Source organism: Podarcis vaucheri, assembly GCF_965113315.1.
Source record: "Podarcis vaucheri genome assembly, chromosome: 2".
Taxonomy (NCBI): domain Eukaryota; kingdom Metazoa; phylum Chordata; class Lepidosauria; order Squamata; family Lacertidae; genus Podarcis; species Podarcis vaucheri.
Genome location: NC_138760.1, coordinates 97,038,760 through 97,182,938, shown reverse-complemented (window position 1 = coordinate 97,182,938; position 144,179 = coordinate 97,038,760). Strand labels below are relative to the sequence as shown.

The 144,179-nt window shown below is 45.1% G+C and overlaps 3 protein-coding genes and 3 long non-coding RNA genes across 30 annotated transcripts in view; 3 read left to right on the top strand and 3 right to left on the bottom strand.

The window, feature by feature from the left end:
* ITPR1 (inositol 1,4,5-trisphosphate receptor type 1) overlaps positions 1–4,971 on the top strand; it is a 217,209-nt gene extending 212,238 nt beyond the window's left edge. For all 8 annotated transcript variants that reach the window (XM_082209117.1, XM_082209119.1, XM_082209121.1 and 5 more), the window contains one exon: positions 3,140–4,971. In XM_082209117.1, coding sequence (XP_082065243.1) covers positions 3,140–3,226 — 87 coding nt within the window. In that variant the 3' untranslated portion in view covers positions 3,227–4,971. The remainder of the gene's footprint in view (positions 1–3,139) is intronic.
* The window catches only part of LOC309525214 (uncharacterized protein), a 168,122-nt gene extending 106,415 nt beyond the window's left edge, over positions 1–61,707 (bottom strand). For 8 of the 17 annotated variants that reach the window (XR_014216102.1, XR_014216103.1, XM_082210732.1 and 5 more), the window contains exons 1-4: positions 30,747–30,916; positions 14,990–15,125; positions 5,606–5,663; positions 4,973–5,055 (exon numbers count right to left, since the gene is read on the bottom strand). Coding sequence is in view for 7 of the 17 variants with exons in the window: in XM_082210732.1 (XP_082066858.1) it covers positions 4,973–5,055; positions 5,606–5,663; positions 14,990–15,125; positions 30,747–30,800 (331 nt within the window). In the remaining 10 variants the exon portion in view is untranslated. Of the gene's footprint in view, positions 1–4,122; positions 4,679–4,972; positions 5,056–5,605; positions 5,664–9,755; positions 9,924–14,989; positions 15,126–29,039; positions 30,097–30,117; positions 30,254–30,572; positions 30,727–30,746; positions 30,917–32,554; positions 34,288–39,131; positions 39,973–61,574 lie in introns of those variants that run through there. The other 9 variants (XR_014216099.1, XR_014216100.1, XM_082210735.1 and 6 more) reach the window with 9 other exon arrangements.
* Positions 31,065–35,951, top strand: LOC309525439. 2 transcript variants are annotated; one of them, XR_014216283.1, is made up of 3 exons: positions 31,065–31,275; positions 32,819–32,908; positions 35,820–35,951. It is a non-coding gene; the product is annotated as an uncharacterized lncRNA (long non-coding RNA). The 2 variants fall into 2 exon arrangements; XR_014216284.1 differs by having other exon boundaries at positions 31,065–31,340.
* A 22,041-nt stretch (positions 61,708–83,748) lies between the features above and the next one.
* Positions 83,749–90,005, bottom strand: LOC309525444. The gene is made up of 2 exons (XR_014216289.1): positions 89,484–90,005; positions 83,749–84,309 (listed from the first exon to the last, which is right to left on the bottom strand). It is a non-coding gene; the product is annotated as an uncharacterized lncRNA (long non-coding RNA).
* Positions 90,006–90,351: 346 nt separating this feature from the next.
* BHLHE40 (basic helix-loop-helix family member e40) lies at positions 90,352–98,004 on the top strand. The gene is made up of 5 exons (XM_082213742.1): positions 90,352–90,848; positions 91,166–91,235; positions 91,803–91,910; positions 92,924–93,047; positions 94,701–98,004. Exons 1-5 carry the CDS (start codon positions 90,760–90,762, stop codon positions 95,552–95,554), a joined length of 1,245 nt encoding a protein of 414 aa, XP_082069868.1. The 5' UTR covers positions 90,352–90,759; the 3' UTR covers positions 95,555–98,004.
* A 31,439-nt stretch (positions 98,005–129,443) lies between these two features.
* LOC309525520 lies at positions 129,444–135,021 on the bottom strand. Its single transcript, XR_014216375.1, has 3 exons — positions 134,882–135,021; positions 133,312–133,462; positions 129,444–130,160 (listed from the first exon to the last, which is right to left on the bottom strand). It is a non-coding gene; the product is annotated as an uncharacterized lncRNA (long non-coding RNA).
* Positions 135,022–144,179: the final 9,158 nt, after the last annotated feature.

The window sequence follows — 144,179 nt, the reverse complement described above, 5'->3', positions numbered from 1 at the left end:
CCAGAACGAATTACGTACTTAACCCGAGGTACCACTGTAAAGGCATGGATCTCAGTGCAAATGCACTGTCCTCAGAATTCCTTTGGATACTGCACATCCTTTTGCCTCCTGCTTGTTCCTTATCAACCACAACATGCATTGCTGCACTTTGGATTTGTAGCCAGTATTTTAAAACATGTGACTGAAGTAATCCAGAATGGAATTTGATAGCAAGCTCAATGGGAGGCCCCTCTTCTCCTTCCCCACCTTTTGCTTCAACCTCACCAGCTAAAGCCCTTAATGTTTAAAGCCTTCCACTTTTAACTTGCCCAGCTTTTAAACTTTGCCCTTGTGAAAATGAGAGAGAATGACATTAGCATTCAGAGGGCCTCTGCCCTGCTGAGGAAGAAGGGGAAACCAGGTTTATTAACACGAGAGGACTCTTTGGAATTTCCCCTAAGTGCAATCATTGAGTGTGCCCAGATCAAGTTGCAGCATGTACCAGTTGTGTGACCATACCAATACATCACTTTCTCATTAGGAATAACCCTTTCTAGAAGGAAGAGCTAACTGAGAGGCTGGTTTGAATCAAATAAGAGCAAGTTTCCCTTTCACAGCTGTCACTTCTAATTGGTTTCTAGAGACTAGAGCTGTCATTAATGGCAAAATTCAACAACTCCATTTGAAACACTATTGAACTGCAACAAGTGGTGTAAACATTCCTGGCAAACTATTTAAAAAAAATACCACTGGCAATTTAATGAATACAAAGTTGTTGGTTTGTTACGAATTTTCAGTACACTTTATGCAGGAGTTAATAGGACATTTACATTTTCTCTCTCTCTCTAGTAAATGCCTTGGTCTGCTTTTTTATACCACAGTCCACAGCATGTCATTACATCACACGCGCACACACACACAAAATTAGTAGTTTGCAAGCAATATACCAGAGAAGGGTCCAGTTGTACATGTGATTGTACCTCTCCCATATGCTCCCACCGCCTTTGCTACATAGCTCCAAATTTTCTCCAATGAAAACAGGGATGCCCTATCCAATTATTATTATTATACACTGTCCATCTGACTGGGTTGCCCATCCACTCTTGGCAGCTTCCAACATATATAAAAATATACTAAAACATTAAACATTTTAAATCTTCCCTATACAGGGCTGCCTTCAGATGTCTCCTTGGCTTGGGGATTTCATAACGCCATACCCTCCAACATTTTTCCAGTGAAAATAGAGACACCTTAAAGAAAAGCGGGACATTCAGGATCAAATCAGAAACCAAGATGGCTTCTGTAAATCCAGAACTGTCCTTGGAAAAGAGGAACAATTGGAGGGTCTGTTGCTGTGGCAACATTGCTTGTTCACACACCACATAACTCAAATTTTTTTGTGGATTCTCCATAATGCTAAGAATGGACCAAATTTGTACTGACCAAGCACTTTCTGCAGTGACTTGTGGCCTCCACTTACCCCAGCCCTGTACATCTCACGAATGCACTCTGTGAACCTCGTATGAATATGCAAACAACCAGGTTTTAAAGGTGCATACACTCTTCAAAAGGAAGGGAAGGAACTTAAGTGATATGTTGCAAATACTAATTGGCAAGCAATATGCTGCAAATAACAAATTATTAGAGGGAACTGGTTTAACAGAAAGTTATCAGGGACTGAAGCACCAAGCTTAAACATTTCTTCCACCATAATAGAAATGGAGCTAATTCATAACAGAATGATATTTCATGAACATTTACATCATGAATATTTGCATGAAGATTATGATTAGGCCCTCATTCCACTAAACTAGCTAATTAAGTGTGCTTTAGTTCTGTTTTTTTTAGCAGTTAATTTAGTAATCTGCCCATTCTCTATGTAGTTTAAGACATAAAAACTCAATAACAATTATATACATTTTAGTACATGCTTCAAGCATATGCAAATTTAAAAATAATGTAAATACTTATTGTAGTTGGGGCTTAAATATTTGTTTAGTATTACAAAGTTCATTTCAAAAAGGGGGAAAATTGACTTTCACAGAATGTAACATTCATATTGTAACAGAAACAATATTTTGAATTGCACTTGCTACTGTGTTTAATTTTATTTTGTTTTAGCCCTTAAACGCCACTTTTTCAGTAGCTGGGCAAAGCACATTGTCTACAGAGGTGTGGCTCTTACAATGCAGTCCTATGCATGTCCACTCAGAAATTAGTCCACTGCAATTTACTCCTAGTTTTGTAACATTGCAGCTACCTTAAAATTTATTGTTTGAACCAGCTTGTTGTAAACACTCAGTGTATCTCCTCAGCCTAAAATGTAATTTTCAAATTGCCATTTATATATTGGGTACATTGCAAATTCATATTCAAATACCTTCCAGTCCAATTTTATGAATCAGTGTACCAGTTCTAGATGCAGGATCAGGTTAACATAGCCTGCCGCTGTGTTAACAAAGGGTGACTTGCCTCCCTTCCATTGGGCTGAACTCTGTTCCCAATCCAGTAGCATTCTGTGTCCCCAAGCTCAAGTTTCTACTCAGGGATATGTGTGGCACACAGCCTAAGAGTGGGTTGCATCAGCAGGCGGGGATAGAATAGAGTCCATTCCTATGTCCTTCTGCAAGATCCTGGAGAACAGCAAATAGCTGTGCCAGCCAAAATGATGGGGCTGTCATTTTGCAGAACTGAACATTCTACCTAGGAAGCTGCTACACACAAAATGTTGCCACATATAAAGCAGGCCCTCCAACGTTGGATTTAATACAGCTACCATGCAAGCATTTATTTGTTTGAACTTCTTATTTGATAGCTTGCCCATGTCACCCAGCTGAGCTCTGTGGGGACTGAGTGGGGATTTTCCTTTGCATTTCCCATGTCCCAACCTCTCCATTCCACCACGTAGCTTGCTTGCTGTCATGAGGAGTCAATGAGCACTTTGTGCTAGACTCCCAAACTTTCTCTCTGGATTTTCCCAGCTGGGTGGGGTAGCTGTTTTTCTCTTAATTGTTTTTGATGCATCAAACAGGATCGTGCTTTCTGTTGCAAATGGCTTTCAGAATAAACCTTGACCACAATATAACAGCAATAGCTCATTCTGTGGTCTGACGTACAGGAAGTGCTTATGTCTAACCAAGTACATGTTTCAATTTTCCAGATGACAGAGCAGAGGAAGCAAAAACAGCGTATTGGTCTCCTAGGACATCCTGCTTCTATCAATGTGAACCCACAGCAACCAGCATAAATCAGATGGGTGGCTTGTCTGCCCACCCTATTCCCCATTTTCATAACAGGAGTTGAGATTCAACCCTTAAAGCTGTTTCTGTATACCTAGTTCATTGTGTGTAAATAACCTTCTTTTTATACTGTATGTATAGGGCTTCATTGAGAAAGTATGGGCACATTATTGGAAGGGGGGGTTACATTTGTGCCAAAAAAATGCCTTTTATAGGAAGAAGTGAAGGGCACACCTAACTTGCACTTGAAAATGATTATTGATTAAAATAGTACGTGACCTGTATTTTGTATTTAAGACCTTCAGATAGCTGGTATTTATGGGTTTTTTATACAGTTGTGCAATATGAATTATGCAATCACACTATATTTGTTCTTTACTCCTGTGTGTCCTAAAGGGAGTGCACACATCTTTGGTGTCATCTTACATCATTTACTAAATGGCATCAGATGACACAGTTAAGCAAGGCTGCTGAGAAACCGTGTTCCTGGCGAGGTTTTGTCCTCCAGGACATTTTTGTAACACATGGCATTCTGAGAGAGTGACACATCATGGCAACGGTGCTTCCTCTTACCACCCCCACCTCCCAACATTCCTCTTTATCTATTTTTGATTTAAATTAAATGAGCATGAGGTTTTATTCAGAATAGACCAATTGGAATGAATAACCATGACTAAGTTAGGTGCATTATTTTTCAAGAGGTCTGCTTTGAGTAAAACTCTGAATACCACCCAAAGTTCTTAAATGTTACTTTGAGGATTCCAGAACCCACCACAGTGCAAAGCTGCACCTTGGAGGACTGATCCCTAAATCTCAAGAGGTGTGGAAGAGGCTAAAGCATTCATTTATGAAAAAATCTGAAGTACTGAAATGAACCTTTTTCATTATGGAAAAATTAAAACTAGGAAGATTTGACACTGCTGCAGATCAGTGTAATCTTCTAGATTTTTTCCCCCTGTGCGTGCATGTGCCATATTGATTTAGTGGATCCTAGAAGGGTTTGCAGGCTACCACCTCAGTTGAGCATCAGCACTTTGTAACTCAGACAGAAGTACATTTCCCTCATGCATTAAACCGATTAAAATGTTAAATGTCCCTTTTGGGACTCCTAGCTGAGCACTGATTTTGTAATACTTGCAAAAGAGCCACTGGTTTGAGATTGTATTTTAGTTTTCATTCCATCTTGGTCACGTTTTTATTGCTCACGACAGCTGAGAAATATGGGAAAAAAACAAACCTGATGCCTAGTTTTGTACATGGTCATTTTACAGAAGCTAATTCTCTGCTATAAAAAAGTGGAGATGAAGAATGCTTATTAAAGTTTGTAAATGCATAAATATAGATATTTAAATAAAATATATAATAATAATGTATAGTACTTCAGTGTGATAGTCTCATTCTTCTTCAGCACTAATGAAACTATTCTCCATTCAGCTTATGCTGTCATGAACACTGCTTACCTGAAGGGGAAGTAAATGCATTTGCCAATAAAGTACTGTGCTTGAAAACCAAAGGCTGGGGTAGATAATGATTGATCACTTTCTGCTACACCAGCCTTATGCACGGTGTCTAATACTAAAGTCCATTTCCAAGCCAGGCAGCATATCTGGTATTACTTTAACGTGCAAAGGCTAATGTTTCTATGTGCAAGTGTTTTTAGTCTTAAGGCAGTTGATGCTTCACCAAACCAAAAATAGCTGTGTTCCTCTTCAAACCCATGTTTAATTAAATTAAAAATTTCATGTTAACCTTACCCACTGGTTTCCTTCCGTATTTGAGTTCCTCAGTGTTTGCTTTATATGTTGCTGGATACAAAGGATAAACTAGGGTCCTGGCACTGTGAAAAGTAACAAAAGATAGCCCGTTATTGGAACACATACTTCTGTTTTTGCATATTTTCTCTCTTATATATACACACACACACACAAACACGCCTTATGCCATACTGAAATTACCAAACAAAACCAAAGCATGCTGATTTATTTATATTAAACAGGTTAAAACTCTTTACACCTCCTGCAAAACTAGTGGCCTTTTGTGTCATTCATTCAACTCTGAACCCTACATTGTGGATTTTAGTTGCAATGCTGGTCACTACTCATAATCATTACATGATGTGAGAATATAAACTCTGAATTTATCACAATTGTTTCTCTTTCCAGTTACATTTGCAATCCTGCCTATAATGAAGGGTTAGAGTTACCATACTGGCTGGGGATGGTATGAGTTGTCATCATCTCAACAACATCAAACATCTGGGGACCCAAGGGTTGGGGAAGGCTGATGTAGAGGAATCTATAAAATTTTCTATGGGTGATTATAGCTAAAACAAAACCTGTTGTTCCAAGCTAGAGATCTTCATGTGTTTGTGTATGCAGATTTTTTACCTGTGTGGGCTGCTCAAATGATTTTCATATAGTGTCTCAAGCACAGGCTGATTGGGATCTGTTAAAACAAATGGGAATAATGAGCTTTTTATGAATGTTCAGAACTCTTGCACAACTGAGCGTTATGCTCTTTCCAATGGACATCTCTTCATGATCATTAGCATAGAATTTCTCTTACACCAAAACTTGTATATATTTTAAAAATCCTCTTAAGTAATATTCATGGAAAAACAAAATTGTTGTTTGGTGAATAGGAAGAATGCTGCAGGATGTTTTGGATCTCACCAATGACTGTGACTAGGCAAAGAGAAATATTTGTAAATGCTTCACAACTGTACAAGAAGAAGAAGAAGAAGAAGAAGAGTTTGGATTTGATATCCCGCCTTTCACTCCCCTTCAGGAGTCTCAAAGCGGCTAACATTCTCCTTCCCCTTCCTCCCCCACAACAAACACTCTGTGAGGTGAGTGGGGCTGAGAGACTTCAAAGAAGTGTGACTGGCCCAAGGTCACCCAGCAGCTGCATGTGGAGGAGCAGGGAATCGAACCTGGTTCCCCAGATTACGAGACTACTGCTCCTAACCACTACACCACACTGGTTCTCAACTGTTGCAACATAATTTTATTCCTGTTTACTCAGAGAAATCCCACTGTGTTTAATAGGTCATCCTCCCGGGTGAGCGTTCTCAGAACAACAGCCTAAATGTGAATCGAGTACTGAAGTTCCCATTATTCCAAAATGGGAAGAATCAGTACATGTAAAATTTTAAGTACCGTAATAAAACATCTACTTCTTTTAAATCCATTATAAGTCAGTTTATAATTAAAAATTAAATCTGTCAAATACTGAATTTGCAAAGAATATATTACTTTATATGTTGCAAAGCTTCAACATTTTTCTTTTAAAGGAAAGCAGCTTGGCATTTATAGGTACAGTTATTAAGTCAGATGTTTCAGTTGAGAACTCAGGTATGGGTAATACTGAGAATCCAGTAGTTTTACTTACAGTAAGTTTAAAAAGGAAATTATTTCCCCTGGATTTATTTCCATTGCATAAACAGCTGAACTGCATGTGGTTAAGAACAGCTAGTTAAGCCAACAAATAAAAATACGGTTCCTTTCATCAATGGACTGAAGACATGACGGCACTTGCAACATCAGACTTTGTTTGAATAAATATGCTTACATGTGAAACAAGTTTATACAGAATATAGGTGGTTATTAATAATTATATATGTATCAGCACGTATAAGAATAATAGAACTATAGAATCATCTAGTTCAACCTCCTGCAATGAAGGAAAATGTAGCTGTCCCATACAGGGACTAAACTTACAACCTTGGCATTATGGCCACCATGCTTGTATACAGTAGCATATATTGCACTTTCTTCTTTTTTCTTTTTCACTTTATTTTATACAATTGAAAAAAACTTTAAAATACTAATAAAAAAGCCAACAAACCCTAATGAATCAACAACCAAAGTTTAAAAACCACCTGGCAATTGCAGTCAAGGCAGATTTGCAGTCAAGGACTTACAACTATCTGAAGTCTCTCACAATATATCCTTCATAAAACAAATTTGGGGATAATTTCTCTATGTTTCATCAGGAGATCATCTTTTTCCCAACCTTTATTCAGGAGACATGAGCCTTATTCTCCCTTTGTTCCAACCTAATCATGCCTTGTGGCAAAGCTATTGTTTGGATTCTTGTGGGCCTAAACAGGGAAAGCACTATATGAAGTCCACTGGTAGAACACATATAGGACCCCACAACTAAATGAAGACTTTTCTTTGCACTCACTACCCATGGTGAGAAAGGAAAAATCCCACCACACTATAGATATTTTCCCCATCCTATGCTTTAGTAAAACTACTTCAGTAAAAAAGCCAAGGCATTAAGAGGAATTCCCAAGTAGAACCATGTTTGTATTTTGCTTGTGGCTTTTGTTTCCCCACCCCCCACCATGCAGCCTTCTCCTTACATTGTATTTTTTTCCCCAAGGCAACTCACAGCTTAGATTACAACTCTTCATCGTGGCCTTTTCATAGATGTTCTAGGGAAAAAATAGTTAAACCTTGTTCTCTCAAAGGGTGTCTTAGCCACCATAAGAACTTTCTGACAGTAAGAGCTGTTCGACAGTGGAATGGACTCCCTCAGGAAGCTGTGGACTCTTCCTTGGAGGTTTTTAAGCAGAGGTTCCTGTATTGCAGGGGGTTGTACTAGATGACTATCAGGATCCTTTACAATTCTATGATTGCAAATCATAAGGAATAACCATGTGACCCCCAGTGCAGAGTAAATCCCTGAGGAAGAGTCGCTTCTACCCACCTACCACTGGTAGTAACTGTGTTCTGATCTCTTTTCCCCTCCTCTCCAACTAATTTCTCTCTTGCCTCTCTAGTACTTCAGTCAACCATGCATCCCCAGGGAATGTATGGCTGCATGCATTCCGCATACACTTTTGGCTTCTTCCTCTAACCCAGCCTTCCTGACACTGGAGTCCTCCAGATGATGTTGGATTACATTGCCCATCACTCCTGACCATTGACTATGCTAGATGGGCCTGACAGGAGTTGGAGTCTAAAACATCTGGAAGGCACCAGGTTGGGAAAAACTGCTCCAACCTGATTCCTTACCCATCTGTTGGCTTACTTTCCATTGTCGTCCTGCATCCTTATTTGACAATGGTTGCCTCGCACCTTCCCTGCCTTCCTGTCACTCATATGCTGCTGCTTCTCATCAGGTTTTTCATCTCTTACTCTCTCTAGAGGCTTAACCAAAATATTGCCAGCTCCACTGAATGCTCACCATTTTTGTGCTGTGGCACACCATGGCTCACAATTAAAGGGCCAAGTGTGTGTTTCTTGGATGTGTGTGTAGTCATATACATGTGGAGACAAGGACAGGGGGTAACAGAAGGTGCTTATTCTTTGTAGATAGTCTTATATTACACTTCATTTTCTTTCTAAAACAAGATCTGAAACCTAATTATTGGAGGAAACTTTATTTAAAAACCAAAAAAGTTACATCTATTAATCTGATTCATTGGCTAAAGAGGTTATTCAGCTATTACCTGTTGGCTTAATCTAGACTCTAATGATGCTTTGTATTGACCGGTACAGCTTTGATTATTAAGTGTAACATAAATCCTGTTAGATGACAAATATAAACATTTTAAATAAAGAAATCAAAACTAGCAGTAGTTGTAATACTAAAACTCAGAAGCCATAATACAGGGCATCTCTGTGTGTGCAGCTGCTGTACAGAAGTTTTGTCTGTTAATAAGCTCCCCACCCCGCACACACACCCTTTGCTGTCTTTCTGTATTTTAAGTGCTTGACACGTGCACATGATGATGTATGCCTAAATGATAGATGGGCCCTGTAGACCATCTATTCCAACCCCCATGTCCGATGCCTGAAATCCAGCACTAGGGCATCCCTTCAGACCTCAGAAGAAGGCGAATCCACCACTCTGCTAGGTAAGTGGTTCCATTGCTGAACTGCTCTTAACATCAAGCAGTTTCTCTTAGTCTCTTTATTGTTTCTAAACTTTTTGTTTAATTGTTTTTCTAATTCTTTTATTTTTTTACAAACAATATTGAGAAGGGGAGAAAACTGAATGAACAAATTCAGTTTGCGTAGTCATGCTAATTTTCAGATGAGGCGACGAGCTGCAGAAGAAGAGGCAAACTATTATATCATTGTGTCTCATGTTTATTACAATGTCTCACTTTTCCAGCTGATTGGCACAGAATATGACACAAAGATGTGAGTTGAAAGTCTGTATTCTCACAGCAGGGATTTTAAAAAGGCTGAGTGTGATGGCTCCCTAATTGCAAAAGGGAGCCTTGAATGATACTTTTGTCAGAAAAGTTATAATGTAGTTCCCAGCAACAGTTCAAGTTGTATATAACATGATCAAATTCAAGTGTCATAATTGGATTTTCAAACTGTCCTTTGGGTTTCTGAATAGAGGAACCATATATAGAGTACTTAACCTTTTGAAGATATTGCTTTGGATCGTCTCACAGATGCCAACATCACATTTGGAATTCAGTGGCTAAAAACAGTATGTGATCTCTCCTCTGCAGATTGAATGAAGTTAAAATAAATGCATTCTAATGCAACGAATGGCCGCTTACCGTACCTCATTGGTGAGCGGTGGTTGCGGCCCGGTGCAACGCCTCCATTGCTGCTTGGATGCACAGCATGTCCCCCTCAGCCACCATGGAGGCTCATGGGTTCCCGCCAAACCCGCTGATTCAAATGAACCAATCCGTGGCTACCTTAGTGGGGCGTGGATTGACGAATGGACCTGAGGTAGAATTGCTTCACTCAGGTCCGCTTGGCAACTGTAATTCCCAGCCAATCCTACCCTCCTCATCCAGTCAGGCAAGAGCGTCACCCACCCTTCTCCCTCCCTTCGTTTTGGTTGTTTGCTGTTTTAATCAATTCCTTTTCAGCTTTGAGGGCTTTGCTGTGGTTTTTTGACAGTCATCATATTTAGGGCTGGGAAGGATTCTTCCCTGTTCTGCAGGTTTCACCTTCCCTATAGCAGTAGTCACAACTTTGGCAGTTTAGGCCTTGGGTAGAATCCTATAGTCTTTCATACATTCATCCCTGTGACAGTGATAACAGGGTACCACATTAGAGGGGTCTGGAGGGAAGTCTCTGTCCAAAGAGTCAGTTGTGCAGGGCTAGTGGGCTTCCCGCAGCATTTGGGGGCCATCTGCGTAAACCTAAGTTTTGCTATGGATCCACCCCTGAACAGACCCTGTCATGCCTCAGATACATGCCCAATGCCTATGCCAAGGCTTCCTACAAATTCTAAAAACAATAAGACCTTTCCTACAGACATAGTTAATAGTTCACAAAAGAATGGGTCACATCTCACAAAAAGCTTCTTAATAAAAAATATGGGTGTCTAAACATCCTGACTCTTGGTGCCTAATTCTAGTTGGCAATTTATTCCAGATGGCTGAAAGAATTTAGTGCAACCTGAAGCGTATGTAACCAGAGGTACCACTGTACTCTCTTCATTTCCCCTTATCAGGAACGCAGTTGCCGGGCAGAGATATATGTGGCGAGGCGATCGCTTAGGTGACCACAGCAGTACTACTAGAATTACTGGGGCCAAGTGCACAGTATATGGATTGGGCCCTCTGCTGCACTCACAAAAGAACAAGCTTACATTGCAATTGCATTTATGGCCCCCTTTGCAGGTGGGAGTTAAAGCTCCAAAAGTAAATCAGGGGCCTCACAGAAGTAATAAGGTGTCTGAAAGACAGAATGCCTCTTGGCAGCCGTTGTCCCAATTTGTTAAGTTATTAAGCTGTTCTATGTACAGTGGTACCTCGGGTTACATACGCTTCAGGTTACAGACTCCGCTAACCCAGAAATATTACCTCGGGTTAAGAACTTTGCTTCAGGATGAGAACAGAAATCATGCTCCGGCGGCGCAGCATCAGGGGGAGGCCCCATTAGCTAAAGTGGTGCTTCCGGTTAAGAACAGTTTCAGGTTAAGAACGGACCTACAGAACGAATTAAGTACTTAACCCGAGATACCACTGTATATCCTGCTTTTCCACCAAGAAGCTTGAGAGAGCATAAATAATTCTTTCCCCCTGCCTGCTTTAAGTTGAGCTAAGAGAGAATGACCTCCTCAGTGAGCTTCCTGGCTAAGATGGGAACGTAAATGTGGGTCTCCCCAGTTCTAGTCCAGCCCTAACCACTACATAACACTGCCTCTCAAGTATATCATTTTTCATCTTCCATATTATACTTGCAGCTGAATCTGTGATCTGCCTTCATAGGAAGTTGAAAAGCAATGTTTTTGAGCTGATATAAAATATCCATCCATTGTTGGTCTGCAACAGCTCTTGGACATATGCAAATAATAAATTGGCCATCATCTTCAAGTAACCAACAAGCAAGGATGATTTTGTGGTGAGGGTGGCTTTTTAATAAAGTACACTATAATGTAGGGACCTGATCCCCTCTACTGAGGCAGCAGGGTTCTCTAGGTATGTTGCCCCTAACAGAAGACTGTGTGCCAAAGCAGAAAATATGAGCAACAAAGGTAAAATGTGCTTAGGAAAATATGTAGTTACATACGCAGATGCTTCGCACCTATTGTACTCACTACAGGAAAAAGAATTGCTGACACATCTGATCTGGGGGGAATTCCTTTCCACTCCCATTCCTTTACACCTAAAGCATGGGGGTGGGGGAACCTCATACAATAAAAGGGTTCTTAAAATTAGTGGCATCAATTCATTACTTTCAATACTGAAAATTCTTGTCTCACTGGATAAAAGGGGATTAAAGTGATACTGGGTTCCTGTGTCTAATATAGTTGCATAAACCGCCATATCTTGCCATGCACAACTTCTATAACTCTTCAACAACCGAGTGCAATATTAACTGAACCAAACTTCTTCATTTCTATTTAAGCTACTAATGTTGCAGTCCTATCCTCTTACTTCAGAGTAAGTCCCACTGAACCCAGAGTGACTTACGTCTGAGTACATAGGATTTGTTGAAAGATGGAAAGAATACTCCAGTATATGTTACTTCTAAAAGTTCTCATCCACCATCTTTCACCATTGGTTTGCGTATGTGAATAAGCACATTCATGTTCTCCTTTTGTGAAATACCTCACTAGTATACTATCAATTCACTTTATCAACACACAACAGTGACCACCTAGAAACAGTCCTTTCCCTTTCCCAGAGTATGGCTACTTGCACTATAAAAGATAAAGGCTTCCTCAAAACCAATATATCATGCCTTTTGTGCTTTGGATGTTTGCAAGTAGAAGGCTTTCAATATTTTGGTATGCTGTGTCCAAATGCTACAAGTTCCACCGTGATTCCTGTTCCTCTATAACAACCTTCCCCAAACTGGTGCTTTCCAGATGTTTTGGACTGCAACTCCAAAATTGGCTGGGACAGATGGAAGCTGTAGTCTAAAATATCTGGAAAACATCAGGTTGGGAAACACTGTGCAATAGCATCAGCATGGGTGCCAGAGCTTGTAAGAGTGGATGCTGATCAAAAAGCCCACCTTAGCTGTTTCTTCCACTATAGCCCTTGCAGTATTATTTGTTCTCCTACACCTGGAGTGGTATTGCCATGTTTTACCACACTCAATTTCTTTTGGGGTTGATTTCTTTTTGTTTTGAATGAGCGTCAAAGATAAGCAAAAAAAAAAAAATGTCTCCGTCCCCCTCCACTAACCTCAGCTGATTTGTTTTTGAGCAACCATCTAAGATGCTGGAAAACCCCTGTAAAATACTTTTGCTTTAATCAGAAAGTACCAAAAACTCCACCAGTTTTGCATTGCAAAGCAGTGGGTAAAGATTTGAGTCAGGCATCATGTCTGTGGCTTTTGTGGGTGGGTGTCTCTCAAAATGACTGTTATCCTCTATCAAAAGGGAAATCTGCATGTCATGTCTGAATAAGACTAGTTAAATCTATGGTAACAAATACCTTCCCATCAATTCACACAAATGATTGACCACATGCCCCTGTTGCCTTCTAGGCTACTAGCCCTGGACACTAAGCACAAAGTGCACAGCAAGTGAAATAAAAGAGCAGAAAAAAGTAAATGTCAACACAGTTTTAGAAATGTAATCTAATGCTACCTATGTGCTTTTCAGTGGACAGGAGGTGTACTCAAATTTGTTTGTGATAAATGCTTGTTATCTGTTCTAAACTTTATTATTTTCTCATGTGTACAAAATACACATGTACACAGAATATACAATAGTGACCCTAATCTGTAATAGTTTTGAGTCTCTGACACAGTTATCATACTAAAACCTCAAAGCATCAGCCAGCCAACCTGGAAAGTTTTGAAATTGTTATGCAACCTATGCCAACCTTGTGCCCTTCAGACATTTTTGAATACAGCTCCCACCGGTCCCAGTCAGCATAGCCACTGGGAGTCTGGGACAATGAGCTATAGGTCAAAACATCTGAAGGACTCTAGCTTGATTACTGTAATTCAGCTACTAGACTGATTGATGCAAACAGATTTTTCCCATTTATAGTATAAGCTGCTTTTGCTTTATTCCTCTTGTCATGTTTCAATAAAGCCTAATATTCAAACTCTTCTACACGAGGAGCAAAAAGGAATATGAACTTCCTTATGCACATGCGTTACCTAGTCAATTTGCTCCTGTGAATGTTAAAAGTAGTGCTTGGGCTTCTTTTCCCATAATGCCTTTGTTCAACACAGATAATTGTGTTATGAGTTTCGTGGGGGTTAGGCTGAATGCCCGAGCCCCCTTCTAATTCTTGGAGTAGCCAAGCTAGCTTCCTGGTGAGGTCATGGGTCATTAAGGGAACAAAGAAAGGGGCTCTGTGCAAGATCAGAAATAGGTGGGGTCCCCTCTCTCAACTCGCTGGTGATTAGAAGAACAAAGGCAGAGTTGAGAGCAGAGAGTTGTGTGATGTGAACTAGAAGCAAAGCATCAAGCTGGGAAGCCAGAGAGCCAAGCAATTTTTGATTTCTGTTTGAATCTAAGGGTGTAGCTATGGGGAAAGCAAGGACCTCTTGGGGTGCTGATGCTGTGAAACCCTCCATCATAGGCTCAGATTGCATATGTGTGTAAATAAACCATATATCCTAAGAAAACCACAATCTTCACTGTGCCTCATTCCAAAAGGAAACACGGACCCAGGGTAAGCACCTGGAATACTGCACTGCTTTTATATTGGGGTGGCGTGCAACAATATAGCTACTTGTAGAGACTACAACTTGGGTGTCAAGTCCAAGGATCATATCACACTATTCCCAAATGAATTCGTCTACCATCTGAGGTCATCTAGCGAGGCCTTTTGCACATCGTTTTGCCTCCTGAGATACAGTGGAAGGGTGGTCCTTACGAGTGAACCTTATCCGCTGTGGAGTCCACTACATGGAACCCTTCACCCAGGGATGTTAGACCAGCTCCTTTTTTATTGATATCCCATCATTGCTTGAATACTTTTCCAGTGATCTTTTTATCTGACTGATGCGCGCGCACGCACACACACACACACACACACACACATAAATTCCTGGCTCTTTTTAAATGTTTGTTTCTCTCTATAGTTTAGTGATCTGCTTTTTTATTTGATGCTAATTACTGTTGTTTTGCCCTGATTAAAATCACTCTTCCACCCTCCACTGAAGGGAAACTTTCGGGTATCTGTATATCCCAGGGTCTCAAAATGTTGGCTCAGCATACTAGTCAGCTACCTACCACTGCCCCCTCAAGTCCTCAGGCATGTACAGAGAGCTTGAGAGGCAGGTTATCTCTCATTAATGTGAGATAAGGAAAAGGTAAGAAACGTTCTCTGTTGTTACTCATAAAAGTCTCCTGCTGTTTCTTACCTGTTAAAAAATGCAGTGGAAATGAATCCTCTGGAGCAGGGATCTGTATGGTCTTGAGTGTTCTGTTCACCAAAGCTGGAAGCAGATGTTTTTGTGAGCTGGTGAATTGATTTGTGGATGTCTTTGTATTGCCAATCTAGACAGAAAACCAGAGGTGCAGACAAAATAATTAAAACCTGGTCCACACCCACAGTCTATAGCTGAAGATTGTACTTAAGAATATTTCAAAGGTTCTGCCAGCCCAATTCCACTGCCCACTTGTTTTTAGAAAATTAGTAATTCACTAGTCCTACTTGCAATGATTATTTTGAGAATATGTTTGTTCTGAAAAGATAGTGGGAGGAATTCAACATCACTCTTCTGATTGCTCCATCAGCATGCACATACATACATACATACATACATACATTGGTTTGTTTGTGGTTTTTAAGCAGAGGTTGAATGGCCATCTGTCATGGGTGCTGTAGTTGAGATTCCTGTATTGTACGGCATTAAACAAGATGGCCACTGGGATCCCTTCCAACTCTACAATTCTATGAGATCAGCTTGCCTGATGGAATTATCCCCCTGCCCCGGCACAATGTTCTGAGGGTTCTCCTACCCAACCTCCCCCCATATCATTTTGGGGGGGTACAGGGTAAAGAGAGGGGGAAACCCCACTGCCCTAGTGGAAGTCCTTGTGCAGGGTCTGGCTGGATGCAGAGGGAGAAGACTGGGAGGAGGTGTTGGAAGTTGAAGAGGCAACAGGGTTTAGTGTGCAGAAGAGGCTGTGGCAGATGATAAGTCATGGCAGACTCAGAGGCAGGAGAGGAGGGGGGCCAGGAGACAGAGATGAAGCAGGTTGCAGAAGAATCCAGGGAGTCACCCCATCCTGCTGTGACCACCTCCCCTCCTCAATGGTCTCCCAGAACACGCAGAGAATTGAAGAGGCCAAAGCAATGAGAGACAAGGCGACAGAGCCTTCTGCTGCTGGGGAAGGAACTGGGGAAGGTGGGGACCTTCAGTCCTTGCAACTGACTCATTGTGGCAAGACCTTCTGGGAAGAGCTGCTCTGATCACTAGGCATGCACTGTTTTGGTTTCTTTGACTAAAGAGTTAACTTCACTGACACCAGTATCTTTTCAGTATCTACTCCTGACTCCAGCTCCTGACACCTCTGTTGACGGGGACTCATCAGGTGAATTCCCACCCAGTAGCTCCATACATCACTTCTTTTATTCACAGATTGTATGCATGAGGCATTTCTTGTTTGCAACTTCATATATTATAATTTAAGCAGCTAAATGTCAGTTCACAGATTTTAAAATACTTAATATGCCCAGCAAAGTAGACATAAATCTAATTAGATGTACAACAGGACTTTCATTTTCTCTTACATTCCTATGAGTTAGATTGTTTAAGCTTGTCCATTCTATGTTTTGCACAAATAATGTATAGTGCAATCCAGAAATGCATTTGGCATGCATTTTATTTCCCACTTATGACATGATTCGAACCATATCTACGATGTGGTAAGCCCAAATGCAGTCAATGAAGCTAGTTCCAATTAAGCGTTGCTTAGGAGTGCATCCAAAAAAAATTTTGAGCTGGTCTTCAAGGAATTTAAAATTCCCTAAGTGACCCCTTCATGGATCACTGCCTTGCCGTGGCGAAGGGGCTTGAAGAACTCAGAGAAGCTATGAACTACGCCGAGCAGGGCACCCAAGATGAACAGGTCATAGTGGAGAGTTTTGACCAAACGTGATCCACCTGGAGTAGGAATCGGCAAGCCACTCCAGTATCCCTGCCAAGAAAACTCCATGGACAAAGACAACAGGCATATAAAAGTTATGACACTGGAAGATGAGCCCCTCAGGTCGGAAGGTGTCCAACATGCTACTGGGGAAGAGCGGAGGACAAGTACAAGTAGATCCAGAGCTGATGAAGCGGCTGGGCCAAAGCCGAAAGGACGCTCAGTTGTGGATATGCATGGAAGCGAATGGAAAGTCCAATGCTGTAAAGAAAAATATTGCATAGGAACCTGGAATGTAAGAACCATGAACCTGGGCAAGTTGGATGTGGTCAAAAATGAGATGGCAAGAATAAATATTGACATCCTGGGCATCAGTGAGCTAAAATGGACGGGAATGGGCGAATTCAGTTCGGATGACTACCATATCTACTACTGTGGGCAAGAAACCCGTAAGAGAAATGGAGTGGCCCTCATAGTCAACAAAAGAGTGGCGAAAGCTGTACTGGGATGCAGTCTCAAAAATGATAGAATGATGTCAGAGCTGCCACCCAGTCCCAGCTCACATAGGACCAAGTCCGCCAGCGTTCACTTTATAAGAGTCTTTATTAAGTTACAGGTTTCATTTCCGAACTGCAACGTGCAGCTCTACACCTTCTGCCCTAGGTCGGCGAAGACCCGTCTGAGTCCCCGCCTCTTGCACACCAGCTTAATACCCTAGCCTTGCTCCACCTCCTTCGCCTCTCCCTACGTCTCTGGGTCCTTCTGCCCCCCTGGGCCTCCTCCCTTCTACTCTCCTCTGACGCTGACCCCCCTGATCCTTCTGCCTCCTTGCGGCGGGCTTTAGGACCTGGCTCACTCTCCGGGCTGCTTACTGCTCCAGCTTCCGCTGCATTTGAACTTGGCGCGCGCGCCCAACTCTCTACTTTCCTCTTAACCGTTGCCTCGCTCTCTGAGGAGGGCGTGACCACCCCTGACTCGTGCCCTCCCTCCTGCTGACAGCCTCCGGAACCCGATGCCTGGCTACCTTCCTCCCTGCTGCTCTCAGTCTTGAGCGTGGGTCCCGACTTCCAGCTGCTGCCGCTCTCAGTTATGAGCGTGGGTCCCGACTTCCAGCTGCTGCTCTCTGAATCTCCTCTGTTCCCTTCCTCCTGGGGTGTCCCCCCGGATCCCCCCTTGCTCTGCTCACTGGGGCTCCCTTTTGGGAGTCCTCTGACTCACTGCTTAGGCTTGGAGATCTCGGGTCGTCATCATCACTCATTTTCCCTTCGGATTCCTCCCCCTCGCTCTCTGCTTCCTCCCTTCTCTGCGTCTCTGCTCCTGAACCCCTGACATCCATCCCCCCCTCGAAGCCCCCCTTTCCCCCCTCCCCGCTTTCAGGTGTGGGTGCTGGGTGCTCCATCATCACGGGAGGGAATGCCGGATACAGTTCGCTCCCCGTGGTTGGCCGCCAACTGAAGACCTCCGAGTCTTCCTCCTCGCGGTCGCCGACGTTGACCTGTTCCGCTTCCATCTCTGTACCGCCGTGCTCGAACCCAAGGTCCTCCCCGAACACGTCCATGTCAGTCTCTGCGTCGGTCGCTCGACCTGGCATCTCCAGCCACTTCCGGCGCCATTGCTCCTCCGGTCGATTGTCCCACCAATACGAGGTGTCTGACGCCGAACCCGCCGGCGATCCTTCTGGGGAACGGGTGCTCAGTGCGGGTTCCCCGTCCGAGTCGAATCCATGGAACGTGCTGGAAGAAAGTGTGGGCGTGAACAGCCAGTCGTCGAAGAAGCTCGCTGGCATGGGTTTGTGTGGGAAAAGGGCATGAAACTCGTCCTTGAGCAGGGGTTCCTCCAAAGCGTAGTCTGGCACCCAGCTATTGGCGCTGGCCCGGGTGCCCTCTCTGGCTAGGAGGTATTCGACTCCCTCTTCCCCCCATCTGGAGTCCAAAATCTCCGTGACCTCGTTGATGGGGTCTTGCTGCGTCACCCCTCGCGTCTCCGTCCGCTCCCGGAACGGACTCGGTGCCGTCCCTGGCTCCTGGAATCTGTGAGGTGCCTTGTAGGGAGTGAGCACCGACCTGTGGAACACCGGATGCATTCTGGAACCCTCCGGCAGCGCCAGTCGGAAGGCTACCGGGTTGATCTGTGCTTCGACTTGGTACGGACCAATTTGCTTGTGCCCCAACTTCTTCTTGGCTAGTGACCTGGTCGGCACTGCGTGGGCTGCCAACCAGACCCAGTCTCCCACTTGGATCTCTTCGCCAACCCGCCTGTGCTTGTCAGCTTGCACCTTGTAGGCGTGCTTAGCTAGCTCCAGCTGCCGTCTGAGTTGATCGTGTACCGCCTGCAACTCTGACGCGAACGCGTCCGCCGTCTGTGGTTCTCCGTCCCCCACTCTCTCCCGTCCCGGGAAGGTTCTGGGATTCCTCCCATTGTTGGCGAAGAACGGCGTCACCCCTGTGGACACGTGCTTCGTGTTGTTGTAAGCGAACTCGGCGAGCGGCAGGTAATCCACCCAGGTCGCAGGTTGTTGATTGGCATAGCATCTCAGGTACTGCTGCATGATGGCATTGACCCTCTCTGCTTGCCCGTTGGTCTGCGGGTGTCTTGCTGATGCCAGATCGACCTTGACATTTAGAAAACTCATCAGCTTCTGCCAGAAATTCGAGACGAACTGGCGCCCGCGGTCGGACAGGATAGACCGCGGCAGACCATGCACTTTGAACACGTGATCTATGAACAGTTTGGCGGTTTGTTCCGCCGTGGCCACCTTCGCACACGGAATGAAATGTGCCATCTTGGTGAACAAGTCCACCACCACTAGTACAGCTGTCTTGCCTCTCGAGCTGGGTAGATCCGTAACAAAGTCCAGGGCCACTCTCTCCCACGGTTCAAACGGCGTTTGCAGCGGTTCCAGCAGTCCCGCCGGTGGTTTGTGCACCGGTTTGGCCCTCTGGCAGGTGTCGCACCTCGCAACGTAGTCCGCGACTTCCCCTCTCAGTCTGGGCCACCAAAAGTCCCTTGCGACTAATTCCACCGTTTTTTCCGTGCCAAAGTGCCCGGCCGTGGGTGCGTCGTGCAGCTGCTGCAGTACCCTGGCGCGAAGTTCGTCTCCCGGCACGTAGATGGCCCCTTTACGTAAGAGCAAGCCGTCTCGTATCTGGAACTCGTCGCCCTTCGCCGTGCCCTTGTGCACCTCTGCCATCTTCGCCTGCGCGAAGGAGTCGTCCTGCAACGCCCGCCGCACCGCATCCAGGTCTACTGTGGCTGAAGCGCACGCCCACGCTGTTGGCGCGAAGATGTGCATGGCTGCCGCTGGCGTCGCCTCTTCGAGGTATTGCGGTTTGCGGGACAGTGCATCCGCCATGACGTTGGTGTCGCCTGGGACGTACTCTATTCGGAAATTGAAGTCAGCAAAGAACTCCGCCCAACGTATCTGCCTCTGGTTCAGGAACTGAGCCGTGCGCCAGTGCTCAAGATTCTTGTGATCCGTGCAGACCTGCACCGTGTGCTTGGCGCCGATCAGGAAGTGCCTCCACGCCTTGAACGCTGCATGAATGGCCAGCAACTCCCTGTCCCAGATGGTGTAGTTCTGCTCCGACTTGCTGAGCTTTCTGGAGTAGAACGCTCCCGGCCTCCAGACCCCCTGTGGGTCCCTTTGCAGCAGGACAGCTCCCACTGCTCTATCGGACGCGTCTGTCTCTACCCGCATCGGTCTGCTGGGGTCGATATGCAGCAGTTGCTCTTCCGACGCGAAGAGACGCTTGAGTGCCTGAAAGGACTGCTCCGCCTGCTCCGTCCAGATGAATTTCTTTTTCTTGGAGCTTAGCGTGTCCGTAATGGCCGCCGTCTGCATCGCGAACCCCTTGATAAACTTGCGATAGAAGTTGGCGAAGCCGACAAACCGCTGGACCTCCTTCCGGTTGCGCGGGCTCTTCCAATCCAACACCGCACGAACCTTGGCGCTGTCCATGGCTAGCCCCTTGTCCGACAACTTGTAACCCAAGAAATCCACCTCCGTCGTGTCGAACTGGCACTTCTCCAGTTTGGCGTACAGTCTATGCTGCTGCAGCCTCTTCAGCACCTCCCGAACATCTTGGTCATGGGCTTGCTGCGATTCGGAGAATATCAGGATGTCATCCAGAAAGCAGACGCACTTCTTGTAAAGGAGTCCCGCCAACACATGATGCATGAAAGCTTGGAAACAGTGAGAACCGTTTTGCAATCCAAACGGCATCACTCTGTATTCGTAGGTGCCCAGAGGCGTGAACATGGCCGTCTTCCACTCATCGCCCTCCCTCATGCGGATGAGATTGTACGCACCTCGCAGGTCCAACTTGGTGAACACGCGTCCCTTGCGCACCGTCGCTAGTAGGTCGTCAATCCTGGGCATGGGGAAATCAGAAGGCTTGGTCATCTTGTTTAAGAGGCGAAAATCCACCACCAGTCTTTTTTGGGGCGTGTCTTTCTTCTTCACGAAGAAAACAGGACTGCCCCCTACTGCCCTGGACTCCCGGATGAAACCGCGCTGCAAATTGTGATCTATGAACTGTTTGAGTTCCTGTAATTCGTCCTCAGACATGGAATACAGCTTCCCTTTCGGCAGCGTCGCCCCTGGTAGGAGGTCAATCTTGCAGTCATATTGCCTGTGCGGTGGTAGCTTGTCAGCCTCTTTCTCGCAGAAGACCTCCAGAAAGTCTGCGTATTTGTGGGGGACTGCTTGCAACGTTCCCAACTGCAGTTGTGATTCCTCCTCCTCTCCCTCCTGTCTGGGCAGGATGCAGTGTTCTGCGCAATAAGAGGAGCCGAAGATCAGCTGTCTCTGGTACCAAGCCAGTGTCGGACTGTGCCTGTCCAGCCAACTCATGCCCAACACAATGGGCGTGTCCGACAGTTGGGTGACATTAAAACTGATGACTTCCCTGTGGTTGCCAAGGCGCATCACCATCGGTGGCGTTTGCTTCACCACCTGCCCCCCTAGCAACTCTCTGCCATCCACTGTGACGACTTGCAGTGGCAGAGTGGCAGGCAGTAGCTGTATAGCGTGCTGCTCCACAAAATCCTGCGCTATAAAGTCTGCATTGCTTCCAGAATCCACAGAAAGCGGCACTTCGATAGTGACGCCATCGGGTAGCTGGAGAGATGCTGTGAGCTGCACTACTGGTTTGGGTGGGAGGGGGTCCGTGGGTTGCAAGATCGCTGGGGACTGCTTCACTGATGCGTCTGGCTGGGCCCCAGTGCCTCTGTCTCCAGCCAGACATCGTCGTTTCCCTGCTGTGGTTCTCCTTGCTGCGTTGCTGCAGTCACCATTGCTGAGGCTGCAGTGTGCTTGTGGAGCCTCCGGGGACACTCTTTCGCCAAATGGCCTGGATCCTCGCAGATGTAACACTTCCTGTTCCCTCTAGGAGGCTTCGCTTTCACTGCTGTCGGTGCTTGGGCTCTGGCTGCTGACTGAGCCCTTGCACCTCCAACCTCCATCGGTTCCCCTCCCCCTCCAGGCGGAGGTGTGGATTGCGCACGCGCTGCTTCTCTTGGAACGAAAGAGAAACTTCTCGCTGCTTCGCGCCCTCCACGTCCTTCATCTCTGCACCATGGACGTTCTTCCAGCCTCACCCCCACAGTCAGCGCCCTTTGGACCACCTCCTGCGTGCTTCGGGGCCTCTCCCCCCTTGCAATTTCATCCTTGACCGCAGAGCTTAGACCCTCCCAGAACAGGTCTCTGACAGGGGGCGAATCCCGGTCCCACTCTAAGGCACTGACCAGCGCAAAAAAGCGGGCGTGGTACTGCCGGACGCTTGCCCTCCCTTGTTTTAGTCCATGAATCTCCCGTCGGGCAAGATCCACATCAATAGTAGACAAAAAACACGCATCCATCGCTTTGATAAAGGCATCTGCATTCTGAAGCGCCGGATCTTTATCCCTCCACAAATTGCGTAGCCACGCTTTAGCATCCCCATGCAAATGGGATAGTATGAACCCCACTTTCTCTTCCTCATCTCTAAAGTCTTTTGCCAGCAGTTGCAGTGCGCACATTACGTCTGCTCGAAAATTGGGGTACTGTTGTAAATTCCCATCGAAGTGAGCCACAAGCCCTCCTGCTCTCCGTGCCAACCCAACCCCCTCCGGTCTGGGTCCTGGCTGCCCGTGTTTAACCCATGCTTCAAACCTGGCGTGGAGATCTCTGTAGGCGGCTGCCGCATCCTCCTCCCTCTTCTTGGATGCCAGTACCTCCGCGTTCAATTGGGTAACTGCCTGTTGCAGCGCTGCAACTGTCTCTGCTTCCGTCATCTCTGCTAACCGTCGTGAGCTTGCTCCCAAACACCGATCCCCTCCTCCAGCTGCCTCTCTCTCCGCTGCGAGATATCAGGTGTCCGAAGCTTTCGAGAGACGGGTCTTACTGTCAGAGCTGCCACCCAGTCCCAGCTCACATAGGACCAAGTCCGCCAGCGTTCACTTTATAAGAGTCTTTATTAAGTTACAGGTTTCATTTCCGAACTGCAACGTGCAGCTCTACACCTTCTGCCCTAGGTCGGCGAAGACCCGTCTGAGTCCCCGCCTCTTGCACACCAGCTTAATACCCTAGCCTTGCTCCACCTCCTTCGCCTCTCCCTACGTCTCTGGGTCCTTCTGCCCCCCTGGGCCTCCTCCCTTCTACTCTCCTCTGACGCTGACCCCCCTGATCCTTCTGCCTCCTTGCGGCGGGCTTTAGGACCTGGCTCACTCTCCGGGCTGCTTACTGCTCCAGCTTCCGCTGCATTTGAACTTGGCGCGCGCGCCCAACTCTCTACTTTCCTCTTAACCGTTGCCTCGCTCTCTGAGGAGGGCGTGACCACCCCTGACTCGTGCCCTCCCTCCTGCTGACAGCCTCCGGAACCCGATGCCTGGCTACCTTCCTCCCTGCTGCTCTCAGTCTTGAGCGTGGGTCCCGACTTCCAGCTGCTGCCGCTCTCAGTTATGAGCGTGGGTCCCGACTTCCAGCTGCTGCTCTCTGAATCTCCTCTGTTCCCTTCCTCCTGGGGTGTCCCCCCGGATCCCCCCCTTGCTCTGCTCACTGGGGCTCCCTTTTGGGAGTCCTCTGACTCACTGCTTAGGCTTGGAGATCTCGGGTCGTCATCATCACTCATTTTCCCTTCGGATTCCTCCCCCTCGCTCTCTGCTTCCTCCCTTCTCTGCGTCTCTGCTCCTGAACCCCTGACAAATGATCTCGATACGAATCCAAGGCAGACCTTTTAACATCACAGTAATCCAAGTTTATGCACCAACTACTGGTGCTGAAGAAACTGAAATTGACCAGTTCTATGAAGACTTACAAAACCTTATCGAAGTGACACCAAAGAAGGATGTTCTGCTCATTATAGGGGATTGGAATGCTAAAGTAGGGAATCAAGAGATAAAAGGAACAACTGGCAAATTTGGCCTTGGAGATCAAAACGAAGCAGGGCAAAGGCTAATAGAGTTCTGTCAAGAGAACAAGCTGGTCATCACAAACACGCTTTTCCAACAACACAAGAGACGACTCTACACATGGACATCCCCAGATGGGCAACATCGAAATCAGATTGATTATATTCTCTGCAGCCAAAGATGGAGAAGCTCTATACAGTCAGCAAAAACAAGACCTGGAGCCGACTGTGGCTCAGATCATCAGCTCCTTATAGCAAAATTCAAGCTTAAACTGAAGAAAGTAGGAAAAACCACTGGACAGGTAAGATACAATCTAAACCAAATCCCTTATGAATACACAGTGGAAGTGAGGAACAGGTTTAAGGATTTAGATTTGCTGGACAGAGTGCCTGAAGAACTATGGATGGAGGCTCGCAACATTATACAGGAGGCAGCAACTAAAACCATCCCAATGAAAAAGAAATGCAAGAAAGCAAAGTGGCTGTCCAACGAGGCCTTACAAATAGCGGGGGAGAGAAGGCAAGCAAAATGCGAGGGAGATAGTGAAAGATACAGGAAATTGAATGCAGATTTCCAAAGAACAGCAAGGAGAGACAAGAAGGCCTTCTTAAACGAGCAATGCAAAGAAATAGAGGAAAGCAACAGAATGGGAAGAACCAGAGATCTGTTCAAGAAAATCGGAAATATGAAAGGAACATTTCGTACAAAGATTACCATAATAAAGGACAAAAATGGTAAAGATCTAACTGAAGCAGAAGACATCAAGAAGAGGTGGCAAGAATACACAGAGGAATTATACCAGAAAGATATGGATGTCTCGTATACCCCAGGTAGTGTGGTTGCTGACCTTGAGCCAGACATCCTGGAGAGTGAAGTCAAATGGGCCTTAGAAAGCACTGCAAATAACAAGGCCAGTGGAAGTGATGGTATTCCAGCTGAACTGTTTAAAATTTTAAAAGATGATGCTGTTAAGGTGCTACACTCAATATGCCAGCAAGTTTGGAAAACTCAGCAGTGGCCAGAGGACTGGAGAAGATCAGTCTACATTCCAATCCCAAAGAAAGGCAGTGCCAAAGAATGCTCCAACTACCGCACAATTTCACTCATTTCACATGCTAGCAAGGTTATGCTTAAAATTCTACAAGGAAGGCTCAAGCAGTATGTGGACCGAGAACTCCCAGAAGTGCAAGCTGGATTTAGAAGAGGCAGAGGAACCAGAGACCAAATTGCAAACATGCGCTGGATTATGGAGAAAGCTAGAGAGTTCCAGAAAGACATCTACTTCTGCTTCATTGACTATGCAAAAGCCTTTGACTGTGTTGACCACAGCAAACTATGGCAAGTTCTTAAAGAAATGGGAGTGCCTGATCACCTCATCTGTCTCCTGCGAAATCTCTATGTGGGACAAGAAGCTACAGTTAGAACTGGATATGGAACAACTGACTGGTTCCAAATTGGGAAAGGAGTACGGCAAGGCTGTATATTGTCTCCCTGCTTATTTAACTTATATGCAGAATTCATCATGCGAAAGGCTGGGCTGGATGAATCCCAAGCCGGAATTAAGATTGCCGGAAGAAATATCAACAACCTCAGATATGCAGATGACACAACCTTGATGGCAGAAAGTGAAGAGGAATTAAAGAACCTTTTAATGAGGGTGAAAGAGGAGAGCGCAAAATATGGTCTGAAGCTCAACATCAAAAAAACGAAGATCATGGCCACTGGGCCCATCACCTCCTGGCAAATAGATGGGGAAGAAATGGAGGCAGTGAGAGATTTTACTTTCTTGGGCTCCATGATCAGTGCAGATGGTGACAGCAGTCACGAAATTAAAAGACGCCTGCTCCTTGGGAGAAAGGCGATGGCAAACCTAGACAACATCTTAAAAAGCAGAGACATCACCTTGCCAACAAAGGTCCGTATAGTAAAAGCCATGGTTTTCCCAGTAGTGATGTATGGAAGTGAGAGCTGGACCATAAAGAAGGCTGATCGCCGAAGAATTGATGCTTTTGAATTATGGTGCTGGAGAAGACTCTTGAGAGTCCCATGGACTGCAAGAAGATCAAACCTCTCCATTCTGAAGGAAATCAGCCCTGAGTGCTCACTGGAAGGACAGATCGTGAAACTGAGGCTCCAATACTTTGGCCACCTCATGAGAAGAGAGGACTCCCTGGAAAAGACCCTGATGTTGGGAAAGATGGAGGGCACAAGGAGAAGGGGACGACAGAGAATGAGATGGTTGGATGGTGTTCTTGAAGCTACTAGCTTGAGTTTGATCAACTGCGGGAGGCAGTGGAGGACAGAAGTGCCTGGCGTGCTCTGGTCCATGGGGTCACGAAGAGTCGGACACGACTAAACGACTAAACAACAACAACAAAGTGTGCAATCCTAAGGCAGGAGATGGAGGCTGATGGCAGGGCATCAGCCATATCCAGCACTGTGTCAGGCCCTAGCTGACATGGAGGAAATAAGGGTGGAGAATTGCTTATGCATTCCTACATCCTTTTCTATTTTTTCCCCATCAATGGGAGGGAAATAAATGGGACTGGACTATACCAACTCCAGGGCTGCCACAGTTCCCTCTCTGAGTTTGGAGTCCTTGGAAGGTGTTGGATCCAAGGCTTCCACACAGTTCTCCTTTGACACACGTCTAATCCACCTCCAGATATCCCTTTTTCAACATTACCATTCCAACGGTGGTAGGTCTAGGAATGGAAGGAGGGAATCTGACACAGATCTCAATCTCTGAGCTCTCCAGTGACACTCGCTCCACTTTCAGAGAGGGAGATCTGATGCTTCCTATGGCCCCTGGATGCTCTCACAGGAGCCAAAGGGATTGCTGATCCCATTACACAAAAGGCAATACCTATCTTTATTTTTTTGTTCTAATAGTCTTCAATAAAAAGTCTAATGCTCAAAAGAGAATTCTCATTGGGTATCATATAATTCCCCATAATTTAGTAAAAGTTTGAATAATCAAGGTTTGATTAAATTTTGCCAAACAACAGAAACCCCCTGGAAATTATGCTAGCAAGCTAAGTCAGCTCAGCAGAGCTAGCTGGATAGGCCATTAGCATGGGACAAAAATACCACGTCTGGCCACCTCATAAGAATGCATGCCTCATAAGAACAGCGCCTATCAAAATGAAGCCCACCCTCAAACTAATGTGTTATTTGCCACGTCCTGGTTTCTCAGTCAAGGCCAATTATAACTAACCTCATGATAATGAGGTAACGTCTCTGACTTTGGGTCAATTAAATGCTGTTCTTCTTTGTTTAACAGCTAGATGTGTTCCTAATAAACATATTTTTTAAGCCTCAAAAGAAAAGTATCAAACTCCAGTAAGACTATAATTCAATAATAAAAATCTGCTTCTTTTTCTTGTTCTAAATTTAACTATTAATTAACCTACTTTTAAACACACAATTTTAAAAGTAATAGTAATACTTTATTATTTATATGCCACCCATCCTACCAGGTTACCCCACCATTCTGGGCAGATTCCAACAAATTAAAACATCAAACACAGTAAGACATCAAACATTAAAAACTTCCCTATACAGGGCTGTTTATGTCTTTGAAATCTGTTGGGAGAACATTCCACACGGCAGGCACTACTACTGAGAAGGCCCTCTGCCTGGATCCCATAACTCCATATGAGGATCACCATAACTCGCAATGAGGGAACCATCAGAAGGCCCTCAGAGCTGAAGCTCAGTGTCTAGGGTGAACAATGGGGTGGAAACACTCCTTCAGGTATACAGGGCCAAAGCCATTTAGGGCTTTAAAGGTCATCACCAACACTTTGAATTGTGCTTGTAAATGTTCTGGAGGCCAATGTAGATCTTTTAAAATAGGTTTTATATGGTCCCAGCAGCTACTCCCAGTCACCAGTCTGGTAGCCACATTCTGCCTTAGTTGTAGTTTCCAAGTCATCTTCAAAGGTAGAACGCATTGCAGTAGACCAAGCGGGAGATAACCAGAGCATGTACCACTCTGACAAAACAGGGCATAAGCAGGTAGGGTCTACAGTTGCCCTTGAAACAGAATTGATCTGTACGTCCATGGACAGCTGTGAGTTAAAAATGACTCCCAGGCTGCACGCCTGGTCCATTAGGGGCAAAGGTACCCCATTCAGGACCAGAGAATCCCCCAAACCTACCCATCACCTGTCCCAGTTATTCCTCAGACAGTAAAAAATTCCAGAAATACCTCTCCAAACTGGATGAATAGGCAACAAAATGGCAAATGACGTCCAATACAAGTATAAATTGATGCACTTTGAGGCAACATTTTATAAATTCTCATATCAATTTCCAGAGGAATAGCTGTATTACTCTTTTGCAGCAAAAACAACAAAGCCTTGCATTCACATATAGACTGATGTGCTTTGAACTGGCCATGACTAACCAGTGAAGTGATATTGTTCTCATGATATCTCAATGAAAATGCCAATTCACATGTTCTGTGGCAACAAAGGTGGCAAATTCCATGCTAGGGATTTTAAGACAAAGGCCTGAAAATACAATTGCCAGTATCATAATACTTCTAGGTTGCAGACATTTCTGGAATAGTGTATGTAGTTGACCCATCTCAAAAAAAGCACTTTACAGCAAGAAAAGAAGCAACTAAGAAATATGAAGGGATTGAAGTACCTTCCCTACAAGGAAAGTTGAAGGGGGTCAGTTTATGTGTTTTTAATATTACTAAGGGCAAAGGAACACAATAAAATGATGCATGGTATAGAGGAAGATAGGCTTTCTCCCCTCTATAATAACCCTTAACACTAGAACTCGTCACAACAGACTTACTCCACTAAAAGTTACCGTATCTAATAAAATTTGACTAGCAGACAAAAGCAACAGGTGATAGCTGCAGGCGCACATTATTTTAAATAGGATTAAAGAAATGAAGAGAGCAAGGCTTACCATGATAGCCAAATGGAACCTATATGTTTAGAGAGTATTGTTCTGCATAATAGTTGCTTATTTGCTGTATTTGTATTGTCATCCAATACAATACAAAAATGACAATAACAATTTTTTCTCTAGGTGGCTGTCAATAAAAGGACGGGCCATTAGCCTTGGCCATTCATTTCAATGGGTCTACTCTGAGTAAAGATTGGTTGACTACAAACCTTTTTAACAAAATCTCTTATCCCAAAATCTCATGGAGCCATAAAAAATTAAAAGGCCTGAGAAAATATATTCAAGGACACAAACAAACAAACACAAAATCCAGAGCATAGGTTCCAGCCTCTCCAGGAAGTGCATTCCATGACTGCTGGGTTCTACAAGCTACGCAGCACACTTCGCTTGGCAGAGGCATTCTGTGAAGATTTGGGGGTTGAAGTAGGTGTATGTGGAAGGATATGTAATCCTTCAGGTAACCTGGTACCTGTACTAGGTTAAAAAAAACACCACTTTGAATTGGTCCCAACAATAAACTGGAAGCCAGTGCTAATAGCAAAGTACCAGCACGATGTGATCATATCACTGTTTTTTGCACAAGCTGAAGTTTACAGACCATTTTCAAAAGGTGCATTCCATGCACGACAATAACTGTTGCAAGGCTATCTCTGTCCAGATAAGAGTTGCAGTTGACTTCTTTGCATAAGCTGGGTCCCACCCCCATGCTGTTATTTTTCATGCTGCCATTATAGAACAAGGGAGGTGTTCATGGTGAGTTCCGGCACCTATCTTCCGGTAAAAATAGCACTGCCCCCCTAAAAAATAAAATTAAAAAAGGAAAGGAAGTACAGGCTTGGAAAATTCCCTGCGCGGTCTGGAAAGGATGACATGCCAGACAGCGCCAATTCCGCTGTGGGCGAAAAGGGAGTTGGAAACCCTGGGAAAGAAAAAGGGAAAGGGCTCTGGAAAGAACCGCCACAGGGTGCGCCAAACCCGGGGAGACACAGACAGGCCCGGCAGCCAGACACGCATGGGAGGGAAGTCAGGTCAATAAGGCACCCGCAGAAATACGGAGGGGAAAACGTGGAGCAACAACCTTCAAGCGAGACGGCGCAAAGGGCCAGCGTGGCAAGAGGGCGTTCTGACACAACCACGTTTGTAAAACGAATGAATTCAGAGAAGCGTCTGCAAAACACAAACAGGGACCAGTGCTTCCTTGCAATACAGTACAGGGAAAATGGACCTACCGGGGGCGGGGGTTGGAAGCAGCTTAAAATGCCGCCGGTGCGCAGTTCCTCCCCCCCCCCCCCCAATTTGGCACATCGTTTTCATGAAGCGTTTTCCTGCCCCGGTTTCTGTCGGCGAGGGGATGGAAGAAGGAAAGAAAAAAGAACGAGGTGCCTTCGTTTTTCCTCTCAGCCAGGGAACACAGCAACGGCGACTGGAGGTGGGAAGATAATTTTGACGAGGGAAAGGCCATGGGGCAGATTTGTCAGGCGCGCGCAAGCACAGACTTTACACAGTGAGGAACCCCACGCGGGTTTTCCGCACCGTCCTAACGTGCAGCTTTGGCCGTTAAAGGAAAGGCGAAAGCAGCCGCCGAGGCAGCCTCTCCTTCCCCGCGCCCTTATTGAGAGTCCGCGTCAGCCCCACAAGTACCCCGCCTTGCCCCGTGAGCAGAAGAGCTTCGACCGCGGCCACATACAACACACACAGAGAGAGCACCCGAGTGAGGGCGGGACCTGGACGGGGGTTTAGGAGGAAGCACGAGGCGGTCATGCAACCGCCTCAGCCCTCGAGGCCGTTGCTAGGCTAGGCTGGCTGAGGCCAGCTAGGCCAAGAGGGAGGGGGGAAGCGCGCCCTGGGCACGCCCCGAGCACGTTCTCCTCCTCGTGGGCTCGCGCGCTGCGGCCCCGCCCCCCTCACGCGGCTCCACACGCTGGCGGGCGGCACCAACGGCCGCAGGGAGGAGGAGAGCGCACGGGAGGGACGGTTAAGGGAGGGGCTGCTGGCCCGAGGACTCCTGCGAGCCCCTCGGAGCCAATGAGAAGCCGCGCTCCCTTCTCCCTCGCTCGCTCCTCTCTACGCCCCGCCCACCGACCGCTCGTTATCTGCGTTTCTGCGCCTTGTCTCCTGTTGGCAATAAAAATATATATAAAGACGTTTACCACACGTTAAGGGTCGGGACGGATCTTCCCCTCCCCCCCCCCGTCGCAGAATTTCAACCCGTGCCTCGCATATGTTACAATGTGTAGTAGGGATGTCAAAGCAAACCTTTTTTTAAATCGTTATCATTATTATGAATAATAGCAATGACAGGTGCGACGCTGCGTTCATTTCACTTTCAATTTGTCTGGTATACCGCCTTTTTGTATTGCTGCCCAGAAGGTGGCTTACAAGCTGAAGGAACAAGATCATGCAGTTTACAACAGTCTGAGCCAATTAAACAAGCAGACAAACTAAAGTCATAATAAAACATGACTTCTGATGTGTTCCGGAAGAAGGTTCTAGCAGCCCAAACAAGGATGCGCTGAATCTTCTCAGAATGCGTTTTGAAAGTCTGCACTTCCTCCTTGGGCTACCCTTTATGATTAATTTTGTTGGTATATAAGAACATATGGAACCTGAAGTTTGGATATACACATCTCAACCCCAGAATGCAAGGGATGTGCAGACTGCACCTGCTGAAATTCTTCCCGACACCTGTGGTACAGGAGCAACATCCTCTTTTGAATCTGGCCTCTTGGCAAATGCAGAGCATGGAGACGATGGCCTTTCCCTGATCCCTCTCACACAAGCAACACTTGCTGAAAACCCATCTTTTGTGCAACTGTTGAAAATGCAAGAGCCCTGTCCTCCTTTTCCCACCACCGGACAAATTTAACTCCTTGCTAATAACTAAGGGCAGGCATAGGCAAATTCGGCCCTCCAGATGTTTTGGGACTACAATTCCCATCATCCCTGTCCACTGGTCCTGTTAGCTAGGGATCGTGGGAGTTGTAGTCCTAAAACATCTGGAGGGCCGAGTTTGCCTATGCCTGGCTAAGGGCATCTGGCTGGCTACTGTTAGAAATAGAAAGTAGATTAGAGGCATATCTGGTTTGATGCAGCAAGGCCACTCTTAGGTTCCTGAGGCAATGATGAATGTCCATGTGACAAAGACACATACACACAACGCACGTGCATCTCGACCCATATACCTGCAAACTGATGCACTGTCAGACTGTATCTCATAGTAAGCCAAGTAATGCTTCCTTTACTTAACTGATTGGGGTGTGTGTTTAAAAAAATATTAGGACACAGAAAAAAGAAATGTGAAAAAGCAAACACCTCTTTGTCGGCAGTGATCCCTCCCCCACTCCTGCCAGTAGATATTTATGTAAAACCCTCTGGGGGACAACTCCTCCATGGGAGGGGGGTAATTGGAGACATAGTCTGAATTTCATGGTGGCAAATGATGGCCGTTTGACAGAAAGATTAATAGCCACAATGTGGCTCTGGCTGGCTGCAAAACGTGTGTTATTTATAGTCACCTCACACTGTTTTTCTCAGCAGTAATCTGGCTCCCTCACGATAAAGCACTCGGTCTTTCAGCTTGGAGCCTGTCCCCTTTGGGAAAAGGTTATTGGGGGAGGAAAAACATACAGTGCTCATTATTTTATCATTTTGTGCTGGTGACTACAATTGCAACCAAAGATATGTAGCAATAGATTTGCATTGAGTGTTGCCCTGGCAGCAGTATATTCTAAAGATAATTTGTTCAGTGCACTAAGGAAAAAGTATATTTGGTGTTTCAGCTAAGAGGAGCCAGAAAATATTTGAAGTATTATACTTAAGTCACAGACTACTGAACCAGGAAGTTCTATTGGAAATTAATATTTTGTGAGGTAAGATTAAGAGAAATTCACTGTTAGCCTAAACTACCAATAAATTTCAATGTATATTTTGCAGGATCACTGGTGTCAATGTTTCTGATCACATCTCAGTTTATATAATATACTTCCTGCCTAGTCAAGTTTTCTTGGTAAGATGGAAATTAACTGAGGAAAGAAGTAGGAATGACTGAGAGGAAACTGAAATAGCAGCGAGCCTTGTAACTAACCAGTGCTTTTTCTGGGGGGGGGGGACACAGGGATACGCATACCCCTAAACATTTTGTGAATCTAAGTTTGGCCTCATTGAGGGGCAGTATTTTAATATGAGTAGGAAAATGAGAGTACCCCTAAACATTTTTTAGCAAAAAAGCACTGTAACTAACTATAACCAACACTTATTAATGTATTTGCTCATGAATCCATACAACACTAGGAAAATTAGGACAAACTGCCCCACCCGTATGACCGAGTCCACAGAAACATTGCCAAGATTTTATTGCACACTAGCTTAGATTTCTAACTTGACCTAACCTAACTTGATCTAACAGGGCAGCTAATAATATAACAAATCAGGGCTGCTCACAAGGCTTGTTCAGCGGGTACATATTGATTGGGGCCCAGGCTCTTAGCTTTCCTTTTAAAAGAAAGTAAATAAATTGGCAGTACAAAGAAAGTTAGGAAGCAAAACGTGGAGGCAACTTTCCAAAGCATCAGCAGGCATCAAAGCATCTGGAGGGAGGCCTCTAGAGCAGCAGAAAAAATAGGAGAAACTGTTTGTTTTGCTCCTAGCTTGACACTGGATAGATGAGAGTCCTCCATGTACACATTATTTCATTTATTCCCCAACTGTGCTGCCTTTACAGTATAAAAAACATTTGGCTGGCAATTGTTTTACTCAGAAGTAAATGAGGCCTCCTTCCTACAGAAAAGAAATTGTGACTTTGAAAGTTGCCACCACCACTATTTTTCATGTCTCACACGCAGCCACCACTGACCGGATTGTCATCACTGGGCTGTTATTTATAGTTATTGTTATACAGGAAGTATAAAACAAAAATAAAAAATGACTCAGCAAATACAACCATAAAAGCATCAAACACTTTATAATTGTAACAAGTTAAAAATTCATATAGACTGTACTTTAACACAATGCTACTTTTTTGTTTATCAAGATTGGCAAAATGGGAAGGGGACTGCACGTGGTTAGATGGCTGGTTGTTGTTGTTGATTTGTGTCTCATTTTTCCTCCCAGAGGCTGTGTACAGTGTCTTCTCCTCTCCCCTTTTAATCTTCACTACTGTTCTGTGGGGTAGGCTAGGCTTGGAGTTGGTAGTTCAGACACCAAAGCTGTGAAACCACTTATTTAGAGTCCTTTTTGTGTGTTGGCATCCCTGAAACCAATAAAATAAATTGTCCACTAAATATAGATGGTATTTTGAATTAACCTTATCCTATATCTGCTTAATTACAACTCAAATGTCTTGACAGTGCTTCAGTAAAGAGAGAGAGAGATTTGGTAATTTGTGTACAGGCTTAACTCAGAGGAGGAATAAGAAAGATGCTATCAGTGTTGCATATATTTTTATTTCACTTCTATCTTCCCTTTTACTTGAACACTTATGGTCATTAAAATTCTGAAACCCTAAATTTTGTATTCGAGATTTAGCATGCAAATAGATGTCACATGCAAATTTAGTTACTGGTTGACCTTTCATAATTAAATGTACATGGACTCATTTGGTAATTTACAACATTTCAAGACCTTGATCAGAATATTAAAAGTCATACCACAAGGAAAGAATATCAGTACTAAAAGCTTGTGCAAGAGTATCAGATTCATCAATGCTGAAATGAGTGTTAGAGGCATTTGTTTGAAAGGTAAACATCCTTCCCAAGAGCAGCATGGAGCTGATCATTCCCACTTGGAGACCATCTGCACAGGGCAACTCAAGAGAGCCGTGCTGGTGCATCCTTTATAAATTAAAAGGGAAAAAAGTCAGTTGTATTTTTGAACCATCAGCCCTCCCCTCTCCTCCATAATTTATCGTTTTCATGATAGCCCTTTTTGCTTGTCTTCACCTCAGTACTTATCTAACAACAGGCAGTGATTATCTCAGGGGCAGCTTCCTTTTCTTCTGACATCCTTTAATTAAACTATAACCCTTGCTGAGCATAGACTAGAAAAATATTGGAAGAAAAATATCTCACCAAAGTCTCATTAGACCGCTATTATTTATGAAACTGCAACTGCTCTGTAGAGAAGTAGCTGAGGGGAAGCTTTAATGATATCTCTATAAATTTACCCTTGAGCTTGACACACTTTGCTGCACCTTTTTTATGGTCTGATTCTAGCAGCTAGTGCTTGGCAAGTAATGGTTTATGATATGGCTAGTTACAACTACAGAACAAAATAATAATAATGAGTTGTGGCACAGCACTCACACCACAAGTCATGCAAGGATGTCATAGTGACAAGAAGCACTGTCAGAAGTATTGACGTATTGATAAAAGCTATCATTGCCATGTGCCCTGGTAAAGCTTCCAGGATGTAACATTCTTCTGCAAGACTGCTGGATAACAAAATTGGGCACAGCACTGTTAGACATTCCGCACCTTCAGCGCTGGTCTTTTATCAATACTCACTGTTTTGTGGCAGCCAATGACAGAGGAAACAATGTAGACTGGCGCAACAATCCCCCATTTACCTGGGAATAAACTTCCATTGGATTAAATAAGATTTCTGAGTAGACAAAGTTCCACTGAGTGTCTTTAGTTCTTCTTTGATAAACACATTTGCAAAGAAAAATCCCGGAATTTCTGTTACTTGGATTGTAAATGTTCTAAGAGGTTATTACATCAAGCCTTCCATTTCTATAGAAATGTGGGCTCAGTAGACAAAAAAAAATGCACATTTCTTTTTCAGGGTAAGGCATGCAAATACCACAGGATGCACAAGATGAGCAGGCAGGTTATTTTGCTACTGACATCTGCAAAGGGACTTTATAACATTTAGAAAGTGCCTTGAGTTTCAAAGTTCCATGGATTTTATTTGCTTCTGTGTCTTGAACTAGTTTCTCCTGCTTGCTTTAGCATCACATAGACTTATCTATTTTCTCCATATGCTGATTAAATTATACAAGGAATAAATCAATGTCCCGTGAAATGTATGTAATGAAACAGATAATTTGTGCATTTCAACCTCTTCTCTCACTCCTACACATGACTTTGCATGTGAATGTTTAAGGCCTATGGTGGTTTTTTCCACCCTACTACTGCAATTAATCACATTACATAACTAACCCACTGCTATTTTTAATTATTTTTTTCTTTTAATACATTTTGACTGGCATAAAGGGTCTTTCTTGAAATGAACGTTCCAGCATACTTATGGGCAAGGAAGAGGATGCAAAAACACCATCTTCCTTTCTAGCAGTGTGTGCTTAAGAAATACAACACATACAGTGGGTTATGTAACATCACACAATCATTTCTGAGTCATGCACACACTTACCTCACAATGGACCTGGCTAAAATTAGACTTCCATTCTTAAGAATCAGAAGTTTTCCCCTTCTTCTCCATGCTGTTTAAATATAGCAGATTTAAAGAATAATCCTAAGCAAGTCAACTCAGAAGCAAATCCCATTGAGTTCACTGGGGCCTGCTCCTAGATAAGCAGTATAGAATTGTAGCCTAAACCAATTTGATTTGCTGTATTTACATATGCATGGGTGTATGTCCTGCTATATACATAAAAATGTAGGTGTCATCACATTCTGCCATTTGCATGGCCACTTAGCTGTCAAGTGTCCCTTATTTGAAGGGACAGTCCCTTATTCCAGCGCCATGTCCTGCTGCTGTCCCTTATTGATGGATGTCCCTTAAATGATGTCTCTTAAATTTCAAAGGAAGCAGTTCCTCTCTCTCCCTCCCTGCCGGCCAGGGAGGAGGGAGGCTCCAACTGTGTTGCTTGGCTGTGTTGCTCACCCAATAAGAAGTATAAGAACGGCTGGGGGGTGGAGCTTGCATGCCTTGTGTGTGGCTAGTTAATGCAAGCTGAGGGGGCTTTTGAATGCTGGACGCCATTTTGTTGCATGTGCTGCTGCAAACTTTGCAGTGCAAAGCCAGGCCAGGCAGCCATCTTAAGTTGAGGCTGCATAGGCCTTGTGGTGCATGTGATTCAGACTCTATTCAGTTGAACCTCTGGTTGCAAAGTTGGTTGGACAGTGTTCTCGAAGCATGAGTTTGACCAGACTGCAGGAGGACAGGAAGACTGGGGTGCCTGGAACAGGTGAGGTTGCAGGTCCCTTATTTTGGCTGCTGGTCCCTTATTTTCAAGGCTGCTGGTCCCTTATTTTCAAATCATAGTTGACAGCTATGCATGGCCAATAGGAGGCCACGGCAACTGCAGCATGAAGACTAGCAGGCAGGCCCAGGCGAACTGAGGGGGAGCGCCTCCTGCCTCCATCAAATGTGTGTGCAGCAAGGTGGCATATGTTGAGGGGGTGGATGAGGTGTAAAGGGGGGTGATTTGGTTAGGTAGAGGGAAAGGACAAAGGCATAGGTGGGGTTGGTGAGCAGGAACAGCAGCACACCCTCCAATTTCTCAGATGAAAAGAGGGACATTTCTCACTTCCCCCAGATGATCCTCCTCAACCCCCCATTTCTTTTTATTTTTAATATTTTATTGGCTTAAGAAAATTATACAGACAGCAAAATGAAGAAGCCTAAATTAACATTGCATTCTACCAATAAGAAATAATAACTATTACAATAATAGAAATACTAAAAATACATTTACTTCCCCTTTTGAACTTCTATTCTGGTTACAATATATTACTATTCTATAAGAATCTATTATATCCTTTGCTGTCCCATATATTATTTTATTTCCCAAATTCAACCTAACCCTCCCCTCCTCCCCACTGCTTCCCTTCAGCTGTGTGAGATCTTCCCATCATAATATTTTTTTTCTAGTTGCTTTAATAAAATAGAATAACATGAAAACTGTTAAATTATAATTACTTCTTTTGTCCTTACATGCTCAACCCCCTATTTCTGTGTCCCCTCCAGACCATTTCCTATCAGAAGAATGGCGAGTGCCACTACCACTTCACCAATAGAACACAGCACACACACCTTCCACCATTCTGAGAAAACCCCTTAACCCCAAATTTATTTTATTCTTTGGTAGATTTACAAAAAGAAAAAAAATCACACCCCAATAAATAAATATTAGCAAAGGGGAAGATTAGATGCGGATGTACAAAGTATTTTCCTTTTTTAAAAAAATGAAAACTCCTTGCGCTCTGCTCTGCTCCTCCTTTCTTCCCACCCAGTGCTACCCTACCCTCTGTCTGCCCCTCAAAGCCAGTGCCTCACCCGGGGCTGGGCCCCAGTGGAGGCAACCTGGCCTCCTCCTCACCTGCTCTCCAGCAGCCACTACGAGCTGCCCAAGGAAGGAGGTCAGCAGCAGAGGCCATGGGATGCTCCCACTCAGCCACCACCGCTCGGGTCAAGCACCGGCTCATCCTGCTCCCAAGCTTGGTGGCAGCAGCACTGGCAGGGGAAATAGGAACGTTCTGCATTCAAATCAGAAGCTGGGATGGCTTTCATAATTCTGGATCTGTCCCTGGGAAATCAGGACATTTGCAGGGTATGCCCCTAGAATATGTACAAAATTTTCTAACTGCAAAGATACCTGGCTTTCCTAAATTAAAGCTGGAGGATAGCTGTTGGCCATGTATGGTTGAAGGCATTCAGATTATGTGTTAAATTTATATCATATTATTATATGTGGAAGAATTGTGGTCATAGCAGTTTAGAGTACCCTGAGGTCAGCAATTAGAACCAGGGAGATGTGTGGCGTTAATTTAAAAGCACTATGCCACCCCACCCCCCCAGCATATAGAAACAAAGAACTTGGCTTCAGCGCTGTCATTCGGTCACAATCCTCAGCCCTATTGCGCAGGAGGGGAAAGTTTCAAGTGGGTAGGGAGAAGAAAAAAGGTCATCTGTAAGTGCTAAAATGTTCTGCAAGACTCCCTGTTCCAGACTGGTTGGAGCCCTACGTAGGAACACTCCTGTTGGAGGCTGGGGATGCACTGTAACATTTAGTTACAGGTTCCCACTTCTTCAAAAGAATGACCGTGCCTTCTGCCCATCCATGCTGTTTTCCCTTCCCTAACTTTTAGCCCATGATCTAGCACAAGACAGTCACAGGACTATGAGACCTACCGTCGTTTAGTTGCAACAAACTGCCTTCCTTATTCATCCATCGAAGCCAAATGTTTTCACCGTTCATGAGGGAATTTCATACACCTTAGTGCTGTTAAGTGAATGCAGTAGGTTACAACAAAGCTATGAAGAGTTGTGAGATTGCGTTAGCAGATTCTGACGGATAGGAAAGGAGAACAAAGCTACCTTTGAGGTTATGCTGCATATTGCTTTAAGAGATTGGGAGAGAGGCAGCTGGCTCTATTCCACACTATGTCCAGCTGTATGTATTGGAAGGTTCTGGGGATCATCAGCTGATGTTTTGTTGTGTGCAGTTAAAGCAGCATGACCAGAGGTCAGTTCTTAGCTGGCTAAATGGATTTGCTAAACTTAACTGTGAATAGACTTCTTATTACACTAAAAGAGACTGAGCAGGAGAGCGGGGAAAGCTTTGCAGGGTTATAGCTTGATGAGGAAAGGTTCATCTGTATTTATTAGATATACATTTCCTTAGAGAAGATATTCGCCTTTAATCTATGTTGGGGCACTTTATGAAATATCAGTGTCACACAGACACAAATGTATCTTAATGCTGTTGGTACAATAAACTAGAATAGGGCTGGGGAGTCTGTGATGCCAGGGGTGAACGAAGGCTAGCCAACACCCGGGGCGGGGCAAACTGCCAGTTGCGCATGCGTTGCGCCGCTACGTACGACGCATGTGTGGCGTCGCCCCGTACAGCACATGCGTGTGACACCACACATGCATTGTACACAGTGGTTTGCCGCCGCCACCCAAGCAATGTATGGACGGTGGTGGGATCCTCTGCTCGTGGCTGCAGTGGCAATGGAGGGATCCTCTGCTTGTAGCTGTAGTGGCGATGGAGAGATCCCACCACCGTCTGTACGGTGCTCGGGCAGTGCTGGCGGCAAACCGTTATGTACAGTGCATGTGCGGCGTCGCTACATACAGCGCATGTGTGCGACACCACGTATGCGTTGTACATAGTGGTTTGCCGCTGGCGCCACTCGAACACTGTACAGACAGTGGCAGGATCCTCTGCTTGCGGCTGCAGCCGTGAATGGAGGATCCTTCACATGCGGCTGCGGGGGTGCGAGGGCTGCTTGCGCCGCCGCGCCCAGGAGCGGCAGGGTGAGCACCCCATGGGGTGCCTTCTTGTCACCCCTCCAGACATGGCATCCAGGGCGCACTGCCGCCCCCTGCCCCCTTGCGACGCCACTGTGTAATACTGCAGGTGTTGTTGGACTTCAGTTCCTGTCATCTCTGACCATTGATCATGCTGGCAGGGTCTGATGGGAGCTGTAGTCCAGCAACATCTGGAGGGCCACAGGTTCACCATCTCTGAACTAGAGTAAACATTTCTAAGGAGAAGATTGAAGTATTGCAGTAACAGCCCTTCAGGAACTGATTACATACAACATTGCAATGCACCAGCCTCCGGTGATCAATGGAAAGTCCCAGGGCAAAGTCTGAGGGACTTTTTCTTCATAACGTTTCAAGTCTAACCAGCATGAGACAAAAAGCAACTAGTTATGTTTCATCACTGTGCCACTGCCACAAACAAACATAATTCAAGGAAATAAATGGTGATTATGCTCTTATGCAACCCTGAAAATCACTACATTTTTAGGATTACTCTTCTCCGGTACAGCTGTGTAGTCACACATTCTCACACTGTTAATATATTAAAATGTGTTCTGTAGCTCTTATAGTCTGATTTGGTTAAATAGACAATATATTGGTGTATGACAGTTTTAAAAACTAAGTCAATCAAACATATATAAAGAAAGTAGGGTTGTAATTTTTTCTTGATTTGAGGTTTTTTTTTACAATCAAGCAGTATATAAATTTAATGAAATACATAAAATAAAGATAGTTAGAAAACAAAATGTGAAAGCAGCATTCAAGTCTTAGAATTAGGCAGATACAGAGGTGCAGCTGTTGCAAAGGACACTTGGTTACTTAATCACTGTTGCTAAGCCATTAGAAGGAAGGAATGTGAGGGATTTCCTGTATCTTCCCTGCTGAAGTGATTGATTCTCTTCTAAACAAGAGCAACTTGTAGCGAGACATGCAGGTACATGAACAAAGTGAATGTTGGCTTATGCCTTTAATAGCTGTGTGGCTGATATAAATTAAACATAGTAAGCCTTTTCTAGTATGGAAACACTCTTATGGGGAATTGGCATTCCTGTTCTTTCAGACATCTTATTACTTATGTGTGGCCCCTGAATTACTTTTGAATCCTATACTTCAACAGAACAGCTTGTAACATTTTGAAGGCTGGGTCTTGGAACTGAACTAGTTTGTTTTGTAAAATGATGAATTTGGGCTGGTTCCTTTTAAAAATGATTTCTCAGACACTGGGTTCGCTGAATCGAAACTTTAAAATAGCAAGATATGAAGGAAAAGGCAACTATCACTGGGTGTAATTAAATTACGAGTGCATGCGTAACTTCTAGCCTAGAATCTGCTCTAATGAGCTCTTTCATCACAACTGGCCTCCAAAAATGAAGAAGATCTATTAGTAATCACTTATGTTTTCTTCTGTGCACAATTACTTGACCCAGTTTTATTGACTGCAGCTGAGTAACTGTTCTTTCACTTATCCCACTGCCACCATAATGTCTGAGTCACAGTGCATGCTGTTGATTTCCACATTCTTTTCACTGCAGTCAACTTGGAGTATCACTAATAAGACCATTAATTACTTGTAATCATGGTCAATGAGAGGCTGATATTTTCAGGTCATGAACCTAAGACTTCCAACACATCAGCTATATGGGAATGAAGGTCAGATTAGTCATTTTTTTTTCAGCACAGTCTTTTCCATATATATATATATATATATATATGCTTTCGTAGATTTTCACGGGTACAGGAATGCAGGTTTTGGTATCTTCGGGTGTCTTCCCGTGTAAGAGTAGGGGTGTCTGGGCGACGTTTCGACGAGGTCTCACTCGTCATCTTCAGGCTGGTGCTTTCGGCTTCTTGTTACTGGAACAGAGCAGAATCTGGTGTTTGAGTTCCTATAAATACTGTTGAGGGGTGTGGTGTATAGCCTCCAACGTTCTGGGCAGAGAGGAAGTTCCTAGATTAGTGTGCCTTTTCTAATCTAGGAACTTCCTCTCTGCCCAGAACGTTGGAGGCTATACACCACACCCCTCAACAGTATTTATAGGAACTCAAACACCAGATTCTGCTCTGTTCCAGTAACAAGAAGCCGAAAGCACCAGCCTGAAGATGACGAGTGAGACCTCGTCGAAACGTCGCCCAGACACCCCTACTCTTACACGGGAAGACACCCGAAGATACCAAAACCTGCATATATATATATATATATATATATATATATATATATATATATATGCGCTCACTGAGTGCTCACTGGAAGGACAGGTCCTGAAGCTGAGGCCCCAATACTTTGGCCACCTCATGAGAAGAGAAGACTCCCTGGAAAAGACCCTGATGCTGGGAAAGATGGAGGGCACAAGGAGAAGGGGACGACAGAGGACAGGATGGTTGGACAGTGTTCTCGAAGCTACTAACATGAGTTTGACCAAGCTCATCCTGGAGAAGAGTGACTAGTGGGGTGCCACAGGGTTCTGTCTTGGGCCCGGTCTTATTCAACATCTTTATCAACGACTTGGATGATGGACTCAAGGGCATCCTGATCAAATTTGCAGATGACACCAAACTGGGAGGGGTGGCTAACACCCCAGAGGAGAGGATCACACTTCAAAACGACCTTGACAAATTAGAGAACTGGGCCAAAACAAACAAGATGAATTTTAACAGGGAGAAATGTAAAGTATTGCACTTGGGCAAAAAAATGAGAGGCACAAATACAAGATGGGTGACACCTGGCTTGAGAGCAGTACATGTGAAAAGGAGTCTTGGTTGACCACAAACTTGACATGAGCCAACAGTGTGACGCGGCAGCTAAAAAAGCCAATGCAATTCTGGGCTGCATCAATAGGAGTATAGCATCTAGATCAAGGGAAGTAATAGTGCCACTGTATTCTGCTCTGGTCAGACCTCACCTGGAGTACTGTGTCCAGTTCTGGGCACCACAATTCAAGAAGGACACTGACAAACTGGAACGTGTCCAGAGGAGGGCAACCAAAATGGTCAAAGGCCTGGAAACGATGCCTTATGGGGAATGGCTAAGGGAGCTGGGCATGTTTAGCCTGGAGAAGAGGAGGTTAAGGGGTGATATGATAGCCATGTTCAAATATATAAAAGGATGTCACATAGAGGAGGGAGAAAGGTTGTTTTCTGCTGCTCCAGAGAAACGGACACGGAGCAATGGATCCAAACTACAAGAAAGAAGAATACACCTAAACATTAGGAAGAACTTCCTGACAGTAAGAGCTGTTTGACAGTGGAATTTGCTGCCAAGGAGTGTGGTGGAGTCTCCTACTTTGGAGGTCTTTAAGCAGAGGCTTGACAACCATATGTCAGGAGTGCTCTGATGGTGTTTCCTGCTTGGCAGGGGGTTGGACTCGATGGCCCTTGTGGTCTCTTCCAACTCTATGATTCTATGATTCTATGATTCTAAGCTGCGGGAGGCAGTGGAAGACAGGAGTGCCTGGCATGCTTTGGTCCATGGGGTCACGAAGGGTCGGACACGACTAAACAACAACATTATATATCTATATCTATATCTATATCTATATCTATATCTATATCTATCTATATCTATATATATATATATATATATATTTGCTTTCGTAGATTTTCACGGGTACAGGAATGCAGGTTTTGGTGTCTTCGGGTGTCTTCCCGTGTAAGAGTCGGGGTGTCTGTGCGACGTTTCGACGAGGTCTCACTCGTCATCTTCAGGCTGGTGCTTTCGGCTTCTTGTTACTGGAACAGAGCAGAATCTGGTGTTTGAGTTCCTATAAATACTGTTGAGGGGTGTGGTGTATAGCCTCCAACGTTCTGGGCAGAGAGGAAGTTCCTAGATTAGTGTGCCTTTTCTTCTTTTGTTCCTTAATTACTTGAGGGATATCTTGGGTGATTTCATGAGTGATATTCTGAATACCACTGGGTGGGTCATTAAGTGTAGATTAGTTGCTAAAGCTTTCGTGTCTTGACCTCTTGAGCTTGTGAAGAGTTTTTCTGAGAAGATGGCTGTGCTGCATTTAGTTGTGCTCTGGCTTGGCTTCGTGTATAGGGGCGAGCTGTGGTTTTGTGCCTTGTGCCAGCCAGATCTGTGTAGGGATTGCAGGGGGGTGCAGCATCCGGAGGTGCCACTATAGTTTGGCTACTGGATGGAGTCTGTAATATGTCTGTGGAGAGGGTCTGGGTTTGGGTCTGGTGTGGTTGATTGGTGACGGCGTTCTGTGTGCCTCTGGTTCTGGTGTCGGTTTTTGTGGGGAGGGCTAATTTCCAGATGTCTGGCAGGCGGGACGTGTCGTCACGCTTGTTCATGTTGTGAGGGTGTTTCTCTATCTCGATGGCTTCCATGATTATTCTCTTGTGGTGATGTTCCATGTTAAAGAGCAATTTGGAATCTGCAAAATTAATTTCGTGTCCTGTTTCTTTCATGTGTTGGAAAAGAGAGGAAGTTTTTTCTTCTTTTTTGATGGCATTCTTGTGTTCTGCGATACGTGCATTTATTCGTCTGTTTGTTTGTCCAATGTACGTGGCTGGGCAGACTTTGCAGGGTATTTCATAGACCCCTTGGTTTTCCAGCTGGATTTTAATTTTGCAGATTCCAAATTGCTCTTTAACATGGAACATCACCACAAGAGAATAATCATGGAAGCCATCGAGATAGAGAAACACCCTCACAACATGAACAAGCGTGACGACACGTCCCGCCTGCCAGACATCTGGAAATTAGCCCTCCCCACAAAAACCGACACCAGAACCAGAGGCACACAGAACGCCGTCACCAATCAACCACACCAGACCCAAACCCAGACCCTCTCCACAGACATATTACAGACTCCATCCAGTAGCCAAACTATAGTGGCACCTCCGGATGCTGCACCCCCCTGCAATCCCTACACAGATCTGGCTGGCACAAGGCACAAAACCACAGCTCGCCCCTATACACGAAGCCAAGCCAGAGCACAACTAAATGCAGCACAGCCATCTTCTCAGAAAAACTCTTCACAAGCTCAAGAGGTCAAGACACGAAAGCTTTAGCAACTAATCTACACTTAATGACCCACCCAGTGGTATTCAGAATATCACTCATGAAATCACCCAAGATATCCCTCAAGTAATTAAGGAACAAAAGAAGAAAAGGCACACTAATCTAGGAACTTCCTCTCTGCCCAGAACGTTGGAGGCTATACACCACACCCCTCAACAGTATTTATAGGAACTCAAACACCAGATTCTGCTCTGTTCCAGTAACAAGAAGCCGAAAGCACCAGCCTGAAGATGACGAGTGAGACCTCGTCGAAACGTCGCACAGACACCCCGACTCTTACACGGGAAGACACCCGAAGACACCAAAACCTGCATTCCTGTACCCGTGAAAATCTACGAAAGCAAATATCTCACCTCTACGGGGAGGAAACCTTCCAGCTGACAAGAACCTACGAGAAACTAGAAATCCGAAGAGCCACCATCTTATGTGATCTCCTGTTCCTACGCAACTGCCGAGACAACAACTTAACTCCCACATGCTTCCAACTTAAATTCCACTCTAAAACCCCAGCTACCGAAAGGATCCTGAAACGAACTGAACTATCCCTAATCAGAAACGAAATACATAAGAAAAGATACCTACTAAACCAAACCAACAAAGATCTGCTCACTCTTCACCTCAAACTATGTAACAAAATCCACCCTGCACTCTGGGACAAATGCAAACAACTAGCCGTCTGGAGAGCTGAAACTGAGACCTCACATAAGACAGACAGACACACCAACAAACTCTACAAACTAGAGAAACGCCAGAAGCCCAGCCACCCTCCACAACAACCCATGAAACAAACAGTACATAACATATCAGACAGGATCCTCACCCCAACTGAAACCAAAGTACTCTCCAAAGGTTTCAACTTTGCAGTCGCCCCGAGACGCATCCCCACGGAAAACATCATATGCGGAGTCGAAGCTAGCCTGACCAAAATCGACCCAGATGAAGCCAATAAAATCAGACTTGAAGTCACCAACATCCTCTGCTCCAGCAAACCACCCAAAAGCAATTTACACAAAGAAGAACAGAAAGCACTCACCAACCTGAGGAAAGACAACAACATAATCATTCTCCCAGCAGACAAAGGCAACGCCACTGTTGTGATGAACACATCGGACTACCAAGCAAAACTATCAAATCTACTCCAAGACCCTACCTACCAACCTATAAAAACAGATCCCACCACCTATCTGGAAAAAACCACCAAATCCAAAATAAAAGCCTCTCCTATCAGTGAAGAAATCCAGCTAAGAATCATCCCCAGAGAAAAATCATCCAGATGCCCCAAACTCTACGGTCTCCCCAAGATACACAAAGAAGGAACACCACTCAGACCAATAGTCAGCTCCATAGGCTCACCTCTACAAAATCTCGCTAAATTTCTCGCTAAGCAACTTCAGCCCTATGCAGAATCCATCGCTTCACACGTTACTAACTCCTTCCAGTTCATAGAAACAATAAAGAAGCAATACCTACATCCCGATGACCTACTTGTGAGCTTCGATGTTGTATCTCTCTTCACTCAAGTGCCCATTAATGAAGCCTTGACAGCCATTCAAAACAAATACAACCCCCCCAAATACATCCTGGACCTGACCAACCACTGCCTAACCAACACGTACTTCATCCACAATGGACAAAGATACAAACAGATAGAAGGAGCACCTATGGGATCACCCCTCTCACCGGTCATCGCAAATTTGTACATGGAACACTTTGAAACCAATGCTTTAGACAAGTCAGAACACAAACCCAAACTTTGGCTCAGATATGTTGACGACACCTTTGTAATTTGGCCACACGGGAAAGAAAAACTAGATAGCTTCCTCACACATCTCAACAGCCTACACCCCAAAATACAATTCACTATGGAAATAGAAGACAACAACCAACTCCCCTTTCTTGACGTCCTAATCTACAAAAAACCTGATGGCTCCCTAGGACACACTATCTACCGGAAAAAAACACACACCAACCGCTACTTACATGCACAATCACACCACCACCCTGCACAAATAAACTCCGTAGCCAAGACTCTCATCTCCAGAACCAAACGCCTGGCTGACAAAGACCACTTGACAACTGAGTTACAGAATCTCTCAAATGTGTTAATCGCCAATGGATACCAGAAAAACAGGGTTACGAAGCTAATCCAAAAAGAAACACCCCCCAAAAACCAAGACACAGAAGAAAACAATGGCATGGCCCTCCTTCCTTATATCAAGGGCACTACAGACAAAATCAGCAAAATCCTCCATAAACACAATATCAAAACAGCCTTCTGCACCAACCAAAAAATAGCCAATATCCTCAGAAACCCAAAAGACAAAATCCAGCTGGAAAACCAAGGGGTCTATGAAATACCCTGCAAAGTCTGCCCAGCCACGTACATTGGACAAACAAACAGACGAATAAATGCACGTATCGCAGAACACAAGAATGCCATCAAAAAAGAAGAAAAAACTTCCTCTCTTTTCCAACACATGAAAGAAACAGGACACGAAATTAATTTTGCAGATTCCAAATTGCTCTTTAACATGGAACATCACCACAAGAGAATAATCATGGAAGCCATCGAGATAGAGAAACACCCTCACAACATGAACAAGCGTGACGACACGTCCCGCCTGCCAGACATCTGGAAATTAGCCCTCCCCACAAAAACCGACACCAGAACCAGAGGCACACAGAACGCCATCACCAATCAACCACACCAGACCCAAACCCAGACCCTCTCCACAGACATATTACAGACTCCATCCAGTAGCCAAACTATAGTGGCACCTCCGGATGCTGCACCCCCCTGCAATCCCTACACAGATCTGGCTGGCACAAGGCACAAAACCACAGCTCGCCCCTATACACGAAGCCAAGCCAGAGCACAACTAAATGCAGCACAGCCATCTTCTCAGAAAAACTCTTCACAAGCTCAAGAGGTCAAGACACGAAAGCTTTAGCAACTAATCTACACTTAATGACCCACCCAGTGGTATTCAGAATATCACTCATGAAATCACCCAAGATATCCCTCAAGTAATTAAGGAACAAAAGAAGAAAAGGCACACTAATCTAGGAACTTCCTCTCTGCCCAGAACGTTGGAGGCTATACACCACACCCCTCAACAGTATTTATAGGAACTCAAACACCAGATTCTGCTCTGTTCCAGTAACAAGAAGCCGAAAGCACCAGCCTGAAGATGACGAGTGAGACCTCGTCGAAACGTCGCACAGACACCCCGACTCTTACACGGGAAGACACCCGAAGACACCAAAACCTGCATATATATATATATATATATATATATATATATATATATATAGATATATATAGATATATATATATTTGTTTAGTCTTTTAGTCGTGTCCGACTCTTCGTGACACACACATGCACGAACATGAAATTTATTCCCTGTTTAGGGAAGTTTTTAATATTTAATGCTGTATTGTTTTTCACACTTGATTGGAAGCCACCCAGAGTGGCTGGGGAAACTCAGCCAGATGGGTGGGGTATAAATAATAAATTATTATTATTATTATTATTATTATTATTACGGTCAGAGACCAGCTTGTGAAACACAAATGGAACTACAATCCCAAAAGCAAAACAAACATTTAAAACAACATACAACAATGGATTTTAAGTTTTAAAATGTGGTAGGCATATAAACACATAAAAACTTTAAGATAGACTACCATAGAGAAATGACTCAGAGTTGCCCGTAGATTCGAGTTTGGGAATTTTCTTAACAAACTATATTCAATCGGGGGGTGGTCTGTGCCTACAGATCTGTGCGCAGAATCTGGCGACCATCTGGGTCGTCTTGTGATCGTTGCCTAACAGGAGAAGATAGAACTTTTGCTTTACTTGCAGGTCAGCAAGCCTCACCAGCAGGGGGTCAATGGTTTCTCTATGTGCCTCATCATAAAAGGGACATCTAAAAAATATGTGTTTGGGGCTTCCTATATCCCCCAATGGACAGGTGCAAATTCTCTGGTCATATTGGACTTTTTAAAAGGATCCTTCCAAGACCCGCGAGGGCAGAGCCGAGCTTCTGTCAAGTGTAAAAGCCCTCCTTGCATTTTTGGATACAAGAAAAAATAGATATGCTGCCGGTGCAGCTAGTGTGTGTGTGTGTGTGTGTGTGTGTGTGTATGTGTATGTATATATATGTGTGTGTGTGTGTGTGTGTGTGTGTATCCATAAAATTTATGCAGCGCTTGATTGTAAAAAAACAACAACCCACAACCAAAACAAACACACACACACACACACACACACACACAAGAAAATAAAGAAGATTGTACAGTCCTATTTTAAAACGTACAAAAGTTAAAATACAAAAACATTAAAATCCCCTCAAATTTCTAAGCATCTGGGTAGGTGATATTCTTGTAAAGAAGCTGGTAAAATGCGGTCTTGACTATGCTACCACTCAGTGGATTTGTAACTGGCTGACTGACCGAACCCAAAGGGTGCTCATCAATGGTTCCTCTTCATCCTGGAGAAGAGTGACTAGTGGGGTGCCACAGGGTTCTGTCTTGGGCCCGGTCTTATTCAACATCTTTATCAACGACTTGGATGATGGACTCAAGGGCATCCTGATCAAATTTGCAGAGGACACCAAACTGGGAGGGGTGGCTAACACCCCAGAGGACAGGATCACACTTCAAAACGACCTTGACAGATTAGAGAACTGGGCAAAAATAAACAAGATGAATTTTAACAGGGAGAAATGTAAAGTATTGCACTTGGGCAAAAAAAATGAGAGGCACAAATACAAGATGGGTGACACCTGGCTTGAGAGCAGTACATGTGAAAAGGATCTAGGAGTCTTGGTTGACCACAAACTTGACATGAGCCAACAGTGTGACGCGGCAGCTAAAAAAGCCAATGCAATTCTGGGCTGCATCAATAGGAGTATAGCATCTAGATCAAGGGAAGTAATAGTGCCACTGTATTCTGCTCTGGTCAGACCACACCTGGAGTACTGTGTCCAGTTCTGGGCACCACAATTCAAGAAGGACACTGACAAACTGGAACGTGTCCAGAGGAGGGCAACCAAAATGGTCAAAGGCCTGGAAACGATGCCTTATGAGGAACGGCTAAGGGAGCTGGGCATGTTTAGCCTGGAGAAGAGGAGGTTAAGGGGTGATATGATAGCCATGTTCAAATATATAAAAGGATGTCACATAGAGGAGGGAGAAAGGTTGTTTTCTGCTGCTCCAGAGAAGCGGACACGGAGCAATGGATCCAAACTACAAGAAAGAAGATTCCACCTAAACATTAGGAAGAACTTCCTGACAGTAAGAGCTGTTTGACAGTGGAATTTGCTGCCAAGGAGTGTGGTGGAGTCTCCTACTTTGGAGGTCTTTAAGCAGAGGCTTGACAACCATATGTCAGGAGTGCTCTGATGGTGTTTCCTGCTTGGCAGGGGGTTGGACTCGATGGCCCTTGTGGTCTCTTCCAACTCTATGATTCTATGATTCTATGATTCTAGGTTTGTCTAAGCAGGAATGTTTTCAGCAGACACCAGAAAGAGTACAGTGAAGGTGCCTACTTGATCTCAGTAGGGAGGGAGCTACAAAGATTGGTACTGCCACACTAACCTATCTCCCCTGTCTCCCACTGGATGTCACAGCTTCTTGCTTTCATGTTCCTCCAGTGGGCAAGGAGGCAAGCCATTCTCCTGTACCAAAGAACCAGTCACTGCCACGGTGGGGCAAGTAAGAGAGGTGGCACTGCGGGCCTCCCCCACCAAAAGAAAAGTTTGTAAGCTTCTGTAAGGGTCCCCCTGCTTCTTCACATTTCAAAAACTGTGTGTGGAACAGGAAGAACATGGGTAGGCAAACTAAGGCCTGGGGGCTGGATCTGGCCCAATCACCTTCTAAATCCCGCCTGCAGCTGGTCTGAGAATCAGCGTGTTTTTACATGAGTAGAATGTGTGCTTTTATTTAAAATGTATCTCTGGGTTATTTGTGGGGCACAGGAATTCATTCATTCCCCCCCCAAAAAAAAATATTCTGCCCCCCCCACAAGTTCTGAGGGACAGTGGACCCTCCTGAAAAGGTTTGCTGACCCCTGAGGAAGAAGGTTCCTGAGAAAGGTGTGCCTGCCATACCTGTAGCTGACGTCCATCCAAAGGCTTTCTCAGAAGGAATGTGGTGAGATTCCTCTTGCAATCTATTTTTTTTAAATATTTATTAAGGTTTTTAACAGTGAATCACCAAACACATAAAGTACCAGTTCGAAAGCACCCCCGGGTGCAAGTAGATAAATAGGTACCGCTTACCAGCGGGAAGGTAAACGGCGTTCCGTGTGCGGCTCTGGCTCGCCAGAGCAGCGATGTCACGCTGGCCACGTGACCCGGAAGTGTCCCCGGACAGCGCTGGCCCCCGGCCAATAAATGTGAGATGGGCGCACAAACCCCACAGTCTGTCAAGACTGGCCCGTTCGGGCAGGGGTACCTTTACCTTACCGTCACCAAAGTAATACAGACAAAGAAAAGAAAAGAAAAAAACAAAAGAATTAACACAGAATAGAAAGAATACAACAAAGTCAAATGTCCAGAAATCGTGTTTCCATAACCTTTCGGACTTCCTCATATCTCCCTTTCCTGCGTTCCCAGTTATAAAGTTATGAGCAGCAATCTAGCCTCTTGCAATCTAGCCACTGCAATAACTGCAGCCTGCAGCCACTGTGACTACATGTGGTATCTGAGGCAGGGCATCCAAGTACAGTGCCTGACATCCCTTGCACTGCACATCTTTAGGTATAATATGATCTGCTTTAGCTATGCCAAGAATGGAAAAGAGTTGCGCTAGATGTTGCTTCAGGCCATTTCATCTCTGTGGTTTTATTATCCCTTGACTCTCCCTACGGCCACCCCTGTAAGCCTACCTTCCTCTGGAAAGTTGTTCAAGTCGCTTCAGAGTTGTTCTTTCTGCCACCAGATTTATTATTTGCTGGTTTTATTAATTTGCAAAATTTCCTACCCAGCCAACATTAAGAGATGATATCATGGCTGTTAACAGTATAGAATCAGGAATGAATTACAACTGTAAAACAAATGCAAAACGCATCAGAAATCTGTAGATCAGATTTATATGTCACCCTTCAGGGAGAGTCTGGGTGAACAGGTGTGTTTTAAACAAGCACCTAAATGCCAGGACTATAGGTGCTTATCTGATTTTCATTGGAACAGCATCCCAAAGGGGAGGTTGCAACCACACTAAAGACCCTGTTTTTAGTGGACCTAAGACAAACTTCAAGAGCAGTACTACTAAGAGTGTCTTTCCCAAGGCTCAAAGTAATCTGGCAGGGGTATAATGGGTAAGGCGTTCCTGAAGGTAACCATATTTTAACTGCTGCATTTCATAGAATATGAGTACAGTGGTACCTTGGGTTGCAGACGCTTCAGGTTACAGACGCTTCAGGTTACAGGCTCCGCTAACCCAGAAATAGTACCTCGGGTTAAGAACTTTGCTTCAGGATGAGAACAGAAATCGCACGATGGCGGTGTGGCGGCAGCAGGAGGCCCCATTAGCTAAAGTGGTACCTCAGGTTAAGAACAGTTTCAGGTTAAGAGTGGACCTCCAGAACGAATTAAGTTCTTAACCTGAGGTACCACTGTATATTCTTATAGACTTATAGAGTTGGAAGGACCATGAGGGATATCTATCCCATTCCCCTGCAATGCTGGAATCTTTTGCCCCATATAGGGCTCGAACCTACTTTATACAAATGGGTAGCTTTGCAATACTACATAATTCTTATACAGTGGTACCTCGGATTAAGTACTTAATTCGTTCCGGAGGTCTGTTCTTAACCTGGAACTGTTCTTAACCTGAAGCACCACTTTAGCTAATGGGGCCTCCTGCTGCCGCTGCACCGCCGGAGCCCGATTTCTGTTCTTATCCTGAAGCAAATTTCTTAACCTGAAGCACTATTTCTGGGTTAGCGGTGTCTGAAACCTGAAGCGTATGTAACCTGAAGCATATGTAACCCGAGGTACCACTGTACACAGTTTTTGTTACAAAGATATCAATGAAAACAAGGAAACTGTATGGAACCGAGTAATGAGAGATTTTGTGCTCTGTGGTGCGTTCCGGTTTTTGACTTGTTTTCATCTGCACTTCTTGGGGAAATACAGTGGTTCCTTGGTTTTCAAACGTCTCGGAAGTCAAATGTTTTGGTTTTCGAACGCCAAAAACCCTGAAGTAAATGCTTCTGTTTTCAAACAAGCGTCGGAAGCTATGTGGCTTCCATTGAGTGCAAAATCCAGAGGCGTAGGTGTCAGCTATTGAGGTTTCGGTTTTCTAACGTTTCGGAACTCGAACGGTCTTCCAGAATGGGTTACGTTAGAAAACCGAGGTATCACTGTAAATCTTTCTTGAAGGTGATCTTCGTTGTTCATTGCTGGGGGGGAAATTGGATAAAGTTAAGGCTGGACCTTTCAACGAATCATTGACCTAAATTGCACTTTAATGCACATACCGTGCTGTCCACACCACCTACGTGTCTCCAGGAATACTGCTAAATAACAAGCACTAAACGTTTAGTCATTTCCTGCATCACGTTTGCAAGGAGTGCTTGACGCGATTAACATATGTAAGTGCACTGCAGTTCAAACAGTTGGTTTCCATATCAGCAGCTGTTTGGCTCAATCTCCTTTTGGGAAGGGTGCCATAAGGAACATTTCAGAGAACCTCAGGTCAACATTTTGGTTTGCTTTCCTGAGAATTCTCAGCCATGGTGACTCAGTACCACTGAAAGTGTTTTTTCTTTTTCTTTCTTTTTTTTAAAAAAAGAGAGACGTCTGAGTCTTACCTAATGTCTGCTTTGCAGGGAATTACCTACATTGTACAAAGAATTTGCATATGCAATGCCTGGAATAGGGGAGACCCAACACAGCATAATTCCACCCTTCGTGTATTACTGTTATCTCACTTACCTGAAATATTTTACAGTCATACCTCAGGTTAAATGTGCTTCAGGTTGAGCATTTTCAGGTTATGCTCTGCAGCAATCCAGAAGTAATGGAGTGTGTTACTTCCGGGTTTTGCCGCTCGCACATGCACAGATGCTGAAAATGACATCACACATGTGCGGAAGCGGCGAATCACGACCCGCGCAGACACGGGTTGCATTCGCTTCAGGATGTGAAACGGGGCTCAGGAACGGATCCCATTCGCATCCAGAGGTATCACTGTATTTGAATTCATGGGTGGCCCCATCATCCCCATGCCACAATGTGTGACTAGCATTGTGGTTTATCGAAATATGCTTGGATTATCTAGCTATGCATACGCATTTCACAAAGACCCAAACTCAGAACCAATTTTCTAAGTACAGGCAAGGAACTGCCCTGTTTTTTCTACAACCCCCCTGCCCATTTTGCATGAGATTCTGAGGGATGGCCAGCATGAACTGAGAGTATTCAAGCACATATTTAAAACTCTACAGCAGGTGTGGGGGACATTTGGTCCTTCAGATCTTGCTGAACTACAACTCCATTGCCCCTGCCCTTTGGCCATGCTTGCTAGGGCTGATGGGAGTTGTAGTTCAGCAACATCTGGAGGGCCAAAGGTTCCTCACAATTGTGAAGAAGTTGCAGGAGGGCAGGATTTGGAGTTGGGAATTGGCAATAAGGGAAAAATTAATTATTCCTTCTGCCTGCTGCCTTTCCACTCCCAATCACACATTCCCAATCAACACTCAGAATCTGGCCAGAAGAAGTACATGTATTCTTCTTTTGGTAGATCTGAAACTCACTCGGGAGCTTATCATTTTCTGCAGGAGGCTTTGAGAGAAACCTTTAAAAGAAACAAGGAGAAGCAAGATGTGGCAAGAAGGGTTCTGTGATCAGGTCTCCTGCAGTAGTAGTTGTTGTTCTAATGGAAAATAGAGCTGTATTCACCCCACCCCAGTTTGGATTGGGGCTGCAACAGATCAGGAGGGTTGGTTTAACTCCCCAACAATTTTATCTTAAATAAATCTCAACTGTGCTCTGCCTACCATCAACCTGCACTACTATTTCCCTGTGGAGCCAGACATACAGGTAGTCAAACCTATTCAATATTTGCATGTTTTGATCCAGGAAGCAAATAGTTCCAGGACAGTAAATCATATCCACCAACACGTCACAATGAAAAACACCATATTCAAGGATCGCATTCCCATACGACTCATGTGACTAGCATGAGATCGCAGACCTGGGAAGAAAAACAGTTTTGTGGCACAGTACCCAAAAACGTGCATTTTGGGGAGCTGCAGGAAAGACAAAATTGCAGTGTGAAATTGTGCAAGATCACAGCAGCCTAAATGGCCACCATGATCTCATGGGGAAAAAATGGGATGCCCCAGTTTTTCCAGAACAGTTGAGGAGTATAGTAATGTGAGTTAGAAAAATGGCTCTAGGTGAAAGCTTTAGCTACCACCCCTTCTATGCCAGAGCCCCAACCTGAATCACAGCCCCCAAGATTTACATTTATTTATCCACAGGAAAACCTACAGGAGATCCAATAATAGCATTTGGCCTTTATGGGTTAGTCACATGAGAAAATGATACCATCAGTTTTATAATCAATGGAAATGAAAACCAAGAAGCTCACAGCAAGATCAGAACTCTCTTTCCATCTTCAAAAATGCTTCCTTTTACATACAAAAGTATTGAAGAAATAAAAGCCTCTCTCTCTCTCGCTTTACTTCTTCCATGTAATTTGAGCATTAGGGCACTTCCAGATGGCTGCTTCTTTTGAGTGGGATTCAATCACATGCCAGCTAGTTCAGGTTGTGCAAAGAAAGTTGGTGTGGTGCTCTTGCGCCCACTTCCTCCCCAAAGGAAAGGGACAGGAAAGTGATTGATTAAGGCTATAACCTCCCCACAAACAAATGAGAATGAATGCTCAATAAACAGGCCACCTGGAAGTGACCTTAGCTGCACCTTGTGTTTGATTTCATCTCAGAGAAACTTGGGAATTGTCTTGCTGGAGTGACCAAGAGGAGCCATTCTGACAACTCTGGTGGCTTGTCTCTAGCAAGGTGCAAAGGCAAGATTGTCTCTTGTCTGTCTCCAGCATTTGGCATTCAGAGGTCATCTGCTTCTGTATAATTAGGCTGGCCCATCTCCTCACAACTGATAATCTGGAGCTTTCCCTAAGTATCTTGTGTTTGGAGCATCAGAACTGGCACCATTCACAAAGCAACTCATTAGCAGCTTGAGGCTAGAGCACCCTGAGTTATGCTGCAACTCATACTGACTCCTCATTATTGCATTGCTAAGGAATTCCCCAACCCGCTTTCCATCACTCAGATGCCTGGGACAGGGTTCATACAACTCAGGCATTTTTAGGGAGCAATTCTGCATGCAAGAAACTGGCATAAAGCAAGCTGGCATAAATTAAGCTGACGTAAAGTTTCACCAGATCCAAATGCCGTTCAGGTCCAAACCCTAAGCCTTGCAGAGGGAAAACAAGCCTTTATTTGTTTGAGTGACACCACCCTTAATTTGCACTTGATTGCCAGGTCATGTGACCAAGTTGAATGGCTTTAGGATCCAGTATAAGTCCCCTCCCATCTAGCCCCAACCCCGCCACACCCTTTTTTCAAGGTTCAGACAGGATTAAAATCTACCAGGTTCAGCTCAGCTGGCTGGGTCCCAGCTGAGGAGGGAGATTCGCCTGTGTATCTCTGGCTGAGCTGAGGATGCAGGACTTAAGCCAGCACAGCTCGGCTGCACCAGGAACTTCCTGACTCAGCCAGGGATCCACTGGATGCTAACCCACTCATCCCAGAGGATCTTGCTACAGGATTGCTCCCTAAATCTCACCTGGGGACATGAATGTGGATGAGAAGGAGGGCATCCACTTTTGCTTCCGCCAGCTTGATTACTCTGTTGCCTGGTACAGCCCTGTGAAGTGTACAGGTGACTCTTCCTGATGTATATTTTTGGACTGTAGTACAGGCTTACATAACCGTGTGCGTCTGCTGTGCCAAACTGCATCATCGCCAGTTTCAATTAATGGGGAGAACAAGCAGAAACCTCACAGCTCTTGTAAGAGTGTGTGCTCTGGGAGACCTTGCGTGGCTGCATTGTATAAGCCTTCCTCTTAAAAAGCATATGGCTGTTTTGAGTGCAGAGCATGAGTCAACAGCACAGCTAGACTTGTAACGTGGGAGTCACACCTCCTCCTGGCTGCAGAATTAGCTGGAGAAGCAGAAGGTTAACCGGAACAGAGTGAAGACTGAAGAAGCCTGAAAAGGTTAGGGATAGGTTTGGATTTAGCTGGCAAAACTTAACAAAGGATTAAAAAGCACATATGATCAGAGATACCGCCTCCCCCTCAGAACTGGTCAATCCAAGCAGAAGAGAAAAACAGATCAAGAACAACTGAGACTGCAAACTCCTATATTCACTGGCCAGGGATTAAACCCCATTTTAACACAATGAGTTTTACTTCTGAGTAGACAATAAGTGGCATTGATAGTGGATATGTGCATCCTTCAAAGATACATCTGTCAGAAAGATAAACACTGTTGCTTAACAAGAAATCTTATTGTAGTCTCGAACAATTCTTTAGCTTGTCTTTGAAAAGGACTAATGAAAAGTCACTTGACTAAAAAGCAAATGCATGGTGGAAACTTCAGGGTCTCTGGGAAACATGAATTGGATTTCTTTCATTTCGCTTTTTAAGATGGTGGACTAGCTCCAAAACAGGATTTGATATACAGTGGTACTCGGGTTAAGTACTTAATTCGTTCCGGAGGTCCGTTCTTAACCTGAAACTGTTCTTAACCTGAAGCACCACTTTAGCTAATGGGGCCTCCTGCTGCTGCCGCGCCACTGGAGCACGATTTGTGTTCTCATCCTGAAGCAAAGTTCTTTACCTGAAGCACTATTTCTGGGTTAGCGGAGTCTGTAACCTGAAGCGTATGTAACCTGAAGCGTATGTAACCCGATGTACCACTGTAAACTGGTGGGATTGTGTGGCGGGTGATGAATTAGAAGCAGATGGAGTACTGTCTCATTCTGCAAGATTCCTATGCTTTATTGTCAGTTTATAATCTGATTTTATAGTCTAGAATCGAGAAGAACCTATCCCCCCCCCCAATATTTCCTCATTGGGCATTTTGGTAGGCAAGTAATAGTTTTGATTCCAACCACCCATTGATTGTATAATTAAATGTGGTTGAACATTTTTTGAATCAGGTGGTTGCAGCCTGCCACAGACACCCCCTGATATGAATTGAGGCCACAACACAGTGGGAAGGAGCCACTGCACTGTGGTCCTGATCCAGATTGTGTGCTTCCTCTCAGCTGCTTTGTTTGCTTTTTTCAAACAGAGGCACAGCCAGCAACAAGCATGAGATCTGAAAAAATGTTCTCTGTTTTTACCCCGTTAGTGACGGAATGAGCAGTTTCATAATGCTGTGTTACTTAAGGACTGAGTCAGACCACCGTGCTCCCTGCCCTGTCTCAGACATTGGCCAAGATGAATAGAGAAAGAGAGAGAAACATTTGTATGGACTGAATCCTTGCCTTTGTGTTGTTTCCTATCCAGTGCCGGATTTACGTATAAGCTAAACAAGCTATAGCTAAGGGCCCCGCTCTCTTGGGGGCCCAAAAAAAAATTAAAGGAAAAAAATCCTGGATGTGCATTTCCAAAATATAAGATAAAAAACAAATAAAATAAAACCTACATACAGCAACAGTGTTTTGTGTTGTGTAGGCGCCTATGATGTAAATAATGGGCCCCGCCTGCTAGCCTTTTGTTATGTGCAAATGGCTTTAGATACCTATTAGGCCCATAAATTACCATATAGCACATATTCAACACAAAAGCAGCAACAATTTGTTGTTGACAAAGGACAGCTGGACAGATAAAGGGCCCCATTACCTTCAGTAGCTTAGAGCCTCATCAAACCTAAATCTGGCCCTGTTCCTATCCGATAAAGACTCAAGAGTTTATATATTTGCTTGCAAAAGGCTCAGTGTTCATTTCCTGGCTCTCCAGTTTTAAGAAAACTGATCTTCGGTAGCTGTTGGCATCCATCTGTCAGGGGAGACAATGGACGATTGAGTCAAACTATTGGAAGGTTACAGTGCCTACTGTGGCTTTAAAGACAGATGTGGGAGGGACATGTTTTGTTGCAGCTGGGGCAGATGAAGGCATCTGATTGTGCTGCTACAGATGCACCATGGTGTCTCTTTTTTCTGCATGCCTCCCAGTGGTCATTTCTCCTCTGGTCACTGCTATGGGTACATGACTTGACTGCCCATCTCTAGGCACTGTGGTCATCTTAGGTAGCAGGCAATAGGAAAGACCCCTGTCTGAGACGCTGAATAACAGCTGCCAGCCAGAGTAGCTCCTGAGTGTCTGACCTGCCCCACTATGCCCAGTCATTGGCCATGCTGCCTACCCCAGGTTGCTTGTCGCCGGAGTAGACAACACTGGTCTAGGCAACAATTCAACCTTGGTCTGGAGCAGCTTCCTGTGAATGTTACCTCTTAAAAAGAATAAGGCAAAGGGTAAAGGGATCCCTGACCATTAGGTCCAGTCGTGGACAACTCTGGGGTTGCGGCACTCATCTCGCTTTATTGGCTGAGGGAGCTGGTGTACAGCTTCCGGGTCATGTGGCCAGCATGACTAAGCCACTTCTGGCGAACCAGAGCAGTGCATGGAAATGCTGTTTACCTTCCCGCCGGAGAGGTACCTATTTATCTACTAGCACTTTGACGTGCTTTGGAACTGCTAGGTTGGCAGGTGCTGGGACCGAGCAACGGGAGCTCACCCCGTCACGGGGATTCGAACTACCGACCTTCTGATTGGCAAGTCCTAGGCTCTGTGGTTTAAACCACAGTGCCACCCGCGTCCCCTTAAAAAGAATAATAATCTAGAAATATTGTCTACCTTCTCGCCATCTCCTGGCAATTATTTCTGCGTGTCCACCAGGTGAGGTGTGAAAAAGAGCTTCCTCTTGTGTGTGATCAACTTATGACTTGATATTCCTTCTGGCATTAAAAAGAAGGAGGGAAGAGGAGCTTCACTTTCAGCCAGCACATGGCATGCAGGCGTCGGAAGAAATAAAGGATGCTTCATCATCTATTCTGAATGGCTTCAGATCCATGCAGAAATCCAGAGGAGCAATACTTTGGTTATAGAGTCACAAGATGTGGGCTGCTGAAAGGTTTCAGTTCCCACTGGTTGTGGGATGCTGAGCTGACGCAGAGGAATTCTATGCTGTAATTCTATAAAACTAGGAAAATGCCCATCATTACAGTGGTGTGTTCATTACACTCCCAAAGTGTTCCTGTGAACAAGCATTAGGCCACTCAGTGTCAGACGTAGAGTACAGCTATGTGCCCCCCCCCCACACTTACCACCTCATCACTGCAGTGTACTCAAACTGCAGAAAAATGTGTTTGGTTTCTATTTTAATGAAAATTCGCACTTTCCTAATCAAAAAAGCAAAATATGAGTTTGTCTTCAGAATTTGCACTTCCCTGGATTGGGTGATACAACCAAAGAACACACACAAATACGTGTACATTGTGTATGCAAAAACGTGTGTATGTGTGAAAATACAGCAATGCATTATAGGGAAAATGCATATACTAGGCACAAATATACATGTATTAGGAGAAATACACATGAAAATGTGGATGAATTTTCATGCAGGCTTTTTTAAACACTGAACACTGGAAACCGAGAGAAACCAAAATTGACAAATTCAGCCATACCTATAAGCAACCTAACCTGGTCAGTACACTGCAGGGGTGAGGATTTTCCTTTCCCCTCACTGAGCTGTCTGGTGGAGTTCCTACTTTCCTTGTTGAAGAATTAATAAAATTAACCCCTCTGTAACCAATTTCCTCTCCTCATGTCCACATTGTTTAACTGCCAGAGGAAGTTAGTCCGAGCCATTTCTTTCCTCTTTTGAATTTCATTGCTCTCTGGGTTTTTAACTAAGGATTGTTCTGTGCAACTCTTGTTGAAAAGATGTTTGGGTCTTTTTGTCTCACTTTTTGTTTCTTGCATACTTGGGGAGCCTCCCAAGTGCGAAGAAGCTCCTAGCTCATTTTGGGATTGTCACATTTGAGTGCCTTATTAGTTGACAGTAGGCCACTAAATTTGCTATCAGCGAGAATAATGATAACACTCTAATGTAAACTGGAAGATAGAGTAGTTTGAGCAGGAGCCGAGAGATTTCAATGGAAATGCATCTTTTTTTCATAAATTATTGTATTTGTTTTTAAAAGAGAAAGTTCATTGTACTTACCATAGCTGTGAGGAACAGCAGGGAATTGTATGGGCAATCCTAATAGCAATCTCAGAAAACTGTAGGTTTCCTATGGGCTGCCCAAAACCTAGTTCCCCTGTGTTGAGTAGAATGTCCGCTTCCAAAATGCCTTCCAAAAATACTCCTCCTGAATCGATGCCATGCAAAGCATTTGCTAGGATATTTTTCTTATTTATCCCAATAATAACCCAGTAATGAAAACGCACTATCAAACTAAAAGGAACAGAAAAACAGAAAAAAACACACAAAAAAACACAAACAGCAACACCAGCAATCAATGCATTAAGCAGCGACAGACCCAAAAGGTCATTAAAAAAATGTTTTCAATCCTAGTGGAACACAAATAAAGAGGACAATGACCCCACTGGTGCTGATGGGCATTGTAGTTTAGTAACATCTGGAGAGTCTGGTTGTCCACAGCTGCTTTTACAGAAGATTTGAACTAGTCTAGCTTCGGTCAGGTAGTGTCAGGGAACTGACATCAGAGGCATGGGAGAAGGAGAGGGTCTCTGATTCTGCAGGAGAAGGTCCCAGCGCTAAGGGGAGACTCAGCTGGGAAAAAGGGGAAGAGAATGAGTGTAACACCAGGGATCCAGGAGAGCAACGGGACAGGGAGGTGCAGGGGCTCCAGGACTCTTCGTTGGAAGTTAGCGAGGAGAGCCCAAGCACCCCGCTGCCCACGCCCACCCTGCGCAGGAGACTCCCGCGCAGTGAGAGGCGGAGACGATTGGGCGTCAAACAACTCTTATGTTGGCAACGCTTTAAGAAACGCCCACAGACAGATTCTACGAGTGACTAAGGGCAGCCACGCTGAGATGGGCTGTGCAGTCCGGGGGGTTTAACCAGGCAATCCGATGCTCAAACGGGGCAGGATTACGCACGAGTAACTCCCAACCACTACAGGCAGTGATGATTAAAATTTTAAATGCCTTCTTCCATTAGAATCTCCATGCTTTTATTGCAGTTAGTAAGTCTAAATATTCTCATTGCAATATGGAAAAGCCAACTTTTGTTCCACTGGCATTTGCACAGTATTTTTTCTTTTAATTGCTTGGCCACATCTGGCATTAGACCCAACTTTAATTTACATGCTTGTTAAACCTCAGGTCTCATGATACTTTTGATTTCTGTCTCGTGATCCCCCCCCCCTTAGCTTGTCTGCCCTGTTTCTAATGCTGTCTGTTAGCATGAGACTGAGATTTAAAAAACAGTCCCAGGTTAGTTGTTCTTTGAGATCAACACTCTGAGCTTGTGATAAATGGTGGGGAATGCAGGCATTCCAAAGGGCCTTTTCAGATGTAACATTGCTGGCTTCCTCTCCTGCACCTCCTTCCCTTCCAAAGGCCAAATACGGTGGCCTAGCAAAGGGCACATTTGACACCAGAGCCTGAGCTTCCCCACCCCTGTTTTAAACCATAGTTTCCCACTGCAACTGAAACAATAAACTATGGTTTATTGTCACTTTAGTAACCAGGAACATAAACTATGGTTTGAGCCTGGTGTAAGATCTGGGTTAGTTAACCGACATCAAAGCATCGCTCCTTATTTTGATTGTAACAGGAACTGCGGTTTAAAGAGGCATAGGTTGCAAGACAGGAGGAAGATGAGCCGTAAGGGCCTTCCCAGTGTAACAAAGTATGTTTTATTAAGCCAATGACATTATGTCCAAGCCTGCCCTTAGGGCTGTTGGGTTTTTTTAACTAGTTGACATGGTTATTCATTTCACACAGTGTCTCTATCGAAGCACTCAACACAAATCAATCAACATGATTTCGAAATAAATCATGGCAGCATGCTCACATCTTCAAATCAATGGGTAAAACAATTCGACAGGGTGCAAAAAAATTAGTAGGTTGTTTTGCAGGAACAATTCTCTGGTACAGTGGTACCTCAGGTTAAGTACTTAATTCGTTCCGGAGGTCCGTTCTTAACCTGAAACTGTTCTTAACCTGAAGCACCACTTTAGCTAATGGGGCCTCCTGCTGCTGCCGCGCCGCCGGAGCATGATTTCTGTTCTCATCCTGAAGCAAAGTTCTTAACCTGAAGCACTATTTCTGGGTTAGCGGAGTCTGTAACCTGAAGCGTATGTAACCTGAAGTGTATGTAACCTGAGGTAACACAGTATCTTGTATTAAACTTACAAGAGTACATTACCCCAGTGTTGATTACTGTGTCTCCAAGGACAGCAAATTTAAATCTCCACCATGTCTTTCAGAACTCTGAAGTGCCATTCAGTGGTTTAAGCAAAATCCCCAAAAGAAATAGCCTCTCACATACAACGAAGACGGTAGTCCAGGGATGGTGGGACCTTTGAATCTCCATATGTTGCTGGACTGTAACTGCCATCATCCCTGACTATTGGCCATGCTGGCTGGGGCTGATGGAAGTTAAGAGTTCAACAACATCTGGAGGGCAACAGGTTCCTGCTGTAGTTTCTGGCATGTTAGTTGAATAAACCTTGGGTTTCTTACACCCAGACCTAAGTCCTAATCAGAGTAGCCCACTTTAAATTAATGAACCTAAAGTTAGCTATGTCTACTAATGTCTATGTGTCTGCTTTGTGTAGAGCCAGCATTGACTATGACCCCCAAGGTTTAAATTCACATTTCATTATGAAGGTCACTGGGTGACATTAGGCAACTCAATGTCTTACTGCCTTACCCACTTTACAGGGGTGTCGTGAAACGACAACCCTTCCCCAAGGCCCTTGCAGAAAGGATAGGAAGGAACAAAGTCATCAACAAATAAATGTGGCACAGGGATTAATATTTGCATGTTCCCCTGCTGGAAAACACCATGAGCATAATTCTTCATTACCTATACATGATGTGAGAAGCATATAAGAGACACACCCTCTGCTTTGCAAAATCATCTTCTCCTCTTCCTTACACCATTTCTTCTTTTTCCCTTTCTCTCTCTCCGCCATGCTTCTCCACATGAGGCAAAAGGCTTTGCTCCTCACACTCCTGCTTTCTGGCAGTCAATCTCTTTCCACCCATGCTCCTGAGTCACTTCCTCTCATGAATCTCTACCTCAAAACCTTCCTCTGGGAATTCAGATAATCCAAGTGAATGATGTTCCAGACAAAGGAGGCTCCTATTGGCAGGGCACTAGCCAAGATAGGACTGTTCTTTGCTGCCCACACATACCTCACCTTCCCTGTGTACTTCTCAACCAGTTATACCCAGCTGAAAACAAACAGGAGGCCTGTTATCTCTATGCACAATAAAATGGTTGTCTAGCTTTAGGCTAAGGGTGATGATTCAATGACCACTTATGCTGATACGTTGGCCAAGATGAGTGTTCACTAGTGCAAGAGGTCAGTAAATTACCCTCATTGTGGTAAGTACACTTCTGGCTTGGAAAGAAAGGAAGAGAAATGAGTGACTTAATAAGGTTAAACATCTGAGAACAGACGCATGTGCCTTATTACATCAGCGTCTAACACCTCAAACTGTGTCTTGGCTTTGAAAATGGGCACTGCTGTGGGCCTGCTATATATTTTATCATAGTTACTCTTTTTTTAAATGTATTCTGTACTTCTTACAATGCCATGAACTGGAGAAGTGTGCATGCACACGAAAGCTTACACCCAGAACAAACTTCTAAGGTGCTACTGGGCAATTTTTTAATTTATTTCAACTGCATCAGACCAACCCGGCTACCTACCTGAATCGAATGCCATGAATTGCCCACCTCAATGCATGTGGCTATAGAAGTAAGAAAATGAGAAGATGCTATAGGAAAAACAGAATATATTGGACTAATTTTGACCTTACTGACGATGGTAGCGTTTGCAACAAACAGGTATTAACAAGCATGCCACAAGCCAAAGTACTGAAAACATTAGATCCAATTGTGGTGCAGTGATTGTGGTGCTGGATTAGGGCTGGCAAGCTGAAATCAAACCTTTGTCTTGATGTGTGATGTGATGTTTAACAGAGAGGGGAAGGTACTTCAGAAAGTGGTTTGGCAAAGCATCGCCCTCCATTAAATACTGCACAGTGATTACTTTGGGTAACTCCCATTCAATGGGGCGGGGGCTTGTGAAAGAGAAGTGCTTCTTAGATTTTGCCCTTAATTCTGTCCACACTATAGACTTTATCTGGTTTAAGAGTCGTTTCCTTCGTCCCGCCCCCGCAAGCTCTGAGAACTGTTAGTTTTGTGAGGGGTGAGGCGACAGGGATTCACTGTATCTCAGGAATCCCTTAGAAGTGACTGAAAAGTAAGAACTGAACGAGGGCCTCCACTGAGTCAGCAGCAGGACATCTGCTGTGACATAGAATACGCTGGAAATCTGGAGGAGGTTCTGTGGTGGCAGATCAGGCTAAATAAAAACAAACCTCCTCCATGGTTCCGGCAGACATATGTCAACACAATATCTATTCACAACATGACATATCCTCTCACAATATTAAAAAAAAAAAAAACCTGACCCTCTTGACCCATCTGATGTTTAGAGTTGTGAGAACAAAAAATTAAAAACAATTGACGCAGTAATCTGCGCTGAAATCATTTTCGATATACTTTCTCAACAGAGATCTCTGACGGCAGACTGCAAAGCAGTTCTGTATCACAGCGGATGCAAATAAGGTGATCTTATGCTCCTGGTCATTAACCAGCTTTATGCAACTCCAGCCCTCTGGAATCAATTACGAACTGAAATCAGGCATGTGCATCACATCTTGATAGTTAGGAGGCTGTTGAAGACATTATGTGTTTGAGAAGGTTTTCCCTGAAGTGTGACAAATATGCTACAACTGGTTCTATTGCTTGTAGCTTATTGAGTATGCAACATTTTGCATTTCAGCTTGTGCACCACTTTGGTAACTTTTGGTTGTGAAGAGATTTTTTTAATCGCCAAATAAAATAAAGTAAAATAATAAAACATGAGGCATTCTGAGGCAGTAGGTGGTCATGGGCTGCCTCTTTCTTGGACTGCTAGCAAGTCCCATTGTCACAGCATCCACATAAGAGTTGACAGCTGGGGGAGGGCAGTTGGCAGATTTATTCCTGAAACTTATGTTTGCTTTTTCCTATTATATGCCTTTGTCCACCAGGACAGGGCCAGCCCAAGACATTTTGTCACCTGAGGTGGACCAAAAAACAGCACCCTACCTTCCCACCAGGGAAGACAGGGTGAGTGAATATTTCAATAAGGAACATGGGGACAATAAGATATACATCAGGATCTGCTGCTCCTGTGGATCCTGCCGTCTGAGGGTGGCTACCTCACCTGACCCCACAGGTGGGCTGGTCCCGCACCAGAATTTTCTGGCCCCTATAAAATTTATACTTCTCTCAAATGCCAATGGTTTTCCCCACCCCAGGATTTCCCTGGGCCCCACACAACTAAACAGAGAAAGAAATGAAGTTGCAAACTAAGCATTCACTAAGATCCTTGTGAACTATTTAAAAAATAGCCGAACTATTTAAAATTTTAAAAGATGATGCTGTTAAGGTGCTACACTCAATATGCCAGCAAGTTTGGAAAACTCAGCAGTGGCCAGAGGATTGGAGAAGATCAGTCTACATCCCAATCCCAAAGAAGGGCAGTGCCAAAGAATGCTCCAACCACCGCACAATTGCACTCATTTCACACGCTAGCAAGGTTATGCTTAAAATTCTACAAGGTAGGCTCAAGCAGTATGGCTGATCGCCGAAGAATTCTTGCTTTTGAATTATGGTGCTGGAGGAGACTCTTGAGAGTCCCATGGACTGCAAGAAGATCAAACCTCTCCATTCTTAAGGAAATCAGCCCTGAGTACTCACTGGAAGGACAGATCATGAAGCTGAGGCTCCAATAGTTTGGCCACCTCATGAGAAGAGAAGACTCCCTAGAAAAGACCCTGATGTTGGGAAAGATGGAGGGCACAAGGAGAAGGGGACGACAGAGGATGAGATGGTTGGATAATGTTTTCGAAGCTACCAGCATGAGTTTGACCAAACTGGGGAGGCAGTGAAAGACAGAAGTGCCGGACTTCCGGGTTGGTGCCTCCGGTAATGGCGGAATTCCTCTGACCGGGAGGAATTCGCCCCGTGGGAATTTGGGTCTGTACGAAGGCGGAGACCCGTAAAAATCAAAGGCGGGAGAAGCCTGTGAGCGTGGGATTTGGCGGGCACCTTTTGCGCCTCCCCTACTCGCGGGGAAACCTGGTTTCGGGGATCCGGAGCGACGTGGGGTGAGCGGCGCGGTGCTTCGAATCGCCCGCTTCTTCCACGGAGCGAAGCCGCATAGCTGTTGCCGAAGAGCACTGACTTTTTCCTGTGGACAATTTGACTCCAAAGTAATTACCCGTGAGTAGAGCTGAAGTGGGAGAATTGGATTTTTAAACGTTTAATTTGGTATCGAAACGGTGAGGTTCAATACAGGAAGTCTGCCTCCCCCTTTTGTAAATAAACTGAAAGCAATGAGGCTGCAAGCTGAAGTCTTGGAAAGCCTTTTGTAAAAGACTAAATTTCCATCGGCAAAGAACATAAAACCCCCCCTTGGAGACAGGAGAAGGGGGGGAAGTGGTGGACTGAATATGCCTGTAGGAGAGAGTGAAGAGAATTAAAATACCGCCGCTCTGACCCTGGAAACGGGCTGCTAGCAGGATTGATGTCTTTTGGAATGTTCATTGACAGCGTTTAGAATGTTTATTGACAGGTAGCTAAACAAGAGAATACATTGTTTCTACTGTCTCCGGCTGTTTTTTGTGGGGTTTTTTTTTAAAAAGGAGTAAAAGTAACTGAAAACGGAAACTAACTTTGGATTATTGGAACATTGTTTAAAAGAGGACAGTACTGACTAATACAAATAGAAACTGTTTTCCCCTAGTGGAAGTTTTTGAAATTGGTTGCTCTACAGGAGCTGGGCTAGGGGAATTTCCAGCTGCAAGATAAAAAATTGTGAGAGTCTGGGATTGACCTTGAATCTCTTAAGTGTTATGGCAAATGGAAAGGAAAAAACAGACGGAATGTCGACAGAAGAGGCCTTAGTGGTTGCATTAGTGAAAATAAACGATTCGCTGGAACAGCTTCACAAGAAAACAGACGTGATAAATGCGAAAGTGGATGCTGCAAATATTAAAATCGACTCAATTGCAGAAAGTATAAATAATCTGGGACAAAAGGTGAATACCAATACAGAAACCATCCAGAAATTGATACAGGAATCTACTTTGATACGGCAAACTGCGGATGAAGCCAGGGAGAAAGCCCTTGCTGCTGAATGTAAAGCAATACAACTGGAGAGAGAGAGTCCCATCCATACAAAGGCAACTTGATGAGCATAAGCTGACATTTGTTATGATTGAACTTAAAGAAAAACAGATGAATTTGAGGACCAGAGCCCTACCTGAATTGGAAAAGGAAAGCTTGACAGAGTTTCAGGAGGAGACAGGACTAACATCGGTTGAGAAAGAGAGGTATTTGGGGGTTAATATGACCGCCAAAAATGCGAATTTATTTAAGGATAACTGTGAAGGACGTTGGATTGAAGAGAAGGGGGATTTGGAAATATGGACAAATCTGAAGTTGTTATTGTTGGGCCGAGTTGTTGTGGTGGGGATGAGGGTTGCTGTGTTGCCGGGGATGTTGCTTTTGTTTCAAACATTGCAAGTTTTGGATGGGATGGATCATTTCAGGAGGTGGCAGAGGGATGTTTCCAGATTTGTTTGGCAGGGCAGGAAGCCTTGAGTAAAATTCAAGATATTGACGGATGCCAAAGAAGGGGGCGGACTTGCCCTGCCAGACCCCTAAACCTTGTTGTGAACCATCTGCTTTTTGCTGGCTGAGAGAATGGCTGCTTCTTGAAAACACTGAAGTGTTGGATAATGGCAGATGAAGTTGATGGAATATATGGAATTGGCGGAAATGACCGGCAAGATCCGAGACCAGGGAGAAGAGTCGGTGGAAGAAGACTGGAAAAAGTTTAAAGACTATTTATGGAAGTATTGTAAAATTAATGAATGTTAGAAGAATGTTGGAATGAAGTTATATGGCTTTAGTAGAAATGTTATAAGGAATTAAGTATAAATAGATTAATAGAATATTAAAGGAAAAAATAAGGTTAGAATGTGTTAAGATAATTATAGGATAGAAAACAGAGGAAGATGGAAAGGAATTGCTGAAACAATTAATAGAAGTGGAATACAAAAAGGGAGGTGTGAGGAGGTCGTTGGAAATAAGCGAATGAAAGATAAGATATTGAAAATGTTTGAGGTGTTTTTAAACTGTTTTTGTTTGTTTTTGCTTTGTTTGTATTTGTATTATTCTTTTTCTTTTCTTTTTTTGTTTGTAGTGTTGTGTCGAAATTGTTGTTGTTGTTTAGTCGTTTAGTCGTGTCCGACTCTTCGTGACCCCATGGACCAGAGCACGCCAGGCACTTCTGTCCTCCACTGCCTGAAAAGTAATAAATATCATTTTTTTAAAAAAAAGTAGAAAGAAAGACAGAAGTGCCTGGCGTGCTCTGGTCCATGGGGTCACGAAGAGTCGGACACGACTAAACGACTAAACAACAACAACAACAAGAAGTTCCTTGTGTGCTTTATCTGAGGACTTGCATTTATTTCCTTCTAGGGTTGGCCCTTGCCTGTTTTCAACAGTAAACGTTTTGTGCCCTATTTATAAAATCCATAGTCCACCAATTGTACACCTGGTATGCTCCACAATGCTGGCAAGGTAGTCTAGGGGGCTAGGGTTTTGTGTTTCTCCTCCAAATAATTAGAAGGTTGCAGGCCTGGTTCAAATTCTGTGATGCCACATTTGCATCCAAATGAGTGCTGTGCTGTGTGAATACCCAGGGAACTCCAGTGTTCAACAAGCCAGCTGTACAAGCCTGTAGTGGTAAAATGGCTGGTGTGTAGGAAGGGGTTGTTTGGGCAAAAAGTCTGTGCGCACAAACACCTTCCTGGGTGTAGCATCCAGCTACAGCTCAGGCTGAAGTAAGCCAGTTGACTGATGTAGGTCAGGCTCCACCCATTGTAGGACAGGCTGTTTCCTAGGCAAGGGAAACATCAAACAGTAGTTGCATGTTACCCAGGACAGCAAATAGTAGTGTATCAGCATCACCATCATATATGTGGCAGCATATATACGATGTCTACGCCATACATGGACTTTGTGTCCGAAATCAAGGACAATGAATCAGAAGGATGTGATTCAGCAGCTTTCTAGAAATGTCACAGCCTTCAAGATTCAAAAAAGGAGGAAGTCTGCCTTCCATGCCTTCATCGTTGAGAGGTGAAGAAATAAGGTATTGTTGTTCTCTATTCAGGGAAAGATGAATCTGGCCTTACGAAAACAAACCTACAGCCCGCATGACTGGAAGCTGACCATATGCCCAGCCAATATTGTGACATGTTGCTTGCTCTTTTGACAAAAGAAGAGGAAGAGGAGCAGCTAGCATGGTCACTGCTCAAGGATGGTGGGAGTTGTAGTTTGACAACACTGGCTACCACTGATCTATGGTTGTTGTTTTTTAAATGTATTTAAACAGAAACACATCTCACTAAAGTGGAGAAGACTGTGACCTCTGTGTGCCTGCTCAGTCTGCTGTCAAGATGCTAAAAAAAAACCCCGGTTGATGGGCAAATTTAAGCCCCCACCTTTCTTCTTATGGTTCTCTATCAGATTTGAACCTTGACAGTCCTTCAGATAGAATACTCCTTCAAATAGAGGACTGTCCTCTCTAAAGTGGAACACAAGGCTGCCCAATGGCTAGCTGTTGTGTCTTCTGTTAAAAACTATATTTGCTGCTCTTACAGATGACTTGTTTATTGAGCATTTATCCTGATTTGTTTGCACAAAGTTTGTATGGCCGTTATACATCATCACTGGTTACGGAGCATTCATTCTGATTTTTTAGCATGGAGCTGATATAATGTCACCATTCTTTTTCCACCCAAAAATCCATGTGTTGTTGTTTTTTGTTTGGTTTGGTTTTGGAATTGGGTTTGTTGCACCAAACATATACTTCAGTTGTATATGGCATGCCCAAATTTCCTGGTATGCAGCTGAATCATACCTGCAAAATAGTGACAGCCTGGCAGCGGCCTGGAAATGAGAAACACGTGAAGCAGCCTCTTACGCCTTGGTGTCTGTGCCCAAGCAGCCCTGAGTAGGGAGAAACTGGGGCTACGAACTCATTTAACGGCACAATATTCAAGGCTTGTGACAAACATGCAAATGAATGAGTTCGGAGGCACTGTGGGATCCTGTGGGAAATGATTTCCTGTTATCCATAATGCTTCCACAATTATTTCATGTTTTGTACTCTAATGATAACCCATAGCGTTTGCTAATCAACTTTACTGAGCTGCAGCTCCCCCCACCCACTATTATCCTATTTATTTCTGTCCTTTAAAACAAAAAACCCTCACAAGAATGGGGTAGTGTGGTGAGGAAGAAGGGGCTTATGGATCATACCTCTCAACCCTGTTAACTTTGTTCTGTCTTTTCTAAAAGGACAGGGTTGCCATATTTTGAAGAGCAAAAAAGAGGACGCTATGACGACTCTAATTTTTAATACGCCTACTATGTGTAGGTTATAGAAGCTGTGATATATTGCTGAGGGGGGTAGGAGAAGAAAAAAGGAAAGCAAGTCTTCAACCACCAGTTATGTCTATGTCTCATCCAGAAAGTATAACCAGAGACATTTTGGCAAATTAAAAAAATCTGCCTGGAGAGAAATTTTACCCCTGAAAATGAGGATGTGTCCTGGAAAAAGAGGGCACATGGCAAGCCTGCATTACCAGAAACCAATCAGCAGCTTGAAGACTTCATTCATTCTGTTTTAAGGTTACCAGATTTTTTTCATTGAATCTGGGGACACTTTTCAACTTCAGTCGGAATGGATGGGTTTTGTCAGGGGGCTGATTTGTAAATTTGGGGACTGTCCCTGGGAAACGGGGACGTCTGGTAACCTTATTCTATTTCAATTTATTTGAATGCTGCTTTTTATCACCAAGCTCCTTTTACCAGAAGCCCAATTAAAAACTACATATCCCATGATTAAAACCACATGCAATGAGAAACTCTAAAAGCTAAAAGAAAAGACTAAAACCAGCCTCTATCAACATAATGTCAGCCTACACCATCAGATTCCAGTTTGCTGCACACTTACTGCTAAGTAAGATTTAAGCCGGATCAACTTCCTAACCAAGATCAGTTAGTGCAGGGAAGTTCCTTGAGGAGGGAGTTCCAGAGGAAAGGGGCCACCACTGAAAAGGCCATATATCTTATTCCTGCCACCTGACTGTAGCCACTGCTGGGTCTGCAAGCAGGACCTCTGTGGTCCATCTTAAGGCCCAGAAGGGCAAATATTGACACAAGTAGCACGTGACTTTGGTGGGACAATCTAGCCTTCTGCTCTATGATATGAGCCATCATAACACCTCTTTCTCAACCACAAGTGCAAGGTCTTGAGAAGGACTGCAACAATGACCTCTCCTTGATTCAAAAAGAATTTAACAAGATCCAGAGAAGGACCCACTTTTGGGGGTATTTTGTATTTGCTTTCCTTAAACCCGGACTCTTTATTTTACTCTACTAAATGTAATCAATGGAGGGAGAGGGGGGGAAAGAATAAAAAGCAAGGGAAAAGCTTGGATTAAAAAAACACATGCTACTGAGTCACAGGTTGGGGGAGGGGGAAGAAAACAGAAGTCCCAAAGCCTTGTGATCAGAAATGAATGATCATAGTAGCTAATTGTTTGGATTCTGTAGAATTTGGCTCTCTGAGGCAGAAAAACAGGCTTGTCTGCCAAAACGAAGGTATGATAGCACAGTATGACTATGTTAATTTCCACCCTCCTGAAAGCTATAAAAAGATTATATCATTCAAATCATGCCACCGTTGCATAACTGCAAGTCGGCAGAGACGTGGGCTACAAACCATCAATGAAGCTTCGGATTCAGAAAAGCAGAAAATGTGGGATGTCATGTGGGAGGTGCAAAGGCAGGCAGTACTGGAGATTTTAGGGGAAAGGAATGCTAGAGGACCGGAAAGTACATTTCTTTAGAACATGCTCATCTAGGCCCTAGAAACTTGATGTGGCACAGTGGCTACTGTCATGAAGTAGTGGTCCTGTGAGCAAGTATCGCTGGGTGGGGCCCCTCAGGCAGGTGGTAACAATTAGTCCCCAAAGTGGGAGCATGTGATGGGGCTGGCTGGTTGCCAGCATTCCCCAGCCCCTATAAATCTTTGAGTTAACCTGCCAGGAAAGGGAGAGAACATGCCGTATATTAGATTTGCTGATCGATGTCCTGTGGTGCCCGAGAAGAAGCCAATAAAACCTGGTAACACGTTTGGTGCCTGTGTGTGACTGATTAGTAGCTTGGAGAGAGGACTCGGGAAAGCGACCCCCTCCTTGACAGCTACAGAAAGTTAGCTGCAAAGAAAGGAAACCCACCGTTCGAATCACATGCCACACATTTGCTAACCGGCCACAGACAAGCCATTCTGTCTCAATCTCACATCCCTTTCCCTATATCTTCAGTGGGGTATGAAAATACTGACTTACCTGACCAGGTTGTTACATTGCTAACAATATATTGCATGCAAATCACTCTGAACCCTGTAAAGGATGGGTAGGCAAACTAAGGCCCAGGGGCCGGATCCAGCCCAATCGCCTTCTTAATCTGGCCCACAGACGGTCTGGGAATCAGTGTGTTTTTACATGAGTAGAATGTGTGCTCTTACTTAAAATGCACCTCTGGGTTATTTGTGGGGCCTGCCTGGTGTTTTTACATGAGTAGAATGTGTGCTTTTCTTTCAAATGCATCTCTGGGTTATTTGTGGGGCATAGGAATTCATTCATTATTTTCTCCCCAAAATATAGTCCGGCTCCTCACAAGGTCTGAGGGACAGTGGCCTGGCCCCCTGCTGAAAAACTTTGCTGACCTCTGCTGTAAAGTGTTATATAAATGCTACATATTATTATTATTATTTAATGTGTGGCACCTGTATGCCCCATTCTCACTGACTTCAGAGACATTGTGGCATTGCCAAATGAGGCCACTTAGAACTCCGCCTGGTGCAAAGGCAGGAACTATACTTGCTGTCCACGTAGGATGACCATACGTCCCGCTTTACAGTTTGAAGGAGCCCTCCATTTGTTCATCCAAATACAGGTTAAAGATAAGGAGCAGGGAGAGCAAATGTCTTGAAGCTGCCACTGTCACTTGTGGGGTGAAGTCACTTGCCACATGGGCCCATGAAGACGGAGAAGCAATTTCTTCTAACGGATGCTGAGGGTGCTTCTGCAGGCTAGCAAAAATGCACACTTAGGAGGTCCGCTGTGCCATGGGCGAGATTCAGCTACAGAGACCTGTCAGTGGAAGCCCAACGCAATGACTTCCACTTGCGCAATGGAACTTCCCCCGCCCTCCTTTTCCTGCTGCTCCCCCCCCCAATTGGCTTGAGGACAGTTTGGGAGAACCCCCAGATTGATGACACGTGGGTAGAAGGGGGGGGGGACTGCTTTGTCTAGGAAGCTGAAATGCTTTAGTGCAACATTGAATTTCTCCCCACACTTTGCAATATATAAGGGTCCTCCCCTCAAAACCCCCCCCTTAAAACTGTATCAACCAAGAATTTGGATGATGAATGGGGGTGTGGTATTTTTTCTTCTAAAATGTTTTTGTTTGTGGGTTAGTAATATTCTTTCTTTTAACTGAAAACACTTATTGCTTCTTAACAAGTTTAAGGTCTGCGGGAAGAGGTGTATATCTGTGTGTGCATGCGCAAGGAGACATGCACACTGTCTGTAGGTTTCCAGCCACATGGAAAGTTTCCTACACTTATAGAGATGCATGTGTCCTTTATCATACACACTTCCAGTGAGAGGAGGAAGAGACTGTATTTGTAGGCACTCCAACTGTACCTATTTTGCCAAAGACACAGCTTTGGTATATTGGGGGGGGGGCTAAGGATGCCAGGCAATGCCTTTGTGGGTGCACAAGGGCCTGTAGGCACCACATCAGCAACCCCTGCTATATGGAATTATTTTGCACTGGATCTCATAGCCAGCTTAACATTCTCTTTATTATATTTTTTTCCCAAATAATACTTATTATTTTCAGTAGATAAACATAATAAAAAAGAAGAGATTAACAATAATAAAGACAAACAAAAAATAGGAGAAAAAGAGAAAAAAGAAAAAAGATACATACAACATATTACCACTTAATTAATTAAAATTAAGTATCATCCATCTTCATAAACATAGTATTTGACTTCCTCGAATCTCTTCCATCCAAATTTCTTAGTAATTATATGTAGCAGTTTCCAATATCAATGTTTCAAAAGACCATATCACAGTCCTAATCATATTACATAACTTTCCGTATCGTACATTTTCTTATTTATAAATTTAATTCCATTTTAATCCTAGGCCTAATGGTTTCTTTCAAGTGGTTACATATCTTAATATTACAATATTTATTCAAATAGTCTTTAAATTTCTTCCAATCTTCTTGGTGTTCCTCTTCTTTCTGGTTGCGGATTCTCTTTATTATCACAGCAGCAGGAATATGTTTGGTGTTACAGGGAAGTAGACCATGCATCCTTGCTTAACAGGAGCAGCTGCACAGCCTTTCCAAAGCCCTGGAATTATTATTTTTTTAAAGACAACTTCGAAATAAAGACTGTGTGGAACATTCCAGTGCTCCGGAGGGCACCAGCCACTTCTGGTGCATGTGGCTCCTCATTCAAACAATTATCACCACCTGGCCCTGACATGGGCTTTGTTCACACTGTCTTGCTGATAATCAGCAGCTTCTGCCATTCTCCACCCAGACAAAAGGACTGCTGCTCAAACAAATGAAACTGACCTGTAGAAAATGTAGCTTGAAAAGAAGAGACATTGCACATACTTTTGTAAACTAATAAATCTTTAATACGGTAAATAAATTTTTTAAAGGCAAAATCAAACAAACAAAGAACCATAGAATCACAGAAATGTAGAGCTGGAAGGGACCACGAGGGTCTTCTTGTTCAACCCCCTGCTGCTCCAAAGCGTTAAGGATAAGAAAGCAGAAGGATAACAAGGATCAGGGTCAAAATCATTTCAGAACAATTTTACTGGCAACCCCGGAGCTATACCGGAAGCAAGGAGTTTTGGTCAGATTGCAGCCAGTGTCAAAAGGACATGCAGCCACCTACCCTTTGGAGATCAGCACTGTGTTTGTTTCCCAAAACCACATCTGGGTGGGGACCACAAATTGCTGACTCATACACACACACACACACACACACACACACACACACACATCCCAGTCTCGGATGCCATATGGCCTCTGTTCATATTCCATTCATTTCCAGGGTCAAATGGCGGTTTTTCCAACTAAAGCTGTACCAGATCTTCTTCAGTCCCTGCAAAAGGAACACATCATTTTGACACTGGATAGAAATTCAGGATGTGAATTAGGGGGTGAAGTGAGGACCAAATGTCTGACGCTATGAATCACTGCAGTGAGGCAGTGGCTTATGACATCTGGTAGAAGCAGGGATTGTTTTTTTGCAACCAGACCTCGATGGAACTCAGTTTTGGCACCTGTCAGGTGAGTGCCATTGCCATTATAAGAGAACAAGGGAGGCATTCACGTTGAGTTCTGGCACCTCTTTTTCTAGGAAAATAGCACAGCGTAGAAGAGACCTAATGCCAATGTGAGTGCAGAGTGCTTATGCCTGAGCCCAGCCCCTGCCATGAGGACAGCTGCTGAAGATAGATCTCACCTTCCCCAGGCCCTGTCCTTGTGTGTCCCACCACCCACGGGCAGTTGCACTGCTCCAACATTTTTCACCACTGGATGAGGAGTTAGTACATATTTGGTGTCATCCCTGTAGGAGGGGTGGCACACACAGCACAGATTACCACTGTGACTCATTCAAATGCTATAAAGTGGGTAGATGAACAACTTCCTCCAACGGTCCAAGTTAGGATTGTCCTGCAAACGGAACCTTTGGCAGTGGGTGGGAAGCACTTGGGTATTTATCACTTCCCCATTTATCAGATATGACCACAGTAATCCTGGATGTTGCCACCAAACAAAAGAAGGCTCCCTAGTTACTCCAAAATTGCAAAGTCTTACAGCACTGTGATGAAAACTCTGGTGGCCTATCATGCTCTTTGCTACACTAGCCCTTTTCTCTGAAAGTGTTATCCTTTCTTTGCCCATTATTTACAGAGACTCCGGATGAAATGGTCATCAAATCTTGTTTGCACTGGCTGCAGACCAGTGTTTTATACTGTTCTCCTACATGTTCTCAAACCTGACTTCCAGAGACCTATTCATTTATTTTTACAACACACTGTAATTACAGCACCCGGCTATACACTGTTTTGCTGTTTGGGGAGGTTCAAAGAGCAGTAGTGGGCTGTTTGAAAGCCCTTTTGCAAACAGCCCTGTGTTGCTCTTTGAACCTCCGGAAACCAGAGGTTTAAAGAGAGGAGCTTGGGGGATGTTTGCCAGGTCCAGACAGAAGGAAGGGGTGAGAGGCGGCAAGGCAGGTTAGAGGGACAGCGCGACAAAATCTTGTGTGGAAGAGAGAGGCATGGCTTCGCCACAGCACACACTTGGTGACTCCTTATTTTACAGCAGGTTCTGCTTATTAGAAGAGATGCATGGACAGTTACCCACCTCGCAAATGAAGCAGTAGAAACATGAAGGAGGAGAGAAAGAAGGGAGGCAGAGGCTGGCAGTGGTACAGCCTTGCCCTGTACCCTGCTGAGGACACCAGGCACACATGTTTTGATGTCATGTGCTAGGCAGCTATCTCTTCTGCTGCCTGGGTTGCAAAGGCATCCTGCAGCCAAACACCTTCAGGGACAGAGGGCAAAACATTCCTTCTGCCCCTTCCAGCTCTGGTTCAGGATTCCTGTGAGCTGCCTGGCACCAGCTCAGCTGCCTTGGTCTGTTCTGATCTCTTTTGTGGCCTAAGGTGAGAAGCGGCAGGCAGTGACAGAACAGCAAAGCTGAGAGTTTCTCCCCTTTGTCCGTCACCAGTGTGGCTTGTGCCACCAGCTACAACTGCCACATCTTGACTTCCTCTTCCTGGGGCAGGCAGGAAGCCTGCATGGGACATGAAAGGAGAAATATTTCCCCCCTTTGTTTCCCCCATACATAAGGCAGCAGGGTTGGGGGCAGCAGTACAGACCTTTGCTCCCTAAGGCAAAATTTGCAGATCCAGCCCTGGTGTTTGCAAAAGGGCGTTCAAACAGCTCCATGCTTTGCTTTGGCTGTGTAGGCCTGTTTCCAGTAGGGCAACTGGTCCACACTGCCAAACTTGGCAGGATTTATACCCTGCTTATTAGCACTGGCAAAGCATCAACACAGCCTCTGTCTGCATTTTATTCTAGGGGGTCCTAACTACAAAGTTTCCTTCATCCTTTTTTGCCTTTGTGACATACCAAGACTTTATCCCGTCACTGAAGTTAAGGTAATATTTACAGTGCAGGCTCAATTGTTGCAACTGATTAGCACTCCTTGAACACGCTGTTAGCACACAGGCCACAAAAGCCTTGCTCTCTGGACCTCAGACACTGTTGCAGCACTAAACAGAAAGCAAACATATTGTTTGGCTTCATAACCTCCTCACCCCACCCCACCCCACACTGTGTGCTTTTATGGAGTAGATGAAGTGATGAATTGCAGTGGAACAGCTAGCTGCTGAAAACTCACATGCTTTTATTCTCACGGGTTCTCTTCCAGCCATGCGAGTTTTGGACAAAAGTAAAACAAATAATTATTCATCTGGCCCCAGTACTAGACACGGCAAATTTTTTTGCATAGGACTGGGTACAAGGATCTTTGTGCCAGTCAGTGCAATATAACAGCAAGACATCCAAATAACACACTGATGTAGCCTCACTCAAAACGGTGCAACTGTATCATGCGCAAGGCCTTGAACAAATCATGGCAGAGTGACAACACCAAGCACCATCCTCTCCTCACCGACAGGACTCGTGATGACAGCATCACAAACATGTGGCAAAAAGCCGCGAAGCACCAAGCCCAAACAGACCACAGGATGCTCTCCAGAAATAAGATGTTGACATATAGAAGGCTGTACTGGTGCAAGTACTGGTAAATCAGCCGTACTTTGTAGACACTCATAGAATCAGGGTATTAATTTTCCAACCTTAAAATAGAAATAAATGGTGGGCAGAATCGCAATGCAGTCGGCGAGGTTACGGACATGAGAAAATGTTACACACCAGCTCCAAGACTTGGGAAACAAGAAGACTATATGTAGAAACATATTCTGGCCCCATATATAGTTTTCAGGAGATCTCACACTGCCTCAACTAGGGATGGAAGAATCTGTCAATTTCAGCTCTTTCATTTTAATGCATATTTCCCCTTAATATATGCTTTTTTGTAAACATTGGTTGGTTGGAGAACTGCATTGCAGAATTTCAATAAACCCAGATTTCAAAGGATGGCTGTGTTTTGGCTGCCTTATTATTTCAAAAAGTGTGAATCTTCAAATGCTGACTGAATTGGATTTGTCCCTCATCCCTAGTTAGGACTTAACAACAAGGAAATTATTGTGGATGGAATCCATAGCCCATTTGTTTTTGTTTTTTCCAATGACATGCAGCTTCAGCTTATGCATGCTTACTCAGAAGTAGGCACCACTGTGTACAGCATGGTCTACTCCCAGCGAAGTGCACTTGGCTCTCTTTCTTGTGCTACAATCCTATGTCCAGTTAGCCAGGAGCTAGCTCCACCCAACACAACATAATTTTATTTTTTTGATAAAGATGCCATCATGGGAGTGGGCTACAAACCACTCCAACAGAGGTAAGGCTCCAACCCTCAACATCTTTTCATCTATAGGACTTATCAGCACATTTAAAAGTTTAGGATCAATGTGCCAGACATGTCTGTGCACGGTGACTTAGCTGGATAGATTTGCCCAGCTTCCACTGGCACTTGCTAGCACAGCCAGGAATCTGAGAGGTGCGTTTCCAAGCATCAGATAACATGAATTCAGCAGGCCTGTCACTTAGAAGCATTTAGGACTGCCAACTCCCATACCGACCCCTGCTAGTCCAAAGATCAAACTAGGGAGTTGCAAGCAGATGGCACACTCCAAAAGAATGACAGTTGTGTAAAAGGGGGGAGGGGACGACCCTCGGTGCCCTTATTGGATGTGGCATCTCTTCCTTTGCAGTATAAATCACTCTTGAGATATGTACTCTGCTCTCTGGACTGTCAGCACATGTTCTTTCCACTGGATCAGAGTAGCTCTCATTGTCACCCTTCTCTACACATTTCAGTCCTGCCTTGCCCATCAAGCATGGCGGCTTCTTCCAAAGATATCCCTCCCTCTCAATGCTTTCTCCATTGCATCAGCACATCCTTCACTTTGCTGTGACCTGGACCTTTATAGCACCACAGGGGAAGCGAGGGGAATAACATGCACCTCTTCAGATGCTTCACACACCTGAAACTTGATATATAAAGAGGTGCGGCTGGAAGCATTGGTTTACAGCATCTCTGGCAGCTAAGCTGCGTGAAGCAGGTCACTGGAGGCTGTGGACCAGGGTTGCTGGCTTTCTGTGTGTGAATTCATTTCACATGTGAAGAAACACAGCCGCACGCTTGAAAGGCTGCACCTTCACGATTAAAGGCTTCCTCCAACCATCTCGTCTGTGGGTTTTTCTTTTCTAAACCTGTTCAGCACCGCAGGTGTGTTGAAGTCATCGTCACTTGCATCGTGTCCAGTGAACGGGAAGCAGAAATGGATTTCCCGCACCTGCTGATCACCTGTTACAGGTAGGCAGGCCAAATGCTAAAGAGGATCAAGCTGCTGCACTTTTAATAGTAGTAGTGCTCCAGAGGAAATCTCAGCTGGAGTAGCTTGCAGGACCAGCTGCACCTGCTGAAATGCCCTCCTCTGCACAACTGTCAAGGATACAGGAGGCCTCTCCTCTTGCTCTCTTACAAACAACTGCTTCCAGAGGCTTGACTTACCCATTTCCCATGCATGTTGTCCATGTCCCTTGTATATTCCGTGCTGCTGCCTTTAGCTCCTTGTTTTTAGGAGGCTACAGGGCAAAATAATTGGGCTAAACCTGAAAATGTAAAGAAAAAGAGGGTACTTTTCATCATATGTGGTGGCCATGTAAGAGGATAAAAGACTTCTGGGAAATGATATATAATGAAATGGAAAAAAATGTTGAAAATAACTTTTCCTAAGAAACCAGAAGCTTTTCTTGTAGGTTTTATAGGACCAGAGATCCCGAAGGACCAGACGAAACTATTTATGTACGTGACCACGGCTGCATGGACTCTCTTAGCCCAGAAATGGAAAGGTGGTACAATTCTGACCAAAGAAGAGCGGCAGACAAAATTGATGAACTATGCCAAGATGGCAGAACTTACAGGAAGATTTAGAAACCAGGAAGAGGAGGTCTTTAATAAAGAATGGGGAAAGTTTATAATTTATTTGAAAAGCTATTGTAAACAATTACATACATTGGTAGGATTGACAGAAAACTTGTAGTAAAAAATTGAACATGAATTGTCAAAGGATTTATAAAAATAGAGTTATGATAGAGATGCAGAGGGGGAAATCATTACATTAAGAGGGAAGTCAGAAGGGATTTTATGTTTATGTATTCAATTCATTTGTTTATGTAAAATAGAAAATGCAAAAATAAAATTTATATTAAAAAAATGAAAATATGCACTGTTTGTGGATTTAATTAAGCTCACACCCACTTACCTTTCTCCCCTCAGTTAGGTACATAGGAAGCTGTCTTATAGAAAGCAAGATCACTGGTCCATCTAACTCAGTATTGTCTATTCTGACAGTCAGAATCTTTCCAAGCCCTACCTCAAATTGCCAGAGATTGAACCTGGCAACTTATGCAATACAAAGCAGATGTTTTGCCAACTGAGCTATGACCCTTCCCCCAAATTCAAGCACCTAGCAGCATGTTGGTCTAGATCAACCACGTCAGATAAATAATAATAATCCTGTTCCTCTTGCTTTCATTGAATCGCAATGTTTGTTCCTGCTTCCTTTGTGGAATTTTTATTGCTGCTTAGTTTTATTGATATTGGGCCAGATTCAACAAAGGGCTCCCGCTAGCAGCAGTTTACGCAAGGACTTCCACTGGCACAATGGGGCTTTCCTCCTCTCCCCCTGCATCTCATAGACCCACCTCAAATTGGCTGGGGGGTGGGGTTGGGGGGACCCCCAGAACAGCACTCAGGGGGAGGAGAGAGGCAATTGTTCCATCAAGTAAATTGCTTGCACTGACAATATTCCCCCATTGTTTACTTGAAACCAACTTAATGATGCTTTCTGCTTTTTAATACTTAGTTCTAGGTCTGTTTTAGGTTGGTAAAAGGTAAGGTAAAGAGACCCCTGACCATTAGGTCCAGTCATGGCTGACTATGGGGTTGCACTGCTCATCTCGCTTTACTGGCCGAGGGAGCCGGCGTACAGCTTCCGGGTCATGTGGCCAGCATGACTGTCGCTTCTGGCGAACCAGAGCAGTGCACAGAAACACCGTTTACCTTACCGCCAGAGTGCTAACTATTTATCTACTTGCACTTTGACATGCTTCCAAACTGCTAGGTTGGCAGGAGCAGGGACCGAGCAATGGGAGCTCACCCCGTTGCGGGGATTTGAACCGCCAACCTTCTGATCGGCAAGTCCTAGGCTCTGTGGTTTAACCCACAGCGCCACCCACATCCCTTTTTTAGGTTGGTAGCTCAGGTAATTCTTTTTAGGATGTTTAGGACTTCTTTTTAAGTATAGGAAGCTCCCTGGGATTATTCTTTGAGACTGAAAATAGAGCAGAAACGTTCTAAATAAATGAATGAAAATAATATCCAACAATCTCGCAAAGAGGGTAAGCCATATGTAGGAAGTAACCATGTTCACAACCTTAGCAAGGCTGCATTCTATATGATTTATTTTTCCAATGTGATTTGTGGGTGCAGACATGACCAGAGTACCATGCAATGAAATTAATAGACAAACCCTTGACTCTGTCTTTTAGATTTTTGTAAAACCCACTGCCACCTTACAAATGTATTGGACTTGCCTGTTCTGGGGAAGGAACATTGCTTTGACCTGTCTGAAGTCAGTAGAGGAATTGCCTTTGGTCCAAGTTTCACACAAGAAGATGGAAAGACATCTATACCAGGTCAAACAACTTGTCCGTTTAATACAGCACTGTCTAGTCCGACTGCAACAGCCCCATAAGCAGCATAATGTCTTGACAGAGGAAGTACCCTACAACCAATTGGATTGAAGAATCTTTCTCGTCAAGTAAGTTGGTCTCAAAAAACTTCTGAGAGCCTTCCCTTTCGTTCTGAGAAAGGGTACTTGTCCAGTTTTGAGGGGCATAGCTTGCAGGCAATGAACATTGTTTTTATTGACTGTTCTTAATGGTATATTTGTGCATGATTTTGTATTGCTTTTAATATGCCTTGTTAATGAGGCTTTTACTTAAAAGCAAGTTATAAAACTAATAATAATAATAATAATAATAATAATAATAATAATAATAATAATAAAAGATAATGACACTGGTGGAAAATTTGAGAAACCAGGCTGCTGAGGTATTTGCTCACTCTCATCCTATGGCCATCAGCATCCACTCTGCTTTCTGATGTATTCCGTGACATATTGTTGCCCTTTCCTCATGCCCCGATTGCCACAAGTCCTTCCATCCAGAGTTTCAATCTTTATTCCCCAGTCCTTGACCGACAAAAATGAAAAGAGAAAGGGGGGGGGATTCTGTAAAACATGCCCACTCAAGATTTTGCAACCACATTAAAGCATGTTATGCAAACATCCCTAATTTGCATATATAAAAACACACTGGGGTTTTGCAACTGCACTATGAGGAATTTTTGTGTAGAGTCCTGACCTCCTCCAACTTTTTGTCTGTGCTTGCCAAGTAAAAGCCTGTATCTTTCAGAACTGAGTAGCAGCTGCATGGTGGTTCATGTAGGGCACTGAGATAGACATCAACATGCGCTTAAGACAGACAACTTCTGTCGCTCACACAGTGTATCTATATGGATGCCAAACCTGTTAATTACAGCTCTCTTGGTCCTACAGTTGATGCGTATCCGTAAAAGACAACCCACCTACCCACATGTTCACAAATGTGATCACATCTTCCAGCCATTCCTGCTGCATGCTAACATGCTCCCTACCAGCTGCACATTTGGCATGAGTGCGAAGGGGCTGTACATGTGTGCACATGCCTAAATGTAGGGGTATGAAACTCTGAGCCTGGAAAAACACAGAGATCTGAAACAGAAAGTGGGAAAGAAAATCATTCTCCTCATTCTCTCTTCCAGCTCTATGTACTTTCCAGGTACATGATGAAGGGGCCAGAGAGCCGGGGCGAGGCTGTCTCCGATGCTTCTTAGGCAGCAGTGTCATTACACCCATTGGTGACCCTGGGGTAATACTTCAGTTGTATTTTTCACATTTTGAGATTAATCCTCTCTTGCCATCCTCCCTGAATATCTCTCGGCCCATTTCTAGCATGGCATTTGCTGACCTTTGGCTGCAGCAGGTTGATTCCGTTAAGGAGTCACGAAAACCTTTGACAAATCATCTGTGCTGAATTTCTATTATCTTATCTAGCAAATGTACCTTCCATCTACTGACCAGATGTCACCTTGTTAAACACACTTTTAAAAAACACCCCAGCCTCTGAAAGGCAAAATGATTTCCTCGTTGAAATTATACCCATTTGCAAGGTGTGGCTATACTTAACTTCCTTTTCTAAGAGCTATTAGATCCTCAGAGGAAACTGGCAGAAGAAACTCTGCTTCTACCTGAACTCTGCGGCTGTTTTTTGTTTCCATAGACCCCCCCCCCATATAATTCAGGCTTGCTGGCTCTCCCACTTTGAACATCATTCTCCTGATTTTTAAGCTGGTCTGCCTCCTGACAGCTTTGTAGTCTGCTTGGCCTTGATTCTGTTTCTCCTAATGACTTGCTGCAAAATAGTTATTGTGTTAAGCATTTGTTTCTTAAGCAATGTGACAGGCAATCCCATCAATGTGAGCTTGCCACAGTATCAAAACAAATTGCATCGCAAGCTCCTCTGCATGCTAAAATAAGACATGTAAATGATCAACTGCTAGATCAAAGCACAGTTCCTTGCCTGACCTCAGCTCCTATGCAGGTTACTTAATGAAGGCAAATTTTGCTGCAAGTGCAAAACGTAACCGTGTTTACCTTTCACCAACATGATTAACCTTTACCAGCATGCTAAGGCAAACGTATCTAACTACAGCTATTTTTGATCCTCTCTGTTGAGTGTTTCAGAGGTGGACCCAAGACTCAAGCGGCACAAGCTGAGCTGAACACAAGAAATCTGGAAGCTGCGCTGCCAACCGACTACAGTGGTACCTCGGGTTAAGTACTTAATTCGTTCTGGAGGTCCGTTCTTAACCTGAAACTGTTCTTAACCACTTAGCTAATGGGGCCTCCCGCTGCCGCTGTGCTGCCGGAGCACGATTTCTGTTCTCATCCTGAAGCAAAGTTCTTAACCTGAAGCACTATTTCTGGGTTAGCGGAGTCTGTAACCTGAAGCGTATGTAACCTGAAGCGTATGTAACCCGAGGTACCACTGTATATGCACAAGAAATTGCTTCATTCTTAGGTCTTAGATTTTTTCCCCCCTTGTTGCTATTTGTGGTTTCAATCCTATTTTATTGTAACCTGCCCTGGGTTCGCTTTTGAGGTGAAGGACAGGCAGGCACACACATACACTCCCTACGCATTTCCCTGGCTTTTCTTCCCCTGCCCCGAATGCCGCATGAACTCAGTCAACCACTGACGTGGCATCCCCACTGCACGGCCAGAACACATTCCTTCCCCGTGCTGTGGTTTAGTCACACCAGTAGCATCTCCTTCACTCTCATCGCTAACCCCTCCTTCACCCCATTGACTTCAATGGAAACAAAAGTCCCTTGGCAGGATGCTGCAACCTCTGGGAGTTTCCATTGAAGTCAATGGGGTGAAGGAGGGGTTAGTCTGCAGGGTATGTGTAGCAGTGGACTTCCCTCGTGCATCTGGCGAATACCGGCTAAAGGCAAAGAGTTGCAAAGGGACAGAGGGAAAGACTGTGGTGGCCTGATCTGGCAAAGTTTCACATGGGAATATCCCTTCTGTCAGATCAGACGGCTTGTCATTTAACCTGGTAGTGTATACTCAAGACTGGCAGTGGTTCTCCAGGGTCTCAGCTGAAGGTCTTTCCCATTATCCTCTACTACAGAGCTGAGGGCCCTTGGGCCCTTCAGGCCTCTCTGTCTGCCCTCAGTGCTCTCCCCAGGCTGCACCCGTGTCGCGCCAGGTGTTTTTGCCTTGATGAAATGAACTCTGCCTCTTGTTTGTCTGAGCAGAACATAGAGAGAAACGTGTGAGTCTCTGTGGAAAGTAACTTACTGTATAAAGGTAACATTTACATGCATTGCTCAGTCCACTTTTGCTGCTGGCCATTGTCATGTGGCCCTCAGCAGGTTACTCAGAAAGGAATTTGGCCCTCGGGATGGAAGGTTTCTCCACCCCTGTGTTACACGTTATGAAACCCTCAGCTACTAGATTAAAGCTAAATGCAAACTTTTTATTCTTATTACAGGAGTCAAACAAACTAAGAACAGATGTAGCGTGGCCCGCCTCTGTTCCTGCTGGAGAGCTGCCATAATCTCAGCTTCGGGGAGCCAGCCTCATTCAGTGAGAGGCAAAGGTTTCTGCTGCAGCAGACCCAGGGTCCTCCTGCCTCAGGCGTCTGCTTGGCTTGCTGCTTGTGGGAATGTTTGAGACAAAGCATGCCAAGGGAGAAGGATTCCTCCTGCTGCAGTTTACAGGTGCCCTTGCCTCCACCCAGGGTTACTCCCTCCAGTATGAGTAAGTTAAACGTGCATCAAAGTCAGGTGCAGCCAGCTTGATCTGCCTTCAGTGCAGCTGCCTGCACACCAGACCTTTAAAGCGTCTGACTTCCGCTGAAAAATCCTGGGACCTGGCGTTTACCCTGACACACAGAGGGAACGCTGCAGTGCCCAGCACCCCTAACAAACTACAGTTCCCAAGATTCTTGGGGAAGGGAGTTATGCACTTTAAATGTATGTGTGTATCTTGCATCTTTGAACCTACATCGTCAAACTGGTAATAAATGGCTACTTCTCTCTCTCTCCCTCTCCCTCTCCCTCTCCCTCTCTCTCACACACACACAAATTTGTGCAAGCAGCCCAGTGAGACAGGTATTTATTTATTATTTATTAAATTTGTACACTGCCCTTCATCTGCAGGTTCCGGGGCGGTTCACAACATAAAAACAAAATGGGGGGGGGCATGAGCCCTGCCACTGCTATCCCACGGCATCTGCTGCCTGGGGCAACTGACTCACTTTGGCTAATGGCAGGGCCGGCCAGCCCCACCCACAGCTCCTACCAGTTTCAGCTTGCCTGTGGGGACTCAGAAGCAGGGTGACTCAGACTGGGTCTGCAGTAAGGAGAGGGCAGTTAACTTGTTTGTGCCCACCACATTCTAAGAAACAAGAGCCACACACTTAACCTAACAAGGACTTTGGCCCTCAAACTTCTTCATTCTCACGGCAAGCCTGAGAGGTAAATCATTACGAGCTTTATTTTCCTCTTTAAAGGGGAAATTGCGAGATGAAGCAATGCAGCTCAGCTTCTATGTATGTTGACTCAGAAGTAAGTTCCACGAAGTTAAGGGGGACTTTTTCAACAGCAAAGGTGTACGGGGTTATGGATTTATTTCATCTGACCTGATAGCGGCCCTAAGTGACCAGTCAGGGTCCCAGCTATACTGTCCCTTGAAGCATTCATTTCATTTAATGGCATCTATAACAGTAAGCTTGTGGAGGGTTTGGTTTGGGGGATTCTCAGGTCAATTCTGTACTGAACAATACTTGCTCTCAGGCAATAGACACTAGACAAGCAGAAGGAAGGACTTCACTTTCTGGAGCCATCTGCACCACCATCTTAATATAAGCTCCTTTGGGATTATCAATAATGTAGCTGAATTTTCCTAAACCGAATTCAGCCCTTATGTTTCTTAAAGGTGGGACTCCTCAGGGAGAAGGGCCTTTCCACAGCAGCACTATCTGCACGTTTCTTGAAGGCTTGAAAAAATTTACCAGGAACAAATGGATGTTTGTCTTAAATTTTGCACCTAAAGCACACTGTAGGACCTCTCAATACATTGTTGCTTCTGCCTTTCTTCAAATAGCCCATCAAGAAAAAGTACAAGCTAGTCCTCTATCAACTCTGCATTTATACAGTGATACCTCGGGTTACATACGCTTCAGGTTACAGACTCCGCTAACCCAGAAATAGTACCTCGGGTTAATAACTTTGCTTCAGGATGAGAACAGAAATTGTGCTGCGGCGGCACGGCAGCAGCGGGAGGCCCCATTAGCTAAAGTAGTGCTTCAGGTTAAGAACAGTTTCAGGTTAAGAACGGACCTCCGGAACGAATTAAGTTCTTAACCAGAGGTACCACTGTACTGGGCAAAGTGGTAGAGGCACATGTCAAAAAATGGTATCTCAAATGAGAGGGGACTTTGCTGTTGCTCATTGCTATAAATGCTATTAAACAGAATTAGTCATTCAACGGGAGGTGCAAGCAGCTCGCCATTTGGCCACTTAGTACCAAATTAGATGGGATGAAGGAGATCCATAAGAGGCTTTCTTATCTCTTTACTGTAAAAAAAAGCAGCCATAGGGTGCACAAATTCAGGCCCGGCCTGTGCTGCTTGGTTACAATGATTTAGCCCTTCCCTTTTATGCTATTTAACCTGATGGAAATAACACACCCCACCCCCTGCTGCAACTACAATTCGCTCTGTTAGGGAAAATATTTAGTGTATCTTTAAGTACCTGTAACCTGGGCGGATCAGAGACTTTGTGTTCCTGAAGATCACACCGGCTCAAGAGAAAACCTCATTATTAAGATTTGAGTCACGGCACAACCCTGGAAAATGTTCCTAATGCCAAGACTCAATCCTGGGATCTATATGAAGCAACGTCAAACATGGGCAGAGCCCAGCCTGCCCACCAGTGGCACAACACACACACACACACACACACACACACATTTGGGGTCAATGGGGAAAGCATAGCTGCCAAGCAGATGTGAGCCTTGGACCTTTCTTAGAACTAAAACGTATACATTTTCTCTATCTGAACCAGGGCCCATTGCACTGCACAGCCCGGCTGTTCCTTACTTTGTGTAAGTTCCACCTTGCAAATGGAGCAAATGCAGGAAAGAGCAGGGCTGGGCTTCCCAACCCGCGCCAGGACTCTCCAGGGCGCAGCCCTAAGATAGGCTTTTCGTACCGGGGGCTTGGGCTCAGGTTCCGATCAAGGACGTCTTTGAGCATGTGCGAAGTGCCTTGCGGATCGGCGCTCAGCCACCCCACTAGGGGACATCTGATCCCTTGCACCTCTCCTCCCCCGCCACCTCCTCCTCGCCCCATCATGTGCGGGGATAGCCTGGCTTCCCTCACCCGCCTCCTCCTCCTCTCCGAGCGCGCGCGCGCACCCAAGCCGCCAGCAGGAGAGGAGCCAGGCCGGGGTGGAGAGAGAGAGAGAGAGAGAGAGAGGGATCACCCTATCACGTTTTGTCGGCGGCCTGCCTGTGTGGCCGGGAGCGGCGAGGGCGGGGGCCCGGGGAGAGGCTGAAGCGTTGTCCAACACGTGAGGCTCATGTGATGGAGGGGAAGGCAGGTCTGTCCCTCCCTCCGGTAGCAGCCAGACGTGCCCGGAGTCACAGGGTAGAACACGTAGCTCCAGTCCACCCACTCGCTCCCATTTAACCCAGCCTGCAGCCTTCCAATTACTCCTCAGCTCGCCAGCTCCCGCGCGACCCGGTGCAGACGCCCAGCGCTGCCAAGTAGAAGGAGGACATGAGCAACTAAGAGCAGCAGCAGCCGCCGACGCCGCTAGCTGATCTCCTGCGCTCTTCCGGCGCCGCTTCTTTTGTGGGTGCCAGGCGCGCACCGTTGGCCGGAGGTGGCGCGTCCCGGCTCAGCCACTGGATTCGCGCTGACACGAAGCAGTGCGCCTGCCAGCCAGCTAACTAGCTTGCCAGCCTCCACCTTACTTCCAGGAGAGAACTTGGGTTGTAGGGGGAAAAGAAATCAAACCGGTTTAAATGGAAAGGATCCCCAGCGCTCAGCCTCCTCCTCCACCACCACCTTGCCTGGGCAAGCTGGCAGCTCTGGAGGGCAGCAAAATGTCAGGGTAAGTGCCGCTACGGAAGGATATCCCGGGCAGATTTGTTGATAAATGTTTCAAGGCTGCCATCTCAAACGCGCCGACCCGGGATTTTAAGTCCCATGGAAGCCAACGCGGTTTGCTGGCGAGCAGATGTGCCGGGGCTTGCGCTGCGATTCGCTTTCCAAGCCCATCCGGCCGGTCTGGGTCCGCATTAGCAACCTCCGAATTCCGCCCCACATGGGCACCTACGGGCTTCAGTGGGTTCTGGGGCTACGTGTGGAGGGGGAGATGGCTGTCCCCTTGATTATGAGTGATATAACGTTTTTTTTTGTCCTCTGCAGGTTGGATTTCGCTCATATTTATCAAGTTTACAAGCCCAGAAGAGGGTTAAAAAGGGGTGACGACAGCAAGGTAAATACAAGCAATTTTCTTTCCTTTTCCTTTTTTGTTTGTTGGCATCGTTGGTTTTTGCCCACTTTTGAGATGCTTTAATGCACAGTTTGGGTTCGAATATAAGGAAGTTGTCCTGTGAAATATATATGAAGGAGCTTGGTGGGTTTCTTTTACAAAAAAAACAACCACAGCCCAGTGTGCACAAACGTGTTTTGTTTTGTTTTTTGGAAGAAATATACTTTTGAAAGGTGGGACGACACTGTTAAGATTTTCTTTTAAGGAAAAACAGTTTTAGTAGATAAGATTTACTTCCTTGTCATAACCTAAAATAACCCATTAGTTGTAGCTGTATATAATACTTTTCTGGGCATCATCAAAATGCATAAATTTTCTGATATATACTCTGTGGTACTTGGAGGATTTTGCTTCTGCCTTAAGGAAATGTTTCTTCTTCCTCCCCACTCCCCTTTATGGCTGCGCAGCTTTATGTTTTAGAGCCCCTGAGAAAAGGTTGTCTCCATAGTGCTTAAGAATCACTTTTCATTCGGAGTGATGCAATTGTTTTTCTCCCCTTTTGACTTCCAGGAGACCTATAAGCTGCCCCACAGACTGATAGAGAAGAAAAGACGTGATAGGATTAATGAATGCATTGCCCAGCTGAAAGATCTCTTACCAGAACATCTCAAACTTACAGTAAGTGAAAATCTGGCCACTGCCCAAAATCATCTTCCTTTTGGGGAGCATGTTGGGTTTCATGGATCTTTGTGCAGGTAAAAGTGCCACCTAGAGGTTTTCTGGAGTGCTGCAGATTTAACTGGAGAGGGTTGCATTTCAGGGCTTGGATTGCCACTTCTAGTCTCCTGGTTTTGTTTCCAATGAGATCAGTTTCTCAGGAACTTGCATGCATGGACTGGACCAGATGACACATTGAAATAAACAGGGATTAGATAAAAGTTTTTTTTCCCTGGACCTTACCGGATAGCTTTTAATGTGGATTTGCTAGTGACTCCTTTCCATATTGTTATGTTTTTGCTTTGGATCCCATGGTTTCAGATAGTTGAATTCCTTTTAGGCTAGCCTTCCCCAACCTGGTGCCCATCGAGAAGCTTTTGAGCTCCATCTCCCATCACCCCTGACCATTGGTCATACTGGCTGGGGCTCATGAGAGTTGGAATCCAGCAACATTTGGAGGGCACCGGTTTGGGGAAGGCTGGTTGAGACCACAGCTCCAAGCAACCCGTTCTGTGGTATTAAGGACTGCAATGTTATTTTTTTTTAAAGTGACAGGCAGATTGTCTAAATTATTATTCAGGGTTGTTTGGGAAACCAGTGTTGCCTGCTTCAACTATTTGCTTTGCCCTATTTAGTCACAGCAAAAGAAAAACCTTATGTTGGAATTCCTCGTTTTACAACTGAGGTGCCAGCAGGGCAGATACATAAAACCTGTTTATTATGCAGACACAGTTTTTTGGGGGGTGGGGGGACACAAAATGGCCATAGCCTTTTTTAAAGATAATAATTTTTAGCTTATATAATACATAGCTGTCAGTCCGAATAAAAATGAGTGTCACATCATACTTAGACCCATTCACATCCTTATCAAGCTCCCCACCCTAAACTGCCCAATCAGTTATCAGTCTTGTGTTTAGGCTCCTTTTCCCCCCTTTCCAGCCATCCTCTAATGAACCATTTTTCTCCCTTCCTAGACATTAGGACACTTGGAAAAGGCGGTGGTTCTTGAACTTACCTTGAAGCACGTGAAAGCACTAACCAGTCTCATTGAACAGCAGCAGCAGCAGATCATTGCCCTCCAAAAAGGTCTACATGCTGGTGAGTACTCTGTGACTGTGCTGTTGTTACCCTGACCAGGAAAGCTCCTGGAGATTGTGATGACTCTATTCCTCACACTTTTTATACTCTTGCTAATGTCTTCCAAATCCTCTTCAGCTAATCGTGCACGCATCAGAGCAGTCCTGTGGATTTCAGTGGAACTGCTCCAGGGGAAGAGAGCTCTAATTCTTCCTTGTGCTATCGAAAGTATATAAAACTTGTCCCTATCCTTTGCCCTTTTCATTCAAAACTAGCTCTTTATTTGAAATTCGATCAGGTTGTTGTTGTTTTAAAAAGTTCCGTTGCCAACTGCTGTATCACCTTCGTGTCAGGAGGTGGATTTCTGGCAGGGTCAGTTTTTCCCAACATGGTGTTCCAGCAACCTAGAAGCCTGGAATAGCTTCTGCACCTCTGTGTGATCCCTCCCCCACTTCATTCAGAGCCCTCTTCTCCTGCATAGTCATTCTGTGCCTTCTGCTGCCCTTTAACTTCCCCCTATCCAAGTCTTTGCTTCTTCTCCGATAAGCCCTATCTTCTCCTCCTTTACACTTTCTGCCCCATTTCTATATAGCTTAAAACAGGCATAGGCACACTCTGCCCTCCAGATGTTTTGGGACTACAACTCCCATCATCCCTAGCTAACAGGACCAGTGGTCAGGGATGATGGGAATTGTAGTCCCAAAACATCTGGAGGACTGAGTTTGCCTATGCCTGGCTTACATTGTAAAAGCCACACCTCCCTCTGCAAAGTCACAAGGTAGCCCTCTATGGTTGTTGCATCCAGAGTTGCTTACCATGCAAATTACCACTGATATGTGGACAGTTTTTATGCCAGGGATGTGTTGCCTGCGGCCTTCCAGATGTTGGAGGATTTCAGCTTCCGTCATTCCTGGCCACGGTGATAAAACCCCAAACAAGGTTTGGGTGATAAGACCCCAAACAAGGTCTTGTAGGGCCACAGGCTCCGAATCTTGGCTCTGTGCCGTTGTGAGCTGCCACCAGGAATGGCCAAGCAAGGACCAAACATGTCACTGTGTGTTGGGGGCAGGTCTATGCAGCAAACTGCTCTTGACATTGCAGCTGTAGTGCAGAACGCTACAAGGGGCGAGTGTCATGCGTCTTACTATATCAACTTGTTTGCAGTTAAGTTGACCTGCCCTTGCTGAAGTCTGTAGTGGCTTGGGCACTTCAGGGGCTGTAACATACACTGAAGCTGACCGAAACCTCAAGTGGTTTATTTTCATTCCACGGTTCACCCAACACACTGGAGTCTTGCATGATAAGAACTAGTTTGCTTCCTGTTATGTTTGTTTGCTGTGCTTCAAAGGCTTCTGTTAGACCAACAGAGACATTCCAACGCAGTGGAAGTCTTCCTATCTACTTGAGAGAAGCCTGAATTTCACCCTTGCAGGTTCAAACAGCTACTCAGCTGAAATAAGGTGTCTTTCTCCAGTACTGATCCCAAAATAGGTGGCTTTACAAAGTCTCAGGTTACTACCCTTTCCATGCTGGCCAGAGGGAGTTAGCGGTGCTGAACAGAAGTGTAAACATGCATGAACTTGTGCTGTATGGTTATAATAATGACTGGCTTAACTTTTCTGATATATTCATATTTTTTTTAAATCTTTTCCCCTTCTGCTGGTGTTTCCTCAGATGAGCTGCCCCCAAGGAGCCTTGACTCCAGCCAGGAGGTGTTTCGGTCCGGTTTCCAACTGTGTGCCAAAGAAGTGCTGCAGTACGTGGCCAAACACGAGAACAGCAAGGAGCTGAAATCCTCCCAGCTCATCGGCCACCTGCACAGAATGGCCTCCGAGGTTCTTCAGGGTGGAGCCAGCAGAAAGCCTGGCGATGCTGCCCCTAAACTTACGGAACTGAAGGAGAAGTCTGGCGCTCTGACCAAAGCTGCCGAGGCTCATGGGAAAAACTGTGTGCCTGTGATTCAGAGGACTTTTGCCCACTCCAGCGGAGAGCAGAGTGGCAGCGACACAGACACAGACAGTGGATATGGGGGAGAGCTGGAGAAAAGCGACTCCAAATCCGACCAGCAATATTTTAAAAAGGACGCTGAGCTCAAGTATGCTGTCCAGGAGAGAATCAGCTCTATCAAACAAGAGACTGAGGACCCGCCAGCCAAAAGAACCAGGATGGAAATGTTGGAGGATGAAGATCATTTTAGCAGCGATGTGCTCAGCTCTCCAAGCAGTTTCTTGGGCCCTCACCAGCCTCCTCTGTGCCTGCCTTTCTATTTGATTCCACCCTCAGCGACAGCCTACCTGCCTATGCTGGAGAAGTGCTGGTACCCGGCCTCTATGCCTCTCTTGTATCCAGGCCTCCCAGCCTCCACTGCAGCACTTTCGGGGTTAATGAACCCAGATAAGATTTCTTCTCCTTTACTAATGCCTCAGCAACTCCCTTCTCCAGGACCATCCCACTCCCCCATGGACTCTACTGCTCTGCTTCAAGCTTTGAAGCAGATGTCTCCTTTGAATTTGGAAACCAAAGACTAAACTTGGAGTGACTTTTCCTTGAGATTCCCCCCCCCCTTTTGCTGGATGAGTTTGTGATTATTTCAGGGTTCCCGGCTCTCTCTCTCTCACACCCTAAACTGGCTGAACTGAGAAGCACTGAGGGGAGTGGAGAGATCGTTGATCGTTTATATGTAGAGAAGCTGAGTCGTCCCTTGCTTTGACTGCCCAGAGAATTTAGGAAAGACCTCAGAGATGAACCCAAATTAGTTATGGGAAGGAGAGAGTTCTTGCTGCTTCTCCTCGCCCCTTAAATGTGTTGATGGGTTTTTGTTTGTTTGTTTTCCTTTCTGCCATCTGCAAAGAAAGACCTGAATTGGTTGGCTAGGATTATGTTTCAAAGCTGTGAATGAAACCTAAAAAAATTAGGTGGATTTAGACTCTTGTGAATATTACAAAAAAAGTGGTACTTCTCCTGAGGACTTGGCTAAGTAAAAGAGCTGGATTCAAACAGAGAGGCTTCCCCTCTTCCTGCTGCTGCCAATATTCAAAACCTTTTAACTTAACACTCACAAACACACATTACGTATATAGCAATTCAAGCATTGGGATCAGCCCTGCTTTTAGTAGTCACTGGCTGGCAGAGCACAGTAAGCAATTCAGGGAGATTTTGAGACTGGATTCTCATCAAATTTCTCCTGAATTGCACACGTCATTTTCCTTTTAGATTCTGCCTGGAAATTTTGTCCAGCTTGAGCTTTTCGGATAGGGATGGTGATGAGAGAGAGAACATCCTTGAGGAGTGTTCTATGCCTCCTTGTATCTCACACTAGGCATTGCTTCTCATAACTGCTAGATAGGAATGTCTGGGACTTGTCCACAAGAAGTGGACAGACAAACCATGCTGTGGCACGGTTCAGCTCTGGCAAACAAAAAATAAAACCAGATCAGACTGGTACTTTTACAAGGGAGCTGCCTGCCACTAGCTGTTTTACTATGGATCCTATTCTGTTGCAAGGATGTCAGCAGCGTGATATTCTCTGAAGTCCATTCTCAGTTTGCCCCCCGTCCTTGAAGGCAACAAGATGTGGCTGTTATGTAAGGGAGTTTCATGCCCATAGCAGGGTTTGTAACTTTCTTCTTCCAGGTACCAATGTAAACAGAATATGGAATGTTATAGTTTCTAAGATGAAGGCCTTACTCAGATAGCCCTTGCCGTCTGTGGTAGCAGAACTGGCAATGCTAAGCACTTCCCTGAAACCCATAAGGTTTTTTGTTTCTTCGTCCTGTTCCCCCACCCCCCGAGCAATACCTAATTCACTGGGTGTGGAATATATGGCACTTTTGCACTAAAGCAAGAGGCAGGCTTGTGATCCTGGTCTAGGCTGGGCAGGTACAGGTGGAAAGGATCCAAAAGTGAAAATAACACACCCAACTGAATAAATCTGCCCCCACTAGTTTGTATTAGAGCACATTTTAAATCGAAGAAACAGACAATGATAGTTGGAGGGATTTCCCTCCAGCATTCTGCTGCCTGAAGCTACTCTCTTACGTTGCATCCTCCTAAGGCTGGACCTTGATGGTAGTTTTAAGAACTGCAGGAAGTGGATGAGCAATGCTCTCTGCAAAAGAAAAGCAGGTCTCTTGCCCGGGTGGCAATGTCAGTGTTGGCCATGTGTACTCTTGATGGAGACCACCAGATGTGCTGTTTTGGTGTGTCCTAACCCTAGTTCTACAGCCTCTGCCCCGCTCCCCTGGAAGTGATTGTGTCTGGCATGGCCTGTGAAGTTTGCACAACTGGATTGCCATATTCACTGCTGGAGTTCCGCAGTGGAAGATGTTCCCTCCCCCCCCCCCCCGATGCTTTCCTGTGCTCATAGTTGTGTGCTGCCGCACCAAACCAAATAGTGTGAGAAACCATCATCTAGATGGAGCAGATTCTGCACTGGTGAATACTCCCATTTGATTTCGGCTACTTAAAACAGTAATAATAATCCATGTCATATGGTGGTGCCATCTGAGTAGTTCTGAGACATTCATAGAGCTCTGTGGTCCTACGAATTCTCCTTACACTATTGCACCAACTGCTAGAATGCACTATGCTGAATTGCAGATCGTATTTGACCATTTATTTTATTGTCTGTTTTCAAAAAATGGTTTTTTTTTGTACACAGTTGTTGCCTTTATTTGTAAAATCTGTTATAAATATAAATGTGTACATATAAATATATATTATATGGATATGTAAAAAAAATGTTTCAGAAGTCTATTATTTGTAAAACTACTTGAGTACAAAGAAAGTGGGAAATATGAATGTATTCCTGTTTTTCTTTTTATTGAGGAGAATTATCTATTCATCCTCTAGGGAGAGGTAGAGTGTTTATATTTTTGGAACCTTCCTGAACGTGGGGATATTGTAAATATTTTTATCAGAGTAAATGTTACGTAGTTGTTTTAAAAAAATACTAAATAAAATTCTTTTTCCTGTGGAACATGAGCACTGCTTCTATTTGTGGTTGAGGAATCCTTTGGTTGTCATAATAAAATACTGTACGTGCCATCAACTGTATCCAGGTGTGAATGTTATGCAATAGGGGTGGGGAACCTGCCCCCCCCCCCGGTGCTGTTGGACTACAACTTCCATCATGCTTGGCCATTGGGTACACTGGCAGGGGATGATGGGAGCTGGAGTCCTGGAGGGCCACAGGTTCCTTATTCCTGTTGTACAGAAGCAGGCAACATGATCACGAATCCAAATTAAGGTTGGATTTTGGGTGGAAGTTGACTTAGCACTATCTAGTTCATTGGGACAAGATGAGACAGCAACTGCAAAGATGAGATATTAGGGTCCAAATGGTGGCACACGGGAAATTGGGGTCAGCCCTACCACTGGGCAGAATGAGAGAGCCACTTCAGGCAGCTGATTTGGGGTATCACCAAAGGGCAGCAAATCATTAGTTATTCCAGTTCATTACAATTGTTACATTTCACTGAGTGTGGGATTTTCTGCCTCAGGTGCTAAAAATAACTTGATTTGACTTGAGGGAGGGGGTGCTGTTTGCTTCTCTACTTAAGTCACCAAAATCCCTGACTGAAATTGCTCGTCTTCTCATTGTGCTTGGCCTAAGACTCAACTCAAGTAGCTGCTGCTATTGTGCCACCGCAGCCCTCAAGTAAGGGAGGTTATGCAAGGCGGCCCTCTTGAACTTTATTCTATGGTTGGTTGGTTTTTTGCTAAACAAGACTTAGAGAAAGAATCACTACTGGAGAAGGCAGAAGTAGCCTTCTCTCTCTTACCCAATGCCAAATACCACTTCTTGCACAGAAAGCAGTCACTGAAGCCATTCCAAAGGCTTAAAACTCCCCCCGGCTTTCTGGTGGCTGTATGTCCTATTTTCCGGTGGAGTGGGTCAACTCCTGTTTGAAGGCAACCTCTAAACTGAAGGGTTGCCTGGTCTGAATCTGGTTTAAAGAGAAAGGGCAATAAGAAGGGAGACCATCAAGGGCCTTGGAAGTTGCCCACCAATAGTTGTCTAGCACTTGGGCCAAGTAGGTGGACATGTCACCCGACTGCAGTCTTCCCCACAATGGTGGAATCTGTTTCTATTCAAATTGTATCAATTCTTTCTAAATTTGCATCAATACATATAAATTAGCCTATGCAGACTTGATGCACACCTGTGTCCTCTTTTGGTGATACGTTTACCCACCTTTTTTTGGCAAGGTGCAAGCAGCTACTGTCGTTGGCTACCCTCTTTTAAGTTCTCTCAGTATGGACGCCATTCACTGAGATTATTTATTTAAGATATTTAGTGAGTAAGAAGGTTGTGGGAAATTAGCAAGTCTGAAATATAATAATAATAATAATAATAATAATAATAATAATAATAATAATAATAATAATAATATCATCAAACTAACAATTTACAGAGCAAGCCACCAATTAAGCTCCACCTGAAATTCGGCAGAGAGAAAGAGTTCTTATCTCTTCAGGCAGGGAGTTCCAGAGCCTGCGGAAATAGTGGTAAAGGCCCTGATCCTATCTGCTACCACTTTTGTCCAATGCAGTGATGTAATAGCAGCACCTGCTGACTCCACTATAATAGGTGCTTGGGCCAATTATATATACATACACCCACAATTCCCTGGCCATATACAGTGGTACCTCAGGTTACATATGCTTCAGGTTACACACTCCGCTAACCCAGAAATAGTGCTTCAAGTTAAGAACTTTGCTTCAGGATAAGAACAGAAATCGGGCTCTGGCGGCGCAGCGGCAGCAGGAGGCCCCATTAGCTAAAGTGGTGCTTCAGGTTAAGAACAGTTTCAGGTTAAGAACGGACCTCCGGAACGAATTAAGTACTTAACCAGAGGTACCACTGTACTGCTTTAAATGTCAATACGAGTACCTAGAATTGGTCCTAGAGGCAAAGATGCCCAGCAGGGATGGGGAACCTGTGGCCCTGACAGTGGTGAACTGCAGCTACCATCCTCCCTGCTCATTAGCCATGCTGGTAGGAGCTGGCAGGAGATTGAGTGCAACAGCAGCTGGGGATCTACAGGTTCCTGATTACTGGCTTAGGATGAGGTGGTTCAGCCACCTTCCGTTCCCATTGCCAAGGGCCAGTTCATACACTGCACCAGTCTAGGTTGGTGTCTCCACGCCTCCTTCTCCCATTCTCCCCGTCACATGGCTGTATCTATGGCAACTTCTACCCGTTCTCATTTCCAGTTGTCCAGTGAAATCAAAGAGTTGCGATCCCTTCTAACTTGCCCCTAATCAGATAGAGAGAGGATGGGAAAGATCATATGGAATAGCTTCAGACTTCGGCAACCTTTATGCCCAAATGGTAGAATTTGATAGTATAGCTTGAAAAAGTGGTGAAGTTTGCTGTTTATTTTATGATTATATTTATTGCTCTCCCTGCCGCCCTAAGTTCTACGCATCTGCACTTCCTTGGTGGCCAGTCGATCTTCACAGGTGCATCCATTACTCACGGCTGGTACACTACCATACCAAACACCCCGTGTCTTTTTCATGCAAGGCACCGTGCAGACTTCAGCATCTCAACTCTAGTCCTTGCTGCTGCTTTGTAATTTATACCCCCATGGACGTGAAATAAATGTGAAATGTTATTTATTTATTTATTTATTTATTTATTTAAACACACTGTTGGGCTTGGCCTGAAGTAGATGCCTGGCACATGTTCCTGCTCAGGGGGTAGCCATGCCTATTACCCAGGTCACCATGAGTTTTGCTGCATGCTGCAACACGCTGCCTGGGTGTAGCTGGTGCACACCTCTTTAAGTGGAGGGATCTTGCTGGTTGCACCAGATTAATCTTGGCTCCAGGTCCCTGTGCTGTTTAATTCTTCCTGGAAAACACCAGGTCTGTCTGTTTGGCAATGTTCCTCTTAAAAGTTACAGTTTGAACAATAAACCCATTTCATAGGGTGATTTCCACCCCCGTTCTTGCTTTCCGCAAATACGTTGCCATTTTCTGTTAAATCGCTCTTGAAATCACACTCCAAAGATGCCCAGTGTGTCAGCACTGCCATTTGCTGATGTTGGCCACCGTCCAGAAGACAAGTTGTCATCCCTGGTGGTGTTTTTTGGCATGTTTCTTGAACAGCAACCCCCGCAACCCTGTGCCACATCATCAGCTTGCCTACAATTCCAGGGGGAAGTAGTTGTGACACAACACATGCGATGGTTGGGGTACGTGCATGTGTGAAGAAGCAGTCAAAAGTCATGCTGATCATGCTTGCAGCATTGGGTGGGCCTAACATAGCTATCTGGGGGTGAGACTAACATTGTGCTTTCAGAGTTCTATAAATATCAAACTTTGCCGTTTTTAAAAACAACCCCCAAAACTTCAAAATTCGAAAATGCTTAGCTTCAAACCCATTTGAAATATTTCATGAAATTACACTTACAGTGGTACCTCGGGTTACATACGCTTCAGGTTACAGACGCTTCAGGTTACAGACTCCGCTAACCCAGAAATATTACCTCGGGTTAGGAACTTTGCTTCAGGATGAGAACAGAAATCGTGCTCCGGCGGCACGGCAGCAGCAGGAGGCCCCATTAGCTGCAGTGGTGCTTCAGGTTAAGAACAGTTTCAGGTTAAGTACAGACCTCCGGAACGAATTAAGTACTTAACCTGAGGTACCACTGTATCACACTTATCTGGAAGTAAGCCTTCCTGAAAATAACAAAACCAAGTATTCATAGAACTGCAATATTAGTCTTGTTTCTCTGTTGTGCTTGCTCTGTCCAGAGCTGTTTTCGCTTAATGCTGTTATAATAAACTCGTGAGACTGCCTGTGGAATTGGGACCATTGTTGATGATGTTGTTGCTACTACAATCACTCGTTCATCAGGAGCAGAATCCTATGCATATGCACCTGAACATAAATCTCATTGCAGTCTTTGGAACTTCTGAATAATCGTGCTTATGAATGAACTAACATGCAATGTAAGCCAGTTCACATTTACCTGGGAGGAAGTCTCATCGATCAAGGTGGTAGAGTGGTGGTGACCTTGTAGCCCATCAGATGCTGTTGTACTGTCACTGGTCCCAGCCAAAATGGCCAATGGTAACGTAGGGCTGCCATATGTCCAGATATTACTGGGATTTCAAGGGTGGAATTGATGTCTGGGGGGAATTTCTGAAAGGTGGTGCTTTGTCCTGGATCTTAGGCAGCTCAATCAAACAACCATGGGCTCAACAATTTCAGCTTGGGCGGTTTCCTATAAAAAGTCAAAACAAAAACAAAAACTCGACATCTTTTGGGGCATCCTAGGAGTTGCAGTCCAGCAACATACTGGGGGTCAAAAGTCCTGCTGTATAGGACTGCACTATTAATTAATTATACATGCAGGACAGGTGGCATGGGCAACCAAGGTTTGGGGCATTCTTACACCAAAGCAGGGCACAGGTCTACACCACTGCATTTCTATGCAGCACAGCGCTGTTGCTATGCTGCTGCTGTTACTCCTTGCTTCCTCATTCAGTAAAACTTGAGCTGGCCTGCACAACAAATCCCCCAGCAAGCTGAAGCAAGCTGCAAACTAGCTCTGCTTTACGGCAACTTAATCACCCCTTTGTGCCAACAAGCAAGGAGGCAAATCGGTGGAAGGGTTTCCATTGTTCCAAAGAGCTTCCTAAACGATGGAATTCTATTATGCAGTAGTGACTGAAAGAACAATCTGTGATAATTCATCATTGGGGGGGGGAGGGCAGGCGCAGGATGATGGACTAAAATATCAACAGGCACGTACCAACAATCCTGTGAACCAAATTAAAAGCGTTTGAGTAGGGAGGCGGGTCTAGATCAGTAGTCAATTAAATGTTTTTTTAGTGTACAGCTGGACACGAAATGTAGAGCTGAAGAAAAAAAGTGCAATTGGAAAAATAGTGTGAGGGGAGATCAGGCACATTGCTTAAATATCAGGCAGTGTCAGGGGCAGCAGGTCTACAAATTATATAAGGGCAGGATGTGTTTGGCCACTGAAACCATATTAAAACACCTTCCTTTTGAGGGCCAGAATCTCCTTCAGGTAATGCTTTGTCACATTCTTATACCTGTTAGTTACTGAATGGAGGCTAAATGAATCATCACTGTGTGGATAGTAGCCAACAACCACTAACTTTTATGGACAAGGTGCCACGGATGCAGGGTATAATCAAATAACTTTGTGTTCATGGTGTGTGTGTGTGTGTGTGTGTGTGTGTGTGTGTTAGTGTAGGTTGCCTAATGAGGAATTTTGCAGTTGGAAAATCTGTTGTTCAAATAAATAAAAAACCACCCCGATGAACAAAATGGTGGTTAACTGTGCTAGAAGCTAACTAATCCATAAACTTACAAATGCCCTGTTGCGTGTAACGGTGATTGTATAATCACTGCTGGCAGTGAGAAGTAGAAAAGCATTTGTTCCCAATTCAGGAGGGGGTCTGACAAAAGCTCCCTGTTTCGTTTCTTGACCTGCACCAAGGGAGCAGCAGTCTTTCCCTGTCACCAGAGCGATGATGTTCGGCGTGAGTGTTATTTGCGAGGCGCTCCGACTTCCCCCCATGGAAAGTCCTACATAAGCACGCTCTTGTTATATAACCTACTGTGCAAATGCAAATGTGCAGGCGAGATTGCTTTTCCATTCCAGCATGCCCTCCTTCCACTGCTTTGAAGCAGTGCGTTCACCCAAAATGCTCTTAGACATGTGAGCAGACTCTGTGCTGGCTGAAAAACAAATATCAAATTAGAAGGGAAGGGAAAGAGAGAGAGAGAGAGAGAGAGAGAGAGAGAGAGAGAGAACATCAAAGGGCCTCTGTGCAGCTGGAGTTATCAGCTTGTGACGGGAGTTGCTTTGCACTCTGCCTCTGCACTTGGGCTGTTCAGACAGGGTGTGTGTCGAGCTCCCCTCCCTGGCTTGTTTTCATGGTCTCACCCAGCTCTGACCTGCCTCAAATGTTGACACAATGTCACGTTTCCGACTGCAGTCTTTCATGTGCAGCCTGAGGCTAAATACGGCTGCTGGTTCCTGGAAACAGACGTGCCTGGCACCCTTTCAGCAGAAACCCGATCCCCATGCGAGCTTGGCACAGCAGGCTGAATAACATGGCAATAACTCTTTCAGCGGCGTTTCAGCCCATAAATAGGGCTCCCCGACCAAACTCCAAGAAAGGTAGCCAGTACGTGGTGGGTGCTTGCTTTTCAGAGAAAATGAGGCGTTGCAGAAAGTAAAAGTGGCAATGCAACCACAGATGGCAGTGTCAGCTGCAGCCATCTATGCTGTAAATGTTAATGGGATCCAGTTATCCTCTTATCCTGACCCTGCTACTACATGCCAGTGGCCAGCTTGGGCCTGTATGGAGTTGCTGAAAAACTGGGCTGAAAAACCCCACAGTTGGAAAAGCTTACAAAGTGCCCCATGGGCTACAACCCCATAACATGCAAATTTGCTATGACTATGAACACAAGCCCACAAAGCACAGGCCCGGTAAAGCAAAGACTTCCCAAGCCAAAACCCACGTATAACAGCCAAGGCTCACAGGATATAAAATCAACAACTTCTGCTTTCCTGACAAGTTTTATCCTCAAGAGAACTTCAGAGGGTTACCCAACAAGCTTTTTGTTCCATCGTTGCTCACTTCCTCAGTTGTTTGTTCCATTAATACCCTGCTTCTTCCTGAGCAACCTTGCAACCTTTGTCAGTTGAGAGAACATGACTTGCCCACAGCCACAAAGGGGGTTCTCCCATATCCAAGCCACCATTTTAACTACCACAGTACATTGTACTAGTTTACCTTAGTTCTGAGGTTGCTTTTCTTTCTTTCTTTCTTTCTTTCTTTCTTTCTTTCTTTCTTTCTTTCTTTCTTTCTACAAACAGGCAGGCAGATGCAAACACCAGGAGCATTGCTACTACTTCCCAGAAGGAGGGGAGTAAGGCATGGTGTGAAGCAGGAGTGAAGTTGGGGCTGTGTGGACGCATAGGCAGAAGTGCCAGATTGCTTCTGATTTTGATGCCATTTTATCCCTCTTGATAAGTGCAAGCCATTATGCACACATATATACAACAGAACCAGCCCTACTATTAGGTAGAATGGGGTGACCTCCTCAAACCAATGATTTTGAGTATCCTGAAGGAGCATGAAATTGTCATTTATTCAACGTATGGTTTTTGAATTTCACTGCCAGTGAAGGTAAGAGGTTCTTGAGAGACTTCCTGCCTCAGGTGGCAAAATAACTTGGCTTGACTACTCTGTACCTTGACTTGTGGGCGGGGAGCATTTGAGGTTCCACCTCAGGCAGCAAAATGTCATGAGCCAGCCCTCGACACACACCTCCTCGCCCTCACCCTCACCCTACCCAAATACAAATCCCATCTCACCTCCCCTTGCCTCTCCCCAGGCTCTGCTGCTTTCCTTTTGCCCGCCTCATAAGCCTGGCGTCCGATTCCAAGAGACTCCCAGTCGTACACCAAACCCTATCACACCCTATCAGATAGGATACACCCTATCAGCACCAAACCCTTTTTCTAGGCACCCTCACCTCAGTCTTAATGTTCAGAAGGGTGAAGGGATAAGGCTAGAAGAAAAGTGTTTTCATTGCATATGCACGAGGGCTGGTGTATTTAATTCATGGCCGCTTTAGAGTTCTGCTGGAACTGGTGAATACATGCAACTCCCTGTTTGCACAGGGATTGTGTTCTGGGCATTTGCCTCCATCGGCAGACTGCACATATAAGCCCATTTTGCCATTATACAAATGCTCACCCCACCCTCATGATGCCCCTCATTCTGCTACCCATTCTGCCCTCTTCCAGGTCCAAAACCCACACGTTGGCAATTGCACATCAGTTGAACACGTGCAAAATGGTTGGCACTTGTATAGCTAGATTATTATTAATATTCCTGTTGTGGTTGTTATTCCTGTATGCGTTTTTATCCCGCCTTTCTCCAAAGTTGGAATTCAAGGCGGTTTACCACATTTAAAAAAAACACTCTAAAATACAAAATAAAACAAAAAAATCAAACTAGTTAAATACAATAATTAAAATACATCAGAACACCCAATTTTGAAGAAGCAATTAAAAGAGTTTGCCCTGACTGCAGACCAGCAATCAGTTTTCAGAGGCCTGTCTGAATATGAAGGTTTTCACCAGACAGCAGAATAACAAAGAGGAAGCCAATCTATTTATTTTTATGTTATTCGTTTATTAAATTATTAAACCACAGATCTCACTGTGGTTCACGGCATAAATATACAAAATAAAAACAAAAAAATACATAACAAAAACAAAAACAAAAAATACATAACAAAAGAATTCATAATAAAAACAGAAACAAAAACAAACCTATAACCCCTTTGCCCACACAAACACATTTAAAAGGACACGGAAGCCTGAACTCTGGTGCCATTAAACCTGTAGGCATTAAACCTGGGTATTATTATTTTAATTATTTATAGGTGTATATGATAATATGCACTGAACACGATTTTTCAAAATCCCCCCAAAACGTCAATTCCACCTTTGAAATGTCTGGGAAAGCCCTAACCTGGGAGTAAGTCCCACAGAATATGATGAGTTTTACTTCTGAGTAAGCATGTCTACAATTGGACTGCATGGCTGTAATCCTATGAACAGAAGGTAGAAGCATTGTACACCATGGGATTTACTTTCAAGTAAATGTGCAGAGGATTGGCTACAGGTCAAAGTCTCTGTTCAATGGGATTTAGCTTGCAACCTCATGATTCTACACGTTGTATATTCTGTAAGGTGAAAATAGTCTACAGTGACATATTTTTAGAGGGAAGGTTTGAGTCTTTATGGATGCAGTCAAGTTCTAGCAATGTAATGCACACTTCCCGAAAGTGCTCAGAAATGGGGATAGCTATTTCTCAATGATGTAACAATATCTAAATCCCACTCCCACACATCGTGGCACAGAAACTGCGTGGGAAAGCATTGCCCCTTCATCTCTAAACCATGCAATAGCAAGTCTTGAGTATTTTCAGTGGGCTTTGCAAGATCCCTTGAACTGTGCCCTAGTACAAAAGAGGCTTTGAAAGGAGAAACACGTTTTCATGGCGTGTTCCAGCCCAGCAGACCTAGAATGAACCAGATAATTGTGACTTTGGCTGCCTCAGCACTGAGAGAAAGCAGTAGAAGTCTCATGTCAAGTCAGTTTTCTCCTCACACATCTGAGGAGATGTTAAGAGGCCTTTTGTGAGGGAGAGAGGTGCACAGGGTGGGGAGTTGGGGAGAAAACTAATGCCACACCATGGGACTGTTTCTTTCAGCTTTGCCAATGGTTTCCTAACTAGCCTCATTATTAGTGACCAAACACACACACACCAGGCACGCACGCACGCACGCGCACACCCACACCCACCCACACACCCTGTTTCCTCTTGAGGACTTTCTGCCAACTTGGGTAAAATATGTTTGCTGGTCTTGGGCTATGTAACCAAAGCCACAGTTTTAGTGGATATTGACCCTGCAGTGTGACATGAGCTATTGACTTTTGGTAACACTTAGCTATGTCACATGACGTTAGTGAAAGGTTTCATATCAACCTCATCAGAATAGCAATAAAGACTTTAACAGTTCAGAGGTGTGTGTGTGTGTGTGTGTATGTGAGAGAGAGAGAGAGAGAGAGAGAGAGGTGATAAGCAAATGTTTATAGTGAAAGCAGCCCAAAAGTGGGAGCCCATTACCCATAGCTCTTATATGTATATATTCTTATCTGTGTAACAGAAAATGTTTCAAGCAAGGGTTTCTATGTCAAGATGGACAAAATAATAATAATCATGTTATATGTTGTATACAGCAGGTGTGGGGAACCTTTGATCCTGCAGATGTTTCCCATACTTGAGTCTCCAGCTGCTTTTGGACTACAGTTCCTATCATCCCTGACTACTGGTCTTGATAGTTAGGGACGATGGGAGTTGTAGTCCAAAACAGCTGGAGCCACAAGTTTGGGAAACACTGCTCTACTATGTTGCTGAATTACAACTCCCATCATCTTTGGCCATTGACCATGTTTGCTGATCTAGTTGGGAGTTGTAGTTCAGTAATATCAGGAGGGCCAAAGGTTCTTCACACCTGCTATATAGTATATACCAAGGTTATGTTCTGCAAACTAGATTGGAAGTTTAGGTAATAATTAGAAAGGAAGCATTAATTTACCGATAGTGCGCTCATTAACTTTAGATTTGAAATAAGCATACTCACAGAAAAAGACAATATGAGATTTCACACTTTTTTTTAGCAGTGCAAGTAAGAAAAATGAACCCAATCCATGCTGTCCTGTTGTGATGTGTCTGTAACCAAGAAACTGCTTCTGTGTGGGTACTCATAGCAGCGACAACATGCAATGGGCAATTGCATATATCATCGGGATCATGTTTACTTTTCACATGAACACATTTATGTGGAACATATCCATGCGTTCTGGATGGTCCATGAGGCTGCTGCAGGGTGTGACACCGATGCCTGCCGCAAAGCTCTGACCATGCTACCTCCTGTGCACAGCTCCCTAATAATGGCTTATTGATCAGAAGTTAAAAATTGGTTGGTGTGTGTATAGGCAACTCATCAAGGTTTCCTAAAAATAACTACTGCATTTCCTTAAATTTGTGAGCAAGGCTAGGTGACCTATTTCTCATTTTTCGAGGATCTAATCTTAACAGGGTTGTGGTTTTTTTACCGGGACTTCATGTTTGGATTATTGCAATGTGTTCTATGTGCAGCAGCTCTTGAAAATGATATGGAAGCTGCAGCTAGTACAGAATGTAGCTGTCAACTTATTAACTGGGGCAAGATAGGATCATGTAACACACATGCATTGGTTGCCTATTGGTTGCTTGATTCAATATGTCAGTGACAAAGTCCAAAGTGCTAAGGTATGCAAGAAGGCCTCCCAAACTAGCCAACTTGATCCTTAAGATCTGTTGAGCAGGTGGGTGGGGGGATTTGTCCATGGTCCCCCCCCCCCCGATTGGGGGGACGTGCTTGCGCTGATGGAGTGATCCCCAAATGCTATGTTGAATTTTCACTCCTAGTTCCTGAGCTTAGTCTCCCTACCTTGCTGTGGTTTACCTTGACTGAACTCCCTGTGATATTGACCTTGGCCTGTTGTCAGACTGGGCACACCACACATTTAAATCACATTTCCTCTTCAAAGAATCCTGGGAACTGTAGTTTACGCTAAACATAGCTTCGGTTCTTAGCAACCTTAACAAAATGCAATGCCTAGGCTTCTTGCGGGGGGGGGCATGCTTTGAATGTATGGTGTACACACAACCTTTGTCTTCTGATCACGTTTGGATTGAGTGGTTAAGAGCGGTAGTCTCATAATCTGGGGAACGGGGTTCGTGTCTCCGCTCCTCCACATGCAGCTGCTGGGTGACCTTGGGCCAGTCACACTTCTTTGAAGTCTCTCAGCCCCACTCACCTCACAGAGTGTTTGTTGTGGGGGAGGAAGGGAAAGGAGAATGTTAGCCGCTTTAAGACTCCTTAAAGGGAGTGAAAGGCGGGATATCAAATCCAAACTACTACTCTTCTTCTTCTTCTTCTTCTTCTTCTTCTTCTTCTTCTTCTTCTTCTTCTCTGCGCTGGGCCTTGGCTCATTTTGACTGTGCTGCATCTGCATCCCTGTCTTAATTGGTGAGCACATCGCTGAAGACTTGGATCTTTTGTTACTAGGACCATAACCCCCAAGGTAGGACATCCCTGGAGCATGACAATTGTCCTGGGATGCTTCTATGGGAGGGTGACCTATAAAAAAGTAAGAAATCATTGACAAACAGAACAAGAACACCATGTTCTAGTGTACTAGTATTACTAACATACAAATGGCCTGGAGGCTGTCAACGATTAGCGCTAGGCAGCCATTGAGTAGGAACCAGGAGTTATGCCAGGGATCAGAACCAAGCTCCAGAACAGGTCAAAAGCCAGGATAGACTAGTGTTGGCATGCAAAGTCCAAGCCGGGACATAAAGCCTGTATAGCCCTTAGGTGGATCAGGCCAAACAGTACCAGTGGTACCTCAGGTTAAGAACTTAATTCATTCTGGAGGTCCGTCCTTAACCTGAAACTGTTCTTAACCTGAAGCACCACTTTATCTAATGGGGCTTCACGCTGCTACTGCGCCACCGCTGCACAATTTGTGTTCTCATCCTGAAGCAAAGTTCTTAACCTGAGGTACTATTTCTGGGTTAGTGGAGTCTGTAACCTGAAGCATATGTAACCTGAAGTGTATGTAACCTGAGGTACCACTGTATATATGTGAGCCTGTAGCTAACCTGTAGCTGTGGTAGTTTACTACAGTGTTTCCCAACCTTTTTCTGGCCATGGCCCCCTTCTGACTTTGTTTCCTTCCTGTGCCCTCCCATGGGCATAGTCAAGGGGGGGGACAGGGGGCAACTGACCCCCCCCCCAAATAAATACAGTGGTACCTTGGGTTAAGAACTTAATTCGTTCTGGAGGTCCGTTCTTAACCTGAAACTGTTCTAAACCTGAGGTACCACCTTAGCTAATGGGGCCTCCCGCGGCCGCCGCTCGATTTCTGTTCTCATCCTGAAGCAAAGTTCTTAACCCGAGGTACTACTTCTGGGTTAGCCGAGTCTGTAATCTGAAGCGTCTGTAACCCGAGGTACCATTGTACAAATATGAGGTTCTGCCCCCCCGTAACAAAAGCCTGCCCGCCTAACAAAAATCCTGGTTATGCCCATACCGTCCTACCGGTAGAAAGGTAGCTATTTGAATGTTTTGTTTGCAAATAGAACATGTTTTATTTATAATTTTTATAATTTATACAAAATACAATTACATAAAATGATAGGAACATTATGAAATATTGTTGAAGCAGAAAAACAGAGAATCATGGAGCTGGAAGCGACTCAAGGGTCATCTTTCTATTGCAACCCACCCTGCAATGTAGGAAACTCAGCTAAAGCATCCATGACAGATGGCCACCCAACCTCTGCTTAGAAACCTCCAAGGAAGGATAGTCCAGAACCTCCCAAGGGAGATCCATCTTCCTTGTATTATAAAAAGTAAACAACACTTATTTGACCCCAGTTATTTGACACAGAGGGGGAAACCTACAGATACAGTCCAAAAGGCACAGAGGGAGTTCTGTAAGTATGGGAGATTTTTAAAACACAAGTGCTCCTCACTGAACAGGCGCAAAATGTTCTTGTCATCCAGAGAAGCCCTGGCTGCTTAGATAAAACATCATAGCCCGACACTCCCTTACCTGGGAATAAGGCCCACTGAACTCAGTGCGACTTTCTTCTGAGTAGACACTTTGTTATTTACTAGATGCGAGTCAGCAGCACCAGACGACCTTGGTCGGCTAGGTGCTGGGGTGGATTGCACCCTGCGCCTTGCAGAGTCAGGCCCAGGCTTCCGCCGGGCCCACCGCTGGCGGCAGCAACAAGCAGCTCTGAGCTCACCCAACCCTACCCATTGCCACCTGACCTGGGGGTTCTAGATCACTGGCTCTACCGGTCAAAATGGGAGCCTCAGCGATCTCCCTTTCCCACTGGAAACAACCCAGGACTTCTCCAAGAAAACGCACATGGCAAAAAGGAGCACTAGGCCCTGGTGGGACGCCCCCTTACTTGCTTGTGATTGATCAAGCGGATAGCCAGCCCATCAGGGATTGTTATTTTAATGATTCCCCCTTCACTTCTCACTTCCCTCTGTGGGCCCCTAGCCTTGTGCTGTGCCCCCCCTTATGCAATTTTCACCTGTGGCCCCCTTGGAATATCCTGCCTCCCCCAGGGGGCCATATGCCCCCTGGTTGGGAAACACTGGTTTGCCACAGGGGGCATCTGGGCACACAGCTATGGGTCCCTAGTCAAGTAGCTGCTGACAGACATATACAGAACATTCAAATGTGGAAGGTTGTGTATGGGATGTGGGGAGCAACTCATAATAAGTGAAAGGGATGGGAAGCAAGGGTGCAGTCCATTGCCTTTCCTTTCTCCCTCCTGCTGATGAGATCCCTAAGCTAGCAGGCCAAGGCCATGTGATGCTCCACACAATCTTTCCTATTCACGAGGTTATCAGCTGCCAAAGGAATTAAGAATCAGGTCTTAGGTTTTATAGGAGACAGTTCTCAGGATTTATCTCCCATGACTAACATTTACCTTGTATTTTTTTATTGTTTAACAAACAGTGTTTTACTCTGAGTTATTTGCGGGTGGGGAGTGGGAGCAGGCTACACCTCAGTGTGACAAAAGCTAGTGCCTGCTATTTAAGGTATTACACGTCTCTCAAGGGTCAACAATGAACACACCTTGCAAAACACAACCTTGTCTGCCTTTTGAAGAACATTCTTCTTAGAATACAACTTCCTTGATCTTCCTTTTTTATTACATTTTCTATTTGCTTCAAAATACTGATTGATCTGTAAATAACCAAAGCTCACATGTTCCTTACCTTATTGTAGAAAATGCAGGTGACCTTATTTTGTATTTCAGCAGCCATTCTTTTCCCTTTGGCCAGAGGGACCGTCCTACACACAATGCTAATATGTTTTTGAGACACTTATAGGAGATTTATGTCTTATTTCTATTCTTGACATCTAATCCTTAATAAGGCAATACCATACTAAGAGCCTTTTTGATGGTTATAAGAGTGTTGTATTCACTAGCGCAACATCAAGACAATAAATAAGGTAGGTATGGAAAGAAACTTCAGTGATGCCTGAATCCTGAAAATTTCAAAGTAAGCATCAGACTATAGGGGGGGGGGGAGTTGAAATAACAACATTGGGTCTTATTAGATAAACCAGAAGGAAGATATTAAGACATTGCTCTCTTTTGTTTTATAATGTCATTGTTATCTACACTGCATCATGAATTTGAAAGACTGCTACAATCCCTAGACTAGGTAAATGGGATTAGGATTTCAACCTTAATTATTGAATATCAATAAGTATGAAGAGAGATTTATTTCAATTTATTATTACCTTTTATTCAATGGATTTTTAAGTATTTCTCGATCAATGTGACCCTTGTGCTTGATGACCAGAAACAAGCTTTTTTAATATGCGGTTCTACTGCTGTGAGGGATAACCAAAGATCACCTCTGTCCATTATGTTAATTATTGAATGTCAATAACTATGAAGAGAGATTTATTTCAATTTATTATTACCTTTTATTCAATGGATTTTTAAGTATTTCTCGATCAATGTGACCCTTGTGCTTGATGACCAGAAACAAGCTTTTTTAATATGCGGTTCTACTGCTGTGAGGAATAACCAAAGATCACCTCTGTCCATTATGTTAAGGCAATTCCGCGTTAGGCTGAGTAAGTAATTCACATGCCTGAAAACCTTATTCTACCAAATACGAAGTTAGGAAATGCCATGAAAATATATATAGCTTTATCCCAAAGCTGTGGAAACTTTTTAGATATTGTACTCTTTATCCAAAAATGGTGTTTTTCTTGACTGAAAGTTACTTTGGCTGCTATGTCACTCTGTAGCTCTATGAGCGCTTCTTGCAAAGGAACATCAATTTCTTTCCCCCCACTCTGTTTTCTTCACTTCTCACTTCCCTCTGTGGCCCTCTAGTCTTGTACCGTGCCTCCCCCCTTACACGATTTCCACCTCTTGGCCATATGGCCCCTGGTTGAGAAACACTGGTCTAGAGATTAAGCAGCTTAAACATCAGTGAGAGCTGTCTGACAGTGGAATAAACTCCCACCAGATGTGGTGGACTCTCCTTCACTGGAGGTTTTTATGCAGAGGCTGGATGGCCACCTGTCATGGATGCTTTAGTTGAGATCCCTTCCAATTCTATGATTCTGTGAGTTTAGGGGGTCAGTCTGGATGGTGTTTTGAGTCTCTTCCAATCATTTGGAACATGTATCTGTGGAGGTAGAATGTGTGAGATGAAGCTTGCAGAACCAGTTCTTTTGTCTAGGTAGTGGCTTTGGCCGACTAGTTAAGCACCATGATTAGCATAGCCAAAGAAGATGCTCTGTGAGCACCTCCATCCTATGCTCACATTATATATATATATATATGTGTGTGTGTGTGTGTGTGTGTGCGCACGCAGATGAAACCATGCAACCTAAAGACACCACTGCTGTAACCCCCTGGAATCTCTCACCGCTTGGAGATTGGGGTGGCATGTAAAAATAATAACTGGGAACTGATATCAGAGCAGAGAGGAGAGGCGAGGCTCCCAGATTCTGCAGGAGAGGGAACGAGTAAGGGAAGAGAGAGAACGTCATCTGGGGGAGGAAGTCCAGGTGACACCAGGAAGAAGGGAGAGGGAGAGAGCATCTCGGAGGTGAGGCTCTGAGACTCTTCCAGTGAAGTCAGTGAGGAGGGTGGAGGACCACCACTTGGCACGCCCACTCTGCGCAGAAGGCTTCCGCGCAGAGAGGCGAGGCGAAGGTTGTCCGTTAAGGAATTCTTATGCTGGAGGAAATTTAGGAGACGCCCACTCACGGATTCTGCTAGCGACTGAGCAGCAGCACCAAGGGTTGCTCAGTCAGGGGAAGACACAACCACCCCTAAGCAGTTTGGAACAGCTGGAGGTTTACACACAAGCAACCCCAATTCCCTTGACATGTGTGTGTGTGTGTGTGTGTGTGTGTGTGTGTGTGTGTGTGCAGATGAAACCATGCAACCTAAAGACACCACTGCTGTAACCCCCTGGAATCTCTCACCGCTTGGAGATTGGGGTGGCATGTAAAAATAATAATCCAGAATTGTCCTTATAGATGCACTCTGAGCCAGAATAAGAAGGTACTCCAGGGCATGAGAGCATATCCCTCTTGACACCTACTCCCTGGCTGTAACCTCAGCACGCGGAGCTTTATTGAGCAAGAGTTTGCTGGAAAAGCGAACCCTTTTTGCATAGATTGATTTTCTTCTTAAGAGAGCTGCTTGCTGTGGCAGGATTCGCATGCTACCTACGCTGTACACATCAGCAGGCCCACTCACACTGTTTTGCCTGCGGGGCTTCTTTAATGCTACATCTGGCTGGGATGACTCAGGAACTTCTTGCAGCAAGTGCAGAGGAGAGGGAAGGTGGTGATTCCCTCTGGGTTTTGCTTGGAAGCTGAAGCAATCTTCCACTCTATCATGGAAAACTGTGCTCTTTGTAGCTGTTTGGATGGAAACTTACCGGAACGACTCTTTCAAAGATTTCCGCTGAACTGCTGGGGCTTTGAGAAGCAGCTTTTAAGTCGCTGCATTTGAGAGATATCCTTTATCCCCTTCACTGATTGCAGCAATCACGCAGTGCTTCCCTGTTGTTGGGGGGCTGGGTCCATTCCCCCCCTTCTCTTATAGCCTAGGACTGCTGTATGCGTTTGATTTAAAGTGCTAGCTTTCATTCTGGAATTTCACTTTGATGCAATATTTTGGCTTCATATTTTCCAACACTTTGCCAACGTGGAATAAAACAACAACAACTCACATTCACTCACATTCCTTTTCACATTTTTTAAATCTCTAAAATCCTGTGCCAAAATAATGTTGGGAGTAGCTTCAGTCACTTGAAACAATAGACCGAAAGAATGGCCAGGAGAGACATCTTATAAGAAATGATTTGGCGCAGTCTAACCCTGACATGGTGACACCCAAGTTTTTGCCAGTCATACAGAAAACATATGGCTTCACAATCTGAGCATATTGGGGGCTCGTGTGCTACACAGCAACTGGGTTCTGCTCCAGAAAGGGAACATTTTGAAGTTTTATTTTACAACCATGAGGGCTAGAAACACAGTCTTCAATTTAATCAAAGGCTTGATGTGTCCAAGTGTGCATGTTTATGGAAGGCAGCAGAAATGGTAGAGGGCAGGTAGGTTAAGAGACTGGGAGGGGTAGATCAGGCAGTGGATTAAGAAGGAGGAATTTGAAGAAAGGAAGGATAGATAAGACCTGGCACAAAGAGGGATGATGACAGGGAGTTGGGAAAGCAAAGGCCTTGAAGGGAGGACCCAGAGGAAAAGGGGGTGGAGTGTATACAGAAATGGAATTCTAAGTAGACATAAATGTTAAGCCTAAAGTGTAGCAACAGTGGAGCAAGCCGATCGGGCGCCTGAGGCAGTGCGCATGCCCTGTGCCCAACCGCCCGCGGGGCAGGGCGAGCCGGGGCAGGACGCTCTGTGGGGCCTCTGAGGACTCTGCCTGCCTCCTTCCACTCAGCCGCCCTACAGCTGAGGGGGAGGCAGCGGGTGGACCGTTTGGGGCAGTGTAGAGCCTGCGGGCGCTCAAGCCACTGCGTCACTCCCAGGAGAGATGCATAGCTCGGGCATGCTGCAGGCCCTGCAGTGAGTGCCGCCTGACAATTTGTTACCCCCCTCAGTGGTGACACCCAGGGCGCACCGCCCTCACCGCACGTCCCTTCCTCTGACCATGAAGTGTAGAAAGCTGAATAAGAACAGAGTCCATTACAGGGCAGGGGGCTCAGGAGACTGAAAACCAGGGGCCTGAGGAGTGGGTGGATGAAGGAAATTGAGATTTGAGAGGGCAGGAAGGAGGCAAGGAATTCTAGGGTGAGAGAGCCAAAGTGAAACTGTCCATGGAACATTCTCGTGCATGGCTGAGGCAATAGAAGCAGTGTGCTGATTGCAGAAGAATGTATGAGTCAGGCAGGACAAAGAGTTGGTGGGAAGAGGCTGAATATCACAGCCTCATCAGAACAACCCAGCCAGCCCTTTGGCTGCAGTTTGCATGAAATGTCACGATTTTTGGATAAGTTCCGAGTCAGATATAGCTCTTTCTCACTGCTAACTGATTGTTTGCCATTTAACTTTATGCTAATGCTAGTCTGGGAAAAGAATTGGCTCCCATAGCTTGTCATGCCACTGTTGTTATTATTATTATTATATGATTATAATAATCTATGCTTCTACCATCAGTGGTAGGACAGGCAGGAGTTCAACAGATGAAACTGTCCTCATCACTGGATCTTCCTGACATGAACAGCTTTGCATATTACAATTCTTCCCATGCAGCTGTTACAATGCATCTGCCAGAGGTTTTAAGTGTTAGAACGCAAGTGTTAGTACAGCAAACTAAATATGACATAATAGGCATCACTGAAACCTGGTGGGATAAGTCCCACGATTGGAATGTAATAATGGAGGGATATAATCTATTTCAGAGAAACAGACCAGACAAGAAAGGAGGAGGAGTGGCGTTATATGTCAGGGATGTGTATACCTGTGAAGAGATCCAAGATTTAGAACCTCAAAGCCAAAGTGAGAGCATTTGGGTCAAAATTAAGGGAGAGAAGAATAACAGAGACCTCATTGTGGGAGTTTACTATAGATCCCCAAGCCAAACGGAGGACATAGATGATGCCTTCCTGGAACAGATGGCCAAGCATGCAAAAGGAAGGGAGATAGTAGTAATGGGGGACTTCAATTACCCGGATATTTGTTGGATGTCAAACACAGCCAAGAGCATAAGGTCAAACAGATTCCTCACTGGCCTTGCAGACAACGTCATTGTCCAGAAAGTGGGAGAAGCAACAAGAGGAACAGCCATTTTAGATCTGGTCCTAACCAATGTTGATGACCTGGTTAGTGGGGTAGAAGTGGAAGGATCATTAGGCGCGAGTGATCATGCTCTTCTGAAGTTTACTATACAGCGGAAAGGAGCAGCCAAGCATACTAGGACTCAATTTCTTGACTTTAAGAAAGCCGACTTCATAAAACTTAGGGAAGTGCTGGGTGAGATCCCATGGACAGTAATACTAAAAGGAAAGGGAGTTCATGATGCCTGGGAGTTTGTTAAGAGGGAGATAGTAAAAGCACAACGTCAGGCAATACCAATGAGACGGAAACATGGAAGGTGCCTAAAGAAGCCAGGGTAGCTATCTAAAGAACTTTTAACTGAGTTAAGATTAAAAAAGGATGTGTACAAAAAATGGAAAAGGGGGGAAACCACCAAAGAGGAATTCAAACAAATAGCCAGCACGTGTAGACACAAAGTCAGAAAAGCTAAAGCACAGAATGAACTCAGGCTTGCTAGAGAGGTTAAAAGCAACAAAAAAGGCTTTTATGGGTATGTTCGTAGCAAAAAGAAGAACAAAGAAACAGTGGGGTCACTCAAAGGAGAAGATGGTGAAATGCAAACAGGGGACACAGAAAGGGCTGAACTCCTCAATGCCTTCTTTGTCTCAGTCTTCTCCGATAAAGAAAACAATGCCCGACCTGAAGAATTTGGAGCAAATGATTCAGAAGAGGAAACACAGCCCAGAATAACTAAGGAGATAGTACAAGAATACTTGGCTAGTTTAGATGTATTCAAGTCTCCAGGGCCAGATGAACTGCATCCAAGAGTATTAAAAGAACTGGCAGATGTGATCTCAGAACCACTGGCAGTCATCTTTGAGAATTCCTGGAGAACAGGCGAAGTCCCGGCAGACTGGAGGAGGGCAAATGTTGTCCCTATTTTCAAAAAGGGGAAAAGAGAGGACCCAAATCATTACCGCCCAGTCAGTCTGACATCAATACCAGGGAAGATTCTGGAGCAGATCATTAAGCAAACAGTCTGTGAGCACCTAGAAAGGAATGCTGAGATCACCAATAGTCAGCATGGATTTCTGAAAAATAAGTCATGTCAGACTAACCCGATCTCGTTTTCTGACAGAATTACAAGCCTGGTAGATGAAGGCAACGCAGTGGATGTAGCCTACCTTGATTTCAGCAAGGCATTTGACAAGGTGCCCCATGATATTCTTGTAAAGAAGCTGGTAAAATGCGGTCTTGACTATGCTACCACTCAGTGGATTTGTAACTGGCTGACTGACCGAACCCAAAGGGTGCTCATCAATGGTTCCTCTTCATCCTGGAGAAGAGTGACTAGTGGGGTGCCACAGGGTTCTGTCTTGGGCCCGGTCTTATTCAACATCATTATCAACGACTTGGATGATGGACTCAAGGGCATCCTGATCAAATTTGCAGATGACACCAAACTGGGAGGGGTGGCTAACACCCCAGAGGACAGGATCACACTTCAAAATGACATTGACAGATTAGAGAACTGGGCAAAAACAAACAAGATGAATTTTAACAGGGAGAAATGTAAAGTATTGCACTTGGGCAAAAAAAATATGAGAGGCACAAATACAAGATGGATGACACCTGGCTTGAGAGCAGTACATGTGAAAAGGATCTAGGAGTCTTGGTTGACCACAAACTTGACATGAGCCAACAGTGTGACGCGGCAGCTAAAAAAGCCAATGCAATTCTGGGCTGCATCAATAGGAGTATAGCATCTAGATCAAGGGAAGTAATAGTGCCACTGTATTCTGCTCTGGTCAGACCTCACCTGGAGTACTGTGTCCAGTTCTGGGCACCACAGTTCAAGAAGGACACTGACAAACTGGAACGTGTCCAGAGGAGGGCAACCAAAATGGTCAAAGGCCTGGAAACGATGCCTCATGAGGAACGGCTAAGGGAGCTGGGCATGTTTAGCCTGGAGAAGAGGAGGTTAAGGGGTGATATGATAGCCATGTTCAAATATATAAAAGGATGTCACATAGGGGAGGGAGAAAGGTTGTTTTCTGCTGCTCCAGAGAAGCGGACACGGAGCAATGGATTCAAACTACAAGAAAGAAGATTCCACCTAAACATTAGGAAGAACTTCCTGACAGTAAGAGCTGTTTGACAGTGGAATTTGCTGCCAAGGAGTGTGGTGGAGTCTCCTACTTTGGAGGTCTTTAAGCAGAGGCTTGACAACCATATGTCAGGAGTGCTCTGATGGTGTTTCATGCTTGGCAGGGGGTTGGACTCGATGGCCCTTGTGGTCTCTTCCAACTCTATGATTCTATGATTCTATTCTAACGCGTCTCTGACACAACACGCCTACTTTTCCATTGTGCTTTCCATTTTGTAGCTAGTATTGCCTATGCTAAATGCCCCAGAAGCTTTTTATGGTGGCAGTTGTTACTGATAATTTTTGCAGTGACAACTCGCCCATTTTGTACCAATTATGTAACCTTTCGCGTGCATGGCATTTCACTGGCTTAGGTGGAAACTGCATAGGTTTGAGAGTTTCAAGGATACGGTAACTCTGTGTGTGTGTGTGTGTGTGTGTGTGTGTGTGTGTGTGTGTGTGTTTAAAGCAAATGGTTGGCTCCAACAATGTAGTAGTAGTAGTAGTACCCCACCCATCTGACTGGGTTACCCTAGCCACTCTGGGCGGCTTCCAACGTATACAAAAACATACTACAGTACCACTGCTACTACTACTACTACTACTAATAATACTAATTTATTTATACTCCACCCATCTGGCTGGGTTTCCCCAGCCACTCTGGGCGGCTCCTAATCGAATATTAAAAACATTAAACATTAAAAACTTCCCTATAAAGGGCTGTCTTCGGATGTCTTCTAAAGGTTCTATAGTTACTTATCTCCTTGACATCTTTGTCAAGATCTTCCCCAGCTGTGGGTTTGGGGATGTTCATATGCATTTGCTCAAAGCAGGTGGAAAGCAGGGTTGCCGCACTGATGTTGTTATTTGCATTTATCATTCACTCTATGTAATAAAAAGTCTCAAAGCAACCTGACAAGGTGGAACAATAAGGCATAAAAGCAACTGGAGACAAGCAGAAGTTTTAAAAAACAAAATAATAATAACACAAAATCACCGAGCAACATTTTACTGGAGACTAGTCACATCAGTAAAAGGTGAGCTCTACTGTAGGAGTCAGAGTTTACTGAAATAAAGTTGGAAAGAGGTGGCTATTGACTTCAGTGCCACATCACCTCAGATGACTTAACTATCCCATGGGCTGTTTAAATAGCAATCTGATTCTGAGTAGTGAAACCTAAAAGGAGCTCCTGAGGACCCCAGGAAGATGAAATACAGTATCACACTGTTCTCATTCCTGGAGGTTGAGAGCACTCTTGAAGCACATCCTTGAGGCTGGGAACGTTTCCATAGCTTGCTCTGCCTACAGAGGTGTGAGAGAAAATTCAATGTCACGATGCTTCTGCAGCAATTGTGAACAATGCTTCAATGTGTTACAATAGGTAAACTAGGTTTTAAACTTAATTTTTAAAATTAACTGGATGTTAAACTATGGTTTCCAAAGTTGTACTGCTCAGGGTTCTGGTTTTGTTTTGTTTTTTAAAAGTAAAAGGTCTAATGTTAAATGCACTTACATGTTCAGCCTTGGCTGCCTGCAGCTTACCCAGAGTGCTGTTTAATGGAAATGAGGTTTGAGAAGTTAATTCACCTGCGATGCATTTGGAGAAGCAGAAGTATAAAGAAAGGAGAATCCTGAGTCACAGCATTTCACCACCAGGCCTTGATGGTTTTACAGTGCAATCCTATATGCATGTTTATTCAAGGGAGAGGCAGTAGTTCAGTGTCAGATCATCTGCCTTGCATTCAGGAGGTCTTTTGAGTTCAATCTCTGGCATCTCCAGGTAAAGCTGGGAGAAAACCTAGCCTAAAACCTCTGGGGAGCTACTGGCACTTAGTGCAGACCATACTGAGCTATGGACCAATGGTCTGACTCAGTTTAAGGCAGCTTCCGATATTCCTGCTCCCAAGTAAGCCACGTTGTGTTTGATGGGGTTGGCACAGCATAAATGGTGTCCTATATTTTTGTATTTATCCTCCACTTTGAAATATTTTGTTCACTCCCTTCATTGTGTCTTTGAGGACGGGTCAGAAAAGAATCTAAGGCAGCGATCCTACAGGTACCTATAAATGGGTAAGCCCTATTGGAACACAGAGATACTTCTGAATCAGCATGCATAGGGTTATTGTGCATGGCTCAGTCCTACACAGAGCTACATGGGAGTAAGTCAAATCAAAAGCAAAGGGATTTGCTCCTGAGCAAATGAAAACAGGATTGTAACTCACATAAACAAATATCCAAAGTGTGGTAATAACTGGGCAAGGTTTTCCTATTTGTATTTTCCAACTACTGTATTTTTCGCTCTATAAGACGCACCTTTTCCCTCCTAAAAAGTAAGGGGAAATGTGTGTGCATCTTATGGAGCGAATGCAGGCTGCACGGTTAAGCCAGAAGCCGGAACAGCAAGAGGGAGTGCCGTGCCACACTCCCTCTTGCTGTTCTAACTTCTGGCTTAGCCGTGCGAAGCCTCCATAGAGCACAGGGAGCCTTCATCCCACTGCCCTGTGGAGGCTTCGTGCAGCTATCCCTGGCTTTTGCGGGAGGTGGGGGAAGTGACAGAGTGCATGGCTCTGTCCCTTCCCCCACCTCTCTCAAAAGCCCCCAAGAGCCGCACTCCCTTTAAAGAGCCGTGTGGAGCGCGTGTGTGGCTCTTGGGGGCTTTTCCCTGAGAAGGGCAGCCCGTCAGTGATGGGCTGCCCTTCTCCCTCCTCGGGGAAAAGCCTGCAAGCGCGACACACACGCTCCACGTAGCTCGTGAAAGGGAGCACTGAGCAGAGCCTGGAATGCATACAGGCTCTGCTCAGCGCTCCCTTTAAATAATACTTTTTTTCTTGCATCCCCCCTCTAAAAACTAGGTGTGTCTTATGGTCAGGTGCATCGTATGGAGTGAAAAATATGGTAGTTATTTTCAGGCACATGGCAGTTTTTGAGGTGGCACTTCCATGGCAGAGTAGTTTTGTGAAAGCAGCTCTGCATTGTTAAATCTCAAGTCCCATGTCCTGAAAATGTGGTATTTGGGGTATGTTCAAACACCTTGGGGCATTTTCACACGACTACTTTATTACATGTAAATGGAATAGGATAGTCACTTCAGGGGACTCTTCTGCTTCAGAATAAAGAGGTGTGTGGACTGTTAATTGGGTAGTTAGAGGGAAACAAACATTCATAACAGATTAGACCATATAAAGCAACAATGGGGCATAGACAGCTATGCCGATTACAGTTCAGACACTATTACCATACTATTAGCAAATGAACAAAACCCTCCTCCACCACACTCTCAAGCTTTCTAGCCATGTGCAATATATAACACCAGGGGTGGTTGACCCTGACCAGGGAACCTGCTCCAGCCCTCCCAAGCATTGTTTTCTCTCTTCCCCTCCTCCCAGCCCCATTGCCTTAACCAAAGCTGTCATGGGTTTTGAAGACACTGAAACGCAGGACGAAAGGGAGAAATGCACTAAGAGGAAGGCACACTTGGCAAACCCTCACCATGATCAACTCCCACCTGGAAACCTATGTCCCCCACTGTGGAAAGATGTGTGGATCCAGAATTGGCCTCCACAATCTCTTACGGACTCACTTTTAAAACCGTGTTTATGGAAGACAATCTTACTCAGCTACGAGTGATCGCCAAAGAAGAAGAAGAAGGAGGAGGAGGAGGAGGAGGAGGAGGAAGAAGAAGAAGCCAGCAGTAGCAAGGAAGTATACACAGCACTGGAGTGGAGAGTTTTCTGTGTGCACATGCAAATGCAAGAGTGCAGGCTTTGAAAAGGTAAAGCTACAATTCAGTGGGTAAGTTCTCATTAATACATTTGCTTCTCCTGAGCCATTTCTTTCTTCTTCTTCTTTTGCCATACCTGGTTTTCTTATCTTTTGACCCTACTGGAATGGTCAAGTGGGGAACTTCCATGTGTGTCACACCCACAACATACATTTTAAGCACTTTAATTCCACTTTACGGGTCATGGCTTTGCCCCAAAAGAATCCTGGAAACTGTAGTTTGTAAAGGAAGCTGAGAATCGTTAGGAGGCTGTTTGCAAGCGACATTTCCCAGAATTCTTTGGGCGGGGGGAGAAGCCACAACTGTTTTAAGTGGAACAAGAGACTTTTACATGTATGATGTGGATGCGCTCAGCAGTCACATTTTGGTGCACTGTTGCCCAGCGCACATGTCTGGAAGGGTTACAATGCTGCTTCATGCTACAGATCTGAGAAAGTACACTGAACTCTTTCTTCTATGACTATTTCACTAGGGGTAAAATGCAGGAAAGCAGGCATCTGGAGTGAGAGGGGGAAGAAAGCAGCTACCACACACAATGAGCTGGTGAGAAACAGCCCACGATATATAGCCCTCTGGTGGTGTCATGACATCTGTTGGTTTTGCTTTATTGAGCAAGTGTGACTGCCAACAAGTGGCAAAATCCTGAGAAGCACAGTATCCATGGCAACTCCAGGCTCTGCAACATGTGGTCATAGGAACTGCAATCCCTCCCCCCCCCCAAACACCCTGCACAGCACCCAGCTGTAAAGTGGGGCGAAGTCTCGGCGCATGGCACCGATCACGATCTTCTCCGGTAATTTCAGTCGGGGAAAGGTCACAGAAACTGAACGTGGACAAGAGAAAACAACACCCGTTATGTAATTCTAGATCATCCTCATTGGTGATGTAACAGCTCGCCAGCATGGGATGTTTACAACTTACGTATACCCCACATCTCCACCTGCCTGAAGGAGCCACGATAATGCCCACTTCAAATGTTTGTGCTGATTGTCGAAAGGCACGCCTAATGGTAATTGCACCTTTACAGATCCTTGCGAATTTTCTCCGGGTGTTACATAAGGGGAAACTGGGTTGCACTCTGAAGGGTGGAGGAATATATCTTACAGCATGTGAGGAGGTGAGAAGGAAGGGTACGTGTGTGGTGTGTGTGTGTGTGTGTGTGTGTGTGTGTGAGAGAGAGAGAGAGAGAGAGAGAGAGAGAGAGAGAGAGAGCGCACCGTGCCAGGGTTGATGTGACATGAAAACTCATCTTCTTGTCCTTTCTCCCTTAGGAAAGGATTTGGGGAAGTCTTAAAAAGAGACCAGCCAAATTCATTCACTGAAAAGGCTAGAAAGCTGCTGCATGGAAAGACCCCTCAAACCAGAGAGAGCACTGAGTCCAGCTGAGTTCTTCCCTCTTTTTCTAGCAATCAATCCTTCCCCCCTCCCCGCCCCCTTAAAAAGAAAAGGGAAGAGGAGACCTGAAACCATTCCTTTCTTGCATCATCACAACTCCCCAGGGGATTGTCTGGCAGACAGGAACTGCTCCCTGACTTTCTTTCCTTGTGAAATGCTTGGCAGGGGAAAGAAAGAAAAGGGGAACTTCCAATAGCGTGATCTTGGGAACCTCTCCAGCCCTCTCAAGGGCTCTGTTCTCTTTTAACAGACTCACAGAATCGTAGAGTTTGAAGGGACCACACGGGTCATCTTTTCCAGCCCCCCTGCAATGCAGGAATCTTTTTGCCCAATGTGGGGCTTGAACCCACAACACTGAGATTAAGAGTCTCATGAGCTATCCCTCAGGATACCAGGGCCAAGCCATCTATTGTTTTGTTTTGTAGCTGGCCCTGCTGGGGACACCCAGCTGCATCCTGCAGACATGACATGAGGTGCATCAGGGCCAGGGAAGTACAGGGAGGAATGGCAGGAGATGTGGAAGGGCCCAGGATCAGGATGATGAGACGGTGCCATTGATTTCTAAGTTGAAGATACATATCTCCAGCACAGGGCAAACATCCAAAAAGAAGGGAGAGAGAACTGTATGCGGCACCAGAGCCAAGTCAATCTAATCTGAGCAGAAAATTGCCTTAGGCTGACCGCTCCCTTGCGCTGCCCTGTGTGCTTCTCCTTTCCCTGCACAATGCAGCACTTTTACAACAGGCATCATTGGGACAGGTGGCAGCCGTAGGAGGTGGGAGGGCAGCAGTTGCGTGCTGTGCTCCTGCCACGTGTGAGACAGGATTGGTGCAGCACAGCCTTTTCTCTGCTCTGGCATAAGAGATGCAAGGGAGACGAGGGAGCTGGGACAGCTCTGCAGCAGCTAATGAGGACGTTCTCCCGGAGTGGCAAAGATGCAAAGCAAACTTACGTTATGGTGCAATTCCCCAGCATGGTTTTTGCACGTGGCATCCTATGGTCTGGATTGTGTAGGCTGATCTGTGGCAAGTAGGTGGGGCAGAGGGAGGATGGAGAGAGAGAGAGGAAGAGGGAGAGAAGGACGTGTGTTCCCTACTCTCTTCCTACTTGTCATGGCCATTGACACAGGTAAAAGGTATATTTGTTTTGTGTCAAGCAAACAGTGAAATCAGGGCTAGAGTAACAGACTAAGCCGATCGCACAAGACACTTCCAGGCAGGTTCATAGGAACACGGGAAGCTACCTTGTACTGAGTCAGACCATAAATCCGTCTAGCTCGGTATTGTTTCTACAAGGTCTTGCCAGCAGCTTTCCAGGATTTCAGACGGTGGACTTTCCCACACCTACCTGGAGATGCTCGGAATTGCACCTGGGAACCCCTCCTCACCCAGAACAGATGTTCCGCCACTGAGCTCTGCCACCCAAGAACCTCTATATGATAAGTTTCAAGATTACGTTGTGAGGCCGATAAGAAAACAAATAGTCAACAAAACCCTGCCCTACACTTGTAGGTGAATTTACAGCAAGTTTGTGCATTCATCAAACCATTGAATTGTAGAGATGGAAGGTTAGCGGAGTATCCTCTAGTCCAACCCCCTGCAGTGCAGGAATTTGCAGCTGCCCATTATGGGGGTCGAACCTGCAACCTTGGCGTTATCAGCACAATGTTCTTTGGCCCTCCAGTCAGCGGCGTAGCACCGGGGGGGGGGGGCAGGCTGCCATGGGTGGTTCTGGCCAACCACTAGGTGGGAAGAGCTGGGGCAGTCTGTCCGCCACCGCCCCCTCTGCTGGAGAGTGGTCGAGAGGGAGGCAGCTGGGGGGCCCTGAAAGCCAGCCCTGCAGCCTCAGTGCCACCTGTGGCACCCCACCCCCTCCTCCCCCCTTCTGCTACTGCCTCCAGAAGTTGCTGAACCACAACTCCCATGAGCCCCAACAAGCATGGCCAGTGACTGGGGATGATGGGAATGGTACTTCAGCAAAATCTGGATGACCAAAGGTTCCCCATGCCTGGTTTGTCAATAAGCCAGGGAGGCTCTCCTGGGGCCGTCATTGCATATCTTTAAGCACCAGGCGAAAATGTTTCTTTATAACCAGGCCTCTGGCTGATTGACAACCAATGCCCTTTTAAATGTGTTGTGGAGGGGGAGGTTATTGGTTTGTTGTTGTTCTTATTTTATTATGCATTTTGTGGTTTTTATATTGTGTTTTTTATGTTATGAACCACCCTGTGATTTTCGAATGAAGGGCAGTATTCAAATTTAATAAACCGTAATAAAAATAGTTACGTTCAGTGGGATTTACTTCCAAGTAGATGTACACAAGATCACAAGCTAATTGCCATTGAACATAGACTTCAACATGTAGCCAATCTTCTGCATGCTTACTTGAAAGTACGTAAATCCCACCATGTACAAAACATCTTGCTTCCGTGCATAGGATTGCAGCCACGCAATCCAATTCTAGACATGCTTACTCAGAAGTAAACCTTGCCATATTCTCTGAGACTTACTGTGGGGCTTGCGGGTGGCACTGTGGGTTAAACTACAGAGCCTAGGACTTGCCGATTAGAAGGTCGACGGGGTGAGCTCCTGTTGCTCGGTCCCTGCTCCTGCCAACCTAGCAGTTCGAAAGCACGTCAAAGTGCAAGTAGATAAATAGGTACAGCTCCGGTGGGAAGGTAAATGGCATTTCCATGTGCTGCTCTGGTTTGCCAGAAGCGGCTTAGTCATGCTGGCCACATGACCCGGAAGCTGTACGCCAGCTCCCACGGCCAATAAAGCAAGATGAGTGCCGCAACCCCAGAGTCGGTCACAACTGAACCAAGTGGTCAGGGGTCCCTTTACCTTTACGCATAGGATTACATTCTCTTCTACAGTTGAGCATATTCTCAGATGCGTCTATAAACAACAGTGTATAACTATATACAACTACAGTCCCTTATTTCAATATGACTAAGGCAGAGACTTCTGCTTTCAAATTTAGGATCTAATAAATTCATAAAATTGCTGTTAGCAACCAGCTCATTCCTGAAACCTTCTCATTTTCAGAATTTCAAAGTCCAGTACCATGTTAGAAATATTGTCCAGAAAATACCCTCCCAATGATGTTTCTATTCCTAAATCCCTGTTCTGTGCGCATTTACTCAAAAGTAAGCCCTATTGAGTCCCCTGAGAGTGAACTCAATGGTGTATATGTACGTAGACTATGTCGCGTTTGTGATACACTAGCACAAGCCTTGACACACTGATGCTGTTTCTTTACTGCTGTTGATGTTTTTGGGGTGTTTGATCTTAAATATTTTCTCAAGGGAAACTTTTCTTATGCTGAGTCAAACCATTGGCCCATCTTGCTCAACATGGACCTCTCTAAAACAACTGTCAACAGCTCTCTGGAAGTTCAGACAGGGGTCAGATGCCAGGGGCTGAATCTGGTGGGATCTTTTTTCAGGCAAATCATGTGCTCTGCCACTGAACTATGGCCCGTCTCCTCTTGTGTGTGACTCACTGCAAATTACTCATTAATGAATGCTCTCTTGTAGGAGTTAACCAAAGGGAGGTATGCCAATGAAATTCTAACCGAGGCTGCAATCCTAGGGCCTCTCTGGACATCTTTTTTTTATTGTGCATTTGTGGAGGCTTGTGCAAATGATGCTATCAGGGGTGGACTGGTACATGCTCCACACATTCAGTACTTTTTGAGCCTACAGAAGTTTTGGGGTGGTCACACTGTAAATTCCCTCAGAAGGTGGTGGACTGTCCTTCCTTGGTGGCTTTCAGGCAGAGGTTAGATCAGGGGTCACCAAAAATTTTCAGCAGGGGGCCGGTCCACTGTCCCTCAGACCTTATGGAGGGGGAGGCGGAAGAATGATGAGTGGCGCACAAAAGGGCTCTGGAGAGGGGCTGCTTTAAATGGCGGCCGCTTGAGCGATCACGCTGGTGCTGGCAGCAATCAAAGGCCAGCCCCCTTCCTCCTCTAGGCAGGGCAGGGAGAATTCAGGAGGAGGGAGGGAGGAGCCGCTGCCGCGGTGTGTGTGTGAGGGAGGGGGAGGAATGGCACAGCCCGCACGATCAGAATCAGATTCATGCGGCGATTCCCGGACCATCCGTGGGCCGGATCCAGAAGGCAATTGGGCTGGATCCACCCCCGGGCCTTAGTTTGCGGACCCATGGGTTAAATACAGAGCATCCATCTGTCATGGAAGCTTCAGTTGAGCGTCATGCATTGCAGTGTGTTGGATGAGAAGACCCTCTGGGTCTCTTCCAACTCTATGATTCTATGCTTCATTCACTGCAACTTCCTCTGACATCTCATCCATTTTTATACCATCAATTTTTATTTTCCTTCTGCTTTCGTTGCACAGTAGCCCCTCCGGACAATAATAATGTGGCGGCATTGGGGAGACATCGTGGAACAATTAATGAACCTGGAGAAGTCCCCACCAATGCACTGTTACTGTGGCAAGAATGTGTTGCAGAATGGTTAAGGGTATGGTGCTGAAAATACCACTGTTGCAGGTTCGATCCCCGTAAGGGACAGCAGCATATTCCTGCACTGCAGGGGGTTGGACTAGATGATCCCCAGGGTCCCTTCCAACTCTATGATTCTATGAAAGCAACAACAGCAGCCCTTGTGCTTCTTGTATGAAGCTGGAATAAACCACTTGTCTGCAGGGGCCCTAAGCACACTTAATAGGGACTAGCCCAAATGAACACAGTGGGACTTACATCTGCGTAAACGTGCCTACGTTTAGATCATTTTTTTAAAAAAGCAAAAGCTTTATTTTTCCTTATAGTTTTAGGCCCGTGTGGCTGAATCTTAGTGTAAAGACACTACATACACAGAGCTGGTGGGAGGGGCTCCGATTGCTCAATAGTGAGACTAGGAGAAGGGAGTCTCCCATTCCTCCTTGGCTGGGAGAATAATGCCCGTAAGAGTGGGCAGAATTAATCACAGGGAGGCGAAAAGCTCAGCTGCCTTGGGGTGGAAAATATTTGGCAGCATGTTGCAGGCGGCCTTTTGCTGCCCGAGAGCAATGCGCAGCGCATGTTGCCACCGAAGACCAGCAACTGCTTTGCATGTGAGAATCACAAGCCAGGACTTCCCTGCTGACAGGAACGTGGGAAGGGGGAGGGCATCCTTTGCATGCTCTGTAAATTAAACCACCTACCTTGTGAAACAGTAGCACCCAGCTTACAAGGGAGCTGAACCGAGTCACCTGAGCCCAAGGGATTTTGAAGACAAGAGATGCTTGCAAGATGTTTATTTCCACCCACCCTCACTTTTGGACTCTGCCAGCTTCATTGATCCCCGTGACGGATGATGCTAGTTATTAACAAAACACAGAAGTTCTCAGTGCAAGCCCTTTATCTGGAAGTATCTATACTGGACCCAAGTAACAGGCTTACGATTTCATTAGCTTGTATCCAATGGTGGCTTTGCACTAGCAGAAAGTGCTTCTGCTCATACAAGGTGGGACATCCAGTTTTCCTGTGATGCTCTTACCTGCTGCAACCCTCTGCTCTGTATCCCATAATGCTCTGGAGGCTCCCCTAGCCTTCAGAAGCAACTTTTTCTTTCTTTTTTCAAGGCTGCAGTACATGGGGAGGTTCCATGAAGCTAGCTCAAAACCAACACTGAATACAGCCCGTTTACAGGGAGGGAGTACACCTGATTTCCATGCAGTTGTTGGCATCTGTCTGCCTTGGGAGACAATGGAAGAGGGCACCTTCAGGGGTGAAGGCAAGCCGTTAGAGAGTTTACAGCATACACCTGTGGCTGTAGAGACTGATATGGGAGAGACATGTTTTGTTGCAGCTGGGGCAGGTGAAGATGGCAATGAAGCACTTTATTGACCACCTGGCTTAAGGCAGGTGGTACAGCGTTCCAAACAGTTTACTTTTATGTAAACATGAATAGGGTCAAAACCATAGGAATATTTCCAGTAGAGTAGTATCTATAGACAAGCCAGTAAATGATGGTCTATATATGGGATAACAGATCTGCAACCTTTAAATTGCTTAATAGTTCGGTTTCTTTTTTAAAAAAATAATGCAATAAACCTAGGTGGGCAAAGAATTTATTTATTTTAATAATGTCATCCAACTGCAACAGATTAAAATGCAAAGAATTGCAGCAGATGAAGCCTTCGTGAGTTAAAAAAAATATTGTTGGTATAGAGTCTGTTGTGCTTTGAAGCATGCCAAGGGTCGGACACGGCATATATATCTAAATGTGGCTGGTACAAGGTATTTAGGCATATGAATTGTCATATAGATTGCCCAGCCAGCCTCCAAGGGAGTTTTGGAGCAAGACGCACATGGCACTTGAAGGATTGCAACAAGGAGTCTATTGTGCAGACAGCTCAGAGCCGGGAATATTGCCAAGAAGACCTATGCTCTCTTTGTTTCCTTAGTCGCAGAAACAAGTCTGGGCATGATTTTGCCCACAACTGTAGAGATGGTGCTGGGGTTCAATCTCAGAGTTTTCTTGTTCTATTATTATTTTTAAGACACTCATTTGCTGCTCAACCACATCCTTCCCTACTAAGATTCCCAAGATCAGAGCAGTGAAACCAAAAGTAGGTCAGGAGTTCTCAGCTTTATTCTTGTTCCATACCAGAAAAAGATTTGTACGCTGATTGTCCCACTTCACAAGCTACACCCCCCCCCCTGGTTAAGCCTTTTGATGACAACAGCAATCAAGTAGTTATAGCCTGCTCTTCATTTAATATGTCAACCCCAGAGCTGGGAACAATGAAATAAACTAACAATAAAAATATACAGAAAAAGGAAACAATATGCAAAAAGTGCAGAATCCCATTTTTAAAAAATCCAATAAATAGCATAAATTAACCATTTCCCAATGGTCAAACAAAAATAAACAGCAGTGAGGAGAACAATTAGAATTTCCAATTTAACCAAATTCCTGGGTAAAAAAAAAAAGACCAAGTGAATTGTTTTAGCAACAGTTCCCACCCAGAGGCAGCCCACTCACACCCCCTTTGTCCCTTACCCCAAAGTGGCCTCACTCTGTGCCAACCGACTCTCGCAACTTCATGCTTTTCACCCCCACACTCTCACCCTGAGTGGCATTATTTGTTGGCCATAAGGATGCACAGCAAACCCCCTCCCCCCGAATAGCAGGGTATATGAAGACACTGGGCTGTTAGGGGTGATCGACTCAACAGCTGAAACCAATAGCACATGTGTAAGTACAGCTTTAAGATTGTAGTATATCGTCTTATATGTTAACAGTAAATCCTACAAGCCTGTTGTGTATACTAATCACACAAACCTCCCAATGGGGGGCATTACCCTGGCAATGTGTCCACTTAAACTACACTACCATCCTGCACATTTCTAATTAGAAGAAAGTCCCATTAAGTCAGTATTTTAGAATACCATACTTTTCTGTGTATAAGACAAGTTTTATGTTAAAATAATCTTAAAAAACTGGGCTCGTCTTATACACGGATAGTGCAGGGGGGGGACAGGGGATTGTTGGCTGCTGCGAGCAGGAGATTGTCAGCGGCAATAGTGCAGGTGATTGTGGGCTTCGGCAAGGGCTGTTGTTGATTGGCTGCTGCAGCGGCATTTGGGCGGGCAATTGGCTGCTGGTGGTGGTGAGCGGTCAGACGATTGGTGGCTTCTGCCTCGCATGCTTTTTCAAATGTTGTTCAGGCGGGTGAGCGATTTTCGGCAATCTTGGGGGCGTGTTATACACGGAAAAATATGGTAGATGGGTTTTGTTTATGCTGAGATAACTGTTTAGACTGATAACCAAGCTCAGAAATTTTGTGTGTGTGTTTTTTTAAACCACAGGTCAGATGCCCCTCTTTATTGATTCAGAAGATTGTGAAGGGAGGGTGATTATTGCTAACAATGTCATGCTGCATGAATGGGGCCAGTGCAGTTGCATGTTAAATTTGCAGATCTACTGGGTGGAGAGTGCTTTGCTTTGAGAGATAGAGGGAGGGAGCCTGCTCACTGCTTTTGACACAGCTGTCCTTCAAAGAAAGGAAGCAAATTAAAAAATTAAAAATAAATACCCACTCTATCTGGATAGCTATGTAGTGTTTGTGTGTGTTTTTTAAAGGTTGCTCAACTTTTGCAGGTCTAAAAACTGCTTTAAAAAAAGAAAACAAAAGAAAGTTTTTAAATGCCAGGATCTGTTATATGATGAAATATGCCTGTAATAGATCTTGTGTCTTTGTGGTGTCACAGACATTGTCCCCTAGATGCCCACAATAGTCACTCAAGGTTATGCGAGCTTTGCTTGTCCTGGTTTGTGGGAAGATTGCCCAGAAATCATAATTTGTTTGTTTGGCTGTTGGGAAACGTAATGTTCTCACATTGAAGCTGAAACATCTGCATGCCAAAAGGTTAAATTGTAGGGAGATTTATCTATGTAATTTAATTGCTTAGGTTGGGTATCAAGAAATGCTTCTGGCATATCTTATCATAACCACACTTACTTGGACAAAAATCCAGTGAATGTCAACAGGTGTAAACACTGGGAAAATAGAATTGCTTTCATGGGAGGTCCTGAAGAAGCGGTTGCATGAACATCTCATCATGATCAAGCCTTTGTGAAATCTCTGAAGGGTGTTGAAGTCCTTTTCAGCTCTAGGATGGAGCACATCAAAGCAATTGCCTGATCAGAAATTTGGATAACGGGCTATGAAATACAATGGCAGGTATTTGCAAAGAGACCTCATTCTGAACTTCAACTTGCACTCACCATCTTTCACCATTCCTTGGGTGCCTCCCTCATGAGAGGTCTGGCGAATGGCAACACAGGAATGGGCCTTTTCTGTGGTGGCTCCCTATTTGTGGAATGCTCTCCCCAAGGAGGCTTGCCTGACACCTTCATTACCTCTCAAAGATTGACAATTTTCAGAGTGGTTTAACAGTGAATCCCTCAGAAGCGGGTTTGGGGTAGGCTTGCCACAGTTAGAAAAAATCCTGATATGTCCTGGTTTTACGGTGTAAAAATGGCATCAGGGTTTTGTTTGCTGAATTGGCAAAAAGTCAGGAATGTATGGCAACACGATGGAAAAAGCAGTGGAAACAGCTCAAAAAGCTTTAAAACCACTGTTTTGGGGGGAGGTTTCCCGAAAAAAGCTCAGCCATTTGGCTTTGTTCCCAGAAAAAACCCCATTTGGGTGCGGGTGTCAGGAATTTTACTTTTTGAAATACGGTAACCTTAGTTTTGAGGAGTGTGACTGGTTTGGTTGCACTGGGCGCGGAGCCTTGGGGGAACCGCAACTATTATGTGCTGGATCCCTCTTCTCTGGGGAACTTTGGGAATTGTAGCTCTGTGAGGTGAACAGGGATCTCCTACAACTCTCCGTGCCATTAACGAGCTACAGTTCCCAGGATCCCTTGAGGGAAGCCATGATTGTTTAAAGTGGCACCATAGTGCTTTATTCATAGAATGTTGCTACATAAAGGTAAAGGTAAAGGGACCCCAGGCCATTAGGTTCAGTTGTGACCGACTCTGGGGTTGCGGTGCTCATCTCGCTTTATTGGCCGAGGGAGCCGGCGTACAGCTTCCGGGTCATGCGGCCAGCATGACTAAGCCGCTTCTGGCGAACCAGAACGCCGTTTACCTTCCCGCCAGAGCGGTACCTATTTATCTACTTGCACTTTGGCGTGCTTTCAAACTGCTAGGTTGGCAGGAGCAGGGACCGAGCAACGGGAGCTCACCCTGTTGCGGGCATTCAAACCGCCGAATGCTGTTTACCTTCCCGCTGGAGTGGTACTTATTTATCTACTTGCACTTTGACGTGCTTTCCAACTGCTAGGCTGGCAGGAGCAGGGACTGAGCAACGGGAGCTCACCCCGTTGCGGGGATTCGAACCGCTGACCTTCTGATCGGCAAGTCCTAGGAGATGTGGTTTAACCCACAGCGCCACCCGCATCCCCATGTGGCTACATACTCACCATCAAACACACACAACTCCTACTCCCCCAAGCTCGCATAACGTAGGTAGGGAGAAAAACAAATATGTCCATTTTACAGCTGCAGCAGAGCGAGCTCACCCTGTGATCTGGAAACCAGAAAGTTTAGGGCACAGTCTGCAGTTGCTGAAGAGCTGCTCTGGGCGAAAGCACAGCTCGGGCATTGTGTGAGGTGTTTTGCCCGCAGAGCCAAAGCAGCAGCAGCAGGGAGTTTCTGAAGCGTCTGCTTTCCCCGTGCTCCGAGCCGTTTAGTCATCCACTCGAGCGTGTCTGCGTGCGGGTGCATGTGACCAGAGGTGGGAGGCGAGGGAGGGAAGGGAAGCGGGGAAAGGCCTTTGGGACTCGGCGAAGATTAGAAAGACTTAACGCTGACCCTCGCCATGAATGCCTGCTTAATCGCGCCCTGATCCTAATCTCACACCCAGGGCGGGTCCATTTCACTTTCCTTCGCGGCACTTTCCTGATTCAGCCGCCGCTCCCCAGTCCAGACATGCTTTTGGGGAGGATGCGGACGGCCCTCTCACTCTCCTGCGCTCCGGAGACCTTGCACCGGGCGCAGAGACAGGCGGGCGGGCAGAATTATTTGGAGACCGCTCCTCCTGCCCGCCGCCTCACCCCCCCCCCCGTCTCTGCCTCGCACACGTACGCACCGGCGAGCCGAAGGTGTTATTCAAATCCTGGTGTGGGCGAGGCAAACGGGACCGAAGGCTGGGCGGCTACACCCAGCGCGTGAGAAAAGGATTTGCCGGCGAGGCGAGGCGTGGTGCTGAGGGCAGAATGGCAAGTGCAGCAGTTCAGGGCAATCGCTTCGGCATCTCTTCTGCCCTCGAAGGATCCTGGCTAGGAGCGCCCTCCGTTTCAGGCCCTCTGCAGGTTTCCCTCCGCCGCCACCGTCGACAAAGTTAAAACATGCCAGTTGGGTCGATGGCCCCTTTCAGAAGGTGACTGGATCTATCTCCCCAAAAAAGCTTAGCAGTGGTTCCCAACCTTTTTTTTGGCCATGCCCCACCTAAACATCTCTAACAACCTGATCTCTCTCCCACCCCCACATATAATTCTTATTATTAAAAAAATGAATTCCTATTCACATGGAAGAAGCCTAAAAGGCCATTAACTGTCCATAACTCATTTTCGAATTGCCCTCCCCAAAAAATCAAATTGCCCCCCTGTGGGGTGTGTGCCCCAGTTGGGGACCATGGGCTTAGAGCTTTCTCACCCAAGGGTGAGCCCACCTTCAGGCGTCAGTGGCTGCCGTCTTAGTATAGAGCAGAGACTTCTGTTTAAAAAAACATACAAAACAAACCACTTCTCTACTTCCTATTGTGACAACATCTCCAGGTGTTTTTTAACTAAAATGCAATGGCCACAGTATTGGGGTGGGGCTTCTTTACTGTCAATGCACAGTTTTTGTTGTTGTTTAGTCGTGTCCGACTCTTTGTGACCCCATGGACCAGAGCACACCAGGCACTCCTGTCTTCCACTGCGTCCCGCAGTTTGGTCAAACTCATGCTGGTAGCTTCAAGAACACTGTCCAACCATCTCATCCTCTGTCATCCCCTCTCCTTGTGCCCTCCATCTTTCCCATCTGCCTTCCCAAAGTATGTGTTATGCTAGACCAGGGCTCACCAATCTTTTTGGGACTGGTCGACAGATTTGGATTTTTTGAGGAAAGTGCTGTAGGTGCCAGTCACAAAACGGCTGCCTTAGGGTGTCAGGCATGACTCAACATGGCTGCGTGTGGTATAATGCAAAATTAGAGCAGAGCACTGTACCATCATTGCTGCTCTTTCTCGCCCCTTTGACAGCGTCATGCCTACTGGGTGAAGTCAGCTATGTCCTACTGGTTTTGAGTGTGGAGACCACAAAATATTGATTTCCCCATACAATTAGCGCTGTTGTCTAGTAACAACAGAGACCATTGCCAAGTATAAGGACAAATTTACTAAGTGGCCATGCCACTTATTAATGATAATAATAATAATACCCCACCCATCCAGCTGGATCACACACACACACATTAATTCACTGTGCGCATACAAAACTACAGACACACAGGTATCTTCATTTGTTCACACACTTCACATATGCATACATCTCTTGTGGGCTAGCCTATCTGCCTTTCCTTTCCATTATTTTATTGATTGAGCCATTGCATTTCCCTGGCATCTGTGTGTTGTGCTTGGAGAACGGCCAAAAGCTCCAGGCCTGAAAAGTTGCATCTCTGACAGGCAACCTTTGACCATTTCCCAGGTGACCTGCATGCACAATGCCCAGTCACTGCCTCTCTATATCAGCACCTAGCAAATTCTCCTCCAGGGACATCCGAACTCCCTTTCCCAGCCTCGGCCATCACTAAGCAACAGCAATCAAATGATGCTTCCTGCTTCCCCTCTGTGCTGATATCGTGACACCTGATTTCCCTGAGAACAAAAAACCTTGCATCAGAACTGAATGTCTGCAGTCTGGTGGGTAGTGAACGGAATGTGAATCTCATTCCACCTCTGCCATGCCCTCATTTGTGGCTCGGTCTCCAAAGGAGGAGTGCATATCTCTCCCCCTTTTTTTAATGCTTGAAAAACAACCTGGCCCATGCATTACGTGAAGGCTGGGTTTTCTGCCCTGGTGCTAGATTGGGGCCAGCATGAGTATACTACTAAAATTAAGCGAATCCACCTGTCAAATGAGAAGCTGAAGCTAGGCAGGCGGCTGCTGAAGGGGGCCTTTTCTATGGCGAAACCCAGATGAGAGAGCTCTTCAGACAGACCCACCTGGATGCCAGACAAGGTCCGTGCTGTTCTCTCAGGCTTCGCATGGTGTATGAGACCCTTCCCCAAAGTGGTGCCCTTGAGACATTTTGGACCACAACTGCAATTCATTCCTGACCTTTGCCATGGCGACATGAAGAGTCCAAAACATATCGACAGCACCAAGTTGGGAAAGACAGGAACATGAGATATTTTAAAGGAACCTTTTGTTTGCTGGTTTTATATTTATCCACCCCCCCACACCTGCTGGTTTAGTTGTTTTATCTTGTGGCTTCAAATTATATCTGTGGCATTATGGTGTTTTATTAGTGTAAACCACCATGAAGTTGTTTTACAGGGAAAGGTGGGGTAGAATTTGTTAAAAAAAATTAATACATGCAAATAAAGGGTGTATGTGCATTTGTGTGTGTGTGTGTGAGAGAGAGAGACAGAGAGAGAGAGGGACTGAGGAGCAGGGCAGAGGGAGGGAAGGAGGCAGAGACCCTCTTCATGGAGAGATCTTGACCGAAAGCAGGTACTGCAAATCTACTTCTCATCACTCGAGAAGGTTCTATGTGTTTTGCTCTTATTATTTTGTCCCGGCATCCTTGGGTTTTTTTCCTGCCTGGGAAAATACCAAATTGACAGCTCTTAGACAGCTGTCCCTTCCCTTTTTTCTTCACAGAGAACACAGCCACGGGAGTGGCAACACATACTTCATAGGGCTGCCCCTTAGCAACATACCTCAAAGATTAGATGACAAGGAGTTGTTTTAAGTCTATGTGCTTGCTGAATCATTGTCCTATCTGATAAGGACCAGTGCCAGGAATGTCAAGGATGTTTGCTCTAATGATGCAGGTTCATAGCCTGTCAGAATCCCCTAAACCTCCAGTTCCCATCATCAGCTGCAGACTGTTGTCTCAAATGTTTAGGCATTCTGGGGGTTGTCATCTAGCAGCAGCTGGAGTGCTGCAAATTCCCCATCCCTGCTGCAAGCAGAACCACAAAGTGGAGCTGGTGGAGACTGGTCTGGAAAGATTGTGGGGTTCTGGTGGAGACCTCAATAAACATGTCAAGTCATTTGCACAGCAACTGTGGGGAAAAAAGTGAATTCATTGCTATGGATCAGTGGCTACGAATCACAAGGGCTATATAACTTCCTCCTGGATCAGAGGCAACATGCCTCTGAATGCTACTTGCTTGGAATCACAAGGGGGGAGAGGGCTGTTGGGCTCATGTCCTGCTTGTGGACGTCCCATAGGAATCTGGTGGGCTTTTGGTCTGATCCAACAGAGCTCCTCTTATGTACCTTGTACTTGAAAAGAATGTTACTAGCCCAGTGATATGTTTCTGTGGAAACTAATCCTTAGTCCATTTCCCTTAAGTTTTCTAAATTGCTAAGAAATAGAAACAGAATGGTAGAGTTTGAAGGGACCACAAGGATCACCCAATCCAACCCTTCAATGCAGGCGTCACAGCTAAATAATTTATGACAAACTCTGTTTAAAAACTTCCAATGAAGGAGAGTCTACCACCTTCTGAGGGAAGCCATTCCACTGTCGAACATGTCTTACCATCAGAAAGCTCTTCCTAATGTTTTGTTGGGAACTCGTAATTTGAATCCATTGGTTTGAGTTCCACCCTCTGGAGCAGCAGAAAATACGGTAAGTTTTCTCCATCTTCCATAGGACAGTCCTTTAGATATTAGAAGATGGCTATCATATCTCCTTTCAGTCTCCTCTTATTCAGGCTATACATACCCAACTCCATCAAATGTTCTTCATAAGGCTTGGTTAGAGCACTGTGAGTGAAGTGAGCTGGAGTTTTAAGCACAGGTTGCAGTTCTGAGTCAGAGACCAGGAGAGACACTGAGAACTGAGTTCTGTGATCTGTAAATGTTTTGGGGGGCTGCCTATCTCTAGAGACCTGATGTGGGAGCTGTAGATTCTGGCTGTCTGTTGAAATGTTTAGGTGTGCCTCCACCTATGCTCAGTCTGTATAGTTGTAAATAAACTCAGAGCTGTTGCAAAACATAAGTAACATCAAGTCGTTGAGGTCATCTTGCCAAGGGCCTCCTGAAATCTGGAACCAACACTGGCAACTTTCAACCTGTCTTCAGGTGAGCCCTGGGTGTGTTCTAAGAGGCTCCTTTCATTCACTGTCACAGGATGCCTCATTTGTGTTGCAGATTTCTTCCTTCCTTATTATATTTTCACCCCTTCGAGGTGGTGCATATGGTTTTCCTGCTCACTATTACAACAATTCTGTAAGGCTGAGTGACAGCGACTGGCCCAGGATAGCTTTATGGTTGACTAGGGATTTGAGTCCTGGCCTCCCAGGTCCTAGTGCAACACACTAACCGCTACACCAAACCAGATTACACGTGCAGAAAATTACGCAATAAACAAGGGCTTCCATGGCAGATATGCAGCGGTTTCTTGGAGACAGGTTGACCTCATACAGGTTCCCTAAAGAAAGCCAGAAACTTTCACAAACACCAGCCTACTCCATGGACACTTGCCTCCTCTTGTCCCTGAAGAGTATGTCACGGTCTGGTTCACGGGCGATCGAAATCCCGGCTGGGGACATTGGGACCGGGGGCAAGATGGCGGGGTGGGAGCAGGAACGGGAGTCCAGAAGCCAGGAGTCAGAAAGCCAAGAGTCCAAGGGTCAGAGAGCCGGGAGTCAAGAAGCCAAGGGTCCAAAGGTCAGGAAGCAAGGAGTCAGGAAGTCAGGGGTCCTTGGATCAAGAAGCAAGGGGTCACGAAGTCAAGGGTCCGAGGATCAAGAAGCAAGGAGTCAAGGAGTCAAACGCAGCAAGGCAAGGAGCGTGTTGCTGTGGCAAAGAGCCGAAGGGAAAATGCTGACATTCTATCTCTTCCCGGCTCTTGCCATCAAGTGCTGTGAGTTACCAATTGCCTCACCTGTGTGGCCATGCCTTGCCTCTTCAGAACAAACTTAGGAAGGCCCCAGTCTTGCAGAGTCCTATTGGTCACAGGGCTGGCTCCTGCACGCACAGCTGACAGAGTAGCAGCAGGGGTTTCCCCACCATACTATGCTGTTGATATCAGAACTACTTGCCTAGGAAGACTTTGATGCAAAAGGACAATGCAGGGCACACCCATTTGATAAACAAATCATTTACCTAGGCTACAGTTTAGACCCTGCTAAATGACAGGTAGTTTTTGAAACCCCAGATGCCCATGGGAAGAAGACACGAGTTTGGTTAAGGACATCATAAGCTACTGAAGAGGCAACCCTGTCAATTACTGCATGATCCTGGAATATATTTGAACTGGTGACCTGGAGGTGAAGGATTCAGCAGGTTCTATTTAAAATCTCCTGGGACATCCAGTTCCCACTGATATCCGTGCAGCATATAAATATAGTAACAGCCCAATGGTGCCTTCCCTCCCACCTTTGTGCTTTGCGTTGTGCATCACAGCTAAAAGCTGGAAGTTCCTTATTAATATAAGGTTAGATCCAGACTTACCCATCACACTTATTAGACTCGCTGAAATTAATGGGATGCCCTGTTTATTAGTTAAATCCCATTGATTTCAATGGCCCTACTTTTCCCATGTAGCTTATGGTTGGATCCAACCATGGGCATAGCCAAGATTTATGTTGCAAGGGCAGGACATCCACCTGTCATCATCCTCTGTCTGGCTCTGTCTAGCACAGTGATAGCCGAACTTGGCCCTCCAGCTGTTTTGGGACTACAATTCCCATCATCCCTGACCACTGGTCCTGTTAGCTAGGGATGATGGGAGTTGTAGTCCCAAAACAGCTGGAGGGCCAAGTCTGGACATCACTGGAGCAGATTCGGAATGAACTCTCCCAACAAGAGTTGCTTTAAATTACTTTCTTTTGACCCCAAGTGCTCAGAAAAATCTTCTGTCAAAATCTCCAGTCATTTGAAAACTAGGAAGTTAAATAAAAAATTAACATCAGGGAATACCTTTCATGTGGTTAACAAGCATACTTTGCAAAATTACAAAGAACGTGCCTTTTAAAAAAAATCTATACTAACCCTAGTTTCTTTTCATTATCAAATTCCTCTTTTTTCCAGTGCAGTTTTTCTGTGCACACACAGGTGGATTCCACACACTTATAAAAACCACTCTGAAAATGCTTTTTTAAAGTGTTTTTTTAAAAAAATACATTGAATTTTCCATAAGGCTCACCATTGCCATCTAGTGTCACATTGTATATTGCACTTAAAATACACTTAAAACATTTTATTTGTAGCTGTATAGCTGAGCCCTCGGTCAGCACAGCCCATTGAGACACTCCCCTGTCACCATCGACCTCAGCCAAGTCTTTACTTTCCGTAAGGTACTGAATGACCGCTCTACGATACAAGTGGTTCATGGCTGAGCAAGAGAGATGAGCAGAGCCTTTTTTTGTGGCAGGATAAAAGATTTCTGCCTCTTTCACTAGGTCTGCTATGTTCAGCTCTTTTAGCTGCTCTTTGCTGAGTTCCTTCTCCTTCCACACGGCGTAACCATAGTTCAGATTCGAAGTTGAAATCTTGCAGCTTATAAAATCTTGAGAACTCCTTGGCTTTCATCTTGAAGTCTTGAATGGTCATGTCCAACATGAAAAGGGGGTGTAGAGCCAAAAGTGAAAAAGCCGGTGAATGCTGTTATGAGAAATGTTGCTCCAACAAAGACACTAAAGAGTCCAAGTAAGGAATTAGTAAGGATCTCTTCCAGATGCTGGAAGGTTGGAGCGATATTGCTGCCTTCCGTCTAGAACTAGAAGGTGCTAGAATGTGCCAGAACATCGTCCAAGTGACCCCAGTGAGCATTTCAATTTGAAATATTCTGATTATTTCTATTTTAGTTAAGTGTTTTAATTTATTTACTTGATGTGGGGGGTGGGGGGTGGGGCCCTGGCCCGAACAGACATACATTCCAAGTACAGTGGAAGTGGTTTGAACTCAACTCTCTTTTCCTAGAAAACAAATGCCTCTGAGTACAGAGAACTTGTATTCGGTCAGCCACTTCCACCAACCTTTTAGAACTGCTTGATTTCTGAGGATCCAGTGCAGATATAGGAAGTGGGGTTGGGTTCATGCACATCTGAACTATTTGCTAGCAAGTCGAGCCTGCCCTGCTTATCTGAAGATTCTTTCACGGTGCCAAGTCCTTTTGATTTCTAGTTAGGACACGCTCAAACAAAGGCGCTTAGTCTCATGCAAATTAAACCCTGCCTTCTTATTTAGCAGCCAGTCGGGTTTCCTTTCTCTTCTGGGCTGCTACTGCTGCTAGTCAGGGGTGAAGATAAGGTCAGGCTGGGGACTCCAACCCTGTGAAGAAACTGCAAGAGTTGCTTGCTGGTTTTGATCCTCCTTATCCCCCCCCCCCCCGTCTGTCGCTAATTAAGCTCAGCGGGTCAAGTCAGTCAAATAGATGCTTCCCATCCAGTGAAGTGGAGTGCTAATTAGTCTGTTATTATATACATTGACTTCGGGAGTCCTAGCAGTAGAGCTCTTCTCCTATTTTCAGGTCATTCCACCGTAGGGAACCAGAGTTAGGAGGGGAAATCCCATTTAGGGGATTACAAGAGCTTCCTTAATTACAAACCCTAAAATTATGGATCCCCTCCAAATCGGTTCCAAAGTTTCGTTAGCGAGAACCCAGCATTTTGTAGGCCCCCACCCCACTGAGAAATTGATTGGTTTTGTAGCACAAACCCCACACTCCCCACCAAACTGAGAAAATGACACTCAAACGGGGCAGGTCATAGGTATCACCCAAAAATCCAACATTGTCACTCCGCCCAATGGCAAATTCTTATAAAGTGGTGGTGGTAAGAGGATATGAAGCATAGCACGGACAGGCCTTCTCCACCCCACCCCATATCCCCTTAGTATAAGATTTAGATAGCAAGTTCCAGACAACTACAAGGGCTTTCTATTGGGCCTAACCATAGCTAGAGGATGCCATAGAAAGCTGTTCATTGTCTTTCCCATCCCTACATGGAGATGATGGCCAGGGATTGGACCTGGGACCAAGGGATGCTCTACCACTGAGCTTTTTAACATGTTTTCCTGTTTTAAATATTTGTGCCATGGTCCAGCAATGGTGGTTTATACATGTAAGCATGTACAACCCCCCCCCTTTTAATTGGGCTCTGAGTCCTCAACCCCCAACTGGGGGGGACGGGACATAAAGCTGGGGAGAAGTGTTTCTGAAGGGGATTGGACAGAGAGTGCCTCCCACCCATGCTATGCTTCAAATCCACCCAGCTTTATAGGGTTTCATCCTGACCCACACCCTCTGTAGGAATCAAGGAAATACCCTCTGTGGGAGAATAATTTGGAGCTGATGAGAGATATCAGGAAATAAGGTTGAGTGAGAGGCAAGGAACAAAGGTATCAGAAAAGCAGTGCTCTTGCTGGCGGAAAGAAAACAACACACATCTAAAGCACACAATCCCCTCCAATAAAATCCTGGGAAATGTAGTTTGTCAGGGTGCTGGGAATTGCAGCTCTTTAAGGGGGAAACTACAGTTCCCATGATTATTTTCATACATGCGTGTTGAATGTGCTTTAACTGAATGATGTGGATCTGCAAAGGCACTTCTGGCTTCATAAACAGTGTGCATAACTCACTAGCTGTTTTTTT

Excerpts from the sequence above, each read along its gene's own strand:
- BHLHE40 (XM_082213742.1), top strand. The coding sequence starts at position 90,760 with ATGGAAAGGATCCCCAGCGCTCAGCCTCCTCCTCCACCACCACCTTGC. Across the intron at positions 91,236-91,802 it reads AAAGGGGTGACGACAGCAAG|GAGACCTATAAGCTGCCCCA; the intron begins GTAAATACAAGC and ends TTTGACTTCCAG. Across the intron at positions 91,911-92,923 it reads CAGAACATCTCAAACTTACA|ACATTAGGACACTTGGAAAA; the intron begins GTAAGTGAAAAT and ends CTCCCTTCCTAG.